The sequence below is a fragment of the Pteronotus mesoamericanus genome, unplaced genomic scaffold, assembly GCF_021234165.1.
Source record: "Pteronotus mesoamericanus isolate MK-2021 breed Mesoamerican mustached bat unplaced genomic scaffold, CSHL_Meso_final scaffold_85, whole genome shotgun sequence".
NCBI classification, from domain to species: domain Eukaryota; kingdom Metazoa; phylum Chordata; class Mammalia; order Chiroptera; family Mormoopidae; genus Pteronotus; species Pteronotus mesoamericanus.
Window position 1 is genome coordinate 13,167,343 of NW_026555329.1, and position 144,179 is coordinate 13,311,521.

Sequence of the window (144,179 nt, forward strand, 5' to 3'; positions counted from 1 at the left end):
AACAAGCACTCTGCTGTCTTCCAAAAAAAACCCCCTACGTCAAACACACACGTGCGCACACACAGATAACTACTTTGTCATACTGATGGTACGTGTCCTCATTTAGCCTCACCGCCCCCCATATCCCATTATTTGGTGACTTATTAGAAATTAGGTATGGTGTCACATCTACAACTTTGCTGTTTCAGGTAAGAATAATACATTGCCCCTCCACTTGCTGCTCTTTATTTTTACTGTATTCGGTGAGTTATTCAAAATTTACAGTTAAGTGTATTATCTCAGAATTTGCCATTTATTTACTACATATTTTACTAAATTTGAGATGTATTTTTCATAGGTTGATATTCAGGAATGAGGTTGTTTGTGGGTTAGATTGATGAAATTTTGCGAATTTTTAATGTCAGTACCTAATTGCAAGTAAATCAGAAGTAGACAGGGAAGACATGAGTACAAAGTGATCTGTCTGTCACAGCACTGGGGTCAGAAGGAAGGATGCTGGCAGGCGTCTTCCTGGAAGGGCTGGAAAGCTTGACCGCTGCTAAGATTTTGGTTTATGGGTGTGAACCACTGACACGTCTGCTTCCTAATTCTTTTTGCTTTCTTCTTTTAAAATAACATAATCTCCATACACTAAATGTACCCTCTTTGTGTGCAGTTCTGAGAGTTTTCATAAATATAATTAGTGTGCACCTACCTCAATAAGCAAGACATAGAACAGATACTGCCCCCAAAATATACCTCCTTGTCCATTTGAAATCAGCAATTTTCTCTGCCTGCAGTCCCGGCCAACTACTTATTTGTTCTCTGAGCAGATAGTATTGCCTTGCAATAATGATATATAAGTGGAACCACACAGTATGTAGCCATGTAAGTTTGTCTACTTTCACATAGCATAGTGCAACTGAGATAGATTTTTATAAAAATGTCCTGTTTGCTTTACAGCTCTAGTACGGCCTGTTCAGCAACATTTGGTTTTCCAGACACAGCCTGCCAATGTCACTTATTTACAAGAAATAAGTCATATCTAACACTAGGGAGGGACATATAAAGTTTATTAAACAGCTTGACAATTACTATGCAGGTGTAAATGAAGATTAATGGGTGCAAAAACGAGGGGGCATGGAGAGCAATGAACTTGACACTCTGGAGATGACTTACTTTTCTCAGCATGGAACTTATAACTCCTTTCCCACTGGATGTATTGCCACTGAATCATGAAATGGAGCATTCCAGGGAGAAATAGTGGGAAAGGCAGTCTAAGCAAAGGAAATAGTGTGAACAAGAATATGGCAGAGTGAGAACATGTGGTACACTTTGATGTCACAGTGCAATACCATGTAGTTACAGAAAGGACTGTCAATCAATCTCAATTCCCTAATCCAAACACAAGATATTTATAACACCATGAAGTTGTGTTGTGCTATGCAAGTGTAACGGGAACAAATAGACTATTCTGTGACTTGAAAACAATGTTAGACAGATTCTTGAGAATGAGTAATTAATTATTTGGTTGACCTGATAGGGAATTGGAGCCAACTGATAATGACTGGATATCAATTTCAGTTTTGTATGTTGTTTTTAAAAAAAAAAATATTGAGGAGAAAAATTAGAGGAAAAAGCAGTTGTTTCGAAGTAGGTTATTTGGTGCCCTCATGTATTGAAGCCAGGTCTCTGCTGGGGTTGCATAAGCAACTCTGTCTTTTGAGACCAACAATGGGAGTTATTCCTAACTCTCCTGAACCTACTGAATAACTGTCCACTCAAGCCCTTGATGTACCCTTGCTTATCAGCATGATTCATACTTTTATTATATTAAATTTAATCCAGCAAGTACTTTTTGAGTGTCATCAATATCTGAGTGACTGAGTCACCCTCTGGGGAAAACGTGTTGATCCAGAGTGTCTTTCCTTTCAAAAACCTCACGGTTTGGTGGGGTAAGACAGACGGTGAAATGGGAATGTCATGCTGAGGGTAGAGACGGGAGCTACGGGAATCCTTGGTGCACGGGCAACCTCATGTCCGTGCTGGGAACAGCGCAGGCAGGAAGGGGCGCTGGCACGACTCCCAGACCTGCGGACGCGGGTCGCAGGGAGCAGTCACGACAGAACCGCGCATTGGTTGACATCGCTGTCCACGAAAAGAGCTCGCTGAGCCAGAGCGAGGACGGGCAGCTGACCCGAAAGTGAAGACAGAAAAGTGCGGGGATGGCCCAATCCTCCCTGTCCCCGCTGCCTGAGCGCTGGGGTACCTGGACTCCTGCCGGCCACTGCAGCGTGATTGGAGGAGCCAGGGCGCGGGCGCTACAGACGCCTCTGGCCACGTACAAGGTCGGAGACGGAGGGTGCTGTCGAGTTAGGGACCAGGACGCCCCCTAGTGGGGAGGTGAGAAGCTCTGACTCGACAAGAGGAGTGTCGCTGGGCCTCTTTATATCTGGATGCGATGATTGGCCTGATCCGAGGGCCACTCCACCTGGCTTCTCCTATCTTTACAATGTCACTTTGCTTCCAGTGGTTTTAGTTCTTTTCATACTGGCAGTCGTGGCTGCACCCTGAAATCATGTCTTTTGTTGATATGCTGCTCCTTAAAGTCCCTTTAATAGTCTCTAAGAAACTTCTGCTAGATCCTGCCAGGCACCCTAACAGCAAGCAAATTCTAATTAGCAAAAAGGACCATCAGACACTGACTCTGTTACAATCCCTTTGCTACTGTAAATTAGATATCTGTTGAAGGAAGACCTCCCCTGCTCTCAACTCTTTTAATCTAGGCAAAGACAACATAGCTAATAATACACAGTGCAACCAAACACAAACAAACAAAAGCAAACAATGGCATTCATCAGTCATTCCTCCTTACTGTTCAGCATTCATACATGCAGGAATATTAAAGGAAAGATAGTTTGTTCTTATTTTCCAAGTACCTAAGTGTTTTACAAAAACTAAATCTGTCTTCAATATTTACTATAGACCACATACCTGCTTTTCGACCTTCACATAAATAGCACTGGCATCTTTCTAAGGCAAATATTGTCACCAGTTTCTAAGTAAAGTGGATACTATTATGTTTAATCAAGTAGAGATACAAAGTAGAAGTGAGAGGATATTAATGTTTATTGAAATCTTTTATATTTAGGAAGCATCATAGGAGCATAAAATGTTTAATTAAATAGTCCTCAAAGTGGAGGATAGTTTCACTTGAAGTATGGTAGAGTTAATCGCAAGCCATTAGTACCAGAAATATAGAAGATTTACCTTTGAGATGTGGTATTAGAGAAAATTTTAGTTTTATAGTGTATCCAAGTAATAATGGAGTCAATGACTTTTTGTACTCCAATAGTTACTAATATTATTGTGAAATTATAACTGATATTTCATTTTAATATCAAAAATAAAATAATAAAGATAACAGGGTCAACTTTCATTGAAATCTCAACTCATAACATTATGAAAACCTTTGTATGGGAAAAAAGCTATTACATCTGGCTCTCCCAAAGAAGAAGCAGTACAGAAAAATTAGCTATAAGTCAAAATAGGAGGAGTTCCTTAAAAATATTTGACATATTTCTAATTGTCAGGCATATTTTGAATACATATGACAGGCACCTGACAGCAATAGTAAAAAAAGGTATGAATGATAAAAAAGAGTAAAAATATCATAAGGACCAAAAAGAGATAAAATACTAGTGTAAAGCCTTATAAGGAATGCTCTAATCTCTAAGATAAACATTAAAGGAATAGGAAAAGTATGTATGACCTAAACTCATAGAGAGTGGAAATTTTGAAAAAGGACAAGCAAAACTAAAAACCTAACAAACTAAAACAAAAAACAATTAACTCAAAAGAAAGCAATAAAAACCACAAAAGTGAGGAAAAAGTAAAAAATGAAAAACTAGCAAACAAATTGTAATTTGATAGATTTAAACAAAGGTGTATCTGTAGTTTCATTACATATGAGTGGTATAAGTACAGAACGAGAAAAAGATTGCCAGACAACACCCTAAATATGCATCAATAAAAGAATGGATAATTAAATTATGGTCAATGTGCTCAATAGAATTTTATACTTCTAATGCATTACTATGGATAAAGTTTACCAGTATAATGTTGAGAGAAGCAAGACTGAATTGTGTACATAAGTCATTCCATTTGAAAAAAGTTCAAAATCACAAAATAAATAATGTGTAGTAAGAGAAAACTGGAAGAGTCATTTAACTTTGGCACAGTAATGACTGAGAAAGGCATGAGGGAGGCTCCTGGGAGGTGGCAGTGCTGTAAACTTCAACTGGGTGGCTGTGTGTTTACTTTGAAAAAATTCATCAAGGTGTATATTCAAAATTTGTATACTTTAGGCATAGTTAGTAGAAATGTTTATAAAAATAGAAATTAACAGCATAGGCCAACAAGAAATTTGTTTTGTGTTCTTTTATTTTAAGTAGTAGCAGAGTATGGTATTGTGGAAAATGCTGAGTTAGGAGCAAAAAACTCTGTGTTCTAGTGTTCATTCTGTCATTTACTAAACGTCCTTCCTTGGGTAGGTCACTTAACTTACTAGAGTTTCACTATCTGAATCGGTAAACTGAGTAATACAAATACGAACTTAATGATACCTCTGAACCTACCCTCATTTACTGGTATGAGAATCTAATAAGAACATATTTTATAAAGTACTCCTGAGGCTAGAATGTTCCTTGCAAATATATTAGTTAGAACTCTCAAAAGAAACAGAACCAGAAGAGAAAAAAATTGATTTTTTTTAACAGTAAAAAGCTGACATACTTTGAGACAAGAAGAGCTAGTCAAATGATGTTCTGCCCAAGTTGAAGGTTATGGTAAAGTCAGTGAGATACAGTAGACTTTCTTGAAAGAGAACAGAAGGCTAAATCCTCTAAATTTTTATTTAATGGAATGATGATGGCTCATGTTCGAGGACAGATATAGTCACTCCAAGAGGCATCAAAATTCCTTCAACTGCAAGTGATTGTGGCCAAATGTCTTAAAGGTATCTCAGGAACAGGTAATCCTTGGTCAGCCCAGGTAATTCTAAGTTACTTCTTGCACCTGGAGAGCTATATGCTGCTAGGACACTAAAGATAAAAGTAAGGATGGAGAGGAGCTGCTATGAAGCGCCCTGCAGGTTGTCTTATAGACCAAGGTACTGGGGAGCCACTGAAGAGTTTAAAAGAGGCACGAAGGCATGAATAAAGACCAGGAAGGGAGGTGATGCACCCATCAACCTGGTCTTTTTCTGAGCCCTTGCAATGATTTCATGAGCATTCAAATCCACCGTTCTGGCTTATGTATCTTAATGTCATGCTTTCTGCCATGTAACTTGACTGAGAGAGCTTTTTCGCTATTTCTAAGTCGCCCATTATTTATATGTTTCAGCTACAGTACTCAAAAAAGTGTGGCCTACATAAATACTTATTTTAATGAAAAATGCAATAATGTGATTAGATATTTTAATTTCTTAGGGATGTTTTGTTTAATCAGAAGATTATAAAACGCAGCTGTGCTCCCAGTTGGATACTTACTCTATTGTTTTTGAAGATTATTATTATTAGAAATAATTCAAACTGATTCATTAAAATAAGGTGATCATTATTTTACTTTTTTTCCTATTTTTATTATTTTTTAATTGAGCTACATTATTTTACATTATTATTATTTTATTTTATTTATTTTTTTGCAGATCACTGTTTAAATAATTAGGTTTAAAGAGGACCATAAAAAAGATCTTTCTGCCATGGACTTCTGGGAATCTTCATGCTTTACATCCTGCTTCTATCAGTGAGCTATACACTTGATTAAAAAAAAAAAAGAAACCTGAAATAGGGATTTCCTCTTTTGAAACTTTTTCCATTTAATTTAGATATTGTCCTCTATCATCTACAAAGTATTTTTATTACAGTGCTTTAGTGGTACCTGCCTATTTCATTACTGCCTGAAGTTGAAACTGCCACTCATAGAAACAACTGTGGCTCTAAGAAATAACAGACAGGAAATTCAATTCCCTGAAGCAAGACTGGGGATTTTCATTGGCAGTTAAAGTGGAAGACAGAGGCTTTTTAAAGGCCTCTTTTTATTGGAAGTCTCTCATTTTATTTGGAAGTCTCTCATTAAAATCATTATTCAACATGATAATTTATAAGAAGGCATGTTTCCACAACATGTTAATTTTTCAGTCTCCTTTTGTAGTGAATTATATTCATCTGTTTGCTTCTTTTGAAGTGTAGTTTCCTTCTCATCCAGATTAAGTGTCACAACATGAAGTGTAAAGCTGAGGTGCATAATGTTTCACTGTCACCTGGCAGATACGTTCCCCTCTATGACTTGGTTGCACATAAATCATCAGCACACATGTGGAGAGCTAGTCTCATCCCATCCCTCTTTGCAAACTACCATCAGCACTCTGTTGATTTTTCCTGATTGAAAATTCTCATAACTAAACAATTCTGATTTGGTTAATAATTTTTAGAGATATTTATTCCATAGATTCAGAAAGACAAAAATGCATACATGTGCATAGTCACACATACCAAATGAAGCTCATCGGTCCTGTATGTTTTTAATACCACATATCAAAATTTTCAGTACAATCTAAAATTTAATAACTCCATTTCTCAAGTGATTCCTATGTGCCAGGAATGGGTTAAATGTTTTCCATTCACTATCCCATTGAACCCTCACCCCAACCCTACAGGGTGCATTTGCTCCTTTGTGTTACAAAGGAGAATACTGTGACATAGTAGGGCCCAGGGTTGGGATTTCAAGAACAGACCTGCCTAACCACAAAATCTGCATTTTTAACTGCTACATGATCAATCAGTCCAGCTCTCTTCCCAAATCAAAGACATTACGTTAGTGAAAAGTGCATTTCATTGGTGGGTAGGGCTCTAGGACTTCCACTCCCTTTTTAGTCAATGCCTTTGATACATACTATTTTCTTTGAATAAATTGTCTGTCATAAATGAGCTTAAAAAACTTTGATCTAGATGACTTCTCCAGCTCTAAATTAGGTTATTCAGGTAAATTAGAATATCTCTTTTACTATTTTTATTATTATGCAGGTAAGAAAACAAATTTTAAGGTAGGTTTAAAATGTTCCCATAAAACCAAAAGTAAGATCATACATTTACACATTAAGAAAGAAAGCAATTCACTGTCTGCAGGACAAGTAGATAATACATGTAATCTTTTAATTATCTGTGAAGAGACTTGTGAACTCTGGCTACAGCCTTCCTCTAACCCACTCATCTCCAGTTATTTACCTAGTGTCTGCAAATGCTTTCATTCTACGAAACACACTGAAGCTTTCATTTTTCTTTTAATGTTCTAAGCAGCATTTGAAGTCTTGAAAGGGTTGCTAATAGAAAAATCACTCATGAAGAAAAGCAGCTGAAAATTTCAGAAATGTTGACAATATTTCCAGGTGCAATATTCAAAAGAGTATGAGAACGTTTTAGAGATCAACTTCAAAACTTCTCTCAGTTTCATACAAACACATCTTTAAGAGGTTTTACTTTACTCCATGTAGTATCAAATAGCATGTATTGTGATTTTTTGAGGAAGTTTTTTAAAAATCATGGCTTCTAGGCCTCTACCCAAACTAATGAACATATGAGGTCTGCCCAGAAAAAGCTGAGCCATTGTTAATATAATGAGAATGATTTGCACAATATTGATGTAACCTGGCTGCCAAGGAGAGTTGACTGGAATGTGCATGTGTGAACAATGGCGACTTCACTGTACTAGTCAGTGGGAGCAGTAGACACTGTTGAGTGAGCATGTGTACTGTGTGGCCCTTGTCTTCAAAATGACTGAGCAAGTAGAGCAAGAAATCTGCATCAAATTTTGCATTATGCTTGAACATTCCTCCATGGAAATTATTCTGGTGATTCAGAAGATTGCAGCTATAAGCAACTGGTGATTGGCAGCTTCACCACGACAACATGCTCGCTCATCCATCACATCTGGTGCAGTTTTTTGGCAAAACATCAAATCAACCAGATGCCTCAGCCTCCTCAACAGCTCAGATTTGGTGCCCTGCAACTTCTGGCTTTTTCCAAAACTAAAATCACCTTTGAAAGGGAACAGATTTCAGACCATCAATGAGATTCAGCAAGGTATAATGGGGCAGCTGGTGGTGACTGGGAGAACTGTGTGAGGCCTCAAGGTACCTTCTTTGAAGGGGAATGAGGTGTCATTGTCCTATGTACAATGTCTTTTATACCTTGTATCTTCTTCAATAAATGTCTCTATTTTTCATATTACATTACTGGATACCTTCTGGACAGACCTCGTATATGTACACACCAAGTTGTAAACTCAGGTGTTCATGGCAGCATTATTCATAGTGACCAAAAATTGGAAACAACCCAAAATGTCCATCAGCTGATGAATGGGCAAACAAAATATTATATATCCATACAATGAAATGTTATTTGTCAATAAAAAGAAATAAAGTACTGATAAAGCTACAACATGAATAATTTCAAAAAGTGAGAGAAGCCAGTTACAGAAGAACACATATGATCCCATTTGGATGGACTATTCCCAAAAGGCAAATATATAGAGACATAAAGGAAATTAGCTATTGCTTAAGATTGGAGGTTGGAGTGGAAAGAGATTGTAAGTTGGCATCAAGTTTATCTTTACAGTATTGAAAATGTTCTAAAATTAGATTGTGTTAGAATATGCTAACATTCATTGAATTATACACTAAAGACGGGTAAATTTTATGTTATATAAATTACATCTCAATAAAATTGTTTTAGAAAATGAGTTTGCAGCTTGTAAAATTTTGACTTATTTAAAGTTGGATTCAGATGGGTGTTTGAGGCAGTTGGACAAAACCTAAATTTACTGATGTCTATTAGATTGTTTTGTAAATCTAACTATTCATGTTATAAATAATAAAGTTACTGCTCCAATAGTGTATCAAACATTCCTATTATAGTTATAGAATTTAACTAATTATATATTATAAGTTATAATTGTGAGGCTCAAAATGCTTTATAATTTAGAAAAGGATGGTAACGTAAATCATATAAACAGAAATGTCACACAGCTTTGCCATCTGCTGCAACATCTTATTGAAGGCTTCCAGAGGAATCTAAATAACAATCAGGTATGAGCATGACTCTTCCTAGCCAGCCATTTCAATTATAAAGGTATTTTTAATACATATTTAAGGTGTAAACAGTATTGCTTGTATCTATGGATGGCAGTTGAAAGGGAAAATAGACACTTTTACCGACTGGATTCAAAGGAACCTTTGGTATTCTATTCTCATTTTAAATCACACTGTGGAAAACATTAAGTTGAAGCAATTTATTAAAGTAACTCTTTTTAAAATTTTCTTTTATTATATAAAAATAATAGAAACAAAATCTTTGAAAAATAGTTTCTCAGTCTTCAGTAAAATAGCGTGGTATTTAAGACAGGGAAACTGCTTAGCTGGTAAAGCTATGCCACCATGTTGCGATCTCTGTAGTATTACATGGCTGATGAATATGTAATCAGTTTCTCAACCTCTATCATTATGAAATTATGTCCACAAGTAAACTGAATCAGAGATTAAACCATTTCCACTCTGCTGAACATTTCCGAAAAATATCTTTGGAGTCAATGATGGTGAGATCTATTCATATAGAAGGCTTGCTTTTTGGCTGATGGGTACAAGATTCACCAAAACTATTTTGCCTATTCTGGCAAAATATACATAACAGGAACTTACCATGTTAAAGCATTTTGAAATGTATAGTTCAGTAGCAATAAGCACATTCACATTGTTGAACAAGCATCACCGTCATCCATCCCCAGAATTTGTCCATCTTTCTGAACTGAACTCCTGTATCCATTAAACAGTAACTCACCATTGCCCCCTCCCTCCAGCCCTTGGCAACTACCATTCTATTTTCTGTATCTATGAACTTGACTGCTCTAGGTACTTCATTTAAGGAAGATCATACAGTATTTGTGTTTTTTGTGGTTGGTTTATTTCACTTAGTATAATGTCTTCAAGGTTTACTTATGTTTGTAGCTTGTATCAGAATTTCCTTCCCTTTTAAGTCTGAATAATATTCGATTGTATGTTTACATCACGTTTGGTTGGGTTTCTTCAATGTTGTAACTATTGTGAATAATGCTGCTATGAACATGAGCATAGAAAGATTCATGCCAGGCCTGCAACTCCCCTTTCCCAGGTAATCCATATTATTTTCTAAAGGCAGGCCACAACAAACATTATAAAATTCACAGTTAACAGATGTTCTTAACAAACTTCTTTAACATAGTAAGTCTCTAGATGACTCCTCTTTAAAAGAAATAAAAAATATGCTGTTTTTGAGAGCAAAATGTCTATTACATTTGGTGTCTCTGCCTGGGAGCAATAGTTTCCTGACCAGAAACTGAGAACCAGAGCCCAGGCATTAATTTGTGGAGTTCAAGTGTTGAGTTTGACATCCCCCTCCTCCCCAATACTATTTCCATGAACCGCCCCCTCCCCCTGCCAAAGATGTATCAGGAGAGAGCAGGGAGCTCTCATTTAGTAAAACATACAAAGACCAAGGAATTCATATGTTGTTTAAACATGAGTTTTTATCAGTAAGGGCATTCTAAATTATATCACATACTGTAACAGGATAATGCAGGAAAAAAGATAACAGCTTTATATAATAACACTATATGAAAAAGTATAATTATGTGGTCTTGCACCTTTGTTTTAGTAACAGCAAACTATTATATACATTCATGTTAGCTACTCTGAGCCGGCCCCTTATCTACGTGCTCTTTCCAGACCCTGCCTCCCACCCGCCCCCACATACATACACTTTTGTTTCTTAAACTATGGGGTAGGCATAATTACTGTCATTGCCACTGTACAGAAAAATGAGGTTAGCGGAGTAAAGCATGCCATCCGAGGTTACACACCCAGGAGAGAGGTAGGAGATCTTGGATTAGAACCCAGGTGTCCTAACCCCAGGGTTTATACAAATCAGTGTGACTTTCTGCCCCCTGAATTTGGGGGCTTTGCCCATACAAGTTACAAGTTCATGATTATTTTAGAAATGATCCTAACAAGAGCAGAGTTATTTTTTCCCCAAGGAAATCATCATTTGAAATTTCCTCCTGACAGGCTTCCCCCCGCCCCCCATTTGAATCACATTGTACTTATTAGCTCTTTTCATCTTCCGTCAACATTCATTATTATTTCTCTTTTGGTGCTATTTACTGCATTTTACAGGTACCATCAGTACTAATAATTAGGATACCATGCATCTATTTGTTTTTTATCCTTTTCAAAAATAAAGTTAAAAATTTTGAATCTTATCCCAATTTTTGATGCGTCTTACTTGATATGTTAAAACAGCATTTTAATACTTTTTTGTTTTTCATTCAGTCCTATAACTAATTTTTATTCAGTGTATTTTTGCAGACCCAAAACCAGTTTACATGAAATTTCCATGGAGATTTGCAAAACAATTTATTTTCAGCTTTTTCCCATCTTAACTCACGTGGAGGAAAACTGGTTTTTTGTCTATTGTAAATTCATAAACTGGTATTCATCAATCAAAAGTGGAAGGGAAAAATGAGACCTGTTATAATTTAAAATGTATGTTCAGGGTTTGTTGGAAGTTAGGTAAGTGATAATTGTGCTCCAAGAAAGTATAAAAGTTGATTGCATTTTACAGATATTGCTGAACAATAAATTTACACAAAGCCTGTTATAATTTAATCCTGATCATAACCATTTCTTTATTCCTGGTGATTTCATGAATGGATTGAGAAAATTAATTTTTAGTTTTCTGTCTCAGTTTTATTAGGGTTTTATAAGCTGAAACAGAAGATGTGCACTAAAAATCTACATGATTTCATCCTGCTCACATTAAATTGTTCTTCCACAATTAGATTTTCGAATGAAAATCATCTGCATACTCCCACCGCAGTTATATTTCATTTTTGTTCTAGAAGCTCAAGTGCCTTCTCTGCATGTACAAGGGGGCTCCACAGAAGTTTTGTGCACCCCAAGATGGGTTAATGCTTCTACTTTTGGAAACATGTTTTAAACTTTTAAATGGCAACTTCTCTCTCAAATAAAACATTATAAATGACTTTTAAAATAACTTATTTATGTATTTCGGTACCTCTTGTCTTTAGCGCCATTCCTAGTGCAAGCTTCAATCCTCCAACTCTATGGGCGGAACTGTGTCCGGAGCCCAGGCGCCCACCAGGAGCCCAGGACTTCCTCTGTTGACCAGGGTCTTCTTTCCCCTCAGGTGCAGGCTCTGAGGGCAGAGTCCCACGTGGTGAATAAAGGGACTCTAGATCTGAGACTGCCAAACAGAAGCTAGGAGAGTGAGGTATTATTTAATAACATAAAAAAATGAAGAATCTGTTTTCTAAAAAAGTGAGGGGCTCCCTCTCCAGAGGCCACCACACATTTCTAGACAACCTCAGTTTGGAGACCACCGACAAGGCAGCCTTGGGCGCCTTGTGACCACGTGCTGAAGGATCCTGAGTCACCACTGCACAACTGAGAGAGCGCTGGGAATATGAATCAGCAAATACACGTTGACTGATCCCACGTGTTTGGAAAATGTCTAAATGTCCTCCCTTCCATTTTCGAAAACTTGTCAGAGAGGTCAAGGAAAAGAACGACTTCTGTTGCTACATTAATCTCTATTCGCTTCTCCCATCTTCCTGTCCGAGGTGTGAGGTGGCAGGAGCAACTTCTGAGAAGCACGTGTGCCTTTGGGGAGGCATGAAGCAATTCTGACAAGCAGATTAAAAATCCGCCTGCAGGTTTGATAGGGCACCGCCCTTTTCAACAGAACCTTCCAAGCCTTCCTTTATTGGAGGCTGATCTGAACAATTTGGGGGATTATTACGTTTCCCTAAAGCATCTGTTGAAACAGCAGCACGCGAGGTGCCAACCTAAATCCCGGGAGCTTGCCTCCTGGCTGAGTGACTTCTGCTGACATCCCAAGTCCCACAGCCAGGACTCGCCAGGAGCACCTCGGGCTCCCGGGTCAGGTTGGGCGTGGCTTCCCGGCAGGGGGCGGGGTCTGGGAAGGAGGAGTCACAAGGCTCAATAGCGCTGGCCCTGGGAAAGGCTGGGGGCGTCCCAGAGCGAGAACAAGGATCGACCCTGAAGGCCGAGCAGGAACAGAGTGAGAAAGTCCTGTGATAGAAGGGCTACAGCGACCCTGTTCTCCCGGGGCTCGCAATGCCTTCGTCCCTACCCGTGGCAGCAGCAATGCCTGGCGGAGTTTGGACGCGGACGCTGGCGCTGGCACTGATACTTCTGGCCCCAGGGAATGGTCAGCAAGGTAGGGCGCTGGTGGATGAGAGCGCAGGTGCGCCAACCCGACTTTTGGGAGAATGGGACTTCCCGGGCGATATGTGGAGCGTATTTATGGCCGCATCTGATAGGTGCCTCTCACTTACTTCTGCTCTGGCCCACAGTTGTCTTTGAATGGTCACTTTTAATTTTCCGTAGTGCACTGGCGGCTGTTACCTCCTATTCTCCTGCTTTCAGACGCTTGGTTCTGTTTATGTTCTTTTGTTTCTCTTCTGCTCCTTAAGGTCCCTTTTATGTAAGAAACTTTTTGGGGGGTATGTCAGTTATTCTATCTGCAATTTAATGCGAATTATCCGAAGAGAGTTCAGTTCCAAACCACAATTTCTACCCCACTCCCACCCCAGAGACGGGAATAATTAATGGATGAGCATTTTATTCCTACAACAAATCAGTAACTGAAGTTTTGTGATGGTATTTTTGTGTACATGTTAGAATCCGATTTGCTACTTACTGCAATAGAGATCTCTACGCAGAGAATAGCGCCCCTCCCACTTCTTTATCCACGACAAAGAAAAGTTCAAAATACAATGAATACAAAATATCCACCCACGGGCGAAGACTGAAGGCTGCGCGTTTCCCTGGCTGGAGCTGAAACACCGTCGCGGAACACAGCAGAACAGATCCGCGGCTGGGGAGCAGACGGGGGCGGCCCCCGCCGACTGGGACAAAGCGGAGCTGGAGCCAGACAGACGGCGCCGGGGCAGAGCCGCCCAGGTTGCCTGGCTGAAGAGGGGCCCGGCCCCAGGCACACCTGGCCAGCGGCAGCCTCACCGCCAGGCTGTTTCACGGCAGCCGGGCTGTAGCACTATCCAGCTGTTCCACAGCAGTGCGGTTTTCACAGTTATGCTGCATTACCCTCGAGCTGCTTGTAAACTTTTCTTCTTCACCGCACCCCAAATTGGGGATTCCTGTTGGAGTTTATATTTGCATCAAAGGCTTTTGGTTGACATTCCATGGAGCCCAGTGTGGGCCTCTGAAGCCAGGATGAAATTTCCTGACAGCACCCTGAAACCAACACCTTCGCAGAGCCTGAGCAATCCCTGTGCTGGACTTGTCTTCCAGAAGGCTCATAAGGAACCTCTGAGCTGTGATTGTGGTTGAATTCACCTTGAGAATGAGTGAATCTTGACAACACTCTGTTGATTAGGTATTATTGTTATTATCCTTAACGTTCAGAGGGGTTAAGTATCACTCCCAAGGTCAGACAGCCTTGATTGGGAAAGCCTGGGGTGAAGCCCAATTTGTCTAATGCTGGTGCCTATACTCCCTCTGGATAAGCCTGTTTTTCAGCTTCGTAAAAGCCCTCACTCTTTGTAGATGCAAAGGCAAGAGGGAGTGAGTAGAACGACAGTTGTTTTGGAAGCCTTTGGTCTTGGGCAGAGGTGCAATGAGAGGATGCAAGCCTAGAATGTGAAGCTCTCAGGGGCGGAATTAGCAGCTCTCTTCCCTTACGGGAATACTGAGTGTGAGACTCAGAATTGTGGCAAGCAGGGTAGAGTGATGACAGGTAGTGATGGACTCCTGTCTCATGTGGCTGGGATGCTTCTGGTGACCCGAACATCGGGGCCGGGGAACATGCTGGAGCACTGAGAAACTGCTTCCTAGCACGACCCACCACCATGTCTGCACTGGGTCCCCTTAGCAGCTAGAAGAAAGGGGCGTGACTGAAACTTTTAGGATGTGGGAAATGGTGGTAAATTCAATAATATGGCCAACGATAAAATGCACCCAAACAAATGTACCACTCTATACACAGTAATGATGAAGAAATAGTTATTCCTTCAAACACACAATGGTGCCAGACAAACAACATTTTGAAAAAAGTAAGTACTCTAGAGCAATGGACCATTCCAAACCCACTGAAATCTCTGGGCACACAGTGTTACAAACACACAGTATGTAATACTTCAGACATAGTTACTTCTCACACACTGGCAAGCTCAACCTATGGGCTACTTGATGCACAGAGATAGCTCCCAAAACAGCAAACTCTTTGGGCATCTGGTCCAAATAGCCCAAGTATATACTAGGAATCACATGTCCACTTCAACTTAGGGAGGGGGGACCCAGACTGGAATTTCTTTGAGGCTTTATCAGACCAATTTATAAATTCTTTATTTTTTACGGGACATAGAAATGAAAGAATTGACCCACTTCAGTAAAGTTCAGTTTCCCCACCTTGAAATGGGTGGGCGTATCATAACACTGGATCTATTCCAGTCGATATCCAGGAGTTCCACACACGGCTACAATGTTCCCTCCTAGATCTGGGAGAGCTGCAGAATGGGGGAAGGGCGAGGGAACAGATCTCTGGATTATGCTCCCCCCCACCCAAACTAGCTCTAGATCGTCTCCTCCTTGGCTTTTGAGGTGATTTAGACCCCCTTGGGTGATGCCGAGGTGATTCCTGGGAGGGAGAAGCCATGTCCGTGGCCCGCTGGGCTGCTCTGGTCCTCCTCCTTCTGCTCTCCCTGAGTGCTTCCATCAGATCTGAGGATTGACTGGTCCTCCCACTTCGTACCAGAATGGGAAGGCCTTTGGGTGGCAGTTTTCTTCTTTTCCTTTATCTTCCTAGGGGCTTCAGCCCGGTGTTGGGAGACTCTCTGGCCTCCACTCTGTTCATGCATATTGTTTTCACTCAACCAGGCTGAGACCTTGAAGGGTCCAGCTCCTGGACCTTCCACAGTCTCTCTAACAGGTTTGCTCGTTGTCTCCCCTTTTGCAGCCATACTCACACTGCCCTTGGGTGTTACTGCCGCTGTCTCTTGTCCTGCCCCCTGGTCACGCTCTGCTAATGCTGGGGCTAGAAAAGCCAGTGTGTCCCTAAGCACAGAGTATTCGCCTGCAGCATATTGTTGGACTTCTTCCCCACCGGCATAAGCAAGAGAGGTGGCCTCAGACACCTCAGCAGACATGGGAAGGCTTCTGATGCTGACCTGGTCTTGGTCACCTTCTCCATGGAGCTCCATGGCCTGAGCCAAGGGAAAGAACACAGCAGCAGATAAAAAAAAAAACAAAAAACATAAGAGACTAGAAAGGGCTGTCACCGGTCTTCAAGGGCTTCTCGTTAAGAACCTTGGAAGTTACTGAGACCAGTTTCCCAGTGGATGCAGGAATCCCCCTATGGCTCCCTGCCAAAGAGTCACTGCAGCTTTGCTCAGACCGCTCCAGTGCCAGGGAGAGCACCAGCGCCATTCACCAGGGAGCATCCTCACACTTTTACCTTTTATACACTTGTCTCAACACTTCTACAAAACAGATTCCCAAAGAAGGACTGCTTGTCAAAAGCGTCAAAAGCTATGTCCCTTTTGCATTCAGACAGCTACAAACTAATTGTGCACCCGTGTGCAAAGCATGCTACAATGCCACAGATTTATACAAAAATCAGTTCATGGCTCAAAAAAAGAGAGGGCTTTCTCATAGTTAAAAATGTCCCATAGCAGAGGAGACTGCCTGCGTCCACAGTAAGATATAAGTGCTCCAGACAGAGCCATGGTTAGGATGCTGTTGACAGCGTCACACCACTGGGTATGGGGCTGGAGGAACTCCCATCTAAGGGACGTCGCGTATTCAGACGCACTTGGGGGGACCTCTCCAGTGTGCCAAGGCCTCCACATACTGGTTCGTCTGGCCTGAGCCCCTTCACGTGCAGTGTTTCCCCCATCAGCCTAAGGGAGCGGCCTAAGAGCCTTGGGTTGCCCTCCTGAAGCACTCTGAGACCCTCTTGGAGAGTTTTTTGGAGAGTTTCTGCAAAAACTTACTTCTGGGTTCATCATGTCCTCTACCTCCAACACAGGTATGTCCGACATTTCATAAGCTGGTATGGCGTGGGTACTGCTGTAAGCCTCCATTGGCGGTCTCAGGAAGAACACCAGGTCTTCCCAGTGTGCAAACAGATCTACATTTATATTTGAAGGAGGGCATAATTGTAGGTAAAAAGAGCGGCCAGTGGCAAGCTTCAAGTGGAGCTGTTGTTTCTCATGATTGTGGATGGACAACATTACAAACTTCAAAGGCAGCAGCCTGGTCAGCTCTAAGCTCTTCACTGACTTGAGCCCCTTCCCCGGGCTATGTCTGTCCTGTTTAGCATTGACTGCACAGGTGACAGCCGGTCGTGCCAGCAGCATGATGTCAGGTATTATGGTGTCGGAGCAGGTATATGCAATGCCAACAGTGACCATTTGCGCACTGTTGAACACATCGATCAGTTCCCCTGTTTCGTTTATCTGGATGAAATCGCTCTCAAATATGGGAATGCACTTGAACATGGCAAACTCACCCTTCCACAGCTGCCTCTGCAGTTTCCCCATGCGGCCACAGAACATGGGCAGCAGGTGTCTGTCCCTGGCACTTCTCCGCCACCCATGTCCCTCTTTCATTAAGACTGCTGCATGTCCTCTCTGGAGCCTCCACCTTGGTCTAAACCACAGCCCCTTGCAGGCCACCTTTATAAGCTTTTGCTGTCCATTGTGACCTGCAGTCAGCTGTCACATACAGTACTGTGTCCTCATCCCCACAGCTGCCTCTAAAGAAAAGGTCAGTGTCCTCCTCAAACAGCCACCCCACAAGGGTGGCAGGAGCCCCACATTTTTACATGTGTTGCTATGCGAGACACAAGTATGATTCCTTCAGGCCGTGTGTTTTCATGCAGCTACCACAGGCAATGATATGTAAATGGTTAGCATTCACAGGAAAACCACCTTTTATTAATCTATAAAGGTAATGATACTAATAGGTGACAAATACTTAAGTCTTTATAAGAATTGAATATATTTTTGAGCCTTTGCTTAATGTTTTCTTTTATAATTATCATAGAACTTCTGTTAAATACTAACTTCGGTCACCAAGTTTGAATTTAAGAATGTGCATTGAGGTTGAACAGGGAAAGCTTTTCCAAGACTCTCAGTATCCTTCTCCAGCCCACACTGAGTTGTAGGTGTCTATAAATTGCTTTCTCACAAACTTAATTATTGGGCTTCTTTATTTTTTTCTGGAAATATTGAGTTGTTATTTGTTGCCTACAAGGAATTAATGTTATATAAGGTAAATATTGCTTTTATTTTTCAATTATTGTTTTTACCTCAGAAAAAAATAACATTAACCTTTCTTGATTGTTTTTGTGTTATACACATAAGAACCTGAAATGAAAGGTTACTTGTTCTTATATTGTTTCCTTATATTTTTCAGAAATAAATCTGATCTATGTACAAAAACTTGCAGTTTGAAAAAAATATGTGCAACATTTGTAACCGCTTAGATGTTATTTTGTCTTTTCATCATCTTGTTGATCTCAATCTATTTTACTAAGGCAAGTTTGCTCTGTAAAAAAAAAGAGAAGTAAACACTCACTCATGTAAAATTTTAAAAATGATATTAGAACCCAATTTATTAAGTTATTTCATAATGATAACAAGGTACCATTAATCTGTGCCTTTTTTGGTTTGCTTACAGACTGACTAGATATTCATGAAGAACTGTTCAAAGTACATGTAATAACATTAAATATTATTTATTACAGTTAGATAAAATCTTGTGATCCTTCTCAGGTTCGAGGCTCATATGTTGGTAAAATTAATAATGTCTAATCACTAATCTACTTTCTGCTGTATAGGTTTGCCTATTCTGCATATTTTCTATAAATAAAATCATATAATAGATTGTCCTTTGTGATTAACTTCTTTCACTTAGCATAATGTTTTCAAGGATTGTATTGTAGCTTGTATCAGTACTTCATCTTTTTTTGTAATGAAATAAATTCCCATTGTTAATTATACACCACAATTTGTATATACATTCACTAGTTGATAAATATTTGGATTCTTCCCACATTTTGGTTTCCATAAATAATGCTGGTATAAACACCTAGGTACAGATTTTGTATGGTGTTGTTTTCATTTCTTTTAGGCATATACTTAGGAGTAAAATTACTGGATCATAGGGTAAGTCTATGTTTAAATATTAGAGAAACAGCCAAAATATATTCTAAAGTGGCTGCACTGTTTTGCACCCTGCAGAAGTGTATGACAGGTTCAATTTATAAAAATCCTTGCTGACACTTGTTATTATCTGAGATTTTGATTCTAGTCATCCTAGTGGGTGTGAAGTGACATCTCATTGTGGTTTGATTGCATTTCCCTGGTGGCTAATGATGTCAATCATTTTTTCATGTGTTCATTGGATATTTGCATATCTTCTTTGGAGAAACACCTACTCGGATTCTTCGACAATTTTTAAATGTGGTCGTTGGCCTTTTTGTTATTGAATCATATGAGTTATTTGTATATTCTAGATACAATTCTCTTATCAAATATGTCATTTGCAATTACTTTTTCCCATTTTTTTTTTACTTTCTTGATAATGCCCTTTGAAGCAGAAGTTTTTAATTTTGAAGAAGTCCAATTTCTCTATCTTTTTTATTCTTGTTTGTGCTTTGTTGTCATATGTTGAAATCCATGGCCAAATCTAAAATCATGAAGATTTACCTCAACATTTTTTTCTAAGTGTTTAATACATTTTGAGTTAAATTTTGTAACTGTTATAATGTAAGGGTCCAACTTCATTCTTTTGCATGCCAATATCCAGTTTTCCCAACATCATTTGTTGAAAAGCCTGTCCTTTTCCCATTGAGTGGCCTTAGCACCTATATTAAAAATCCATTGAATACCACAGCTATTTGGGTCTATTTCTGGACACTCAGTTTTATTCATCAATCTCTGTCTATCCTTAAGCCAGCACCATACTATCTTGATTACAGTTGCTTTGTACTAAATGTTGAAATGGGAGAATTGGAGTACTCTTGTTTTGTTCTTTTTGAGGACTGGTTTAGCTCTTCTGGATCCCTTGAAATTTTCCATGATTTTTAGAATTAGTTTGTCATTTTCTACAAAGGAGTAAGCTGGTATTCTGATAAAGACTGTGATGAGTTTGCATGTCAATTGGGGGAGTATTGCCATCTTAATAACAGTAAGTCTTCTGATCCATGAACATGAATATATTTCCATGTATTTACTTAGATCTTAGATTTCTTCTAAGAAGGTATGGTAGGAGTAACAAATCCTAACTCAGAATCCATCAGCAATATTGTTTGTTGAACTTACCAGGATGATCAATTCGTAAAGTATATAAATGCCTAATTGCTAACTTGTACACCTGAAACTAATATACAATATGTCAACTGCAACTGGAAATTAAAAAAAATATTGCTAGTCCAAATTAAATGAAAATAAAGTCCTTAAAGCTCAAATATGTAAAAAAAAAAAGCATTCTAGAGAATTTGTTAATTGGTTTATTGTATTTATGAAAAGGTTTGAGGTAAGTGATCTTTGACTACGGAGACGCTGACATTTCAGAGGGTCTTTATGTGCAATTATAGGTTGATTTGACTTGATTTATTTTTGTTTTGGGAATCAATTTTAATTGAGAGCTGAACTATTTTAATGAAGAATGTACTTACATAAAGACACCTCCCTTTCCTTCCTAGCTCAAGAGTGCTCTCCTGGGGGACACCAGTTACTTCAGAGCCCTCACAGAAGTGTCCATTTTGACTCAATGCACCTCCAGCAGTCAGCCACTCAAGACCTGATATGTGACCATTCTCTTGCGGCTGGATGGTATCGATTTCTCATCTTTGACAGACCTGCTGAGATGCCAACCAAATGTGTCGAGGTATTTCAACTCTTACTAAGAACTGCGTGTGCTTTTTCTTATGTATTTTTTTCATAGGAGGATTGACTCTTATTACACCCAATGTATTTCCCATGCTGCATTATTATTTTTATTTTGTATTAATTGAATTAATCTGGAGTATTCCTGTTTCTTCTTATATTATGTAATAAAGATAGTAACAGTTTCTGCTATGCTCATGCAGTGCACCAAGTGTTTTTACCTCTAGTAGCTCATATAATGTTTACAGCAGCTCCAGAATGAATCTATTGTTCTTATTTCCCTTATACAGTGAGGGACACACATTCTTAGGTGGGACACCCCTGGAGTCAGCAAACAAGGATAGCAGGTCTTCATTCTCCAGATTTCATGTCCTTAACCATGAGCAACCTGAAAAACCTGCTTCCATTCCTGTCGGTCTTAAATAGAAGGCTAATTTTCCTTATCGTCACCCACATTTTGTGAACTATGCAAAAACAGGAATTATCTTCCCTTTTAAGCATGTAACTAACTATGTGAAAAGACACCTCAGGAAAGATACCCAAATTTTAAGTTGTGGCATTGTAGCTGTCTGATTTTCTCCTTGTTTGTTTGCTTCTCATTTTGGTGATGTTCTGCTTGCAATAAACTAAAAAAATAATCAGAATTTGAAAGTAAGATGTGAGGAAATTCACTACCTCTTTAGGTATCTGAGTTCTCTTAGTTCTATATTTTAGTTTGTGGCTGAATTACTTATAATTGATTCCAGAACCTCACACAAACGTCAAGGTGAAGTGGCTCTTTTCCTGGAGGTCAGTGGCGCCCCTGCTCACCCCTGCTCACCTGGGGACAGGACACAGCTCCCTGCGCCCGCTCTCCTGACCCTCCGGAGCCGTGTCTTTGCACCATTCAGCTGGAGAGTTGATAGAATTTTCTTTTTGTTTACAGGATCTTACAAGTCTGTATAAATAACTTTTTATTCATAATGTGCAAAGTGACTTACGTGCATTATAGAAAACTTAGAAAATAAAGGACAGGTGATAAAATAATATTCACTTATAATCCGCCCACACACTCATTCCACCATTAACATTTTTCTGTTGTTCCTTCTTATTTATATTGTTTTGTAAGGTTCATGCTTAATGTTCAATTGTACAAACATGTTTATTTTTCAGTTACAGCTATAGCATTAACATTTTCCTGTTATTAAAAATTCTTTATATAAGCTCAAATATAATATTCTGTCAACGTATACATCATATTTATTTAAACCATTACCATATGTGTGCACTTTTAGGCTTTTGCTATAATAAGTAATTATGCAGTTAGGAAATGTGCATATAAATCATTGTTCTATTTTAATCTTCTTGAGGTTTTAAATACATATAGTTAAATTGTTTTTCAAAAATATAATGCTAATGTTTAACTCCAGCAGCAATAGATAAAAATACATTTTCCAGTACTAAATATTTGCATGTATTCATTAAACATCTGTATTTATTCTTTAAATTATGTTTGTGTATTTTGTCCATTTGTGGTCGTAGAATTTTAAAATGGATATTACATGGCTAAAATCAAATAAGAAATATAATAATGTACCAATAAATAATATATACAAAATATAATGTTATTAACAAGTAATTTTCTCTATATTTAACTTATTTGTCTTGTTTTTAAATTGTTATTTAACTATCAATCTTTTCACCTATGATTTCCCTCTGTTTTTTAAGCATGAAAATAACAATAATATTAAGAATTATAGTCTGGCTAATGATTATTGAGCCATTGCTATGTAGCAGTTGTGTTATATGCACTATTTTATTTATACTTCACAGCGCTGTGAGGTGGATACTACAATTCACCTAATACAAAAACAGAGGATGTTAAGTGCCCAAGGTCATGCATTTAGTTAAGTGCCTCGGTTATTTCCAAATCATATATAGTCTCTTATTTTCCCTGGGTTAATTTCCTATTTAATTCTATTTTTCATCTGAAACTGATTTGGTAATTGGCTTCAAATGATACTTTAACTTCATTTTTTTCAAATTGCCCTCCAATTGTTTCCACCAGATTTTGAACAATTCTTTCCTTCTATCCTGATTTTTTTATGCCTCTTGAACTGTACATTAACTTCTTTCATATACTATTTCCAGCAATTTTTTAAAAAACTCCCTAAGATCAGTTTATCTTTGTGCTATATGTTAAGATGGCTTTAAACTGACTTATTTTGTCGTAGAATGTGTCAGCTATTTTACTAAATTATCTGATACTGAATTTTCTTGTTCATAATACAAATGTAACAAATGGAATACAGATATTTAAATTAAATAAGATTATATTAATTATGAAGAATCTACCTTTAAGTGCTATATTCCATAAAGCTACTTTCATAGCACAGGTACAAGCTATGAGATTTTTAAAAGTATGATTGATCATTGAATATTTTAAAGGTTGTTTAGATGAAAATGCAAAACTGCTTTATCTACCATGTATGAAAATAAACTGGATTTCCACACTTTGTTTTGTCTGATGCAAAAGATGAACCACTGTGGAACCCAGGCTCCCATCTGGCTGTCTCTGGGGGACTCAGAAACGCTGCCTCCACCTGGGGAGATCACGCAACTGACAGCTTGTGCCACCTGGCAGTTCTTGCTCAGCACTACAAAAGACTGTTGTCTTTTCCAAATCCCAGTGTCTGTAAGAAACTGTGGACAATTTTTTGTGTACTTACTCCAACCCACCCAGGGATGTATGGGGTATTGTGCAGAAGGTAAGAAAACACGGGTAATACAAATGAACTGCTAATCATGGAACTGTGTATGATGATGTGTTCGTGCCATTCTCTGGGTCGGCTGTACGGCGCTAATGCAAAGCTCAAGAGATTTGATCTACTATTATTGCTCGAGTGATGCTAAATTTCTGGTTTAAATTGGCCAGATTTGTTTAGGATTCTTTGCCAAGATCTTAATATCCTCAGAAAATAATTGGTGATGTGAAAGTATCAAAGGTTAACATCACTGGTGATAATATGTTTATAAATGATGATACCATTTATATACTGATAACATGCAATAACAAGGGCACTTCTCCTTTATGGTATTCTTCCTTAAAAGTCATAACCCCAGTCTAATTATGAGCAAATTCATATATAAAAGACTGAAAATACTGGAAGATACGTTTATATACCAGTGTTAATAAACTAAGCAAACACTTGCAAATAATAATAATTACATGAGCAACACCTATGAATATGTTCATCCTGAGGCGGTTAGACTTTCCAAACTAGAAAACCCCAAATAACACAGTACAGCAAAACTGTGGGAAGGAATATACATACCATTAGAAATGGCAATTAATGGTATGGATGAAAAAATTAAACCTTGCTGTTTGATGAGAATACTGGAGGTGAAAGGAGGATGACATTCGGGATGGCATCTCACTGGGGAAAGCTTCTTCTGAGAACTGACACTGAGAGTTTGAGGGTACGCAGTCCTCGGGCAGACAGAGCGAGGGGGAGCACACCCCAGAGCAACAATACACAGAAGGCCTTAAGGTGGTAAGAATGTGGTGGTCTTGGACGAGTGAGGGAGAGCATAACAAGACAGATTTGAAAGGGCAGTGCAGCCTGACACTTAGGGAACTCTGCATTTTATTTTCTGTGCATTGAGGAATCTTTGGACAATTACCCTAAGAGAGTGAGACAGTGGATCTTCACATGTCATATACAGCTGCTGGCCAGCTAAACCTGGCTGGAAGCAGCACGTTCAGTTTGGGAATTTGCCATCTGCTCAGTTTATGGCATGTCACCGAGAAGAAAATCCAGAGAGATGGATCAGCTTCACTGGATGGCCAAGATGAGAGATTCTGGAAAACATCTCCTGGCATTTCTCTCAGTGCTCTTGCCATCAAAAATACAGATAGTTTTTGTAAAATTTCAAATAACATTGCCAAATATTTGTCTAAAATTCTGTAGGTGTTTCAATGGGAAAAAAATACCTCTGTTAGTTTAAGAAACATTGAGAACTATTAAAATGAAAACAAACTTTCATACCAGAAGATATGTAAAATACAAGTAATAAGTTCAACAGAAATGTTACTGTTATATGCATTAATTTTAAAAGTATTTAAAATTTGCATTTTATGACACGCTTTTAAAACTTAAAAAATATTTCCTGTTTTCTAATGTCCCTACCACCCACTAAATTTCTTAAGTTTGAACATTCAAAATTTTTCTCTCTTTTACCATATTCAAGTCCTCTTTCTAGTTTTAGGGAGAGGGAATTTCTGGGAAATGATTTTATTTCCACTCAATGTATGACATTAACTAGACAGACACAAGAATTATCCTCTCTGATGTGTAAATTAAGGCCTACCTTAAAATACCATTCAGAACTTGAATTAGGCTTCATGGATGGCAAACTAAAGTGACAGTCACTTACCATGAATGTGGAGCACATATTCGCTGCTGATGGCGAGGTGCTTGTTTTAAAATGTCAGCACAGGTCTTCATGAGTCTCCGGCTTTCCTTCTAGGGGTGCAGGACACCTGTCCATTTTAGCCTTTTTATCTGCATTTAGACAGGGAATAATGCCAATTTTACACAGTTCTTCCAGAAAAATATAGATGAGTGACTATACCTCTAAACTCTGTCAGGCTAGCATTATTCCGAAACTAAAATCAGATATAGGCATCCCAAGAAAAGAGAAGTATGGAACAGTATCCCTTAAGAATATAAATGCAAATGACTTCATCATTTAGTTAGAAAATACAATGGTATCTACAAAATAGCTGCTGGAGCTACTACATGAGGTTTTGCAGTGCTGAAAGAAAAAGCTCAACATACAAAATCATTTATATTTCTTTATACTAGCAATGAACAATTAGAAATTTTATTTAAAATACCAATAATAGTACCAAACATATAAAATACTGAGCAATAAATATGGAAAAATGTACAGGAAATATGAAGTTAAAATTGTAAAATTTTGCTAACAGAAATTATAGAAGGACTTGAATAATGGAGCGATAAACCATGCTCATAAAATCAAAAGACTCAATGTTATTGCTTTTTGTTTTTTTGGAGATAAGGTGTATTTAATACAATCAGAAATAAATATTTCAAGTAGTCTATAATTCATGCAAAACCTAACTTGGAAAACACAAGTGCTCTGATGCATATATTTTAAAAGGCTTTATGTAAAGTTTGCATCCGAAGATGCCCATTAGTTATTGACGATGGAAGGCAAAGAGATTATACACAAAATAAATTTTTTTGAGGGACTATCTTGTTCTTCATTAAAAAAGATGTTCAGCCCTGCCTAGTGTGGCTCAGTGGATTGAGCCGTGGTCTGCGAACCAAAGGGTCACTGGTTTGATTCCCAGTCAAGGTACATGCCTGGGTTGTGGGCCAGGCTCCCAGCAAGGAGTGTGAGAGAGGCAACCACACATCAATGCTTCTTGCCTTCTCTTTCTCCCTGCCTTCCCCTCCGTCCAAAAGCAAAGAAACAAAATCTTTTAAAAAAAAAGTTCAGGTTAATTTTTTTTCAAGAATTTAGGAAGAAATGGAGAAAATCCACAGGAAAATAGCAACCAGAATGATATCTATCAGTCAGATTTTGAATAATCCTTCACTCCTATTTCTTGTCAACTAAAATTATTTTCTAGTTCATCCAATTTCACAGGTGAATCAAAAGGCTCAATGTTAAGATGTGAATTCTCTTCAGAATAATTTATAGCTCCAAAATAGTCCTAATCAATATTTCACGAAGGTTTTTTTGTGGAAATTGATAAGTTCACTCTAAAATTTATATGGAAACAGAATGTACCTATAATCCCCAAACTACTTTAACACGGAATAAAATTGGACAATTTACACTATCTGACCTTCAGGCTTATTTTAAAGTTACAGTAACCTATAGAGTGTCATATTACCATCAAGATAGACAAATAGATCAACAGAAAAGAATAGAGAGCCCCCAAATAAACCAACATTGGCATCAGATTTATAAGTATCATCATGACAGCTGTTGACATATTTCTGTAATCCCGTGCATGCTTATGGTGAAAGCGATTTCCAAGGAACTGATAACAAACTAACATATAAATTTCTGAAGATTGTAACATCTCATTACTTAATGCAGACTAAAATTTAGAAAACAAGATATAAAAGCTATAAGAGACCAAATTATCTCTATTTGATCTCATCCTGAAAAAGGAAAAAAAAATTATTATGATAAAAGGAATGTTTTAGCCTGTATTAAAACATACCTCTCTGAATAATTGTCATCTCACATATATCATGTATAAATATACTTATATGTTTATGTTCAGTTGGATAAATACAAAAACTTCAACTTTTTGCAGCCATTTCTGAGACAAAATTACACCCATGTGGCTCTGATGAAATTGAAATAGGAGGTGACTGTGTTCGTAAGTATCAGATTTTATTTTTAATAATGTATTTATAAAAAAATAATTTCAACAGGCTTTTATGTTCCATGACTTATCTTAGATATTGAATTATGATAATGTTTGACAACACACAGTTTAGTGGATATCAAAAATGAAAATCACTTTATCATGCCTTTAAGAAATAGTACTGGAACCAGCAAAGGTGCAGAGAGTTGCGGGTGTTCATACTCTACATACCCTACAGCCATGTGTGTATATTGGTAGAGTCTTTTTATGAGATATTTGGCAATTTATCTCAACAATCTTATAAATCCACATGTATTTGTTCCTTGAAATTTGACTTCCAAAAATCTAATTTGAGAAATATTTAAAGAAGTATGCAGGTACAATACTTGTAACACCATTTTTCTAATAATATGCAACAATTGCAACTATCCAATCGCTGCTGGTTGATTCAATGTTTTTGATGTATCCATAATGATAAAATATTCTGTAAACAATACTAAAATACAGGAATACATTCCTTGACATTAGAAGATACTCATGATATGCTGAAACTAAGAAATCAGATTATGCACCACAATCTCATTTTTGTCTTCTAGAAATGATTGCATTTGTACCAAATAATTCTTGAAAGATAAACACCAAAAGTGTTAATGTCATAATTTTTCTCCTCTTTTCAGTTTGTAATTTTCATTTTTTAACATAGTTAAAAATTTTAAGTTATTTCAAATGTTTTTTAAAAAAACCTGCTATAACATTGTTTAAGACAAATCACTCTGAGTAGATTGTCTAATTAAATTTATGACATGTCCTTAAGGGATGGGCAGAAATCCCTATTATTTATTGAAACATTAGCCTTTTTCTAGCAACTGCTTGCCAGATGTAATATTCTAAGTGAATGTGGTACTGTTGACATAAAATTAATATATTTAACAAAGAAATTTTATGGTGAAATAAGCCATAATGACATAAAACAAATTAGGACAGATTATATGATATTCAGATATCATGCCTAAAATTAATATGATTTGTCTTTAAATACTACTACTATAATAGTCCTTGAAATAAATACTCTAAGTTGCTTTTCTATGTCCTATTCCAGGTGTTAATGAACTTTCCAGTCCCCAATGAATTTTCCATTCCTGTTTTCTCGGATTCTTTATTTTATTTTTTTTATTGTTGTATAAGTATAGTTGTCCCCATTTTCCCACCACAAATTTCCCCCACCCCACCAATTCCCACTTCCACAAGTTAGTATTTATGGAAAAGTCTCAGTGTAATTAGACCCTGTAATTTAAGTTCTTAAGAGAATAAAACAATATTCCAATAATTGTAACTTTAACCATAAAGTATAACTGTTTGGCTATTCTGTATAACAGCTTTGGAACACCTTTGTCATTTACATATATTGTAGTAAAATTACTTTTCTTCCTTCAATAAACAATAAATTTAAGCTACTTATGTGATTTAGAATGTTTATGCAATTAACTGGAAAAATGCTATACAAAAATCATACACAATTTGAGCAAGAAGCACTTGCATAAAAATGAGTAAAAAGTTAATAGATAAAACATCATGATAAATTAGAGACTATTAAGATATTTAGCATATGCTAATAGCAGAGTTGAGAACACAGTAAAAATTGTACTTTTCAAGCAGAAATAATTTACATGTCATTATTGAAAACTTTAAGTTTCTTTTAACAAATTTTCTTTGCTACAGTTTTGCAAGCAATGATCAGCTCGCCCAGAGAGTTGATGCTATTTAAAATATTGATTCAAAAATTTTAATTTTGAGTTACTTTTTAGTCATTTTTATCTTATTCTTAATAATTATTTCTATAGCTGTCTCTCTTTAAAAATAAATTCAACTTCTTTTTCTTAGTTTATTTAAGAAGATATTTTTACTCACATAAATTTTTTAAAAATCAATACATACTCATTAGTAGTCTATTATTTCCTTCATCCTAATATGATGATTTGACCTAATGTTTAAAATGTTTGACAAAATATGTATTATTTAGTTTAATTTGAAAACAATTTGTTATGAGGGTTTGCAATATGGTATCTAACAGAATAACACTTTAAAATAGTTGAAAGTACATAAGGTTCCCCCTCCCCCTACCACACATTCGTTTAGGTAAAGTTTCTCAGAATTTTTGAAAATCTACATTACAGAACTGAAAAATTAATATTTTGATTATCATGTGTATCATAAAAAAACTGTACATTTTAGAACATTTTAAAATCTTACTTTTAAGTTTATCACTCAGATATTTTAACTCTTTTCCAAAACAACAAAACATTTGAAAACCTATTTGGAAATGTTTTAGATTCCCAGATTTAATCTCGCAAATGACCAAAGATAAAAATCATAAAATTTCTCTCAGTTCCTGGAGGAATCTCCACTTATTTAACCTCAGAAAAATGAATAAGACTATATGGTAACACTGGTATATTTCACTAAGACAGTATAATCACTCCCATAAGGAACAGCTCTTTCAACCCAGAGTAATGAAAAACTGAGTTACAAGAGTAAATTATAAGGGTGAAATAGTAAGTTATTTGATTTTACATTAGAGTGACTATTTTTCTCTATAACAAAAAATGATAATGTAGAAAACTTAAATTATTTTTGTTTATCTTTTAGAAAAGATAATAGTTTAGAAGAAGGTAATGACTTCTTTGTTTAAGAGCTAGACTTTTCAAAGGTATACATATTTAACATACATTAAGATTGAATGGCTGATGAATTTCCCTGTTATCAATATTTATATGACTATGGATGGAAAAAAGAAAGTGCTACTTTGCTGACTGCTGGAGAATTATTTTTCTAATAAATATATTTTATTTTCTAATATAAATCCCTGAGTTACAGACTTCATGAGCTTTTCCCATAAACCAGTCTCCTTTTTTTAAAATGCCTGACTACAAATTATGCGTTTTTCTCCTACCAGGTGAGCTGTCAGCCTCAGTGCCACCACCACCGCCGCCACCTCCAGGAAGGCCAGAGGTTGTGGTGGAGCTGATAGAGTCCAGGGTTTTCTGCAGGTGTGTGTTTGATGTTTCCCCTGCAAACAACCCAGTGGGATTCCTCATAGCCTGGTCTCGGCTTTCTTCTCAGGAAATCAAAGAGGAGCTGAAGCAAGAGACCACAGTTGAGGCATTCTCCCTGTTAGAACTGGATGGCGTGAATCTCAGACTGGGAGACAGGGTATGTTAAAAAAAACTGGGTTTTCTTTTCTTCTCATGAATGTATTAACTTGCAAAATGGATTTTTACATCATATCCTAAAAATAGTTTTGGTCTCTATAGTATAAAGCACAAATGTTTTTCTTTTCCTTTTTTCCTTGGTAATTGTGCCAACTCCAGTGATAATTAGATGAGCCAGTAATCTTAGTGACTAAGAGTATTTGCTCCTAGCAATTAGCTGGTTATTATTGGTGAACCCTAGTAATTTTATGTCTCTTTCAGGTCGTAAATGATGTAATTTTATTTTGTAAATAATGTTTTCATTTTTTTACAATGATGTTATCACTTACTGTCCACTTTTAAGTACATCTTAAATACAAAGTCTACAACACTTTTTGTTGAAGTTTGAATAATTAGTATTTTATAAAGTGGAATTTTTCTCAATTTTTAAACAAGTTTTTAATTTTTTTTAGTTTATCTCTTAAGTGTTATCTACCAAAAATAAAAGTATTTAAATATAATAATTTACCCATATTTCCTCCATGTTATTGCTAAATAATTATTTGTCAATAATATGACAGATATTCTGCATGGCTTCCACTTTTTTCTTGGAGAACCCACATGTGAAAAGTTTACCCATTGAAAGCCGAGAATTTTTTGCAGGCATTAAGGTATGTAACAGTAGAGATGGATCAGAAACATTATTCTTCTGAAACTATTCTTCTGAAACTGTGTTTTCCATACTGTGATTTGTGGATACTGATTATAGGACCTTGTCACAGACTGATGTTGGGACCCAAGGCTCAAGGGCGATGGAATATGATTTGACTTTGGCTGGTGGGCCCACAATGCAATATACAGATCATGTATCATAGAAATGTACATCTGAAACCTATGTGACTTTATGAACCAGTGTCACCCCAATAAATGTAATAAAAATAAGTAATTTTTTAAAATGTGAAAAAATAACCCCAATAATCTAATACGCAGCAAAGTTTGAGGCTCCTGTTAATGAACTAAAGATGGAATATGCTTGCATTTATTTCAGAAAAGCTCAAATTGAAACACAAGTTCTATTCCCATAATTTATTATATCATGTAAGTAAAAGTTAGAGTATCAATATTTAGTTATCGTGCATTTTGGAAGACAGAGCCTGTAATTAGAGTAGTGCTAGAGCCTCTAGCTAGAGTAGAATTGGCCCAGAAATCTGGACTTTCTGAACTGCAAAACTTGTTCTATCTAAACAGACAGTATCTTTGGTCACTGCTGGTAGCACTGGGTTTGAGGAACGGACGGGCTATTGCAGCAGATGACAGAGAATCCAGGGTAATGGAAGGGGTGCGGCAGTGCCAAGAGGTCTAGGCAGGCAGGCCTGTGCACCCTCTGACGCCTCCTCCATGGACCGGAGCTCAATTTGGACTCATCTCGAGTTCAAGGACAAGACTGGATAATTGATAGAATGTGAGAATAGAACTCAGAACCAGTACAAAGCTTGTTCCTGAATAGAGACCATTTATCCACAACAGGGACCAGGGGAAAGAGTGAGAGTGAATTATGTTGTCAGAAGAGCATAGTCATAGTGGGAGGGGAAGGAGAGCCTAGACCTTAGAAACACAGAACCTTTGGATCTACTTTACTGAGAACTCAATACACTATGAGGGCCAACGGCCAGCCACCAGAGACTTTCTGGTTAGACTAACGGTAAGAGTATTCTGTACTAAGAACCATCTGTTTTGAAAGTTAGCCAAGAACCAAGACTGCATAACCACTTCCTGCCTCAAAAAATGATTCACCTCTGATCTAGGGTAGGGACCAGTCCTAGATTCTGTACTGAGTAACTCCAACTCTGGAAAGCAGACGCTGAGAAATAAGGTGAAGATTGAGATACTTCAGGTAACAATATTTTGATTTTGGTGTTAAAATATAATTGGGTTTATAATTTATATTAGGGATGGTATTTATCCCTAAGGATAAATAGACTGTTCCATTATTATGCCAGTAAACATTAGCAAACAAATGGAAGAATACAGGAATCTTTCTGTCTCCTTCATTCTGCAGTGCCTGCTGCAGAACCAGATTCACTGAGACAGGCTCCAACCAGACTGACTACCATGAGTTGGAGAAACAAACACCCAAACTCAGAATGCACAGCAACTCTGTGTATTCTTCCATGTATTGCTGCTGTTTTTAAAAGTTTGGTTTTCATTAATCTTGTGTAATTAAAAAATTCCAATGTTTAAATCATTACTACCAGTTCATTTAGTAAAATATGACCTGTTGAGAAAAAATATCCTCTTAAAATTATATCAGAAATAAATTCTATTTTTACATGAATGCTTTATATATTTTCTTGTACTAGTTACAACCTGAATTGAGCACTATATCAGAAGATGGAAAAGAATACCAGTTGAAGATAGAGAGCACAATTCCTATTGTTTGTTCTGAATTCAGTGAGCTTCATCAGGAATGCAAAATCTCATTAAAACTGAAAACTGTTGATCAAGGTAATATACTAAATCCATTCAATTTTATTATTAGATTTCAAATAACTAATGCTTTGTTTCTCCTAGAAAGTCACTGAAGTGTTCTCATTTAAATCACTATGTTACATGTTTACATCAAATTATAGCTCAATCATATTAATATACTGAACCAAATTTATGATTGCCAGGGCAATCATATTGCAATCCACGTTTATCGCTTGCGGGCTCAAAATATAAGGAAAAAAAACAACAACAGTAATGAACAGTCTCCTCCTCCTGCTCCTTCCCCTTTTTCTCCATCTTTTTTTCTTCTCCTCCTCCTTTTTCTCCTTCTCCTCGTCCTCCTATTTATTCTTCTTTCTGCTTTGTTTTCAGAGATTGAAGAACAAAGTCTCTTTAAGATTTTCCAGATCTTATTAAAGGAACGAGGGGCGATAAGCTACGCTAAAAGTTCAAGCTCGTGCACCATGGATCTCACAATGCATTCTCTGTACTTCTCTCCCTAACATAAGCTTATGTTTACGATCTTTTAAAAATTCTTCTATTTAATTTACTAATCATGTAGATTATTCGATACCTCGTCACATGCCTGTCACTATCACAGCCATATACACATCTGAACTTCTCCCATAGAACAAGATAATAAGGAGACAAACCATGTATTGCAGTTATAGGACTGACGGGGTTCTTTTGCCTTCCTAAGTCTCTGAAGCAGAGACCAAACAAAACATGTTAAGATATATGTAATTTAAAATACAACCTTTAAGAGAGATTATAATTCTGTTAGCATACATTTTCAGCATAAGAGATAAAGTTTTATTTAGTAAATACACCAAAGAAAATGTACCTAGGTCTTCATGTCTGGATTATTCCTAATTAAATCAGAGAAACAAAAGGATTAAAATTCTACTGGAGTCTCATGGAAATAGTGCACCCAGGAAAAGAGATGATGGAGGTAGAAAGAGAATCAGGGAGAGGCAATTCCAAGGTGCCTGACAGTAAACAGTTTAGTAGATAATACCCAGTTACTCAAATTTCAGGAGTACCATGAGCAAGGCACTATATTTTGAAATACAACTCACAAACATGAAATTAAACCCTCCATCTCAGACTGTTTGACAGAATTTTACTCAAACTGCCTCTGAAAAGCATAGTATGGAAATTTTACTACAGTTTATGAGGCAGAATACGAAGGGAGTAATGTTATTGGTAATTTTAAAATTATATTAGGCAAAGGTTTCTTTCAGTTACAAAAATACTTTAAACCATATTTGCATGCTCTCAATTCTTTCAACAAGTCAAGCATTGATTATAATGATATAAAATAGCCTAAAGGTGTTCCTATATTTTAGAAGTTTGCATGTTTTTATTCTTTGCCAATTAAATATAATTTTCTTTTTTTCCTGGAGGAAAATTTCTGGATTTTATTCTAGATATTACTCGTCACATAGGAACTTCCGTAGTGTATTTTCATTACATCTCTCCTTTCATTACAAAAACGTTAGTGTCTTCTAGTCTATTTCTGCAAAGCCTATACTGCTTTTTTCACAGACTTAAGAACAATACGTGGCCCTCGTACCATAACCTAAGGAAAATTATGTCAGGGGTTCTATCAAAGCTGCATATATTCCATATTTATTTTAGGGAAGCATTTAAGAGTTTGGATGTTTCTGTCATTTGTATATGCCTAGTAAAAGTATGTATTTCTAGGAAAAATGCATGAAGTTTTTTTTTTTCAGGGATTTTAAATTTAGTGCAGGCAGCCTGTCAGGGAAATATGATTTCACACCTGAAAATGATATGTGGAAAAAAGAAAGTTTTTAATGACTTTCTTCCTCCTTGATTCTCAGAAGGATTCTGTAATTATTAATTATGTGTGAACAAACTTTCTTTACAGACAGTTTTGAAAGGATTCTATCCTTTTTGCTTCATTACACAAATTCCTAGAGCTCCTTTTCTTATGTTACCATTTTCTTTCCAATTTTGTTTTTTTCTTGTTATTGGCTCCATAGGCAAGGAAGCATCTTGAGGTTCTGACTAGACTGGGACATTTGGGAGGTAAAAAGAGGTAGAGAGTTTATTACTAGTGTGGAAGTACCTTACGTTGTTTTGATTTTTTTCTATTTTTTAAGATGGCGACCCCTGTATGAACAATCATTGCTGTCACTCAAAGGATGGAAAATGAGTGCAGGCCCTAACACATGTCAAGACATGCATAGACCCAAGGCCCAATTCTCAGGCCGAAAAAAATCAAATTATGCTACTCAGTGTCAGATTTTAACTTTTTTACGGAAGTAAAGACACATTTTACATATTGCTTTTTGAATTTTATCCAGTGCATATGGGTTTAAAGCCTTATTGGAAATAGTAATATACATGTATCTATATACATATATATTGAAGTTGACCAATAACTTGTAAAGATCAGTTAGAGTTCAACAGCTCTGCTTTTATTTAGAAAAAAATCACAACTGTATACTTTAAGTAAGAAAAGGTAATTTCAGAACAATCAATTTATGTTTCACGTTAATCAACTGATCACATGCTTTGGTTGGTATATTCCATTAGGAAAATTCTCAATATACTTCTTTTTAATAACATAGGTAAAGAACAGCTAGGCTTAAATTTGGCACTGTCTTCCTGTCACGTGGACCTTCACCAGTCATCATCCTGTGCTCATGGGACCTGCAGCCACACTCTTGTGTACTACACTGCTGTAACAGATTTTATTCAAGATGGAGACAGAGTTACAGACATTATAGTGGAACCTATAGTTAATGAGGATTTCCTGTGGAACAGCTACATTCCAGACAGCATTCAGGTTGACAAATCAAAAAAATACCTTTATAACTTAAGCTTTAAACATATGTGTTTAACATATATCTTGAAAACTTTACATTTGAAATTTTTATAATACTATTTCAATTTTAAAATGATTTTATTTTCAATAACTATGCTAAAAATAATTAATTTAAAATTTATTCAGACTGCTGCTAAGCAATTTATTGGACATTACTAAATAACAATTAATGATAATATTTACTGAAAATATTTTTACTTTTAAGATCAGAGTAAAGGATGTCCCAACTGCTTACTGCTATTCATTTACTGACCCACATATAATTACATTTGATGGCAGGTAATTTCCTCAAAGTTTTTTTTCTTTTAATAGTTTGTGTCTCTTTTGGATTTTGTTGTTGTCTTTTTTTTAATCATTGTGCATTATTATTTCTTAGTCCTAGTCACTGAAAGATTAAAAGGGAAGGCATGTATCAACATCACTGCCTTGTTTCAAAATACTAATTTGTGTAGAATGTTTTCTTTAAAATTGAGTTTTTAGTGACTATATGAATTAACTGTGAGGCTAAATTTGTAAAAATGAAGATTCTTACAAATACATGCAGTCATTTTGTCTTGAATATTTTAAATAATGATTAATTTTTTGCTCTAGATAATATAATGTATTGCCTTTCTGTGTGATATAAAAAATAATCTCTAAGGTTTGTGGCAAGATGGTTAAACTAACACATTATAATTATTTGAAACTTTAATCACTTCTAATTCATGGCAAGGATACTCTGGGAAAAACATATTATATTTATTATGAATACTTGAATATTTGCCTCTGAAACTTAAAGTAAAATGGACAAATAGCCAAAAAGAATTCTAAGCTTTCTTACTATTGATATCTGCATAGAAGGATTTAAATTCAGTTATACTATTCTGGGGAATTTATGATTTTAAAATGTCCCTAAAGAAAATGATATGAATACTTCATTTTTTTTTATTAATTAGAGAATACTTTATTGGTTTCTGCAATCAAACCCATGTAGGTTAAGACCTTACATATTTAATACAGTGCATTACCCCTGTACAAATGGAAAAAATTATGTTGAATATTTCTAGACCAATATGACTGTTAATTTCTGTACAATGCCAACCCAACATGGTACAACTGGGATAGTTTTTCCAAAGTTGACAACACAGCTAAAGTTTCCAAAAATTCAATTTATATATGTGTATATACATTTATTTATAATAAAAACCAATAGCAGTATGTTATGCATCAATAGCAGCAACAGCTTTTCCAGGTTCTGAAGTCATCTGAATAAAATTATAGACACATCCAGCATACTCCATTAGAAAAAAAGGTAAAAAACAAATCCCCAGAAAACAGCAAATGAACACTTCATTCTTGAGTCAAAATTTCCTTCATGATACATGGTAATTTATTCTTTTAAAAAAATTATGTGACCATTGAATATTTCTAGACCAATGTGACTGTTAATTTCTGTACAATGCCAACCCAACATGGTACAACTGGGACCAGTTGTTTTATATAGTTAAAAAAATTATATAATATATCTGAGAAAGATATGAAGAAAACTTAAGCAGGATTGGGAAGAGAAAGCTGGAAGCAGAAGCTGACAGAAGTGTTGAAAGGGCGCAAGAATAATGGAGAGATTAAGATTGCTATGCAAAAAGATGCTCATGATATATAAACCTATTAGAAATATGGACTTTTAATTCTTGCAGCAAAGTGGATTGAATGCATATAAGTAAATTTAACACATTTTGGTTTATAACATACTGTTGTGATATTTTATACCAATTCTTAATGCAATTGACTTTTGTTGATAGGGTATATGATAATTTCAAAACTGGAACATTTGTGCTTTACAAGAGTATGTCACGTGAGTTTGAAGTCCATGTACGTCAATGGGACTGTGGAAGCCTTCACTATCCTGTGTCATGTAACTGCGGGTTTGTTGCCAAAGAAGAAGGGGATGTAGTTACTTTTGATATGTGTGGTGGTCAGCTACATGAATCAGAGCCATATTTATTTGTAAAGAGCCAAGATGAAACCAGCAGTATCAAAATAAGTGAATCATACCTAGGAAGAAAAGTCACAGTATGTATGATTATTATTAAAAATAATTTTCTTTTTCTCCATAGATTTTGGGTTTATTCTGAACTTCTTTTCATCTCTATTAAATTAAAAACTATCATTTTCAACATTAGGGATTTCCACCCCCCAAGAAAATAGCACTTAGATTAACAATGATCTTAGAGTAAAATTTTGTTTTCATTTTCCACACACAAATAGACACAATAGTTAAAACTTTGTAAAACCTAAACCTCCCTATTTAAGATTTCAATATGATAATTGTACGGATTAGTGATAAAAGTTATTTTTCACACTGCCTGATAAATGGTATCTAAGACAAAGATCAAATATATAATTAAAAATAAATATTCAGGAATAGCTAGGCAATTCTTGAAATGAATACAGATGGTTCTGCTTCAGAAATAGGCTGGTAGATAAAAACAAGAATATTGAAGATAACACAGTCATTAATATTTTTAAATGGTATTTCATATATATGAGCTAACTCCATTTTAAGGGCATCTTCCTTTCATCTTCCAAAAAAGTAAATTCCAGGTAAAAATAATTTAAATTTAATTGAAAGTAGTAGAAATGTAGGTGAATGTTTTTATAACAATGAGTTGAACAAGGATTTTTAGCATAACTTTATATATTTGACTTCAATCATCTAAAACAAAAATGTAAGTCAAAAACTAGGAAAATATTGGTGATATATAAAGCATACAGTTAATATAGAAAACACTTATGCATCACTAATGTGCAATATAAATAGGCAATTCATAAAAGAAATAAAATTGATAAATACGTCCAAAAGTACAAATAACCAAGAATAATATAACAGCTTCAACTTCTTTAGTAATCAAAGAAATTCAGACCATACATTTATTATACAATATTGGCAAGAGTAAGTAGTACAGTCTTTAAAGGAAAAAGAAAAATGTATATATACATACATATACACACGAGGTCTGTCTAGAAAAAGTCCAACCATTGTTAATATAATGAGAATGGTTAGTGCGACATCGATGTAACCTGGCAGCCAAGGAGAGCTGACTGGAATGCACACGGAATGACAACTTCACTGTATTAGTCAGAGGGGATGGCAGACACCACTGAGTGAACATGTGTACTGTGCGGCCATTGCATGCGAAATGGTTGAGTGAGGAGAACAATGAATCTGCATCAAATTTTGTGTTAAGCTTGAACGTTCTTCCATGGAAACAATTCAGATGATTCAGAAGGCTGCAGCTATGAGCAACTGGTGACTAGCAGCTTCATCATGGCAATGTGCCTGCTCATGCTTCACGTCCTGTGCAGAGTTTTTTGGTGAAACATCAAATCACCCAGGTGACTCAGCCCCCTACTGCCCAAATTTGGCACCCTGTGACTTCTGGCCTTTCTCCAAAACTAAAATCACCTGTGAAAGGGAAGCGATTTCACACTGTTGATGAGATTCAGGAAAATACGATGGGGCGACTGGGAGAACTGTGTGAGGTCCCAAGGTACCTACTTTGAAGGGGACTGAGGCATCACTGTCCTATGTACAATGTTTCTTGTATCTTCTATCTTCTGCAATACATGGCTCTATTTTTCATAGCATATGGCTGGATAATTTCTGGACAGACATCGTCATTCATATATATATAAATACATATATATTCAACCTATGCATGTAATTTTTAAAGAAATTTTACTTCTGAAAACTTATCATAATAAAATAATTAATGATGATGTGCATTGTATCTCTCTTTTTAGGAGGGAAAATTTACAGATAATCGGGTATGAATAAGAGATTAACCAGATCCCTAAATATAGTAATGACACATAATAGAACAGTTCGTAGTCATGAAAATTCTAGAGTAAATGTGTATTTATTGATAGGAAAATAAATTAATGAAATATAGGAGAGGTGTTCAAAGAATTTGCACCAAGATCCTAATATTAGCTACCTCAGGTTGAGTAGTCATATGAGATTTGCTTGCTTTTAAAATAATTTTCTGTAATGAACACTTACCATTTTTCTAAAAAGAAAAAATGTAATTTTTAAATCTAAAAAAATTAAGTGGGGAAGTAGAGTCAGAGGAACAGACAACACATGACTTCTGCAGGAGAGAGGTTCTCAGCACATGCATCCAAGTCCCTGCTCAGGGAGTGTGATGCTTCTGAGAGGAGGGGTCACAGTTAAATGACACCAGAGGCTATTAGGATGATTCAACAACCCATCTCTGCTCGCGTTCCCAACTTCCCAAGCAATGTTCTGGTTATAACTTGGCTTCTGATTCTTTTGCATACTGGCAGCAAGAGAATGCTGATTAGGAATATGTACCATTCTGGAATTACATTTATATGTGTATATCAATTATTTGGCAGTCTAGGACAATATTAAATAATTACTATCAGAGATATTACTTGGTAAATATTATTCTCAACATGTATAGCTGTTTTAATTGCATAAAATGCCTCACTTTATGTTAAAGAACGAAGTATGAACAAAATGTCTAAATAAAAGGATCAATTTGGAGATGAAATTTCAAGTAAGCAAAATGCAAAAATCCCCCACATTTTGATATACAGCATTAGAAAGAAAGGCATAGTATAAGGAAAATCAGTATTTCATTTTTCTTTTATATTAAGGAAATACATTTATTTTTAATAGTTTTTCTTAATCTCTGTTGAATATCATTTTAAATGACTTATTCTGTGTTTCAGATCTGGTTTTCTTCTGGAGCATTTATCCGTGCTGATCTTAGCGAATGGGGCATGAGTCTAACAATCAGAGCCCCTAGTTCAGATTACAGAAACACCTTGGGACTTTGTGGCACCTTTGATGAAAACCCAGAGAATGACTTCCATGACAAAAATGGGGTCAAAATTGACCAAACTTTTAATAATTGTGTTGCTTTTATTAATGAATGGAGGTAAGAAAGTAAATTATTTTCACTTGTTTTTATATTAATATTTGACTTTAAATGAGTGCTGACTCAATAATCTGCTTCTTTTTTTTTTTTTGCAACACTTTACTGGGGAAAATAATGTTTTTGTTTGAATCACTGTTCTTTTCTGTTTTTCCATCTGCAAGGATTTTGCCAGGAAAAAGCATGTTTGACACAATGCCAATTTCTCTGTCATCGCCTGGAAAATTACACTATTGTAGCTGCTCCTTGGACACCACTTCATTGTATCCATCTTCTAATCATTTGGCTATTGTTTCTCCATCAGACATTGTTTCAGACTGCAAAGACCTCACTCATGTTAAATTTTCTTCCTTGATACCAGAATTAGATGTAACCTCTAAATATGTTAATCCAGAAGCTCTTGTCCGAGGGATAACCAAGCATACATCTCAAGAAGAAAATAATTGGAATTTCTCTCAAGAAAAAAAGCACGAGAACCTAACCAAACTGGACTTAAATTTACAAATATATCCTGAGAATGAGAAACAAAATGCACCAAAAACTTCAGGCAATGGGACACACACGCGAGACCAGGTTAGCCACAAAACAGGGTGGCATCAGCAAAACAGATGGAAACAGCAAAATTTATACGAGTTTTTTCCTTCGTTTGCTTTCCAAAGTCTCAGCCAGAGTGACCTAGAAGAATTTACTTATTTCTTCCCTGAGGACCATACTGAGGATGCGCAGGAAGAGTTTGTCCCCACGTGGCCCACACCCTCTGGCCTGACGGAACGCAGCACTTCGGCCCTGTGTCAGCAGACTCTAGCCAACTCCAGCTTAGGAAGGCACTGTCTTGCCTTTCTTGGCGAGAGACTAGACAGTGTTATAGATATGTGTGTGAAGGATGTTCTCCTAAAGGATGACCTTCGCTGGGCAGAAGCAGGTGTGGCCCTTCTAGAAAATGAATGTGAAAGGAGGATTTTGGAAGAGGGGAAATATAACACGGAAGAATATGCCAAATCGATTGAAGACATTCTTTTGGTATTGAAATGCCCTAATTTCTGCAGTGGCAATGGGCAGTGTATGCCATGGGGATGTCTATGTTCCCCAGGCTTTAGTTCCTACGACTGCGGTGGCTCACATGGTAAGTAACACTCTCCGACTGTGATATTGTGAAAATTATCTGATTATGAAAATACCTTTTTCTTTTAGCAGAGCTGTTCATAATAAGGGGGGGGGGGACAAATTATATTAACTAATGCATTAATGATTTTCCAAAAGTGTCATTTCTTAGAGTGAAAGCAGAAGCACATATGTGGTAGTCTATAAGGCACAATGTGATCTTGTACACAATATCTGCCAAAACTCATCCCCTGCTATTTTTGCTCTCATTCCTTCCATTCCACCCACTCTGTGCTGTTCCTTTGTGCTGGTCTCTGTGCTGTTCCTTGAAAATGCTGCGTGTTCATGACCGCAGGGGCTTGGCACACAGCTAGTCCCTCTCCTGGCAGAGAACAAGTTTTTCTAGAACTCTAAGTTAGCATTTTTTAAACACCCCGTTAATAATATTTTGCTAATTATACTTATTTGTTTAATTTTTTTCTCTGATCCATCTACATGGAACTCTTTTCTCCTGAAATATTAGAGAAAGGAGTTTTAGAGTCAATTTGATCCCATTAACCAGTAAATGAGTAACTCCCAATTTTTCTCCTGTCACCACCATCCTGCCCTTTTCCAGCTGCAGACTCTTCTCTTTCCCTAAACGCAAACTGTACTCCTCGAGTTGCTCCCATGAAAAATTTGTAGTCATTTTGACTTTTCTTTTTCTCTCCTGCCTTGCGTATAATCCATTTGCAAATCCATGAGTTAATCCATTAACTCATCCATTAGCAAATCCAGCTCTAGCTTCCAAAGGATTTTATCTTTTTTCCTGCTACAAATTTAGTCCAAGCCACCATTATCTCTCACCTGGATTATTACAGGTTCTCTCAAAATTGATTCTCTATTCAGCAGCTAAAGCAGTTCTTTTGAAATGTGTATCAGATCATATTAATCCTCTGCTAAATCCCTCCAATGCCTCCCTTTCTTTCCAAGTAAAAGCCATCTTCCCTGGCCTGGCCTAAAAGACCCTGCAGTAATCTGAGGCTCCTCTCTCACTGAAGTCACAGTTCTCTGTCACTCACTGCTCTCCAGTGCTCTCAAGGGGCTGTTTGCTGTTCCTCCTGGAGGTCAAGGCTGCTCCCACGTCAGGACCTTTGAACTTACCGATCCCTCTAACGGAACCATTCAGCCACCTCTTGTCTCCATGATTGACTTTCTTCTCCGCTCTGTTCAAAAATCCTTTCTTGGTCATTCAAAATGAAGTACTTTTTCTAACACAACCTTATTATCCCTATTTCTTTTAATATAGGCAATATACTTTTTCTCCATAGATATGAATGTAATATATTTTAATTTAATAGACTTTATTTTTTCCCTTGTTTATTTCTTGTCTTCCCATATTATAAGTTACATGAAGGCAAGAACTTTGTTTTGTTCATTGCTATATCCTCAATAGCTAGAATAACACCAGAAAAAAGAAGTTGCTCAGTAATCATTTGTTGAATATATGAGAACAAACTAACATTTTAAAAAATTATAAGTACTATTAGGATTCTGAGTACACATAACATAATTTTGTATTCTATTGTTAGTAAAGTCATATTCATTTAGATTTTGAGAGCACTTAGACAAAAGACTGAATTACTTTCACATATTGCATTTATCTATTTTGACAACCAGATTTTGCTTCCATAAATAATGTATGATCTTACAAGACCAGGGATATAACCATAGGAAGGTCAATTAACTCTGACTACTAGAAGAAATTTTTTTTCTATGACTGGGAAGTTACACCTATGATTATTGTAGCATGTAGAATAGTAATAATACACAAAAACATCAATTATACTAGAATGGCAGCAGACATAAATTTTGATAACTCTAAAGTTAAAATAAGGATTTAAAAATATTAATATACTACATTGCTAACTACATTATTTTATTGCAAAAGTATTTTTCCTGTAATCCATCTTTATGGCACATACCAAAATGGCAAAATCAAAACACACACCATTGTAGTAGTAATTTCTTAATACTTACCCTTTATTGACATTAACATTAATGAAACTTGCATATTTTAGAGATTGGTAGAATCTGTAATAATATTTTTATTGGTTTGATGGTAGATAACACTTTTTTAAAAATTTCAGATTACTCTTAACATTAATGTCCTGAGTAATATTTGGGGCAGACTTTAAAATATTATTTTACATTTTTAAAAAAAATTTGGGCTTTGAAAATGATTTGGTTTTATCTAAACTTAAAGAAAATATGTCTTCTTTTGTTATATTTTCTGAAGACAAAGCTCCTGAAATTACAGAGCTTGAGAATGCTGGATTCTGTAATGTCCGAAAATACAGCTGTATGATGGTGAGAGTTTTTGGTCAAGGCTTCAAAGAATCACCTTCATTTAAATGTGAAGTTACTAAACTGCAGGTATGTTAATTACAGCGCTGAAAAAGAATTAAGCTTATCAATTATTCAGATTAATTTTATTTTGGGTTAATTTGGTGTATCAATTATCAACACAATCCCAAAGTATGTCATATGCACATATGAACAGGAAAATGATTAAGTTGCTTAACCTTTAAACTTCCTTATATGTTAACTCTATTGAACTATTCCATATATTTGTTAATGAACTATTCCATATAATTTTTACTGAAGTATTGGTTCACTATTTCACTCATAATAAGAAATTAAAAAAATATTAAGGTTGATATGTAAGCATGTCTGCTTCTTAAAATGTAAAAACAAGAAGAATGGAGATCATTTTTAATTTAAATAAATTTTTTAAAGTAAAATTTTTTAAGTAAATATTTTTTAAGTAAAATTAATTAAAATTTAATTTAATTTTAATTTAATTTAATTTCTTTAATTTTTTAAGTAAATATTTTTTAAGTAAAATTAATTAAAATTTAATTTAATTTTAATTTAATTTAATTTCTTGCATGAATTATAGGATATAGAGATAGGAACAATTCCATTTACAAACCACTGAACCTTTATATTTCCCTTAATGTGAATTTCATACTGGAAAATTACAAAAAAAAATAGTGTATATTTCTTTGAGTCTACAAAAGATGGACATGATCACTCAGTTTGAATATTGGCATATCAAATTGTATTTTATTTTTAATGATTTTTTTACAGTCTTATTTTTCTTTATTCAAGTGAAATTTTATTTTAAAGAAAGCTCTTTGAATTTCTAAAATATGATTTGCTAAAAACTTAAAACAGCAAATCATATTTTAACATTCTTTTAACTTTTTCTCCAAACTGATGAAGTCAAATGTGATTCTGAGACTGAAAATTTATAGAAGAAAATTAGTTTTGTATTTTTTTTCAAGTATTTATACTCAAGAAGTATGGTTATCTCAAGATTTTATAAGTATAATATTTCTAAATGAGTCATGAAATAGTTTAATGCCAATGAAATAGTGAGACACACAATAGAAATATAATATATGTATAAATGTACTCACTTCAATGACTATGACTTAGACAAATAGGCATTTCATTTTTCTTGGCAGAATATATCAAATGGCACCACTCTACTATTAAGTGATTTGCCAAGAGAGACTTTTATAGGTTTATATTCTTTTGGAAAGTACATTTTGTACTTACTTTTAGACATATTTTCTGTGATATTTATTCTCATACATCTCTCCTCCAAACATCTGATAAACAGAGTACACTCTGGAATTCTTTAACACACTATGCAGAGCTATAGAAACAAATATGTTCACTCGTCAAAACCAAACAGATTAGCTATTTTCTTTTGCACCCTGTTCATAGTGTTTATGTGTTTCATTTGTAATAGTTAGGTTTATTTTAAAAAATTTTTATTCCATCTTGAATTTCCTCCAAACTCTAGTTGATTTTAGTTATTTACTTATTTGGAAGGTATGTAAAATATTATCATGGTTCTAAGAGTTGGTGTCATACAAAAGGTAGACACAGAGAATGTCACTGTCTTCTCTTCCCTACCTCCCTCTTTCCATTACCATTTCATTCCATCCCATTCCCATCCATCCCTTGAAGGTATTCGCTCTTACAATCTTCTTGTAGAGTCTTACTGTTTTCTTTTGTATCAATACTAAGTAGGAAATACATCCTTTCTCTTTTACATGAAGGGTAGCATATTATAGGTCCTTTTTTTCCTATGTTTACAGCAGTAATTTTAAATAAGTTAGCATCTAAAGATCAAATCACACAATTATTTCCTTTATTCCCTCCTGGAAAAGCAGCCAGGACTCTACAGAATCTCATTTTAAATTACTTACTTAAAAGATTAAATTCAAGTTGTTATCCTAGAAAGGAATGTCCTATCATGATCTGGCTCTCAACTATTTTTGCAGGCTTGAACCTCCTTGCATGTGCACTAAAGTCCTATGTTGATTAGTGCATCCCTGTCCTTTCATGTGCTAGTCCCTCCAGCCAAGCCAAATCACTCTCTCCGTTTCTGCTCCCAGCGTTCATCGAGTTTCCTTTTTTTACTTTCAGGAAGAAAAGTACTGCTTCCTTTTTGAGGCCTTCCTTGGCTATGCTAGTTTGACTTAGTGTCTCCTTTCTCTTTCATTATGCCTTTAAAAAAAAAATTTGGTTCTAGCCCTGGCTGGTGTGGCTTAGTGGACTAAACACCAACCTGCAAAACAAAGGGTCGCTGGTTGGATACCCAGTCAGGGCACATGCCTGGGCTGCAGGCCAGGCTCCCAGTAGGGGGCACGTGAGAGGCAACCACACATTGACTTTTCTCTCCCTCTCTTTCTCCCTCCCTTCCCCTCTGTCTAAAAATAAATAAATAAAATCTTTTTAAAAAATGTGGTTCTAGCAATAATAAAAATGTTTTATTTGTCCTTTCCTCTGTTATCAATTTTCATAAGACTATCCCTAGAACATACAAATACTCACAAAATATTGATGAGTAGAGAAGAAATAAGACCCTGTTTGTTTTCATTTTAGGTAAGCTCCTCCAAACAGGAGGGTGGAAATAATCCCTGTATTCTCAGTCATTGGTTGGAGTCTTATTTGAACACACAAAAGCAAAAGAAACTGTGCCCATGGAAGTGTTGATTTCAAGACTACCCCAAGATGTTGTTAATCCCCCTCCACTAGAGGGAGACCACTGATACAGCTGATAGGCCAGAATCTACACCTCCCTTAATTATGGAGATTTATACTGAGGCCCACTCTCAATAATCAAATCTTTAGCAAGATAGATTCTACTAGCCACAGCTTAGCATGTTCTTGCCTTCCCTACCTTTCCCTACTGACCTACAATACTGAAGTACCGGCAAACTCCATGACCATTTCTGAGTAACTGAAAGCATTCTATGATCATAAATTTCTTAAAAGTCTAAATCTAAATTTTGGCAATAAAATGTGTCCTTTTAGTTTTCTATGTAGTTACCAGTACCCAGGAAATTATACTGGCTTTTCTTCTTTAGACACCAATGTAATTCTAATACCAAAAAATAATAATGTATAAGTTAAGCATGATACACCATTGAATTATTAAATAGGATGAAATGGCTAGAATTTATTTAGTTTAAAGTAATGTAAATTCATTTGAGCTAATTTGAGCAAACAATGATGTTTATCACGACAATTTGCTTCCCTCAGAATCAAGGATGTATTGAATAGCTGAACTGTCAGGGAGAAACTTGAACTTGGGACTTGGACACTGTGAAGACTCAGTGTATGTGCATTTGTATGTGTGTGAGGTATCTGGCTCAGTTCTGCTTTTCTCTGTTTCTGAGCTTCATTTTTCCCTTTTACTAGATACTGGCTTTCTCCACATAGTGAAAAACATGGCCAACAACAGCTCCATAGGTTTGTATCTTGCTACTCAAACCACCAGAAGTGGACTGGCCCAATACCCTCCAGTGCAAACTTAAAATATCCCAAGTAATCTAAGCATTGACTCAGCTTAAATTCACCTCTGGAGTAGCCAAGTATAGGTAGGGAGGTGACTCCTATAAGAGAATAAGAGGTCCCATGGGAACAAGTCAATGGAGGATCAAATGGACAGTTTCAAGTGCAGTGGAAAGTGGGAGATTTTCAGGAGAAATGAGAAGTTTGTGGGCAGAAAACCAATCCATTATGTGTCCACTACATAGACAGTATGTTTCCTCTTGCTACAATAGTCATTGCATAGTGATCCATTATATATGGCCAATATTAGTAACTACTTTGATTTGGATTGCAAAAAATGTGTGAGGGATTAGAAGCAGTTTACATCAAATGAAGATGTATACATTTTTTTATTATTCTGAAAGAAACTATCACTGTCACTTTTGTTATTCATTATATATTCCCATTATACCAGGCATGTATTTTTTAATTTGTATTTTGATGATGTGTAATTCATTAGCAAAATATTTCCAAATAGGTTAATTGCTTTCTCATTCTGCCTGCAGTATAACAGCAGTAAATGGGTCCTCGGAGAAGCCTTCTATGCACATACTGTTTTTCAAAATAGCAGAACTGTTGATTGTCAGCTGCCTACTGATGGTCAGCAACCTGGTATCATGGATCTCAAGGGTGAGAAACCAATTGTGAAGTGGCAATTAAAGGTAAAAAAAAAACCCATATTCTCATAGCTATAATTAAAGTAAATATATAGTAAGATTTTATAATTTATGAAGCTACATTTAGAATAACTTATTACACAACTACCTTATAGGTAACTAATGATGGTTACAGGTTCAGTAATCCCAAAATAATGATAATATATGATGGGGCTTGCCAAGTTTGTGGTCTCTATGAAAAGGACTCATGTACTACAAAGGTATGTATCTTTTCACCTATTTTCACCATTTTCCCCCTAGGTATTTTCATTTCCCATACTGTAGTTTTTCAACTTTCATATCAGAAATACTAATACAGAAAATCCCTCCTCAGGTTTATACAAGTTTAATTAAAATTGTTACTCTGCCCGTAACTCTTGTTTTAAATGGCAAGAAAGAAGTCTCTATCTTTAACATTTTAAAGGGGCAGGTTGTTTATTCCTAAAAAAATCAAGAGGAGGTTCAGAGTGAATTTTCCCTCTTTATACATTGTTTTCACAGTAATAATGATTTTCCAATAAGATAGTGCTTCATGGTTACCTAATGATCTTCGTGGCAAGTGACATGAATTTGTGTAGAGCTGGTAAAAAAATGTAAGACTGGCACTTTTACAGGGAATTTTTTGTGGCAAACTAAGTTCATTGAACCATGTAAACACCTACCACTTGAGGGGTTAAAGAACAGGACAGCCTGACCTGAACCCTGGTAGCCACACCATCTTATCTGTATCCTGTTTATTTGGTTCATCGACAGGACTTTCTCACATGTCAGTTGCCGATTTAACAGATGCCGTGGATGTAATATTTGGATCTAATATCATTTGACTCTTCAAAACTGAGGAGCAGATCAAATAATATTTATATATATGGAAATTAAAAGTATTATTATTTTACACTTTAAAATTTTTCCTTGAGATTACCAATCAGATCATATCAATAAGAAGTTTCTGTTTTTGAGAAGTTTGATTTTTATTTTCTCTCAAATATTTTATTTCCATATATCCTACAATAAGTACTTTCAAAATGTTACTTGTAGTTGTTTCATCCTCTTGAACAATTTTGTTCTTATTTTTGTGCAATGTTCCAAGAGATGTCTCAAGAGATTTCCTAAAGTGAGCTAAGTTTATATGTGCTGAACAAAATGTGGTCTTCTTCCAAGGTTATAAATTATCTCTAGATTTAGTATCATTCCTGTGCATGTCAGCATCTCTTTCTACTATTTTGTTTCATATCCACTGTGCTGCGTGGATAATCACGCTATAGGTCTTTTCTAGTTTTGCTAGACAAGGACACAGTGGGCTCCTAGAAAAAGAGAAGAGAACTGTAAAGGAGTGTGATTCTATAAAATGTTCTGGGGGGAAAGGGCTGTTTTATTTTCTTAAATAAATAGAGCACTTCCAGCATGAGTTTAGCAGTAAAAGAGACAAGGAAAAAAGGAGGTATTTTCTTCCATGTTATTTACAAGTTGTAAGTTATAATTTTGCAGAGAGAGACAACTACGTGTATTCTCTTATTCCCTCCATATCGATTCATTCCATAAGCATTAACACATAAAGGAAACTAATTATTTTCTAGCATGCATTTATGACTAGGGGATATGAAAAAATATTTCCTGATCAAAAGATTTATAATATATCAATGGAATCAATATATATGCTGTTATTCCTCTTTGTATAGTTTTTTTCCTTAATGCTAACTATTGCTGTATTTTGATTGGTATTCTCCTTTTTAAATTTTTTAAAAAATTTTTCCTATTAGGAAAATATTTGCATTATTGATGGACTCTGCTACACTGATGGGGATAAAAATCCAACCAGACCCTGTTTGATTTGTAGACCTAAAGTTTCAAAATTTACTTGGTCATTTTTAGAAAGTAAGTTATTCTTTATTAATCTAAATATATCCTGTACAAGATATTTCAAGTGTTTTTAAACCACAGGTTACGTAAATGTGCTTAAGATGAGCATTGTATTTAACTTCTTTCCTGAATGTATAAATTACTTTGCTAGAGGAATATATAAGATGAAATGTTTTTATTTTGTATAATCTCTATGATTACATTACAATAGGGTATGGTCTTTTTATTTTAATATTTGATAAGGAAAGCAAATATGAAATATTAATGGAAGCAAAGGGAACAGTTAACCCAGCTACACATAATTTGTGCAAGTCAAATAACTAGTAGCAAAATGGCCTCTTAAGCATTAAGCACACAGAAATGTTCATCAGTAAAATTCAGTGGGTTTAGTGGAAAGAGATTATTACTTTGACACCAAAAGTTTAAATCCTATGCTTAGCCTTAACTCTTTTTAGTTTGTGACATGACATTGAACATTAACCATTTAAATTCCAATGGCCATGTATTCATCACCTGTTAAGTAAGATTATCTGGACTCGATAATCTATAAAGTGCTTCCCAGCCCCACTATTCTGTGACTCTCTGAACATAATATTGGGCAAGTAATTTCTGGACTCTTTGTTCTACCCCAAAATAACCTAAACTATAGTCATGTACCATATAGTTTCTTCACTTCCATAAACTCAGCTATGTGATTCCACATTGGTGTTCACATTCTTTTTCCTTAATCAAAAGACCAGCTGTCATAAGACACAAGATATAATTACTCCCTGGCCCCATGTAATTTTACCTACAGGGATCCTAAAACCTTATATCTACACAGTGCTTTGTAATATCACTATATATGTTATTGCATGTGCAAATTTCATTACTGTATTGGACCATTTGTCACATGATTCATTGCTCAGATGCAGGACTCATGGGATATTATGGGAAGACAATGGAAAGTTGATGAGGAATTTAATGAAAGAAATAATGGGAAACAATGTCACTTCTGAGTTGGTGTCTTTGTTTGTAATGGCTTTGGTACAACTGGTTTCATCATAGACTCACAGTGTTCAGAGATATAATGGGTCTAGAAATATCATCTGTTTCAAATGCTTTGTATTAAGGGTAAGGAAATGAAAATCAGTAAATTGTATAAGGATATGTATTCAAAGGCAGAAGGGGAGCCAGAACTGCAGTGTCTTGGCATCAGTGCTTAGTTTATGCAAGAAGAGTGTCTGTGCCCAGCATTATGAAGTGAGGTTACTCTTCCTATCTACTAAGCACGTAATCAAGAAAGGGGAATATTTTTAAAATATAAGGCAATATAAAATATGTTTTAAATATTTCCATGAGCATAAAGAGAATATATCCCTTGCTCCCTAAAACAGCTATCGTTCCAGTGTGTGAGCTCATCCACTAATAGGACTTCTGAGGAGTAGCAGATTGGTAATAACTAAGTGGCTCCCAAGTGTTGTAACTGGGGAGGCATAAATAGCTAGGAAAATTCAGGGGAGCCAAATGAATAATCTGTTCATGGATAGGAAACAAGAAATAGAGAAAGAGAGGTGCAAAGAGGGAAAGTAAAGCTGAAAAGAACAGAGCAAATAAGAGTCAGGGAAAGAGCAAGCAGTGAACAAGCACCAACACCAAGTAATCTCAGAAAGATGAGACGGTGCATCCAGTCTGGGCAAGGAAAATACATGTTATGCTACATTCAAAGTGTTTTCAAACTCTCACAGCAAAGCTTGAAGTTTGTACCTATCAGTTACTTTCACATTTTCTAAGAATGGAATTGAATTTATTCAGAATGTTAAAAAAAAAGTGAAGGAAGTAATAGTCATTTTAACAGAGTTCAAACTTTATCAAGATGTGTGTCTCAATGGGTCCTCTGTATTACACTTTTCCTCTTGCTTTTCTACTCAGGTACAAAAGTAAATGATTTTTCTGTTACAGACAACCAACCTCCAGTGATTCAAATACAGCAAGACAAATTACAGACATTTTATGGGGAAAACTTTGTGTACCAGCTCACGGCCTTCGATCCAGAAGGCCATGACATCCATTTTACCTTGTCCTCTGGTCCTGAAGGAGCAAATGTCTCCTCTGCAGGACTCCTCAAGTGGAAGGCAGAGTCACAAACTCCCCCGCCGTTCACTCTACTCCTTAGTGATGACTGCAATGCTGAAACTGAAGTCACAATTGAGGTATTATTTACAATTGCATAAATGTGACTCAATTAATTAATGAAATTAATAAATGTATTTTAAATTTAAAACATCATTCATATTCCTAATTCATAAAAGGTAACTAAACTATTAAACATTTCATGGAAAATTAAACTGCCAAAATCTTGACTGTTTTTACAAGGTTTTAAAACCTTACAGAGACTCTCAAGTCTAGAGCAGAGATCTAAATTACCAAGTCCTAAACCATTTTCTTCTACACTTAGCTGTGACAAGGATAAAGAACTCATTCATGCCCATCTCTGAGAAAGATCTGTGATTAATCTGAGATTGATACCTGTCAACAAAAGTTCACTACCATCAGTCTAATGCCAACAGAAGTCCCAATCTGCAGTGTGGTAAAAGGAGAAACTATTCAAGTAAACAGTTTGCAAACCAGAAAGACACATTCTCCAGAAGAAATTGAAAATGCTCTGCTGAGACAAAGGGAAGATTCACTTTTACAAAGTTAGTTCTTGCTCTGGTCCCTGGTTGGTTCATTTCAAGCAAATGAGGAATTTATGCCCGAGCTTATGGGTCCAAATAGTGCTGTCCTGATTGGTCAGAATCGTGTATTCTGATTGTTCATTATGAAGCTGCTCTGATTGGTCAGTAAAGATGCTGACCGTAAAAATGAGGATAGAGCTGTGCCGTTCTGATTGAACAGGGCAGGTCTTAGCCCGTTGGTTGAAAGATGATTCCAGGAACTCCCTTATAAAGATTAGCTCAAATGGCAGGAACACAGTGCAAGAGGCTAGCAACTCCGTCTATGAATTTCCCCCTGAAATGCAGTGTGCACAAGAGGCCTCCACCCACAATGGCTTTTAGGTTATGGCTATAAATTTGAACCCAATTAACCACAAGGAGCCCTTCTTTTTAGGTTATTCCATCTCAGGGTCATCACGCCTTTTTCCTTCGCATCTAAGAAATTCTAGATGTTGAATTATAAATCAGGAATATAAATATAAGATCTGAAAGAATTGTGAGTTATATTTTCTCATTTTTTTGATGATTGTTTTGATTATCTTAGTCATAAGCTCCCAATATTGTTTTCTGTGCCCTGTTTTCACTTGAAACTTGGGACATCCTTTCACGCAGTAGTAGTATTGGTGAAGGGCAGTTTGTACTATGCCGTGTTAACCATGGTAATTCAAGTGTTTATTTATTCTCTTGATTGATGACTAACTGCTTTTTACCCTACAATTTTTTTCTTGCTTGCATTATAGAAAATGATCATTGTGTAACATTTAAAAATTATTTTTAACACATATTTTGGCTATGCTCTTCAGAATGGGCATAATTGCCTTATTAAACTATTTTTAAATACTTATATATATTAAATATACATATATTTACAAAAATGCATGATCTGATCCTACTTGTACACAAACATACATTCCTATCATGACTTCTGGGACATAAACTGAAGATGACTTTATTGCAAATAAAGCATTTATTTTTTTGTTTCTTTTTCAGTTGACTGTGAAGTCTTGCGATTGCTTGAATGGTGGACAATGTGTGTCTGATATTAACTTTCCTCTAGGAAGTAGGCCATACCTGTGTGTCTGCTTGCCTGGTTTCCAGGGCAGTCTTTGTGAAGTGGATGTCACAGAGTGCCAGTCAAACCCCTGTGGGCATGGCAGATGTGTTAGTAGTTTTCACAGTTATTCCTGTGATTGTCCACCTGAGCTCAAAGGTCAGTATGGGTTCCTCATAAACAAAATTAGTATATGAACAAATAAGGAAGGGGAAGCTCCTTGGAAGCTTCATCTACAGGTTACTCAAGCAAATGTGTGATCCTAAAGATTTTAATATACATTTTAAAATTCTAATAAAAGTCATCACAAATATATTTGTTATCCCTGTCTCCTTTTTTGGTAAATTTTTTCTAATGCATTCTTACAATTTTGCCCATTTTTATAATTTCAGTAGAAATATTCTATTTTTATATTGTGTTTTGCAGGCTTCTAAATATTCCTATCTGTATCTGGTAGGTAGAAGTACATTAAAATGTATCATTGTTGAAATATAATATGGAATAAGAAGGAAAATTGCCATGGGAAATATAAAAATTAGCATTTAAGAGAGGTTTCATTAATTTATTAACTTAGAAATATCATGGCATAGAGTTAGAGTTAAAATAAAGCGAAATGTTAACATATTTGTAAACTCATTATTTGTCCTAAAACATCTGATTCCAGAAACCCCAAGTAAGTATATAACTGGCAACCTTTAACTTCCCAAGACTTTCTAAAAACTCATACCAATGTTTTATTTATTTAAACAGATATAATATTAAATAAGTGAATACAAAGTTGCTGAGCTGATATTTTTCTCAAAGACATCTATTTTAGCATTACAATAGAACTAAGAAGGATATTTAGATGCTTTCTTATTTTCTTCAGGTTTTTAAAATAACAATGTTATCATTTTGGACTATTTTGCTACAAACTACATTTGGGAAAATTCAAATGTTGATTGATCCATGGATTTTTACTATAATAGGAGTTACCACCCATTAATTACTGTGAATTTATTCATTTAAAGAAGTTGCTAACATTTCATAGAGGAACACTTCATCTTTAAAAGTTTTATTGAGGAAGAACTGGCAGTCCTAGCACATAGTAAAATTTTCATGGACTTTCACAGCCAATGCAATAATTGGACTGAATAAGTTGTCCTTAAGCTAATCAGACAAGCTTTCTAATAATTGTTTCTTTTTAAATAACCAAATTTTTAAACAAAGTTCAAATTGCTCTTCATAGTATGGTATTTCTTGCCTTAGTATATTAATGGAATTCTAAAGTCTTCTTATTTATAGAAAGATCTTATGTAATTGAAGGGTCTGGTTTAATGTTAAATAGACTCTAATTAATGATTTTATGTTTTATTACATAGTAAATTTTTAAAGCAGTACACTTCTCTCTGCTTAATATATGACAGCTTTTTTGGAGGTAGGAGGACATGCCTTAAAGAATTCAAATGATGAGCACTAGATCAGACATATATTGTTTTTCAAATTAAATAATTTGAACTCTCAATCTATATTTCATTTAGGCAAAAATTGCCAGGAAGATGTCAATGAGTGTGAATCCAGGCCTTGCTTTCCAGGAGTACAGTGCTTCAATACCTTTGCTTCCTATCACTGTGGTTCATGTCCCAAAGGATTTTATGGGGATGGAAAAATATGTCATGGTAAAAGTCCCAATTTTCTGCCACAAAATATTTTTAGCTGAATTTAATTAATTCAAATCACTTGGTTTCATTCTCCCTTTTATTCATACATTTATTCAGTACATATGTATTAACTGTCATGCTTGAAGTTAGATGCAGAGAACACAAAATACAAAGGTGGGGCAAGAGTAGGTTTACAGTTGTGAATATGCAAAAGAGTTTATTCTTGTATTATTATTTATTAATTATTGTATTATTTTCCATACAAACAACTGTAAATCTGCTTTTGCACCATCTTGTATATATTTCCTCTCTTAATGAGTTTGAGTATAATAGCCGAGAATATGACATGTAATCACATAGTTCAATATGGTGTTCTGTGTCTTTTAAAAGTTTTCAACATTTTAAAATATTTTATTTATTTATTTTTAGAGAGAAGGAAAGTCAGGGAGGAAGATAGGGAGAGAAGGAAACATTGATCCAATGACTGGTTGCCGCTCGCACACCCCCACCCGGGCACCTGATCCCCAACCCAGGCACCTGATCCCCAACCCAGGCATGTGCCCTGCCTGGGCAAGCCCTTTCGGTTTGTGGGATGCCCAAGCCACTGAGCGGCACCAGTCAGGGCGGTGTTCTGTATCTTTGGATAGAGTCCCTAGAGAGATTAGCAGGAATGCAATCCAGGGAATCATGTCCACCTGAAGGGATAATGAAAAATTTTCAAAAGGCAGTGGCACTTCAGCTACAGATCTGATGGATCCTTCCCTTGATTATTTGGTAAGAGTTTTTCCATTAAGATCATCTGTTCTGACATCAATCTGGGAGGTGGTTTTAGATTATTTTTTGTTTCTGTCCTTGTAGTTAGTTTATCAGTTACTCTATCACTTCTTCAGTCAATTTAATCATTTACATTTTGTAAAAAAGTCATGTATTCCATCATGATTTTAAATGAAGAATTTAATGTAGTATTCTCATTTAACTTAAAATTATCTTCATATATGTAGCTTTTTCTCTTTTCTTATGTCCAAAATGTTTTAGTTGTGGCTTCCCACTGAGAGGTTATCTATTTGTTTTTTCATATAATCTGTTAGATTTGCTTTTCTATTAACTGTCTGTTCATAACTCCTGTTTGACTTTTTGTCAATTTGTAGGAGTAGTTTATATTACAGTTTCTTAAAATTATCTTCTTTATCTCAGTGGCTGGTCTTTATCTATGTTGTCTTGTTATACAGAAATATTAAAATTTTATGTAGTCAAATAGAAGTATCTTTTATTACAGCTTTATTTATAGCTTCCATTTTTATATATCTCCTAACTTCTAAGTTATGCATATAAATTACTATATTGGTGTTATTTTTGTTTTGGCCTATATCTGGTAGACTCTTGTTTTTCTATTCATCTGAACTATGCTTTCTTTGTTTTATGAAGTCCTCAAAATTACCAAAAATCTTCCATTGTTTTTGTTTCTATTTGTCAATTATGTTAAAAATTATCTTTATTGTTGTTTTGGTGTGTTTTCTTTTTCTGGTTTTGACTTGGTTTCCTCTTTTTTCATCCTGAAAGGGATATGAGAAGCTGTGCATGAAAACAATGCAAAACCAACCCTAAACTGATGGTAGAAAGCATAAAAGGGAAACATGTCTAATTGCCACTTAAAACTCTCCACACTCTTAATATTTATTAGATTTCTCCATACCAAAGAAATTTTTTAAAAATAAGTTACTGGATAAGGAAAATAAAGTACTGTAGAAGACGGAAAAAAATCATAACCTCCCCTCCCCCAACAAGAAAACACACAAAAAATATTTAATTCCTACTTGAGCAATCAATAAAGATGGGGATATAAAATCACATTTTGTCACATTAGTAAAATGATTAGAGCCACAGTTCTTTGCAACTCATACAAAACAGTATTTACATAATTTATCAATTAATTTTCATGTAAACATTCAGTTTCTGTCCTCCCCTTTCCAGTATCCTTAACAACACTGAGTTTCTCAGGGATGGAGCTGTGCTTTTTTTTTTTTTAAAGAAAAAGGGGAAGGGAGGGAGAAAGAGAGTGAGTGAAACACATGTGAAAGAGAAACATCGATCCCTCTCATAAGCACCCCAACCAGGTACCGAACCCACAACTCAGGCCTGTCCCCCAACCAGAACCCACAGGGTGGCCTTGCACTTTTTAGAAGGACGCCCGACCAACAGAGCCACACCGGTCAGGGCTGGGCTTTCTTTTATTTCGAAGCCTAATGTGTATTAAGTGGTAATAAATGTGTGTTGACTATTTCTAACTCTTATTAAATTATTAGTTATTGTCCTTTAACTTTTGCACTGTTCAACATTCTGTGTATTCAAATAGATTATAAGCTTCTTGAAGGCAGGAATCATGGGATGACTTCTCATTACTGCACGTCTCCTAGTATAGTGTTATGCATGTAATAGACATTAAATGAAGGAAGTACCTAATATTAAATACTGTGGGTAGAGCAGACATTAATAAATATTATTGACTAACATTTCTCTCTCTTTTTTTTTTTTGGTTGTCTAGATCAGAATTTTCAGTCACCACCAACAGAGCATTTACTAACTGGTGCAAGTATTACCCACAGTCCAGCTACTATCAAAACCAATGACACCTCGTGCCTCTCATTAAAATCAGTTACAACTCAAATGAATAATTCAAAGCCTGTTCCTCACCAGACACCAGGTTTTAAACATGCAGATCATACTCTGAGTACAAATCTCAGCCTGGGAGAGTTAGAAGTTCCTATAAGCATTAACACCAAGCATGCCCGTGATGAAGTAAAAGATGTTACCCAGGGCCCCCTCCAAACAGAGTCAGGAGGACATAATGCTCAAATTACCAAGTCTGCCGAAGGTTACACACATCATAAGGATGGGTCCGCCCTCATTATTTTGCCAGAAAATCTTGGGTTAACCAACAAATCAACTTGTGCTAAATCTCCTTGCTTTCCTGGTGTTTCCTGTGTGCCAACCACAGACGGTCACTTCCGATGTGGACGCTGTCCCTTTGGATACTATGGAGATGGTATCAATTGCAGAGGTACTATGAAAACTCTCAGAAGACTCAAAGAAAACTAGTTCACATTTAAGTATTTAAGAAGACATAGTTTTATCATTTATTAGTTTCTGTTTACTCCATTTAATTCACTAATTTCTATTCATTTTATTTATTTATTATCTGTCTATATTTTTTCACATTTCAAAAATTAATATGGGCATTTCTGAGTTATTCTTAAAATAATGTTAATATTAAATATATAACTATGTAATATAAATATATTTGTTGAGTACCTCCTGTGTTCCAGGTTCAACAGAAGCATTCTTTATCAAGTTTTCAAATAGTCCGCAAGGACCCCATAATTAGGTGCTATTTTTTCTCATTATACAGATGAGGGAGCAGAACCTTAGAGGGATAACTGACTTCCCTGAAATTAAGCAGCTAGAGAGATGAGATAAGGGTCTGAATAACACTGTGGTCTGGGTTCTTTTTGGGTCACAATAGGCATTTAGCCCTTTAGATTACTAATTCTGGCATATTTATTTGCATAAACTAGGTTTCTCTAGAATTCCTCCAACTCTTGAGAACAAATTGAGCATATTAATTTTGAAAAAAGTTTTCATTTTTTTCTTATAATTATCAGCACTGTTTTCTCTGATGTAAATCAAAGTTTTGTCTTTGACAACATAGAAGATGTTTTTTGTTATGTTATTTTGTTTTGATCTGTTTGAGGCTTAAACAATAGCGCTGTTGGAGTATTCCTTTGTTCTCAGTATTTTCCCTAGAGGAATTCTTGCTTTTGTTTTCTGTAGGAATAATGATAATAATCTTAAAGACGTGTTCACAATATAAAACATTATTATTTTAAAAAATGAAACAAAACAGCCTCATGCATTTCAGTTACTTCGGAAGTGTAACCGAAATGCATGTCTAGTAATTGAATGTCTAATAGTTAGAATATATCAGGTAGCTATAGAAACTTAAGGAATACTAATCTATAAGCTTATGATGTGTTCCTGGCATTTGAAATTCTGATTATCTTTGCCTTTCATCAACATTTACCTTATTAGTATCTGACACTTCATTGCCCTCTGGAAAAAACTGTAATCCCATTTATGGTTAGCAGCCATCTCTAACATCAGGTTTTGCTATGGGAGGAATTACCCATATGGTTCTTCTTTCTTACCCTATTAATCATTTTCCTCCATCATTTTAGTAGTAAAACAAATATAAGGAGAAAAATAATTTCATGGATAAATGTAGGGATTATTATTTAGTAACAATGTCACATTTTTCAAATTCCAGAGAATTTTACTTTTATTATGACTAAGTCTATGGCCAACCTGTATAAACCATGCCAACAACTCAGCCTTTTCTCTTTAATTTTTGCAGCCATTTGTAGACACCCATGTGGAAAAGGGAGGGAGTGTGTTGCCCCAAACATATGCAAATGTAAACCTGGCTACACTGGTTCTAACTGCCAAACTGGTAGGTATAGCACTCACTAGTTTGCATAATTAATTCAATTGATAATGGATATTTCTAACCATGAGCTTTATTTTATATAGCTGTATGTCATCCTGATTGCAGAAACCATGGAAAGTGCATTAAACCTAACATTTGTGAATGTCCCCCAGGACAAGGTGGACCAACCTGTGATGAAGGTAAAAATTCAAACTGAAAGTCAAATAATAGAGCCAAAATAAAACATTTTCTTTAAAGATAGTTTTACTGTGTACATACTAATATATATTCATTAACGTTGGTGAGTCAGAATTTTTGTTTAAAATAATTTATCTGAAGATGAAAAAACTTAAATTTCTAAAATCAGAGATCCAAAGAGCAACAGTTTATTTGTCCTTGGTAAAATTATCTTCAGAAATAACTTTTTGAGATTTTGTTTTAAGTTGCCATATCCCTACAAATATTTTTACCTTCAAGCAAAGGACACCTGATTATTGAATTCTATAGCCATATAATTTTATTGTTTTGGTTGAAATCTTAAGTGGAGAGTTTATAAAATGGTATTTCTAAAGTGGGTAATATTAAAAAACAAATTTGTTATAATAAAAGTAGTATTTTTAAAGAATATATGTTGGTAGATGCTAATATAATTACTAATAAAATAGAGCCACATTAAATGTTCTCATAACAAGGTACCAATTAAATCTAAAATAAACGAATAGAAATGGTATCAGTAGCATATGAAAATAAGTATGGAAATATAAAAGCATTCTATTTAAAGGCTGGAATGCATAAGTCCAAAATTCACTTTTCAGAAGAAAGCTAAGATCATATATATCCATTCAGTTAACCGTAAGTTTTATAAACCAAGACATGCTAATGATTTGTGGGTATTTTCAGAGTGTGAACTCATAGTGAATCCCACAGAACCAAAGTTCATAGTAAAAGATAACTGAGCTTATTATAATTTGCTCTGACAAGAAGCTTTTACTGTGGCTGTGCTTGATAATCATAAACTGACTTTTTTAAAATTGAAAGCTGATGTAATAACATAATCTGTGTCTGCAGAAATTTGTAGCCCGCTTTGTCAACATGGTGGCACCTGCTTGGCTGGAAATCTTTGTACTTGTCCTTATGGTTTTGTGGGACCAAGGTGTGAAACAAGTAAGCAAAGTGGTCTTACATAAAGAAATTGCTGCTTTGAATAGTTGATGGTTTTGATGCTGATATAAGCTGAAACACCAAGTAAAAACCAGACATTCATGATTTATTACCACAGTTACCATTCTGCATTCTACTGAGAGTGCTAGGTGCCCATACTAAGAAAAAGAAGTTTCTTCTTAGAAGCAACTCTCTTTTTGACCTTATCTGTAATCATTTCTCCAAATTTTTTGAGATAACAAGAGTTCAGTCTATGTAACTGCATATAAATTTACCTTATTTATGTCTGTGAATACTTTCATCAGTAACTAATAATTTTGCCAAATGACCATTTCCTTTACCATTCATCTCAATGGTTTTCCACTTTTCCCATCTCTATTAACAAAAATAAAAATAACTGAATGTAAGAATTGGAGGCCATTTAAAGCCAAAGGATAAATTATTTTTATCTTTTCATCTGTTTTTATTAATTAGAAGACATAATTGGCAGTTATGAACCAGCTAGATAATAACCAATAATATGACCAATTCCAAGCCCAGTTGACCTTTCTTTTATTTCTTTATTTCTATCCTATGATTTCAGTGGTTTGTAACAGGCACTGTGAAAATGGAGGTGAATGCCTTACACCAGATGTTTGCCAGTGCAAGCCTGGTTGGTATGGACCCACCTGCAGTACAGGTAAAATCAAAAATGTTTTCAGTAAATACATCAGTTAAAAGAAATTTTAAATGCCACAATGTCCTAAAGATTTGCACCCCAAAACATAAAACTAATCTGACAAGGTTGGTATGACGTTTTTACTTCAGACATATTTTAAAAAACTTACCTTTCATCTTCATTCCTTTTTTTTCTTGTATTAGACCATGAACAGTTTTAATGTTATCCAACCCAACCGATATTATTATTATTTTTTTGCTTTTATATTTTCTTTACCACTTGCCTTATAGTGGAGAGAGGCATATCTGTGCTGCATCTTCTAGATCTTGTTTAAGTTTTCTTTTTTTTCCCCACAGACTTTCTATTTCATTAAACATTGAAGCAATTCTGGATTAAGTGAGCACCATCATGTGATTTCATTTATTTATCACAGAATCGGGCTTACTTTTTTGGTAGCAGTATTTGCAATTCTCTGTTTAATCTAATACATCATGATCTAATGGCCTTTCTCACATAGACTCGATTCAACGTTTGTAGCTTGCCAACTAAGTGTGAAGCATGACGCAAAGAGAAACAGAAATTGATTTGATTTTGCCCTGATTTTAAGGAATATATCATTAGTAAAGGAGACACAGGATACAATTTTAAAAAGACTATGATACAAGTTGAGTTATAATAAGTTATGTAATTAATATACAGTTGCTTGGACGCAGAGAAGAAGAAAATTTTGGAAACTGCAGTTTGGAAGGAAAAAGTATATGAGGTAGATCTCAGAGAATGGGCAAAATTTGGGTTCAAAGACGAAAAAAGGTTTCACTTGTAGGTGGGGTATAAAACAAAAAACAATAAACAAACAAAACAAACAAACTCATAGACACAGACAGTAATATGGTGGTTGCCAGAGGGGAAGGGATTGAGGGGAGAATGAAGACGGGAGAAGGGGGCCAAATACGTGGTGATGGAAGACACTTAGACTTTGGGTGGTGAGCACACAAAGCAGTAGGCAGACGTTATATCATGAAGCTATACACTTGAAATTTATATGTTATTAATCAGTGTTACTCCAATAAATTAAGTTTTAAAAAGAATAATGAAATTGGGGTACCTTTAAAACTGGGGCAAAGGTAAAGAAGCAAAAACTGGGGCATGTTTTTGAGCATGCTAGGACTTGAGTGCAGTGTTCCTTTTTGAATTGGGAAGCAGAGTTAAAGAGGTACATGTGGCCACATGTATTTAAGCAGATTACAGACCATCTTGTTTGAGCTTTTGAAAAGTCTAATCGTTCGTTTAGTTTACCAAGGGCATTGTGAGTTCTAACCACAGCCTCCACATTCTTAGCCTGGTATTTATTTGTAAGCTTAATGAACAGACTCACAGAGCTATAACCCAGTTATTTTATTCCTCTTATGTTTGGCAAAGTCTAATTAATTATAGGTTAAGGGTTTTACTTGCAGTAAAAAAATATATATATTCCTTTATGTACTATTTTGTACTTCCTTGTAGCTTTTATTTTTTAAATAATAAAACTTTTATGGTCTCCCTCCCTCCTGCTGTTCATTAGCTTCATGTGACCCTGTTTGCCTCAACGGTGGTTCCTGTTATAAGCCAAACACTTGCCTCTGTCCAAATGGATTCTTTGGTGCGCAGTGTCAGAATGGTAATTATTTTTTCTTTATAAATAAAAAGGCAAAGGGAAGTCAGGCATAAACAAAGCTCTGAGTGACTACCAAGAAACATGTTCCAAAGGGGAAGGTGCTCTTTACCTTTTTTCTCTATTTCTCATGATATTCTGGTTTGGCCACCAAAGGCTCACTTTGTAGAAATATATTGAAGTATATGAAAAATGGTTATATTTATACAACATATATTAGGCTCACAACTATGTCAGCTCTCTGTGCAGTTTTGCAGGACCAAGGTATAAAATAAATAAGCAAAGTTTTCTTGCAGCTTATTATAATGAAATGGTGTCATTTTTGTTGCCTTTACAGCAAGATCATTTGGCTTGTGCTCAGTCTAATGTCCACTATTATCTCATAATCTCTTTTGACTTTGTTTCATTAAACATTTATGAAGAGCCAGCTTTGCATAGCACTGTGTAAGGTGATATGAGAACATTAAAAATGCCTGTTATTTTAACACTTCCCCTCATAATGTTGATGCTGTAGGGTTTTTCAGAATAATGGGCAAGTCCTGAAGCTGTCAGGGTAGGCATGAATTAATGTCAATAAATGAAATTTGAAATGTATTTTCTGATCTTCATATTTCTGAATTTATGCAAAATGTAGGGTAGGTTTTTCAGTCAAAGCATGCCAGGACATGTCGTAATTTAATTCCTAAAATCTATACTTTTCTTGCCATGATAAAATTTTATTTGATCTCATTCTTTTATTTTGAAGTTGGCGAGGAGTTTTGGGTTTCAATTGAGAAAAAAACCCATCACTCTAATACTAGATATGTGTGCATAGGAAATGAGTTCTTTTAATTCAAATTTCCTGTAAGGAACCAGATAGCAAAATGGAAGAAGTAAAGACAAAGAAAGTTAAGGCAAATCTTGAAACCTAGAAGACTAAGTTGAAACCTATGTTTATGCGTTACAGGTATAGTGTTGAGTGGAGAATATAAGAAAGGAAATGAAAAACTTATATCTCTTATACTATCAATACTTAAACACTTAAAATAAACTGTAAGAAAATTTCTTCTCTAAAATTTATATGCCAAATATATAATTGGAAAAGGAGGGAAATCTCTAAATTATCAAGTTGAATTAAAAATTATTTATTAAACATGTTAGCAGGTTTTGGAATTCACTAGTTTCTACAGCTTCCCAGCTGACATGGATTTTGGAAATTTACTTAAGGTTTACAGGGTTTAACCATCTTAGTTTTCGAGTTTGAATCACACAGTTGCTGTCAGGCACAAGTAAGACATACAGTCAACTACCTGCACATACAATCGACATATTGCCAGCTACTATTAATACTATTATTGTCATTAAGACATGTTACAGAGATGCAGAAGAAATAAAAACATGCTCTTTATTCTTATTAAATCACATGCCTTTTTGATACTAATATGATCCCAATATGTAGGAAGGAAAGACAGTATACCCATCAAAAGCTATTGAATAAAATCAGGCAGACTAAGGTTAAAAGTAAGCTATGAGGAGCATATACTGTGTGTTCTGTAGAAAGAGAAAGACAAAAATTGAGCTAAAAACATCATGAAAGGGTCCAACTACACTATTAATAAGCAAGGTTTAAAATATGTGGTTGGAAAGATAATTCAATACATTTTCCAATTCCCTTCATCCCTTGAACGCTGTGAGCCTGACCCACACAGAAGGTGAGGCTAGATTACTCAGCTCACTTTGGAGTTTGATGAAAGGTTTATCTGAAGCCTAGAGAGAATTCCTTAAATATACATGTGAAGGTGAATTTTTCCCTAAACCTCCTTTTCCTAAAATGGGATTAGGATGTAGACGTGACCAAGCCTAACTTTTATGCTGTCCATTTCTCTAGATTACTCTTATCACATGTACTTTTTTGAATAAATGTAATATTATCTCTTTAACCAAGTTTTGTGGAATGGATGAGTATTGATTATAGCAAAGTTACCCATCATAAATGGGTCTCCTGTTCATTTAATATTTTTAGTTCTAAATTTCTAACCATAGGTATTTCCTATGGTGTTTTTGTAATAAAAAGAATACACTTTTTTAATAAATAGAAATAATCTTCGATTGCATAAATATGAAAAAGCACATAAGAGCATTTATCTATAATAAAAGTAGCAATAAAAACACCAGAAAAAGTAGACTCAATCTCTAACCAGAAAGCAGCTCAGTCTAAAATGATGAAAATTGTCCATTTGCTAAGTGATTGAGAAAAAAACAAACAAACTCATAGATACACTTTGATTACCAGAAGGAAAGAGGGGTGGAGGCAGGTAGAATAGGGTAAAGGGGCAATAAATGGTATGGAAGAAGATTTAACTTTGGGTGGTGAACACACAATACAACATACCAATGACATGTATGAAATATACACCAGAAACCTACATAATTTAACTAATGTCACTCCAATAAATAAAAATTAAAAGAATATAATCCATTTGCTAAAATAATTGAATTATATTGTTTTTATACATAAAGTACCACACTGTTTTTATTTATAAATCTATTTGAAATCGGTTGAAATTTTTTTCAGTGTCTGGAAATAAAGAGAGCACTTATGTAAGATGGATCTAATTCAAATGGGGAGTTAGTCTGCAACATCCTTATTAAAACCAGTTAATTTGATATTCATTTTAAAAAATACTCTAAAATCCATTAAGTTCTCATTGAGGGAAAGTTAAATTTTAAATTGCCTATGTATTTATTATTATTTTAAAACAACTACATTTAATTGTCATATCTGGAAGAAGCACAAAACAATAATAATCCTCTCATAAAAGATGATAAATATTAGTTTCTGAACCTCATGGGACAGAATCATATACAGAATAAAGAAGATACTGTAGCATATTCAAGATTAATCAATAAATATTTCTAACAAAGCCAAGGATTTATTTTAAAAAAATTTTTACCAAACAATCATAGAAATGTCACATATAAAGGTTTGCATTCATTAACTCAGGAGGTATTTAAAAATTAACTTAAAACTATTTTCTCAGTAGTATGTGACATATTTTTCAGATTTTTCTAGTTACCACAGGAACAGATAAATTGTTACTTTCACTTATTCTCTTGGTTTTAAGCAGATCATTTCACTCTTTACTTCAAAATATGGTAAAACATATAATAAAGTTCATAATATATGTAGTATGATACCAAAGATTCCATTTGATATAAACACTTCACCAATACATTGCAAATTGCACTAACCCACTAGCAGCTTGTAGCTACCCCTAAGCATTTTATTTTATGATTTAGAAAGGATGATTTTAGAGACTTGCAATTGTGATCTTTTAATAGCACATTTCTCTGCCTTATGGCCCCATAGATAACATGCACATGATGCAATATGTAATATATAATAATTGAATGTGTAATATTCACAGATTGCTGCCATATATTCTTTTAGCTCTCTGTTACCCTCCCTGTAAGAACGGCGGCCACTGCATAAGAAATAATGTGTGCACCTGTCGTGAAGGATACACTGGTAGGAGATGCCAAAAAAGTAAGACACCTCTACATGTATTTACCAACAACAGGTAAAGCAAACACATTATAATGGCAAAACTATTGCTATTTAAGAGCTGATGTTTCATCTTTTCACCTTAAGGTATCTGTGATCCCATGTGCATGAATGGAGGAAAATGTGTGGGACCAAACATTTGCTCTTGTCCTTCTGGCTGGAGAGGGAAACAATGCAACACACGTAAGAGGAATACTCAAAATGCTAAGGCCTAAGTTATCCTCTCAACAGAAATTAGAATTGAAGACAAATAGCATTTTCCTTGTTACTGTTTGTTTTTATTTTTGCATATTTGATTCTGTTTTAGGTGATATCTTTTTGAAATAGAAATCTGAGTAAAATGCAAAGTCCTTTCAACTCATTCCTTAGAGTTAGCAGAGGCAGAGGGTAAAATGTATCTTCCAATTGGTCCACTACATTTGCCAGTATAAATAGCAAATGTTGAAGTCCTGGTCTCCTAGTCTTAAGTAGCAGTCAGGTGAAGGCTTTAAAAAATCACTACCTAATTCTGTGGTCCCATCTCAGACAAACCCATTCAGAACCTCTCAAGGTGGGGTGCCACTTCTTTCAAATCCAGTTAGTTTTTTAAATGACGGCAGCTCTCCTCATACAAATGTTTCATTTTTTTTTCCTTTTTATAAATTATTAGTTAAAATTAGCAATTACTATAATGTGGTGGTCGAAGAGAAAAGTGGGAAGCAACATAAATGCCTAACAATTGGAGTAAAGTTAAATCACTATGTTTTTATCAACAGAACATTATACAACCATTAAAATCATGTTTTTCAAGAATAAGTACTGACATAGGAAATATTCTGTATAAAATGTTAAGGGAAAAGATCCTTTATTCATTAACTTTTAACTGTTTCTCTTTTTTCCTCTAATGGACATTTTTGTGGTTTATAATAGGATTTGACTAGTAAATTATCTTTTCACTTGTTTGTATTTCTATTTTCAGCTATCTGCTTTCAGAAATGTAAAAATGGTGGTGAATGTATTGCTCCTAGTATATGCCATTGTCCTACATCCTGGGAAGGGATGCAGTGTCAAATACGTAAGCCTACAGCGTTGGTTTTCTCTATAGGTTCTGAACCTCAATCTGTTACAATTATTAGCCAGGGAGCAGAGACGAGCCAAGCAGCCATTTTGGGCTTCCCATAGCCTGATATTTGTTTAATTTACAACCATTGTTTACCCATACAGTATGCCCTATAAGTTTTCATCACTTATTTTACAATGCTTCCCACGCAATTTCAAATCTTTTCAGGTATCCAGAGGCCCTTCTAAATACCTCCAAGTTATTCCTACATATATCAAAATTTTAACCTTCAACACCTCAATTTCTAATTAAAGCTAAGTAAGAATTGGCCTTTGTTAGCTTGGACATTTTATAACCTCTACAAACATTATATATAGACCTAAAAGTCAATCATTAACATGGAATTATTGTAAAACCTAGGCAAAATAAAGACACGTCTGTTTTGCTTAAACCAATAAACTTAAGCTAGCTTTTATTTACTAAGGGTTAATCTTTATCACATGAACTTGAAAAGCATTTGAGTTAGCTTCTATATTTCTGACAATTTTAGAATACCTAATTCTTGTAAGCCATTGCCTTTAAATTAATTTTTAACACTACTATTCGGAGGTAGAAAATTATCTCACATGTACTACATAGACAGGCACAAACAGAAACCTTTTAGCCATGAGAAAAACTCACTAGTTTATAAAAGAACAATTGGATCCAAATTTTCTCTGGAGGCATTTACAATTTATATGTGTTCTTGACAAGTCAAGTTCCAAATAACGCTCCCCCTTTTAAAATTAGGACACACATCTTTCATACCTCAAAGAGTTGGTTTGATACCTGAACAACAACATAGATTAATCTATTTATCTAAATCCTCTTTCTGAAGCTTCCAGAGACCAAACTTTAGAACCAGCTTTTTTCAAATGCTGTGTGTGCATAAAAATTAGTTTAAAAGTTCAAAGTCCTCATTTCAGCCATCTGAGTGTTAAGGGGGGGCTGACAGTGGTGGGCCTTGTTGGCCTCTGAGGCATGATTTTCTAGGTTAATTTTAAGATCTATAGCTTTGAACTAACTTCCAGGGAAAACCAATCCTACATGCGTGTCTCTGGACAAGCCAAATGCAGTGAATATACCTACAGCTCTGCCTTACACCCTAGAGAAAATTTTTTCTCAGGCAATCCCACAGAGCTTACTGCATGCCACTGAAACTGTGGCACTTTCCAAGGCACGAGCCCTTTCTCGGCCCCTCTCTCGGGATGAACGCACCCAGGGCACGCCGGCCTCCTCCCCCCCGGCTCCCGCTGACTTCCCTGGGGTTGGCCGCCTTTCCACACTGGACACGCCGCGGCGCCCATCTCTCCCAATCTGGTTTTGGAGGGGGAGGTGACATTTGGGGAGGTGACATCTGAACAACTGTCGTCACCCCTCGGCTATTTGGCTTGGAGAAACAAGCCTCCTTTCTTTTCTGGAACTAAAGAGAGTTTTAATCATGTAAACCGCACAGCTTTTGTTCAAACTCTCAGAAAGCAATGCAATGACAAAGCTGAAATTAATTAAAAGCAGCAACTTCTTTTTTTTCTTTCCATGGGTTACCTCAACATTTATTCACCTCTAAAATTTTCTAAGAACAGCTTAAATAGTCCTGGCCTGCTACTTAGAGCAAGGAGACCCAGAATTCCGAGAGACACTCACCAAGTTCACTCCATACAAAGTAGGAAGCCCGCGCGCTCCCGGGTGGAGCTGCTGCTGACTCCTGACGCCCCACGGCGCGTAAACACCGACGTAAGAGACGTCCAGACCTGCAGGGAATTTTTATGAGTTTATTTGACCCAAACTGATGGCATATGCCAGGGAGCAAAATTTGTAAAAGTCCTCTTCCTCAAAAGGCTTTATTTCCAACTCCCCAGAGACTGTTAAAATAGTAATGACATTCTTTGAACAAGATGTCCTATTGCCATTTTCCGGAAAATTGTTTAATAGCTATTCAGATCTACGATGTTGTGATGCGAAGTGTGCTTCCTTAGCCCTGCAGCTTTGTGCATTACACAACCTTCCTAACCACATACAATAGTCCTGATGAAAACATAACCTTTAAATGTTGCGTTTATACCAAAGGGAATATTATTTTGAATTATACCACTAGTTTCCATCATGAGCTATTGAAGCAGATACCTCTTCCATGAAAAATGTGTATTGTATATAATGACATACTATGCTTATTATTTTCAAGCATTATTACTTAAAAGCATTTCCATGCTCTTGAAAACATAACTTTAAATGATATATTAAGTTCCACAGTACTAATACTATGATTCACTTGACTTTTCCCCTTATGTAGGACATTTTAGTTATTTAGAAGTTATTACTATTATAAGAATCTTATCTCTATAAGTAGGTACATAGACAAGATGATAAATAGGTAAGGTGGTAGGTAGATAGATAAATGATACTGAGATACATTGAAATAGAGATATTTTAAAATTTCATTAGAAGAGATTTTAAAGAAAACATTTCTAGTACAGACAGTGTGGAAATCTTTAGAAAGTTTCCAATAGAATTGTTTCACTTTAAACTTCTAATGATGGTATAGAAAATTGTCTGTTTTCCATGCACTGGCCTGTACTGAATTGTCTTTTTAAAAATTTTGCTAAATTGTTGAAAAGCAAGAAAGCTCTCTTATGATTTGAATCTCCTCCCTAAAGATAACAAAAAGATATTTTACATACTTTAATATGTAGACAAGGAAAAGTTTGTTTACTTTAAAAATGTTTTTATGTAACTGTAACACTGTTGTGTTGAACTTTGGGTGTTTTGTTTTTGGTGTGGTGTGTGTGTGCTTATGGTCTGCACTCTGGTTTCAGGAACATAGAAGTACAATTGGACATTCATATATTCTTATAACTATTTTTGTTGCTGAGTGGTTGATAACCTAAGACCACTGGAATAGAACATGTCACGAACATGTTCTATTTGTGCCAAAAGATGGTAATGGTAAAAATTTGTGTATTGCAGCAATTTGCACTCAAAAGTGTCTTTACGGGGGCAGATGTGTACTTCCCAATCTTTGTTCTTGCCGCGCTGGATATTCTGGAGTCAGATGTGAAAAGAAAATACAGGTATTTAAACTTTTAAACAGAAAACAAATATTATATATTGACATATGCTATTTACTCAGATATTCTACTTAGTAATGGACACTTATCTGCTAATGTTTTATTTTCTTTCATTTCCAAAATAAAAAAATATAAGGATTTACTACTTGCCATTAAATCTAAAAAAAATATTATTTTGTGTCATTGTAGAGTTGTCTTATTATTAAAAATTTTGATGTAGTTGGAAATCTTTAAGGAATTTCAATGTGTAGATATAGCCATCAAATGTTATGGAGTATTTTATGACATTGGAGCTGAAAGAGAGCAAATATTCCATAGTACAGATTTAAAACACCATTAATGTATGTTTTGGTCAAATATTAGATAAAAACATCACCCTCAAGGGTTGTTGTTGTGGGTCTGAGTGAAAAAAAAGGGAAGGGGCTAAGAAAAATAACCTCATAGACACAGACGACAATATGGTCATTACTGGGAGGAAAGCGGAGTGGGGGGAGGTAGAATAGGGTAAAGAGGAGATAAAAGGGGACAGAAGGAGACCTGACTTTGGGTGGTGAACACAGGATACAACATACAGGTGATATATTGCAGAACTGTACACCTGAAACCTATATAATTTTCTTAACCAATGTCAACCCAATAAATTCAGTAACATTTTTTTTAAAAAAGACCACCCCTCTCAGAAAACTCTACCACTTTTAAATCAATGAATCACTACTTCATTGACTTGGGGTGGCTGTAAACATTTTTAGTGGCTCATGAACTACTAAAGACTTGTCAATTCCCATTCATTTATTTGATGGTAGTTATTTCTTTTTATTTGCTCTCTATTACAATCCTTTTCAGGGAAAGTTGTTGAAAAAAAACCCCTCTTTAAATTGTTAGAATTAAGATTTATTTGAATTTCAGAAATCCATAAAGTAAAGGAAGAATAGAAGCTTTCTTCGAGTGTCTGCAATTGCCCCATACTTACTGGTAAAACATCTATTTTAAAAGTTTCTGTGATCATATATCTATACTCGTAAGATTACACTGCATTTTGTTTGGTCCCCAATCTTAAATTTCTAAACAGTAACAGCCGAGATTATTTTTTCAGTTCCAATTTCTATACAAACCAGGAGGGTGGCTCTGTGATCACAAGAGAAACTGCAGCAGAACTCTCAAAAATTGCTTAAAATTCAAATGTATTGCTTTTAATTTAAAAAGTAATTATATGCTATTTAGCACTTCAAAAAGCTAAAGAGTCAAGAAGTATCCTGGTGTATGGGAAGCTGAAGAATGATAAGGGATTTTCTTTGAAGTATGATAACTGAACCAATCTGGCCCAGAGGCAAAGTAGGTGTGTAAACATTTTTCTCCTAGTACTGGTGTTCAGCCTACGGGCGCATGGTCCCCATCTTGAAAAACACAAGATCATAATACTACCATGGCTTGAAAACTAGAAAACAAAAATTATTGAGTCCTTGTTTGATCAGCTATTGTTGAGAAAAATAAATATGAAGCCTTGAGTTCTCTCCTTTTGAAGGCAGCTTAAATATACACACGTGTTATTTTATATTACTTGAGATTTTTATGGCACAGAAAGCCATGCGACTTCAAAATTTCTCAAGTCCGCTTTGACATACTAACCTAGGTTACTTCTCTATATTTCAATTTTATGTATTTCTTTACCAACTTAAAATTTCTCATAAGATAAATAAGGAATGAGGAGCTTCCTCCCTATTAGTGTAGCTTCTGAGACGGCAGCTGGAACTATTTTAAGAAGAGAACAGAAAGTAATAGGGAAGGAAAAGGAAAAAAAAACCACAAGACTGGCTCAAGGACCATGCTCTGCTTTGCTATATAACCTGCTCTCCCAAATTCTTTACTGCAGTTTTCACTCCAGCTTTATTCTGTTGCTCCTTGTTGTCATCAATTTGATTTGTTTTTAATATTTCTTATTAAATATTGAAGTCTATTTGAAGTCTGTTTTCCCCTAAACATAGGGGAAAAAATGAATTTTTCTTTAACAGGAAAAAAAAAACAACCCAGCTACCTTTTATGGGTATTCAAAGAACCCTTCCTAACTCCTCCCTGGCTCCTCCCTTGTCTACCCCTTAAAGGAAGAGTTTAAACTGGCTAATGCCTCCTGGCCCTCCTCCAGCACCCTAAGGTCCTGGGTGGAAAAAAAGGAATGGAGGATACTGATTGGGTTGTTAGAAGCTTTCAGTAAAAAAGACAGAGAATTACTAGCTAGAAAAATGACACAGAGAAAGCGGAAATGGGCAAGAGGAAAGAAATCCTGAAGAGGAGGGGTTGATAACCAGCTGTGATGTTCATAACCTGCTGCCTAGGTGCCCAGTGCACTTAGCATTCGTTGTCCCTGCCACTTGTTCTCTCTCTGAGCCTCAGTTTCTTCCTTTATAATATGGGACTAAGAATAATAAAACCTAATCACAGGCTCATTATAAGGATTAAATATGGGGATACAATATATGTGAAGTACCTAGAACAGTGCCTGGTATGTAAAAAACACTATGTTTGTCATTAGTTATTTCATAAATAGAGAGATAGAGAGAAGTGGAGAAAGAAAAGAATGAGAAAAGAGACTTGAGAGAAATGTTGTAATGCATTGTGAGTATCAGTGGTTTTTTTCCCTCAAGTGTATCGGGGGAAAATATTATCCGTGTTATCGATCGTGGAAGTTTCTTGAACATAACACTTTGCCAAATTGATTCATGTAGTATTCAAACTCCATTGAGTCACAACTGCTTTGATCTGTAAGTATGATATTGATTATATCTGAATTTTATGAAGACAGTGCTTGGTCTCTAGCAGCAAACATAGAACTTGCTGAGCTTTTGGGATCATGTTAGAGGAAGGAGGCAGCAAGTGAGTAATGGTTAAACAGTTTTCTAACATTCATTGAAATCTTATTTCCCTCTTCCTTTTACAGATAAAACACCATCGAGTAATATCAAGTATATGAATTACAAGCCTGTACCTTAAGGACGGAAATTTTTATTCAGAAAATGTTGAAGACAGCCACTTGAAGTCTATTTGAATATCACTTAAAAAGCTACTTTAAGAACTGAAGAAACTAATAAAATATTGAATGGTCTTAGTTGTCATTGTTAGAGAAAAAGAAAGAAGAAATCTCAGTAATCTAAATTTGACTTTGAAATGTAATTTGATGTTGACATATTGAGACAATCAATGTATCTGATATTCACAATATTTAATAAACTGAGTATTTTTCCCAATCCTCGCCATGCAGTGCCTTTATCATCAGGGATCAGTTAGCAAAACAGAAGTCACTTGATGTATTTGGTTATAAAGTGTTTAATGCAGAGTTATGAATTTGCAGGACTTTCGGGAAAGCTGGGAGTGAGGATGGAGGGAGTAGGTGCAGGGGTGGGTTAAACGCCAGGAAAGCAGCTGTTGAAGGTGAGAGGGGTTGATATTGAAGATGGTGCTTTTCAGAAGCTTTCTTGGAGCTGCTGCAATACTTGAGCATCTTTAAAAATTGTCACCAGTATCTCAGGCGATGTGGGTCATTATCCAAAGTTGGCTGAAAAGCCAGTGTGAATCTTTCATCTACCCAAGTGTGTAGTTGCAAATACCTCTGAAAAAATAATGGCTTCCTATTCATTTCTATCTTCTAATTCTTTTGAAAGCTTTTCTCAATGGCAAACTCTAACCCAGAACCACAGAGAGAAAGGGATTCTGGAAAGCTTAGTCCCCAGCCTCAGAAGGAAGGAACAGTGGTGACAAGGGCACAGCAGCGAGTGGACAAAAGACATACTAAATATTCTGCATCCGATTGCTTGGGACTGCATTCTTGAGAAAAATCATCATTTTTCACTGAAAAAAATACCACATTAAGTTTTCTGTTTGTTTTTTTCCTCCAGTCTTTCTACTGCTCTCAACTGCGCCATTTCTGGACAAGGGAGAAAAAATAATGACATTTTTGGTTTTAAAAGACGTGGGGTTCAGGTAAAATAGGTGAAGGGATTAAGCAAAAACAAAACTCATGAACAACAGTATGGTGATGACTGGAGGAGAAGGGGGTGGGGGAGGTAGGGGAGGGTAAAGTGGAGATAAATGGTGACAGAAGGAGCCGTGGCTTGGGATGGTGAGCACACAACACCATGCACAGATGATGCGTTACAGAATGGTACACCTGAAACCTATATAATTTAATTAACAAATGTCACCCTGCTGAATTCAATTTAAAAAAAATGACTCGGTAATTGTGTTTATGTTAAAAGAAGAATCTGCTTCTTCTAATTCTTTTGGAAATTTGATCTATTTCAGTGTAGAAGCAAGAGAAAAATATCAAAAAAGAAGTGTAAGCTTAATAAAAGCAAAATTAAATGACATGAATTGTTAGGGAGGTGGGTACTGTCAACAGGGAAGATGCACGTAACTGCAAGATTTGTCTCAGAGGTAAAAATAATTACAGATTAGAGTTATAAATCTTTTCTATTACTATTTCACATTTGACTTCAAACTTTTCATTTGTCATCCAACGAAACTTTTAATTTGAACATATCTATTTTAAATCAAATGAGTTTACAAAACTTATTTTGTTTGTTTTTGCAGAAGGCGTAAATGTTCCTAAAAACCATGTCAAAATTATAAAGTGAGACATTATTAGAATAAAATTATTGCTAACTCTGATAAGAATCTTTTAATTAATAGCATTTAATGTCAGAATTAATAAAATTTTATTTTGCTATTTCATATTTGTGAAGAGGTAGTTTTAAAGATTATTTAAGAGGATATAATGTTTCACAATATTTTATTTTTGTTACCAAAAACATGGAAATATAAATGCAATTTAACATTTAAAAATTTGTGTGTACTTAAAATTTTAAGCTCCTGTGAAAAGATGAGTACTAGAAAGAAAAAGTACTATAGACAAAAGTGAATAATTTTTTAAAGTTAATCATTGGAACTGAAATTCTACTATGGAAATATATATAATTTTTTAAAATTTTATTATTTTTAGAGAGAGGAGAAGGTAGGGGGAAAGAGAGGGAGAAAAACATTGACGGGAAACAGAAACAGCAATCGGTTGCCTCTTGTACACACCCCCACCAGGGACTGAACCAACAACCTAGGTACGTGCATGCTCTGACAGGTTATCAAACCGGTGACCTTTCGCTTTCGGGACATTGCCCAACCAACTCAGCCACACTGGTCAGGGCTAGATATAATTTTTATATCCATCCCTTCGTCACCTTTGCTTGGTATACAACATAGCAATTTTATCAGTAGTCTTATTTAATTGATTTTCAATATATACTTTTTATGGTTAAAAAATTATAATTGCTCAGGGACTGATTCTGAAATGTCTAAACCAGTACTTTAAATCTTTCATAAATATTTTCTAGATCCACACCACAAATCTCAAGCTACAATTAAAATGTTAATCAGAAGACTATCCATTTATAATAGATTTAATGGACCTGTATATGCTAATAATGAAGAACTGCTATGGTTTACAGATTTTATATAAAAGTACTCCTTATGAATCTAATGACTCGTGCAAATGAAAGTAATGTTTTAGAAATAGAATATGAGTTTAGAAAAGCAAGTAATTTAATAAATTTATGATGAAGAATTTAATTTTTTGCTTATTTCTGGTGACAGTGTCACATCTCCTACCTTAAATATTTTTTTCCCAAAACTATTTGGAAAATATTTTGAAGATACTGAATGTTTGAAATTTTAGGCAAAGATACTTTAAAATATTTAACATTCAATGTTTACCTTATGAATAATTTTCAAAAAAATTCAGATCATAGATATTGTTTATGTGCTTGGCTACTTTCTGTTTATTTCTATTAACATTTACATGAAATATTTGTGTTATCAAATATTCTTGTCCTTTCTTTGACCCTCCATTTAAAATACAGCACTTCTCTAAACTTTCAAATATGCCTAATAGACCTTATTCTAAAATAGTAAAGTGTCAGAATCTTTTTGATAGAATTATAAATCGATTTTTTTATCCTCACCCGAAGACATTTCTTTCACTGCTTTTAGAGAGAGAGGAAGGGAGGGAGAGAAACGTTGATGCAAGAGAGAAGCACAGACTGGCTGCCTCCCACAGGCTCCCAGGCAGGGGGTTGGTACCTGGACGGGGGATTGGACGTGTCCGGGCCTGAGACCATGCATGTCTGGATTGGAGATGATCCTGCGGCCCAGGCACGTGCTCTCACCAGGAATTGAATCTGCAACTTTTGGTGATGGGACAACACTTCAACCAACTGAGCCACACTGACTGGGGCTAAAGTTATTTTATTTTTTATATTCACAAGGTACAAAACTTGTCCAAATTGCAACATACATTATAAAATTTTAAATTTTAGGTTAGAACTATTTGAGGATATTTGGAGCCCATAATGGAAACATATATATATATTATACACATTATGTCCATTTTATAAACACCGTTATAACTATGTAATTGTTTTTAAAGTATTTATGGGCTAAAGTTTAAACCATATTAATATAATTTTGCTTTCCTTTATGCCACTTAATCATTTATTTCTTATGATATACATGCCATTTACCTCTAAAAGGAGATGAAGTGGCCTAAATATTAAACATGTTAATAAGTGAAAAAACACAATAAATACAGAAAATCTAAAAAGAGAAGTGCTGTATTGCATATCTACAATTTTGAAAACTATAAACAAGAAGAAAAAAAGTAAGCAATAGGTAGAGTTTTAATAGCCATTTGTTCACAGAAAACAATACAGGTGATCTAAGTGGAATGTATTAATTAATTCTTATATAATGGACATTGAAAGTACTGCTGCTGATATTTTCGCCATCACTGTTTGCAAATGATACTGAAAGTACTCAATTCCTGTTGTTGTTGTTTTTTTAAAATCTGACCATCTTAAAATTGCATAAAGATATTGAACACGTTTTCTTGATCGGATGAAGTTAATGAAATGTGTGTTTGTAAAGAGCAGTAACACAGAGCTGTGCTAAAATCAATAATATTTATTGTTGAATAGAACATCTTATAAAGCCTATCCTTAGCTACATCCTATTTTTTAAATAAAATTCAGCCTTTAATGCCTGAAAACAGGCTATAAAAAACTGTTCTTGTTGATTAGTTCTTGTCAGATTTTTTTTTGCCCCAGTTTTCAACTTGCCACAGTAGGACCTCCTCCTATAACTCTTTGTAGGTGTTGGGGGGAAAAATGGGCAAGATCCTCGACACTCTACATCCTCTAATCATTGCGTTCTCAGTTGCCGGGAGTGATCTAGAGTTTGCCGTGGATGAGTATGCTGGAATGCTACCTATCCCTGGTGTTGAATAGTGGGTAACTGGTCTTCATTTTCTTCATTTTCTATCCTAAGTCTCATTTTGGTGAAAACTGCTTTTCTTCTCTCAGGTGGGAATCATTAAGTTGAGGTTTAACTTTTATTCAACTCAATGAGAATGGTGGTTTATTAAAAGGATATAAAGAAAGCTTACAGAACTGAAGGGCAAGATGTGGAGCTTGGCTTAATGGGAACCAGAAAATAAACCAAAAAGGGGACCCATTCTTTTTCTGGAGATGCACAGATTCTCTTTTCTTTGCTTCTCTAGAAATCTCTAGTTCTCTCTGTTCATTGCTTTATTCATGTTCCTTAGGTTTTGATGTAGCCAGCAGATCTATGTGGTAATCTTTCAGTTCTGATAGCTGCCAGCCACTGGCTATTAAATGTGTTGTTCAGTTCAACAGTCTTAAATGAGAACAATCTCAGAAAGTAATGACTGGTCAGTGGATTGGTCAACCTTGAGCCAGTGTCCGTCCTTGGGCAATCAGGGCCGGCAGTCCTATGGGGAAGGAGCTGCCTGTGTGCTGGACTATGGAGAAGAGCATGTTCTGAGTGGGGCATGCAACAAGCCTGAATGCAGGGAGTTCCAAGTGTGCCATAGTTTCAGAGTTTGACTTCTGTGATGCTGAAATTAATTTAGGTAAATAATTAGGCCAGAAAGGGCCCCGGTGCTTGCAAAATTATGGTAATTTTAGACAGACCATGGTTATCTAGGAAGGTTTTTATTTAAGACAGATAAAGCAAAACTTGTGTGAATAAACATCTGTCAAAGGACAAGGCTAGATATGGTGCCATATCCAGTCAACATCCACTTTATTTTCATAAATCCCTCTGTAACATACTGTGAGAATCACAACATTTTTCTTGATTGTTAATAGATCAATTATGTGATTATTGAATTATCAGCTAATTGGAGGAAAGAAAATCAAAATGTATTGAGCACAATACTAGGGATTTTCACTAATATTAATTATTTAAATCTCACAAAACTATTGAGAAATAAGAGATTTATCCCCACTTTACAAATGAAGACAACTGAGGCCAGGAAATCTAATTATTTAATACCCTGATATTTACACATTGCAGTGGTTGTATTTGAATTCCCATCTGTCTGACACAGAGGACTATTATTTATTTCAATGCCATAGTATCACTTATTTTTTTAAGAAAGCCAAGACTTTTCAATGGCTTTCAATAGTTCGTGACCACCTGATAAGCGATCTTACTTGAGTATCTCTTCCCCCTCATCTTTACAATCCACGCTATGGGTTGATAAAAAACCTATGTGTGAACTTGCACAGAGCTGCACTTCCCTCTGTATTTATTCCTTCACTTGTAAGATAGGGATAAGTAATACTTATTTCATAGGATTACTGGGTAGTTTTGCATTTAAAGTGAGATTATTGTAAATAATTTTTTCCAATGAAGATCATCTAATAATTGCCCAATATATGAGTTTTATTATTTGTTCTTTGTTGCTAAAATTCACTCAGTGGAACCGCCCTAGGAAATGATGGCAGACTCCCTTATTTGGGTTTTAAGCTTCCAGTGATTACTGTATTTTGGTGTTTCTTGTTCCCTAATTAAAGAATTTATTTTTCAAAAGCATTCATTAAATAAGATGAGATAAGTGAACATAAATTTTAAGTTGATGCTGGCACACAGTTAGTAAGAACCAGAACTAAAAAGGCTAAAAGCAGCTGGCATACGATGACAAATTTTCTAGCTGCATGTGTGCCAAGCTCTGTCCTAAGTGATTTACGAGGATTAGGTTGATTCTGTCTCCTGACTCTTCCTGGTCCTTCAGCATCGAGCACTGAGCCCGCCAGTAAGAGCTTTGTGGGCAATAGGCACGTCTCTCTTCCCAGGCCCCTCCATTCACTTAAAGACATTAAAAATGATATTCTACAAGCTGGCCCGGTATATTCACACTGTGCGTTAAAACAATTTCTTTCACCTAAAAGAAACTTTTTTTTTTCCGATTTTGAAAGAAATTAAAATATTTTCATGAGCTTTTAAAAGTACTGTGGCCCTAGATGCTGTGCCTGCTGTGGTGCCTGTTCTGGGAGGCGGTGCTGCCTGCCAGGGCGGGGGCCTGAGGCACACCGAGTCGGAGTCCTGGCGCTCCTGGAAAGGCCGCTGCTGTAGGCTCTCCAAGATAATGACAGGAAAGGAAGACAAATTAGATAGCAGTTCACTTTTTATTGTTATTGTAACGATAACAGTCTTCTCCATCTTACAGAATCCATTTTAACCTCAGTTGTAAAGCTTTTGTGAAATTGTTTCTACAGCCAAATAAAATTAGCAGATTTTTGCCTGCAGATGGTGCTAGATCCTTAGTTCTCAGGTGACAGACCAGAAATGCAAGATTACCACTATGGTAAAGGAGCGTATTAAATGTTTAATGTAAACATGACATGTTTCAAACATAAAATAAGTTGTTAAGACAACACAAATCTTTTCTGTGAGTCTAGAAGTCTTCGTTAAACCCAGTGATTAATCAATAATTACAGTAACTTGGCTGAGTGCAATTAACAACTCCCATTGTGCTACTAAGGGATATTACTTTTATTTGAAGACCTAGTGACTTACTCAATCTATATAAGATTAAAATTGTCGTGAGTGGTATTAGGGTAAGCAGAAACATTTTGTTTTTCATATATACATTGAACTTGGAAAATTCTAGCAATTAAACAGCCAATACTTTCAGGCATTTCAAAATTATACCTTTTTTTCTTGTCATTGACAAATAATCATGAGTAAATAGGTAGTGCACCCTGAGAGAAAAAGGTATCTGTAAAGGATAATGCTTGCCTGAATATGCTCCTTCTTAGCACCATATTTTTTTCTGAAGTAAGTAGAATCTCCCTAGCTATACATCGTGCACATGGCAATACCCAGAGAACATGTGGCTGAAGATACAATAAACTTAAAAAGGTAATAAGGCTTCCTGGACACAAATATTACAGTGAGAATAATCCCAATTTATTTTTATGCATTCATCTTTTTTATTAATGTGTGTAGATATGCCTTTTAAAAAATGTTTTACAGTTGTCCCAATTATTTTCCCCTTCACCTCCCTCTGCCCAACCTGAACCCCATTTCCATTGTCAATCCCTACCCCGTTGTCCATGGGTCCTTCACATATGTCCCTTGACTAATCCCTTCACCTTCTTTCAAACAGTTCCCCCTCCTTCTTCCCCTCTTACTGCTGTCAGTCTATTCTGTGATTCTGACTTTGGTTCTATTTTGCTCATTTGCTTATTTCTGTCATTAGATTCCTCTTGTGAGATCATATGGTACTTGTCTTTCACCGACTGGCTTATTTCAATTTAGATAGTTAGATAAATAGATAAAGATGTAGATCAAACATAAATGGAGTGAATTCTGTTATCCAGCTTCAGTCTTCCTCACCAAGGAATTGGTGGTAGCCTTTGCTAATGTAGCCAAGAGATACCCATAGTCTAGTTTGTATTCCCAGTCTAGGATCTCAGGATCCTCAGCGGCATTTCTGTCACTGCTTTGAGTCAATGCTGTTTGAACTGAGATATTCCTCTCAGGCTTAGGGTTCTAATTAGGAAATTCTTTGTGTTTGCCTTTTCCAAGGCCCCAAGTTGTGTGTTTTGCCACCAAGACCCACCCTTTAGTTCTAAGGAAGACTTTGATGATGCCTACTCTGTTAGTTAATGGAGATGGCAGCTGCTGGGTGGTTCATTTCCCTACCCTCACTGCTGTCTGCCACATCAGCATCCTCTGCTGATGTTTTCTAACCGATGGCTGACAATTTCTGAGGACTGTGGAAATGGACAAAAAAATGTTTAATCCCTTCTTGTAATAATAGTCAGTTCTTTCTTTGGAGTTGACCTGAAACCTATCTCTGCATATCAAAGAGTCCAGCCATTTTTCGTGAAATGCCATAAGCATACCCTACCGCAGCATTACGAGTGAAACAAATAAAGCATTGGAGATGATATGTTGAGTCCGACCACCTCATCTCCTATACAGTGGTCTACACAGAACGTAGAATGGTACAATCTAGGAAAAAATTACAAGGCAGCAGCAGAGCTTGGTGAAAAAATGAGGGCACATTCAGAGAATATGCATCATGTCTCACATGAGTCAGACAGATATTTTGAAAAAAAAATTTCAGTTTTCTTCTTCTCCTCATAAAAGAAGAAATAACTGCAGAAATGGAAATTTGCATTGCTAGAACATAAAACTCGAATTGCTCGTTTTGAGGGTTGGCATATGGCTGTGTGCCTGGTCCTGCAGAGAGATTTTTCTAAAGCCATATTGTCAAATCAAGAAGGGCAACGGGCTAGAGCAGGCAGAAGGCAGTTTATAGTTAATGGTAAAGTCCTGATGCATAATATATTTGAAGAAGCTACCAATCTTTTGATTTACATCAAAAAGGAGGAGGCTGCCAAGAAATACTGATTTTTTTTTAATCTCCTGAAATGAGAAAACAAAGATGCCAGAGTACTGCCTGTCAACTCTGCCTAGATGACCTAACCTTCCAATCACTTTGAAACTATTAAGAGAAAATTCCTATTCTCTTTAAGCACCAGTATAGCCTTCCCAGTGAGTAAATACTGTGTTTCTGCTAAAACACAAAAATCTTTTATCAACTCGTAATAACAGACAGATTACAGGCTCTGCCAGTCCATGTTAACTAAGCACTGCTGAGACAACTTGCTAGAAAGAAGGAATCGTTAGGTTCCCCAATCCTCAAGGAATAGGGAATACTAAAATGACAAGCATGGTTGACATCAAAATGAATAATCAGTTTGTAACTTCTGATGGAACACTCACGCTGAAAATATTACATATGAGATTTAGCTAATTAGGCCCCAAGCTCTTTGTAAAAACCACATTGCAATTAATTAAGATGATTGCTACTCATTATTTTTTTAAAAAGCAAATTCTTTATTATATGCACAAAACTGTCAGGAAAAAGTAAACACACTACCATATTATGGTTTTATGCTAAAATAGATAAAATATTTAAAACTAACTTTTTTAAAGCTATTTGTTCATTTGAACTAATATTGGCACACTATTACGAATACATTAGCTAATATGTAATAATAATTGAATTAATAAATTAAAATTAAAGATTTGTAACCATTTATTAAGGCTCAAATTTAAAGCTTTATCTCACCCACTCTTAGGAGCAGTGCTATGAAATGGGACCTATCAGTGGAAATTTTGAGAGATACAGCAATTTAAGAGAGGACAGTAAAACTTTAAATAATATCCTATGATATGTTATTCTTCTAATAATTCATTTTAATTATTAGACTAATAATTTCACTGCCAAAAAATTTATTGTGACATTGTTTTTAATACTAAAAAATAAAAATTAACACATACATAAAATATTTAAATGACATCAACAGAAAAATAGTTAACTATATATCCCACTATAGAATTTCTATACAGTCAATAAAACAGCAATTCATGTAGAATTTCCAGACCATAATTACAGTACTCTCTCATTTTAAAATGTGTCTGTTTTTGCATATGTAACAGAAAATTTCTAAAAAGACAGCAAATTTTTTAAATTGGTTGCCTCAGGGAGGTGGGATAAGGAGCTGAGGGGTGATTTAGATATATTTTACTTATTACTTCACATATATTTGTACTGCTTAAAATTTTATAGTGATGTTAAATTATTTTTGAAATTTATGTTTTTGCAGAATCTCCAATTTGCCTCCAACAATGCAGCTTTTTAAAATACCAATTGAAAGCTCATTCAAGACAATGAGTTGAAAATCAAAGAACCATGGAGCAGTTTTTCTTAACTGAAAAGAGGTAATAAAAATTCATTTAAAATTAGTGCTATTTGTATAAAATTTTAGTTGTGAAATTTATAATTATATTGTTTTCAGATGAAACGTTTCGCTTACTCATTATACTGCATACATATTTAAGTTGGAAACCATTGTACTTAAATGAATGAGAATGGGTTACAGTCCCATGAGTGTTATCATAAGATTAAAATTAATTGCTTAGAATTTTTATATGAGGCCAAACTGGACAGGTAATCAGTCATAGGCTAATGTTATTAGTTTGATTCATGTTATCAAACTATATTTCTGATAATACCAGATGAGGAAATAGGAGAGAAATATACTGCATAACAAAATGATGGAACCAAGTTCTTACGTTTGCATTAATTCTAATATTTAGAGGTCACATTTACGGCAAAGAGTAGAGTTTGTTAAATACTGAAACTCAAGGTTCGCATTTACTTCAGTTTTTGAAAGCAAATGCACCACAAAATAATTTTTTGTCTTATAAGTTTGTAGAGTGCCTTTAATGTGAAAATTCTGGAGGCTTTAAAGGACAGAATTAATAACACTTTAAAATGAACTAATGCACATTTTACTTTAAAGATAGAGAGAATTAAAACCTGTCATTCATTTTATATGTATATCCAAGGTATGCAGGGATGATATGACCTTCCCCAAAACTCACAAATCAAATGAAATGCAATGTTTAATTTTGGGTGTCAGTCTTGAATAGCTAAATGTTTGTTCTGTTTCAGAAGGTGATCACTCTCATTTTGAAAAAAAATACGATATTTTATACAAACAAAATAAAATAGTACTATATATTTAAAGTTAAAAAGCATACCATCATGAACACCTACAATTCAATCAGCTAATTCAGAAATATGCCAGTGCCAGCAGGGCTGTCCCTGCTTCTAGGCTCCTTTTATAATCCTGCTTCTGCTCACCTCAAACTACTGTCCTGGGTTTTGTGTTTATTGCCTGTGCCAGGCGACCTCTAAGATGGTTCCCAATGACTACCACTTCCTGATAGTCACAGCCTTACATAACCTTCTTGCTTTGAGAGTGGGCTGGACTTAGTTATTCACTTCTAATAAATAGAATATGACAGAAGTAATGACTGTTGCTGCTCAATCTAGGTTATAAAATTATTATAGCTTCTCTCTCTTTGTCTCTGTCTCTCTCTCCCTTTCCCTCTCTCTTCACTTTCCCTCTGCTCTCTCTTGCTTGCTGGGAAGAAAGCCAGATGCCATCCTCTGATTTTACTCAAGAAAATGTCTAAATATAGCAAAGAACTGAGGGAGGCGTCCAGCCAACAACCAGGAAGAACTGAGGCTCTCAATTCAGCAGCCCAGGAGGAACTGAATCTTGACAACCACCACAGCAGTGATTTTGGAGTGGGCCACCCACAAATGAAGCCTTGAGAGGAGACCATAGCCCCAGGACATCACCCTGACAGAAACCTCAGACACCCGGAGTCAGAGTCAGTTGTTAAAACATCATCTCTGAATAGATATCTGGCCCACAGGAAATGTGATATAACAAATGGGTGTTATTTTGAGTCACTATATTTTGGAGTAATTTCTTAGTAGTAGATAACCAACATCTTTGCCTTTTATAAACTTTTGATAAAGGCTACAGAGTATATTAACTTCTGCTAAATTAGACTTTCAAATAGTGTGTTTAAGTCTGCATCTTGCAATTTTTTTTATCTGCTTCATCTAATAATTTAGAAAAGTATTGAAATCTTTTTTTATCAGGTTTGTATTTGCCTATTTCTCCCTATAGTTTATCAAATTTTACTTTTTATACTTGAGGCCATTGAATTAGATGCCTACAAGTGTCCAGTGTACTAAGCCCTCTAGCAGGCAGCGTAACACGGTGGTTAAGTGCACAGACTCCGGGGACAGACTGCCTCCTGGATTTGAATCCTAACCTTATTCCTTACTCGCTGTCTGATCTTGAGCCAAATATTTAACACCCATCCCTTCATTTTCTTACCTGAAAAATGCAAATAAAAATAATGCCTACCTAGTAGGATCAAAATGAGATGTAAATAAGCCAATACTTATAAACCTACAACAAAGCTGTGTAGTTGATACACAGCTAATGGTAAGTCAACCAGTATTTTGGCTTCTTTAGAAAAACATTATCCTTAATAAAGTTTTTTTTTTATTCTTAAAGGTTACTTTAAAGTTATTTTGATAACTACTCCATCTTTTAAAAAAGTACTTTCCTAAAAAATGTTTTTTTCCTGATTGGTCTTTTTTTACTATACTTTCATTTTTTCTGTATTCTTAGGTTTTATGCATGCCTCTTAAATGTAATGTATAGCTGAATTTATTTAAAAAACAATTAATCATTTTGTCTTCCACTTGGAAAGAATTAAATGTATTTGGGTTATAAATATTTTTGATGTATTTTTACCATTTTTGATTTCGCTAGTCATCCCACTTTTACTTGTCTTTCCTTTCTTGCTTTCTTTTGGCTTGGTTGAGATGTTACATTTGATTGATGTTTGGTTCATCTTTCCCCTCTAACTGTCTTGGGAATAATATATATTTTGATCATTTTTATTATAGTATTTGAAATGCTGAACTGATGAACAAAATACAAATCTCACTTTACTCTCATTGCTAAAAATAGGAGACGTTTTCGATAGTTTAATGGCTGTCAATCTCCTCCCAAGTGACATGCTCCTGTTGTATTTTAATTTTATTCTCATTTATCACTTTAGTTAGATATTATTACTAATATTTTATAAAGACAATATTTGCTTAAATTTAGTTAAATATTTACTAATTTGCTTATCATTCTTGTGTGCCTCTGGGTCTTCTTTTTGAAATCAATGTCCCTCTCCTGAAATACATTCATTTGGAAGCTCTTTTAGTGAGAGTGTTAATGGTAAACATTCTGTTTTTATCTTAAAGTATTATTATTATGACTCCCTCATATTAAAAAAAATGTTTTTCTGGAATGCCTAATTCTAGGTTTATAGTCATTTTCTTTCTATACATTGAAGCTATTACTTTATTGTTCTTAAAATTTTTGTTATCAATCTAATTGCTGCTGCTGTGTTATATTCTGGCTCTTTTTCTATTTTTTTTTATTTAGTGTTTTACAGTTCGAATACAAGGTGGCTAAAAATATCTATTTATTTTTTATTTATACTGCTTAATAAATATTATGTTTCTTGTGCCTATGGATTCATGCTCTACCTACTCATAAGGTTGTTACAAGGATTAAATTGGCTTTAAAAGGTCAAGTGCTGTGAACAGTACCTGGCACATAGCAAATGTCACATATATGTTTTCTATTATTATTGAATAATTATTACTTTTACTGCTATCTTCTTTAATATTCCCCGCTGCCCCTTATTTTTCTAATTTTTGTTCTAGGAAGTCCATTAGAGGTATAAAACACTTGTCCCTTCCAATCTTCATGTCAATTAACTAATCTTTCCCATTTTTCAGGTCCTCACCTCTCTGTGGTACTAAGTAATTTCTTCAGACCTAACTCCAATCCCTAATTATCATTTAAGTTTTGTCTAATCTGCTAATTTACCCATTTGTGCTCGTGGTTAGCTGTTCTCTGCCTTACTCTGTGCTCTGTTTAGTGGCCCTTCCAGAGTGCCTCACCTAGGCTCCCTACCCCAGAGTTTCTGATGGGGCCGGGACGGTGCGTCAGCAGCAGTAGATCTATGGTCAGGAGGAGGGAGATGCCAGAGACTGCGTCCCCTCTTTCTACTCGCGTTATCATAACACTTGCGTTTTAGCAGAGTTAACCTTTTACTTCTTTGTGAAGCTGGGCTTTATTCTTTAATTTATGAAAGGCGTGAAAACACAGAAGGTATTTGTCCTCAAATAAGACTGAATTGAATTCTTTGGAACCATGAACAATTTCCAAATAAACCAGGAAAAACAAATTATTGTGTTGCACCTGAATATTGACATGCCCATCATCAGTGAGTGTTTTATGTGAAATTGCTTCAAAAATGCTAAAGATAAATAAGCAAATCTTTTTCCACTCTAAATAAAAGGGCAGAGCAATTCTCTTTAAATGTAGCACGTCTGGTAACAGAACGGGCATTGTTGAATGGAAATAGGAATCTCATTATAAAAAAGAAAAAAATGTACAGAGATTTGGCATACTGAGATCAATCAAAAGTTTTCAGAAAAGGAAAAATAAAGACTACTGAAAAGTGAATTTATAAGATAAAAATTTTTTTCGTGCTGGTATAAAAGATGGATGCTAATCATAAAAATACTTCGCTACTTTTCTATGTAGTTGTAATTCTTCTTTATAAGCAATTACTATCATATTAATGACACAAAAAGTTAAAAGAAAAGTAAGTTAACATGTACACTTAAGAAGGAAGAACAAAATAAAAAACATTTGAAGAAGCTAATTATATACCCTAAAGGAAAACTGTCGCATTAGCACAAAATTTCTTCACCCTGTCCACGTTTTGTAAACATTCCCTAACCTCCTGCATTTAGTCCATGTGAGAATGGGCACGGCCATAGTCCAGGTTCATTTTTAGAGTCCTGGAAAGTTCAGTGGAACTGAAGCAGTTAGTTGTACACCATTTCCAGAGCTGCCTTCTTTGCTCGCAACATGCCGACTTTGAGTTAGTAGCAGGAAAGCTTAAGCAGCTCCCCTGGTCTCCTCAACGATTATTTTACCCATCATATGCTGTCATAGTCTCGCCAATGTCCTTTAGATGAAGAATAATGACTTCCATTCGTCCACTCCAAATTAAGCTTGTTACAGAAGTTTAATTTTTTTTTAATTAAATTTATCAGAGTGACATTGGTTAACAAAACCACCCACGTTTCAAGTGTACAACTCAACAAAACATCATCTGCACACTGCATGGTGTGCTCACTACCCAAAGTGAAGACCCTTTCAGTCCCCCTCTGTCTCCCCAATCCCCTTTGCCCACCCCCACTTACCCTTACCCCCATTCCCTCTAGCTGTCACCGCACTGTCACTGTCCATATATCATATATATGACATATATTTTTTTTTGCTAAATCCCTACACCTTTTTTCAGAAATTTTCAATTTATCTAAAGAGAAATCCCCAATTCCGAGTATTGCCGACTAAATCAACAATGTATTTCTTTCTAAAAAAATGTTTAAATTAAGGTTTATTGCAAACCAACAAAGACATACATTGTGTATTTTCACAGTGCTGAGAACATGGCAAGTATAAATATTTCTAAAACCAATCCCAATTTATTCTAATTTTAAAATTGACTAGAGCATGACATCAACAAGAAAATGTGAAAAAGAACTCTCTATGTTGCTTAATAGTTAGGAAAAACCATGAACAAATGTATCTGTCTTGAAAAATATAATTGGGCTCAACAAATTAGATACTTTTAATCAATTATTAAGGATGCAAGTAATGGGAATTTTTTTAGCATACTTTCCTGTACCCCTGTGCCTTATAGTTTTAAATTTTCTTTGTTCCTTTTGATTTATCATCCTGCTTGTACATGCTAGCCCCAGCACCATAGTTAAGGGGAGAGCTCAAGTTAAGGGACTAAGGTCTGGCAATTTTGCCCCTTGGGTAGAGGGCTGCTATAAAACAAATGAAAAATGAAACGTCAGTAAGAGTAAATTGCAGGTTTTGAGTATGTTCCTTTATTCTCAAAATGGGCTTTCTTTTTTGAGAACCGTCTCTGAATCGGCTTGTATTACAGGCTGATTGTGGCACTTGGCTTTCCTCTGAGTCTACCCAGATGTTCCTTCCATTTGTAGGAAAAATTCTATTTCACATACAAAGACACATATTTTTAAACTCCATCTGATGACCTAGGTTTCAAAGTCCTAGGAAAGTTTTCAGAAATTTATGATTTGTTTGAATTTGTATTTTGCTTTTTAATTTGAACAAAACTTTTGTTGCCTTTTTTGTTTTATTAAGCTTTGAATGTTTTCTTGAATCTTACCAATCTGTTAAGTTTTACATTTCAAAGCAGCACCTTTATGTTGCTGCTTTGCAACATAATGTAACCTGAATATTCAGCTTTGAATGTGTTAATTGCTTTATTTTCACTCTTGTTTCCACTGATGTTTATTATGAATGGAAGTTTTAATATTTAGTTTCTTTGATATTTAATTGTACAGATAGAAACCATATACAAATATGAATTAATATCACAGTGAGCTGTTAAAATGATGAATACATATTTACAGTTATGCATGAAGGGCAAGAGGAAAAAATAATACTTAATCTGTCAACATTATTATTAAAAGCAATTTTAATCAAAATTGTACATTAAATAATATTTAAATCCATGAGGTTAATGTACCTATTTATTAAAGCACTCAAAAAAGAGTAAAACCAAAAAGAACAATTTATCTATTACACGTGCTATATTTCTGACTTATTTTCATATTGGTGTCAAACAAACTCAAAAAGAGTCTGGAAGCTTTGGCTAGAAATAACTGATAAAGATCTAGTTAAGGGTTTTGGAGTTTGAAAGTTGGAAACACAGATAGGCAAAAACCCAGAAGTGTTCCAAAGAAAATAAGAAAAGTGAAAGGTTCTTATAGTGAAAGTGCGCACTTGAGAATTATCAGTCTTACTTTCTTAGCCCTAGGATTGGTCCAGGAGGGTTATCAGTCAGATGTCTGGTAGTCGGTCTGGGTGATGGATGCCAGGTGGTCCAGAAGATTCAAAATTATTTACAACTTGCCTTGATATGGGTTTTTAGTAATAAGGTTCAGGGGCATTTCTAGGTGCAGACAAAGAATGAGATTTTTAACCCATCAAATTTATGGGGTGAAGTAAATACTAACACATTAACTACTGAAATATTTACTACTATCCTATAATATTATTTTTACTGAAATATGATTTTTTCTCTACAACCTACAACATGATCTTTCAAGTAACATGAAATCACGTAAGAAAAAAAAGTTCATCAGTTTTGGGGGCACATAACAACTGATGTTAAATCTAACACTAGAATTAGTCGGTATCCAGACACCTAAATACTATACACTATAACAATGTTGTTATAAATATAAATTGAGGTCACAACCAAAATTCATTATTAACAAAAACCTAAGGGGCACAATACACACTTAACATCTATTTATCTTTCATTTTTAAAAATTCAAGTAAATTTAATTTATTGTATTGCAGAAGATATTTAAACATTTTATGAGAATTAACAAGAAATATTCTCTGACTTGGGGAACACATATAAATTTTAGGTTCAAACTCTTTATTGTAGATCATTCCATTGGTATATGAGGTCAATTTCAACCAATATATTACATACCCTCTGTAAATTCATGGACGAAGTATGGAGCCGTTGCTCTTGTTTTGTGTTTTGTAGTCATCTCTTCATGTGCACATGGCATTAACTCAAACATTGTACTACTTTATCTCTTTCTCTTCAACTAAACCAACAATACAAGATCTGCAAAGAGCAAAAATTTTTCTGAATGATTACATTACACACAATAAATAGCAAACTTCAATTGGAGGTGTTTATTCCTGAATATTCTAGAACCACCTGTACCACTAAAGGTATGATAACCCTCCACTTTTTCATTGCTACCACTCTTTTTGTTGTCTTTTCTGGCCTTTTCCTTTTCTTTTCTTTCTTTTTTTTTTTCTTTTTTTCTTTTTTTTGCTTGCAAGAACATGAACAAAGGGGGCCTCCATTTTTTTAGTCATGAATGTGTCAGGAAATTTTAGGAGAGGTTGCAGTTCAAACAGTGCCACGTGTTCCTCTTTCAGCTAGCACTATAGCTAGACAAATTGATCAAATAGCAGAGGATATTCAGGCACGATTTTTAGAGATGATTAATGAGTCACCTTGGTATGCAATCCAAGTTGACGAGTCTACTGATGTTAACAACAATGTTTGTTTTTGTATGATATATTTTTCAGGAGGATGTGCATGAGGATATGTTATGTGCACTTCTGTTTCCAACCAACATCACAGCTGCAGAACTATTCAAGTCTTTGAATGATTACATATCAGGAAAAATGAATTGGTCATTTTGTGTCAGTATATGCATGGACAGAGTGGCTGCCATGACTGGACAGCTTTCTGGTTTCACTACTCAGGTCAAAGAGATGGCTTCTGAACGTGAGTCTACACACTGTGTCATCCGTAGAGAAGTGCTGGCTAGTCGAAAAATGTCACCCGAACTTAACAACGTTTTGCAAGATGTGATTAAAATTATCAACCACATTAGAGTACATGCCCTTAACTCATATCTGTTCATTCAGTTCTGTGAGGAAATGGACACAGAGCACATGCGTCTTCCCTTATACACAGAAGTGCGATGGCTTTATAAAGGCAGATGTGTGGCCAGAGTTTTTGAGTTACCAGAGCCACTCCAGAGATTTCTTTTAGAAAAACAGTCACTATTGGCTGCACATTTCAGTGACACAGAATGGGTTGCAAAACTTGCTCACTTGTGTGACATATTCAACCTCCTCAATGAACTCAAACTGTCACTTCAGGGGAGAACAACTGTGTTCAAGTCAGCAGATGAAGTGGCTGCATTCAAAGCCAAACTGCAATAATGGGAGCGATGAGTGAACATTGGGATTTTTGACATGTTTAAAACATTAGTTTTTGGGGATTTTGAAAGAGAGTGAGCCAGGGCCTTCTTTCTCCCAGATGGTACATGATCACCTATCTCAGCTTTCAAAAGATTTCGAACATTACTTCCCAACCACAAAAGACCCCCAAACTAGGAAGGAGTGGATCCATGACCTATTTGTGAATAAGCCAGGTCAATCGACTTTGTCCGCGCTAGAAGAGGTTCAACTGCCTGAGATCACAATTGACAGTGGCCTTAAAAGTATGTTTGAGACAACTTCAAATCTCCATATGTTCTGGATTAAACTCAAGGCAGAATATCCTGAGATTGCCATAAAAGCACTAAAAAGCCTTCTGCCATTTCCAACATCCTATCTTTGTGAAGCAGGGTTTTCTGCAGTGCCAGCAACCAAAATGAGACTACGGAGTAGACTGGACATAAGCAACACACTTCAGATGTCAGTTTCTCCCATAACCCCCAGATGAGACCATCTAGTTGCAGGAAAAGAAGCTCAGGGCTCCCACTGATTCTGCATGATGGTGAGTTGTATAATTATTTCGTTATATATTACAATGTAATAATAATAGAAATAAAGTACACAATAAATATAATATGCTTGAATCATTCCAAAACCATACCCTCACCCCCAGTCTGTGGAAAAATTGTCTTCATGAAACTGGCCCCTGGTGGCAAAAAGGTTGGGGACCACTGAGCTAGAGGGACCTCCTTCTTCTCCAGGCTCCTCTCTCCTTCTGCGGGCAGCCTGAGTACCTGTATGCCCAGAGGCTCATGAGTATTGTAACTGTCTCTTATACTTCATTGTAAATTCCTAGCACCATAACCACACCTTGTGTATAGGAGGTGATCAAAAAGTGTCTGAGAGATTTATGATGGAATCAACAGAGAATTTTAGTTCTATTTAAACTATAGATTGATGCAAGATTTTAAAAAAAAAAATTAACACAGTTAATAAGCACTAGGTTGCTGTAGTAAATTGATGCTTATCTTAAGGGGATCTTGTTTTCTGAAAAAAACTAATAAAAAAATCTAGTTAAACTAGCTATAATTTTTACAAGAAAGAGTATAAGTGATTCCAATATTAACTTTTTCTGATTGAAATGCTGTTATAAATTTTCTTTTTTTTGCAATGTGGGAAAAGGTTTATTTTAATAAATAAGTACAAAACAAAAATAACGAGGTAATTTTGATAAATTATGGATGTTATAAATTTTAAAAAGAGGCAAGATCCTTTGTTACCTAGTGAAAATTGTTGGGCCATCAGTTTTCACCACACTGAAATTTAGTTAAGAGTGTAGAATTTTTGTTATAAAGAGGCTCTGAGGTCAAATTACATGTCACTTTACAAGAATTATGTTTTCACTGTGACTTGGAAATATTTCTTAGTGCGAACATTGTTTAAACTCCAACAAGTTTTAGATACCAAGTGTTAACTATAGATCAGAGGAAACTGAACTTTTTTTCTAGGTTCTGAGTTACCCAGGAGTGGATGATGATAAAGGGAGAATTCTAAGACTTCCATGTGTGCAAAGCTGAATCTATATTTGGAGAGAAAAAAATACTTACTTTATATCTTCAAAATAGATTTTTTAGAGTTAAGAGTGAATCCCCAGCTATATTTATTGACATTATTTTTTCTTTCAAATTATGCTTACATGTGCATATCATCATCACAACTTCTATGTTTTAGTGGGTTATTTCTTGGTATTGTTTTTTTCCTGCTTTCCAGTGCAAAGATGGAAGAGATGGCACACAGTGGCTTTACAAGAGGTGACGGTCTTTTTAAATACTTTTGGGCTTTTTCACTATACACTGATTTGAGAATTGGATGACCTAAGATTGTTACTGTTTTCTTTCCATAACCTCATGGCAATTAACACCTACCAACCAACTCCATAATCCTTATAATATTGTACCCCGTATCTCTCAAGTACAAGTGACATATAAACCTATGCATTACTTGCCACTTCAGTTAACCACAGGTAAACGTCAAGCGATGCTACAAAATCCCAGGGACTACCACATTTTATATGCCACCAGCAACTGAACTTTAATGGCGTTTAACTGGTGAGCGAATTCTATTACTATTAATGTATTCCAAGTATTTACTTTTGGTACTGTCTTAATTTCACATCTTCCTACCCCATATAGACACTTCAACAAAGTTTTAAGTGCAAGTATATTGGTAGGTTATCCCCGGATGACACTTGTAGGGTAGTGGAAAAATGAGACAGAGAGGGAAAGAAAGTCAACTAAGAGATTTAATATTATGCCCTAGCTGGTGTGGATCAGTTGGCTGTGTGTCATCCTGCAAACTGAAAGGTCACTGATTTGATTCCCAGTCAGGGCACATGAGTGGATCAGGGGTTCAATTTCCAGTTGTGGTGCATATGGAAGGCAACCAATTGATGTTTCTCTCTCACATCAATGTTTCTCTCCCTCTCTCTCTCTTCTTTCCCCTCTTTCTAAAGTCAAAAATTAAAGTTCAAATTTAAAAGAACAGTAATTTAATTCTGTGTTCAGCTAGAGAATGGTCTCAACCAGAGCGATGAACTCACACCTCAAACAATTCATTGAAAACTTGAGGGGGCAGTGGTATTTACCTACAAATTCTCACTAGTCATTTTTTGGGTGTTATGAGGTAGTGACAGGCAGGCAGCCATTACCTGGCATTCCACTGTACATGGGCAAAAAGGAAAACCCAGAAAAATTCCTCTGGCAAAGAAATGTACATGTGTGTGTTGGGGGAGGGGATGAATTTTCTTCTACCGTTCTATGTTCTTCTGGCTGGTCTAATAGTCAATTGAAAAGAGACAGACTAGCAGGGGAAAAAATAAAGTTTAATAGCCTGTGTACATCCTGTATACATGACAGAAACCCAGGAACACTGAATAACTTGCCAAAATGGCCAAAGCCAACACCTTAGATACCATCTTCAGCTAAAGACAAAAAGATGATGTTGGTGGGTAAGGGAGTCAGTTATGGGATTTCAGGAAAATCACAGTAAATAAGAGTAAGGTGGTTATGCCGATTTAAATCCTTGCCTTATTCAGTGATAAGAGTTTCTAGAAATTGAGTCATTCTTCTTTTCCTGGTACAGTGAGACCCCTTACAAATGGAGATGTCCCTTATAAATGTAAGTGTCTTTTATGAAAGGTAACTTCTACTTGGTTTTCAGAGCATCTCCCAAGTCTGTTACTTCTTTTTCTTTTTATCTTGAGTCTCCTTCCCCCAGGTATGCTATTTCTTAAAAATAACCAGTCAAAATTAATCCTATGACAAAAAGACATATTTTTGGTGACAAATTCTGCTATCCTATATGCACATGCTGATGCTTAGAATTAGGACTTACATATCATGGTAGTTCTTGGAGCAAGACTGAGGGACAGCCAATAAAGCAGGTGAGTGGAAGGCTAAGATTCTTAAAAGATCAATACAGGGTTGGGCTGTGACTGATATTGATGACCCGTTTTATGGTATAGGAGGTACAGCAGAGGACATACGGCAATAGACTCCACTGTTCCTCCTATATACCTTTCACCCAAAACCTGCTAAGCTGATAAAATTTTGGAATGATCTCTTAAATGACCAACTGAGGATGATATTCAAAGTGGTTGGGGGTTGAGATGCTGTTTTTCAAAATGCAGCATGTTGACGTAAGAAATGTCCAAACCTGCAGAGAATTTTTATAAGTTTATTTGAGCCAAAACTGATGACAGTTGCCAGGAAACAAGACCTCAAATGCTTCCAAGAATGACAGTTTTGAGCTTCTATTATGCATTTGGAATTAAGAAGGGAACTAAGGAAAATTACATGAGGTGGAAGAAAGCAAGGCAGTATTGCATTATGGGACAGTTAACAAGAGTATGTGCTCTCTTGAGATTGGTTATTTCACAGATACGTTAATTTGGATCAACAATTTTCAACCTTTTTCATCTCCAGGCATACAGAAACTGATTACTAAAATTCTGCAGCACACCAAAAATATATGTTTTATGGATCGGACAAAAAAAAGGTAAATTTTTGAATGATTTACAAAAAATATAATAATAACAATTACCTATCCTTTTTGCTCTGAAGTGACTTTTAAAAAATTAGGTGCCTATACTCATATATAAGGAAATACATGATCTCACCTATAAGAGGAACTTAGTGAACAAAAATAAACTAATGAACAAAATACAACCAGAGGCATGGAAACTTGGAACAGAGGGGAGAAGGGAGGGGGATCATAGAGGAAAGAAGGGGGAGAGACTAGTCAAAGAACATGTGTGAATGACCCATGGATGTGGAAACAGTGTGGGGATTGGTTATGGAAGTGGAGGTTGGGCTGGGAGGAGGAAGGCAAAGGGGGAAAAATTGGGACAACTGTAATAAAGTAACGGTGAAAAATTTTTTAAATTAGCTGCCTGTACTTGTATATAAGGATTTCTGGTACCAAGAATTAACCTATCAGATGCAACCTTATTATGCAACATGACCAATAGATGCAAGTCTATTGTGTAACCTATATATTTAGGGTTCAAGACAGGGCATGCACACAAGATGGCTTTTGATGTGTTAGCTGTTGTGATTTTTTACTTGACAACTTAAGGGGAAAGAGGTCAGTGCTCCTGACTAAATAGTCAGATACTGCATATTTACAAAATTCTTGCAGGACAATGGCTGAAAATTGCTGACCTAGATGCACAAATAATGGGCAGGGCTTCCTTAAGGTAAAAATAAACCTTTCTTTTGCCTGATCTAATAATCAAATTGACATGAGACAGATTAGCAGGAGAAAAACAAATTAAAGCTTAATAACATGTAAATCCCTCATGTACAATACATGGGGGAGACCCAGGAACACTCAGTAATTCACCAACATGGCTAAGGCCACAACCTCAAATACCATCCTCAGTAAAGCCAAAAGCAGATGTTGGGGACTGGAGGAGTTAGTTATCAGAAAAAGCACAGGAAACAAGAGTAAGGTGGTTATGCAGATTTAAGTCCTCACTTTCTCCAGTGATAAGAGTTTCTGGTTACCCACCTGTTCCTGGTACAGGGAAGAAAATGCCCTAAAGAAGTTAAATGCTTGGGACACGACTACCCCCCAAGATCTATCTGCCCAGTTGGGAATTTACAGTGAGATCGCCCTGTGAGGTTACTTGCTGTAGAATCCCCTTTTCATCCACAAGCATATACTTAAACCAAAAACCATTATAGAGTAATATTTTCTCAAAAGCTAGAATGCATGGAGCTGTGTGCAAAGCATGGGGGTAGACACTCATCAGCAGGAAAGAATATGTCTGAAATTTAGATGGTTCTATTAGCTGTCCCTTGCTGCTCTGTTATCCCCAGTGCTAACCTTGAATAGACAATAAACTATACACAATTAGTCACCACAGTGATAAGGAAGAAATTCATCATTATGATGCTAGGTTGATATAAAGGAGTTTTAAGATACTGACAGAAAAAACAGTTTCTAAATTTAGTTGAAATTTAAAGAAACTTAATCGTTATCCTTACTGTTTTTCAGTATCCTTTGTCATTATGGAATATGATTTTTTTAAATTAGAAAATGGGTAGTGGATAATGTACCATTAAAAAGATAAAAGTTGCATGTACAAAATCCACTTTAACACCAAAACGCGTTTGAAAAGCTGCTGTGTAATAAAACCTCAATGAAAATTGAGAAGATTAACCTATTTGTCAGAGAACATCTATTTCTTATTTCAAAGGTTATTAAAATCAATTGAGAAGCTCTCTTTTGCCATATCTTTCCATTCCACTTCACAGCACTCGTATTGAACCCCACAGGGCTACAACAATCACGCCAATCTGGTTATCATTTTAAAGCCTGTCGGCATATAATGCAGTCATTAAGAAGATTGATTTTTTTTTCTAGAGTAATTTTCATATTTCCGATTAAACCCTTCCACAGATTTATTTCTAAAGTTGTGGGACACATTCAGAGATGTATGACAAAGTAAATTAGGCCCAAGTTGAAACCTCATTTAAACCATGGTTTTATCTTTTATTTTTAACACATTTAACTAATTTGCTCCTGTGAGGGAATGATCTTTTCTGAGATATTCGTTTATGTATTGTTTCCATTGCTACACTGTCAGCCCTCTGCATGCAAACACCTTCTCCATATTCCACCCCCACCCCATCTGTGCCCCCAGTGCCAAATCTAGGAGGCTCCAGTGATGCCCTTGGCCCACAGGCTTTGGCTTAAGCCGATGGAACAAAGCCAGGTTTAGAGAGAGTGGGGAGATGCATTCTCATATTGTCCATGTGACATCACTTCTGGTTGTCTCTGGTCCTCTGACAACTTCTGTAGAGAAGTTTCTCCTCCTGGAAGAATACCACCTGATTCAGAAATTTCCTCTTAGTGCTATGCCAGACATTGTACCCGGGAAGCCATGACTGCCCTGTTACATAATCAGGTCAAGCCTGTTTCAATACAAAAGTGTCAATATAAGAACATCCAAACCCATAGAAAAAATTTGTAAGAGTTCGTGAGAGCCAAACAGAGGACACGGCTGGAAGCAAGACCTCAAAGGCTGTGAAGAATGCTTCTGAAGATGAAGGTTTTCAGTATTTGGAATTAAGGAAAGACTGTAAGGAAAACTCCAAGAAGGTGGGAGAAAATTAGGTGAGGATTGGGTTACAGGAGAGTTAACAAGATTATGTGCCCTCATGATGGTATTTTTTGGGGTATCGGAAAAAGAGGTGTTTCAAAGGTGTTAACCTAGATACACAGAAACAATGGACAGGGCTTGCTTAAGGCAACGTTATATGCCTGGGGCATGACTACCCACCAAGGTCTGTCCAGTTAGGAATTTAGGATAAGGTCACCTTGTGAAGTTACTCTTGGTTAGATTTATCACAGCACCCCTTTCTCATTTACAAAATATATGGGGTGGAGGTATAGGAGGGATAAATGGGCACAAAAAGGGACTTGACTTTGGGCGATGAGTGCCCGATGCAGTGCAGAGATGATGTTTTATTGAGCTGAACACCTGAAGCCTGTACGGCTTTATTAACCAAGGTCACCCCAATAAACTCAATTAAAAATATACAATAAATAAGCCAACAAACTGGTAAATAAAACATTTTCTACTTTGTAAAAACAAATACAGCTGTAAAAAAATTTTTTTCAAAATATGAGTAAAGGAACAGTTAAGATGGATAGCACAATTTCAAAATTATTATTATTATTATTATTATTTTGCCAAAAACATGAGGCTAGGCTGAGAAGGGGAATCTATCTTGAGGTTTTAAGGTTTCTCGTTACCCAGCCTGGTCCATACCTGGAATCCTTTGCCCACTTGATAATCCCAGACCCCACCTTGGAAAGAGCTTGAGGCTAGAAGGCCAGGTTCTAAGGGAACTGCTCAGAATGTCCTTTCTACGACTGAATGTGGAGATGGCAGGATTTGGTCCCCACCTCCAGCTTTCTTCACACCATCTCCCACTCCTCCTCCCTGTCCTTCCTACTCCAATATCACTTTGCCTTGAACCTCTCCTGTGCCCAGAGGACACCCTTATAGCCAATACCCATGGACATCCAGTCTCTAGGGGTGTGGACCCCCCACTGCAAGCAGGTCTGTGGGAAAAAAGACTCTAGAAAAGAAACCCACAGGCTGAAAAGTGGCCTTGGGGCTTATGGAACAGACAGTCCAGAGTCCTCGCTACCCATAGCATGGTCTAAAAGGTGAAACACAGTCTATGGGAGGCCACATGCCCTTGGCCCGTGTGGGGAGTGACATGGTGAAGGACAGCTCCAGCTCCTGCTGAGGTAGTGTCTCTTGCTGTCCAAGTCTAAGAGTTGTATTGACCATAATGCTACTGGAATGACAAAATTTATGATGCTCAACACATAAAATACGGTCAACTGCATTCAAAACAATGCTGTAAATAAAAATCTGGCAAGCATAGTCAGTGAACAGAAAATATGATCAGAGGCCTATGACTCTGATGCTTATTGGCGGCCCCTTCTGGTGTTAGTGGAACATAAATCATGTGGGTTTTCTACTGATGTCCTAACACCTCCCGACGTCCACACTGCCCTTTCAGAAAGAGGAACCTGCTCAAAGCTTGGTATGGGGTTGTCCCATTCAGAATTACTCTTCTCATAAAGAAGAGGTGACTTTATTAATTTTTCTTTTCTTCTCACCCTGAGAAACTCTCCTGGTCTTGAGGAAGGTGATGTCAGTTAGGTAGAAGGGAAAAAGCAAAGAATGAGAAGAGCAGTTTCCTCAACAAAATTCTCTCAGGAGATTGTTCATTTTAAAAGACAATGCTCACTGACAGAAATGTCTCTTTCATTAGCGGAGATTGGGGTATCATAACCAGGCTAGTTGAAGAGATTTTTTGGACCAATGTATCCTGTCTTAGGTACCTCAGTTGAAATGAGGGACAATATCACAATCACAATTTTGCAGTTTGGAAAACATAATAAAAGTATAAACAGTTGTAAAGATTTTTTTATGATGAATTAAAATCTTTATTTCATTATTTTCCATAGACTTACTGCTGCATCATCAAGAAAAAAATTATTTTTAGTATATTTTGTATATGGCTATATTACTAAACTCTCCTATTCATTCTAAAAGTATTTAATTTGATTCTCTCTTTTGCAACTAGGCAACAGAGAGGGTAGAGTAGATTCTATGAGTGAAAATGTGAAGATTTTGTTTTAACCTAGGACCATTAGAAGTACTGCCATTTGCCCTGGCTGATGTGGCTCAGTGGACTGAGTGCTGGCCTTCAAACCAAAGGGTCACTGGTTTGATTCCTAGTCAGGACACATGCTGGGTTGCAAGCCAGGTCCCCAGTAGGGGGTACATGAGAGGCAACCACACATTGATGTTTCTCTCCCTCTCTCCTTCCTTTCCCCTCTCTCTATAAATAAATTAATCTTTTTTTAAAAAAGTACTTCCATTTGCATATATAACAGTGACAGAGGGGAGGATGTGAAGGCAAAATTGAAGATATATGAAAATAAGGTATCTAATTTCCATTAAATAATAAACAGACAAAATATTGTTACAATTTCTTCATTGTGAAAAATAAACAACTAAAGTCTGTCTCAACCATAAGAAAAAAAATTTGGCAAGAACTTTTTCAAAATTTTTAAACACATTTATATCTTAAGTGTCTATTCCAGATTTTTATTTTGCTACTTTACAATCTAGGACTGACTTTGTAGGGTATGATTAATGACTCCCTTTTCTTTCACTAACATGAAAGTACAATTAGTTAATCGGAAATCTCTACTATATATTATTTTATACTTTTCACCCTATATCTTTAGTCTCATACAGTGCCTACCTTAGAAGGCATTTTAAGATAAAAAATTATCAGAAAAAATTTAATACAGAAATAGCAATGGTATAAGGGTGTCCCTACTTATTCATTTATGCTTACATAACTTTAGAGATTCCACAAATATTGAGTCATCAAATCTTAGTACCCCTGTGAGAGACACTTGGCTATTATCATTACAGCTTATTGTAACTCAGGCAGGTCAAGTTTACCCAGGAGTACTGACTGGCTCTTGCAGAAAGTGTCAGCTTTTTAATATTCTGCATCTGAGAATCCTATTTCACATTTATAAAATCAGCTCATTTTTCCTAAGACTGTCTCTTGTGAGTTACTAGCCACCATCCACTTCAGCATTAGGGCTCACCCGGCTTTTAGAAAACTTTCAAGTTGAAATACTATTTTGTTTCCTTCAAGATATATGAGGAAGTGTCAAAATACCTGAGGGATAAAAAGTAGTCCGTGGTGGTTCGCTTTTCAACATCACCAAACCACTCCAATTGTGAAAGGCGCTGACTGGGTATCCTACAAATTCAACTCATTTCTGACACTGTCTCCCTGGAGATAGCATCAGATCCCCCAGGCTGAGACCTCAGTCCATAAGACTGTCCCTAACCAGACACCAGTTGCAAGTCCATGTTTTCACCTGTACTTCTGAGCCATTGGTTAAAAACTATGATTCCCATGACCCCTTCCTTGGATTCTGTAATGGCTCACAGAGCTCATTTACTTATGTTTACCAATTTATTACAGAGGATATTACCAAGGATACAGATGAACAGCCTGCTCACTTGTACTTTGGGTGAAGTCCAGAGGGTCCTGAGCACAGGAGCTTCTGTGCCCATCACATGGATACATTCATCCGCCTGGAAGCTGTCCAAACCTTGTCCTCCTGGGTTCTTAGGGAGGCTTCACTACACAGGCATAATCGATTACATTGTCGGCCACTAGTGACTGAACTCAGTCTTTAGCCTTTCTCCTCTCCCCAGTGGTTTCAGGAATGGGGTTGAAATCCTTGGTCTCTGGTGTCCCTACAGAGCCCCAGTGGTAATTCCCAACCCTTCCGTTTGCTAAATGGCGACATTATGACAGTTATCCTCTATGTTGCATGTGTTGGGAGAAAATACTTGTTCATTTTAGCATATAGGTCACCAAAAAATGAGAAGCTAATGATGGAAAAGACTTCCAATCCCCTGAAGGTTCCCGATTTCCAACTGTATGCTGGAGCTTTGAAGCTGCAGTAAATGAAGCTTTGGAGCTGTCTGCAGTTTATTTGGTTTTATTCTCCCTTCTTCTTTGGGTAACTCCCTCATACTTGTAATCCTTTATACACTTTTTGACACACTGTGTTTTCTTGTGATTCTAAGTGATTTTTGGCTCCAATGTTTGTTTGTTTTTTCACCAGCCTAACCATGTATTTAAAAATATTTTTCTAGTGTTTTTAGGGTTTCTGTACAGGGAAGGTTTTGCTAGACACCTAACTCACCACAGTGCTGGAAAGAGAAGGCCTGATTTTTAAAAACTATTTTCAAAAGTCTCTGCTTTATTATTGTGGTCTTTGCTCTATCATTACAGATTTTTTTTCTCATTTTATTTTCCTTAGGCTATTTTGTTACTTTTTTGGTGAGTTGGAAAAACAGTTATTTTCAGTCTATTTATTTTCTAATACATGCACTTTAGGATATATTTTTTCTGTCACTTTTCTTTGCATATATCTGACAGATTTTAAAATGCTGTGCTCTAAGTTCACTTCTAAGTTTCTTCCATTTTATTTTGTTTGTCTTGTGTTTTACACTTTTTAACTTCTTAGCTTTAGGCAATTTTCTTATTATTTTTATTGATTCTTAGGTGTATTGCATTCCGGGTGAGAAAAAGTTACCTATGGTCTGCCCACACAGCAGTGTTCTGACAAAATTGTGTGTTTGAAAAGAATGAACTTTCTGCTTTAAAGTACTTATCTTCATTATTTACCTAAATCTTTAATGCCTTTAACTTTCAGTTTCAAGGAAAGAAATGTTACATCTCCCATTAACTTTGTCTACTTGCAGTTCCTCTCTGTCCAGTGTCGCTTTTTGCTCTCTGTATTTTGGAGTTGTTTAGTTTGGTATTAACTCCCGTCTTGTCCCATGGAGATCACACGCGAGTTTCCCCTGGGCTTTCCTGTTCCCCTTTCTGCCCTTCCAGGCCTGTCTTTTAGAATGGGATCATTGCATGGACTACATTTTCCCGTTAATATAATCCTCTTTTTCTTTAACTTTTTGTTTCTATTTCACAGAGCTTTCTTCAGTTCCTAGTCAATTGTAAGTTCTTGTTTTTGAGTAAAGCTGTTCTTTTTCTTAAAAAAAAAAAACAGTACTTTGAGTTAGGAAGAATATACTATAATATTTATGTTCAAACTACTAATTTAAAATTTGAAATCCATGCCTTTACATATACTTATATAAATATTCCAGAGACAGAAAATTTCTGAAAGCAGAATTGTTGAGTTCAGGCAAATGTACATTTTAATTGAGAGATAATGACAAATTGCTCTCTAATAAAGCTACATACGTTCAGACTTCTGCCAAGAGTGCACAATAAAGACCATTTCCATACTCTTGCCCAATGGTTAATATAAATCTTCTTACTATTTTCCAGTCTGAAAGGAACAAAATAACATTTTATTTGCATTTCCTTATTTGTGAGTTCAAGTGTAAATTTCAACCTAGTCACTTTGATTAGAACTGATTTCTGAAATAAATGACTTTGAATTACAAGGGATGGGTTTACATTAGCCTCATTTTTAAAAAAAATTTAATCATTAGATCATAACTTTATCAATGGGCTGAAAATCAAGCCCAGATAATATCATCACATTGACTATAACATGAAATAGACAATAATGCCCATAGAAAGAGTTAAACAAACATGGTGACTAGGCTGCTGTAATGTTCCAACTCTTCAGCCACAAAATAACTTAGCCTTGAAAAATAAATACAGGTGAATACATCTGTTATTTGCACTAGAATTCCAATTAATTCTGGATACAGCCAAGGGGTCAGGCTAAATATGTGCAGCTCAGCTGGAATCCTATTAGAGTGAACTGTCCAAAACTTTAAATAGGTAGTTTGTAAAGCAACTGACAGTGGCTACTTGCTGCCAGGATTTGGTCTACAGCTCTAGATAAACTAAATAAAAATGCTTACCACTGAGAACACATGTTCTTGAATACTGTATCTCTACAATTGGAAAATTAAAAGAGGACTTGAAAAAAGCCACTAGCATTTACAATTATGTTTCAAAAAGAATATTGTGACTCATTCTATATATCATTTTGACCCAGAATTGGTATATAATACAATCATCCTCGGAATTAAGAATATGTATACAGTCATGCACCACTTAGTAACAGGGATACATTCTGAGAAATGTGCTATTAGGTGATTTCATCACTGTGTGAACATCACAGAGTGTACTTACACAAAGCTAGGTGGTATATAATCTACTACACACCTAGGTTGTGTGGTATACCACCCTCACACGTGGTCCCTTACTGACTGAAATATTATTATGTGGCACTATATAGGGTCCAGCAGAAGTAAGGCCTGCTTGAATGTGGTTGGTAGAGTAATAAATAATATGGGCATAATAATTTATAGTTTTAATTTGAATATTTTACCTAAAATGTCATATGGTATGCTTGAGTGTGATATTGTTATGTTACAGAATTACATGCTTATGGTTTTGTAATAAAAGATTTTGTAATAAACAAGGGGCATTATTTGTGCTGGTCCCTTTATATACATTTCTTTGCCTTCAATAAATAATAAAATGATAAAAGCAAATCCATGTTAAAATCCAGAGTTGATTTAAGGGAAGATATTAATACTACAGTCTACTCTAATGCAAGTTGGGAAATACGCCACATATTTCCTATCAGAGTTATTAAGATTAACAAAGAGAAATTATTTTGTACATCATTCCCTTAAAGTACAGGGTTTCCCAACTTTTCCCCTCCACAGCATTCATAGAAAATATTTGTTCAGCCAACAAACCAAATTAGGACAAACCAACAAGGATGCTTACTGCTTGAGATGACCCTGTATCCTTCTCCCTGCCCCCAAAATGCTATAGAGTTGTACTCCAACTGTTCTCCACTGCCGAACTGAGATGGACACTGAAGAATAGGGAGGAAAGTATCCAAGTGATAACGGTGGGAGCCAGTTCTAATCATAGCCACTAACTTGTTTTATTGTTCTTTTGTGTTTTTTTTTTGAGGTTGGGACTGTACTATTTTCTTCTTTGTATCCCCTATAGGACCAAATACTGTGTCTTATATTTACAGATATAAATTGGAAATATTGTGGGTACCAGATCACTGTAATAAACATCACAATAAAGTTATACCAATTTGTTTTCTCATTACATGTAATAATTATATTTACACTATACTATAGTCTGTTAAGTGTGAAATAACTTTATGTCTTAAAAAACAATGTACATCACACACCTCAATTAAAAATACTTTATTACTAAAAATTGCTGAAGAATGTTTTTATTGACTATTACAAATGAAAGATCTTGAATATAGTAAAACATTTTTAAAAATTCTACATAAATCTAAATGTTACTGAATATTTTCTTTCATTGATGGATATGTGATAAGTAATTGAGTGCTAAAGCAGTCAGTACACAAGAATCTCTGTTCTCATGTTTACCACATTCTAGTATAGTTGTACAGACAATAAGTAAATAGGTAAATATCTATAATATTTTACATGGTAATAGGTGCTATGGAAAAAAATAAAAGCATGAAAAGAAGAATGACAATTCTATGGGGTTTGTAGGGGTGTTGAAAGCATTCCTGTCTTTTGCTTGTTTGTTTGTTTTTAACCAGTTGCAGGCTTATAAAATAGTCAGCTAGTATTATAGGATAAGATACCAGTTGAAGAAGATGAGCTTTTAAAGTAAGTGTAATTTACTAATAATGTAATTTTAGGAAATGTCATACTGCTTAGCTTTAAAAATACAAAAGTTATCCAATAAGGGCACAATTAAAATAATGTATAATCAAGTAACGGTATACATTTAAAGATTATAATTTATATGTGAACAAATATCTTTTAGGATAAATGACTTTTTACTCAAATTAGACAATCTGATGTACAAACATTACATTTGAGTAAATACTATTAAAAAGTCTGACTTTAACCTTTTTAAATTTACACATACCACTGATGTCTCCATTTGCATTTATTCACAGTAGAAATAACTTTTCAAAAACTACCAACAAGGCAGAAAATTCAGTTTTGCTTGGGAAGTATATCCTTTCAAATTTAAGAATTAAATACCTGACACCTATTTGAGATCAGTATTCTTTGTAGCTCCAGTTTCGTTTAGGTAATTTTTTTAATGCTATTATCAGTACATTCTATTCATGAATCTGGAATTAATATAATGAAAATAAATGTTGGAATCTTCATTATAAACTCACTTTAAGATGATATACTGTAACGTGGTCCCTTTTCATCCCTGTTCGGGAAGCCCTGTAAGGCGGCAGCAACAGGGGACGTGTGGGAGGAGCGCCACCGCTGGTCACCGCTGGTCCCAGGTCTGGGCAACAGCTGCCCCGAGGGGACGGAGCCCATCGCCGGGAGCGCGGCGCTCCCGGGATCCGAGGGTTACCATCCGGGGCCCGCTGAGATGGGACCGGGGACTCTGAATCCTGCAGAGCCTGTCCTGGGGGGTGTCACGGATGGGGGGAATGAACACGAGTTGTTGCACACACTTCTTGGTTTGCCAGGAGAAGGGACATGGCACATCCCTCTAGCGGGGAAGGCCCCAAGTCCCTTCGTTCGAAGCCTTTTATGGAAAAGGTTGTCGGTCGGGCTACGTTACAGGAATGCACAGGTTATCTCATGACATCAGTGTGTTAATGTTTACAGAGAATGGGTGATGTTTTGAAGAAAATAAATGACAGGAACGCACCCATTTACATGGGTCTGAGAGGAGACTAGTAAACAAGAGAGAGCTAAACAAGAGAGCGGTCTAAACATAAGAGTGCCTAAGGGAATAGGGTTAGGGTCTGTGAATAATGTAAATTTCCTTCCCAGCATGAGCTGGCTAGAGCTTCTAAGGGAAGAACAAAGCACACTTTAAAGAATTTACTTTTACCCCTGATTTCCCTGGGAACCACCAGATCTGGTTTAGGACTGACTCCAGTATTGTCTCATGCCTGAGCCAGGTTGGGGGAGGGAGCCACCAACAGACAAGGGGACTTCTTCCAGATAGGATGAGGACTCCAGCCATGTCCAAGCTGAGGCAGGGGGTGTGGGCCTTTTTGCCCTTTCTCCATGTCCCCCAATTTCTTGTCTGCTTCCCATACCGGCCAATATCTGGCTTAGGTTGCCCCTTCCATAGAGGGGTCTTACCCGTCATCAACAAGCGACCATCACAGCTCCAAGCAGGGAGGCAGGGGCATGGAAGGTTAGGTCTCAACAGGGGCCTGTTTCTCCAAGGTCTCCCTGATTATTTCCAGCCTTGGGGCCCTCCTGCCTGTTGGCAGGATTACAATTCCTGAAACCAGACAGGGTGTTTCTCAACATCTCATCCTTTTTTGTTAGAGCGGACATTGAAGTGAGTCCAACAAAACCAGCTACTTGTTTTTCCCTCACTTTGTCTCAATGGAACAGCTTACAAATACATCACAAAGCACAGAAGACAATGATGATCAATAAACATCCTGCAGTGCCCATGACCCATACACGGAGGTTCAGACCCACAAACCATGTTTTAGGATTGAACCATTGCAAATTATCATTTAGAGTTTGGAAAATTTCCTGCTTAGAGAGTCTTAATGTCCTGAAGTTGTTGACACAGCTCAAGCTGGAGCTGGTCGATATGGCCTTTCAACTTGGATGAGAAGGCCCCTCTAAGGCAGTGTTGCACATTCGCCCGAGTGTTGACTGGAATTCCATTGCAGTGGGGTGACACACAGCTTGGAGAAGCTGGGATCACAGGTGAGCTGTTGGCGGGTAACAATGGCATCCTGGTGTTCTCCCGGCCATATCACGGCCGATTAGATGTGATGTTTCCATCCGGTTCATTCAGACTGGTTGCACACAGTGGTCCTGTTGGGACTTAAGTACAAACATACCCTCTTCCTTCAGATTAGTAACTTTTCTGGTCCTTCACAGTTTCCATTCCTAGGGGGTTCCTATAAAATATCAAGGGATGAGGCCCTTCACGGGGCTTCCTCCGGTGGAAATGTTTCCCTATTGGAATATTAAGTGAATTGTCACAATTAAAAATTATAGGTATACATGGCTGTCATTATCAAATTTTTAGTAAATTTTTAGTAGAGGACTCCTGACTCCCCCTTTTTTGTGTGTTAGGGAGAAACTTAAAGGTATGATGAGTGCGCTCCACAATGGCTTGACTGATAAGATTATAAGAGATTCCTGTTTTATGTTGAATTTCCGTCTGTTTAAAAATTCTTGAGTTGACTTTGCCGTGCAACCAAGGCCAATATCGGTCTTGTAAGTAGGCTGAGGTTGCAGGCCTCAGGCCTCAGGTGCAGCTGAAAAAACACCTGAGTTTAAAAGTGCCACTCTTTTCCTTTTTTTTTTTCCCCCTACAGTCCTGGAGAAGCAGACACCTTGCTGATAGGATTAGCAAGTTAATTACCCTATTGTTCTCAGTGCCTGGTCCCTTCCATGGATGAAATTTTAGTGTTTCAAAAGACTCTTTTTTCACTTATTTTGCATACATTCATTTTCTGCTTTTAATGTTCTTCCTTCCCATGCCATGCATGGACATGGCATATATATATATATATTTTTTTCTTTATTCTTTCACCATCCTTCATTATAATCCTTCATTTTCACAATCCTTCATTAATGGCCACAGCAAGTTAAGTGGCTTTTAGTGCCTACATTCTGGCAAGCTTTAATAAGTTGACTTGACATTAAATGCTCGTTAGCTTGATAGAATTAAGAACAGCTCTTTAATTATTATTTGTGTTCTCGTAGGCTAATTGTAATATAAGATTTTCAGTTGCTTTATTTACTCACTTATTTAGATTCACAAAACCTAAATAATTAAATTCTATTTATTACTTTAAAGTTTATTATTATTAATAATTATTAGATTTGCAAAATCCAGATAATTAAATTGTATTTATTATTTATTATAAATTGTATCATTATATTGTTACCTGTATATTTATTATTTTTATTTTTATATAGTCACATACTTCACACATATATCATGTATAAGATACATGTACATATAAACATACTCATACATAAATATATTCACATACATACTTATATACTTATTATTATTACTACTATCATGTTATTATTATTTAACCTTTACCTAAGAAGTATTTTATGAAATGAAGAGTGGGAAACTTAAAAATGAAACTTATAAATCTGAGTAAAGAAATGGTATAGTTAGGAGAGAGAAAAAAAACTTGAAAAACCAATACTTTTCATTCAGGGCTAAAAGCAGCTGATTTCTGGCAAGTCCCCTGCTGTGGTTGCTTTAATATGCAAAGGAGCCAATGCAGTTGCTATCAAGCTACAAGTAAGAAGATTCAGATGGTCAGAATTCCTGAAGCCAATTTAATTTCTTTTTTACCTTTTCCCATTCCTCAATATCTAGAGCCAGGGAACCACGGATAGCATTCTTTTACTATCTGCTGAAAAACCAGCTTTAAGTTGCTGTTGGAGCAGTCTGAGATAGACCTGCCGCTCCTTAGAGAGTTTCCAGCCCATATTTGCGGCTGGGATGCTGTTGTTTTCCTTTTCCGGCTCCGCTGTCTCTCAACTCCACTCCGTGCTAGGGACTGAGAAAATGTGCTGCTTGTGCGAAAAGGCTTCCAAGGGAGAGAAAGCAAAACTGCAAGGAGTTTTTGGATTCAAACTGAACTTTCAGATGTTATCTGGGGGAGGGAAAAAACAGGACACAAAATTGAACTGGACCAGATGGTCCTAACGAATGGGTGCAAGAGACGGCCCTAAAGGAAAAACCCCTCCCCTTAGAGCTCCACACATCCACAGCTTTACCCATCAAGTGATGGTGCTGCTGAGCCCTACCAGGGATGATTGGCGCCCCAAAATTCCAGTCCAGCCGGTGTGTGGTCCGGGACGATTGGCTTGGAGCTGCTGGCAGATGACCTCTGATGGTCGCTTATCATCCCCGTTTGGGGCGCCACCTGTAGCTTGGGGCCCTCCATCCTGTCGTCAGGGTTACAGTTCCTGAAACCAGACCGGGTATTTCCCAACAATACATATTGATCAAAATCTCAAAACTTTTAAAAAAGATTGTTTTGAAGACTAAACACTTGAAATACATGTAAAAATCACTACGAGCAATTAGAAAATTCAAAATTACATGTTTTTCCCTTCACTGTCATTTTCAAAGCAACTTATAAAATATAAATTGAATCTTGTTTTTGCCTGTGTATGAAAAATAGTTTTAAACTGAAGTAGTTTTGTTAAATTGCTCTAAATTGTCGTTGACGGAGCACTGCGCACCGCACTCCCGGCCAGTGGCTCCTAGCGCCTCGGGAGGATGAGCAGTCAGAACCACAGGCCTACTGCTTCCGGTTAGATCCAAGCAGCTATGTTTTGTCACACACTGAGGTTCTACATAAGAAGTTTAAAAAATAGGTTTCATAATTTAAAAAAAACCCCTGAAAACCACTGATCAAAGGAACCAAAATCTACCAGAAAAAACCACTCATGAATAGCATAATCAATAAAATCTTTAAGTATTTTCTATTGATTATGCTATTGTAGTTGTCCTATCTTCTCCCTTTTATCTTCCTCCACCTTGTACCTACTGGCCCACCAGCATACCCCCGACCTTAGTTCATGTCCATGGGTCGTACATGTAAGTTCTTTGGCTTCTCCACTTTCCATACTATTCTTAACCTCCCCCCGTCTATTTTGTACCTACCAATTATGCTTCTAATTCCCTGTATCTTTTCCCCCATTCTCACCTCTCCCCCTCCCCACTGATCTCCCTCCTTGTGATCTCCATTTCTGTGATTCTGTTCCTTAGTTGTTTGCTTAGTTGTTGAAGCAGACACCTTGCTGATAGGATTAGCAAGTTAATTACCCTATTGTTTGTTTTTGTTTTTTTAGGTTCAATTGTTGAGAGTTTGTTGTCATTTTACTCTTCATAGTTCTGATCTTCCTTTTCTTAGATAAGTTCCTTTAACATTTCATATATGTCTTGGTGATGACGAACTCCTTTAACTTTACCTTATGTGGGAAAGAAAGCACTTCATCTGCCCTTCCATTCTAAATGACAGCTTTGCTGGATAGAGTAATCTTGGATGTAGGTCCTTGCCTTTCATGACTTCGAATATTTATTTCCAGTCCCTTCTTGCCTGTAAGGTTTCTTTTGAGAAATCACCTGATAGTCTTATGGGCACTCCTTTGTAGGTTACTGTCTCCTTTCCTCTTGCTGCTTTTAAGATTCCCTCCTTATCATTAATCTTGGATAATTTAATTATGTGTCTTGGTGTGTTCCTCCTTCGGTCCCATTTCTTTCGGATTCTCTGAGCTTCTTGGACTTCCTGGAAGTCTATTTCCTTCACTAGATTGTGTTCTCCTTCATCAGTTTTCCGAATGTTTTCAATTTCTTGCTCTCCCCTTTCTTCTTCTGGCTCCCCTGTGATTTGAATGTTGGAACGTTTAAAGTAGTCCCAGAGGTTCCTAAGCCTCTCGTTTTTTTTGAATTGTTTCTTCATTCTGTTCTGGCTGAATGTTTTCTTCCTTCTGTTCCAAATCATTGGGTCCTGGTTTCCTTGCCTTCACTGTTGGTCCCCTGTATATTTTCTTTTTTTATTTTACTTCGCATAGCCTTTACTTCCTCTATTTTGTGTCTGTACTCAATCATTTCTGTGAGCATCCTGATTACCAGTGTTCTGAATTCTGCATGTGATAAGTTGGCTATCTCCTTGTCGCTTGGCAAAAGGCATGAATTTGCTATTGATTCTTCATCTTGCTTTGACTAATTGGCTAAGGAGAGCACACCCAGGTAATCTTATTTTTCCTATTACTTTACCAGGATTTGTTTCTTTTTATGTCACAATTTCAGATCATGCTACTTGATACAAGATTTTTAAAGCCATAACTAAAACACTAACTCAAATTGGCAAAATGTGTTTCTGTTCAAAACAAAAAGTTTTGAGTTCAAAAACCAAAGCAAGCCCTGGCTAGTGTGGCTTAGTGGACTGAGTACCAGCCTGTGAACCAGAAGGTGGCCAGTTCAGTTCCCAAGCAGGTCACATGCCTGAGTTGCTGGCCAGGTCCCCAGCTGGGGGTATGCGAGAGGCAACCTACCAGTTTCTCTCACACATTGATGTTTCTCTCCCTGTCTTCCTCCCTTCCCCTCTCTCTCAAAAATACAATCTTTAAAAAATATATTTCTGATTGGGCAATTCTTTTAAATGTACACATCTGGGTGGGAAGAGTCAAGTGTTTTACTAAATTTGCAGGGAGAAAGGGATGGGACACTTGAGCCAGGCATTGAAAGAGGTAAGATCAGAGGATTAAAGATATAGCCAAATAATTTTCTAGGAAAAAAAAGATTTCAAGTGTGAGACAGATTCCAGAGATATTACAGAGGTTGAACAGATAGGATTCGGCAATGAATCAGAAACAAAGTGAACAAAAGAAAGAGAAATCAAAGATGATGCTAATATGGAGTTTGGGTAAAGACCATAAGGATTACAGAGCTTTAAGCTAAAGGACTTTCAATATCTACACTGATTTGTTTGTATAAAGAGAATTTCAAAAGCATAACCAAGATACTTTACTGATACAAATTTTATTTTTCATGCTAAAATTTTTACAAATTTTATTGTGTAATACATAATTACAAGAGTAACAGTTACAAGTGAATTAAAAATAGCATTTTGGTGCGCTTCTATTCATTTTACTATCATAAGCATATTTTGTTACATGAAGAGCAACAATAGTTATAATTACAGAACTCCTGGACATAGAATTTTAGTGTTATGATGGAGGTTAATACATAATATAAACAAAGAGTTTATAAAGAGTTAAGTGCCCAAACATAGTCTCATATTCTATATTATTCTTTATTCCACAATTAGAATCATGGGTTAGAATCTACCCAGTAATGCCATCATGAAATATCTGACCAAAAAGGTCAGCAAGCATTTCATTTTCCAAAATCTCACTTAATTTAGTTCTACATGGAAATATAAGACAAAATACACAAGGTATGGTTTGCTGATATTTTATGCCTAAAACAAACCATTACATAATGAAATTATGCATGTTTTGCAAGTTGGCATATGTTCTATGTCACACAATAATTAAAAGATAAATAGTACTTAGACAGAACTTAGAATCACCCAATTGCAGCTGATACTGTATCTCCCAGACTTCTAGTTTCTAAAATTCTGGGGAAAGTGAAACACTTTGAACTTTAACAGTCTACATGGTAGTAATATTACTCTTGGCCATTGGCCCAATACTAATCCTTTTTTGGTTTTATATACAAAATATGCTGAGAACATTTCTCTTAACTCCATTTTATTTAATATAATTAAACAGAAGGCAACAATTTCCTTCTAGAAGTTATATTTAGCTATGAAAAAACTGACATAAGTATGTTAAATTATGAAATATTTTTAGGGTCACTACAGACCATAGTATATTTTTAAATTCAGAGGCTGTGCTAAACACATGTAAAAAAAAACTACAAACATAACCAATCATTAGTTTTTAAAAAAATGAAAATTACCATTTTTCCCCAATAGCAACTTTATAAATATATATATCACTTACTTTCATCCAAATTAAGAATTTCAAAAATCCACTATGCAATTTACATTCTGACTAGGCACAAAAAAATACATAAATATTAGTAGTTCTAATCAGAAATTTCAGCTGACAAGTGAAAATTTTTACTTTGAAGTAAGTCGATCTGGGACATAGAAGTGAAATATTTGATTACAGCACATTTAAATATATTTTGTTTTCATGTAAAAAATAATTTTTTTAAAGAAATAATGTTTAACAGTCTTACTCTACTGTCTCAAACACATTTTTCCTTAAAATAGTTTAAGATAAATACCTAATTTAAAATGATTTTACAAAGTAAGTCAAATTAATTATTCTTAGATATAGGTAAGCCAAGTATTTGCTGCTTTCAAACACTGAGTTAAACATCATGACATTATGGTAAGCAACTTTTGGCTTATAACCTAGTAACTTGAAATTCAATTTACACTGCTAATCAAAGAAGGTTGACATGTATTTGTAAATTAAAAATTTTTCACATTTTAGAAGAAAAAATCCTAGTAGATATGTATGAATGTTTTAAAAATCAATGATAAACATTTTTATTATACCAAAGATCTACAAAATAGAATATCCTAGTAATACTTTTGAAAATAGTTGATCCTTGAACAAGATGGGTTTGAACTGCAGGGGCCAATTTATACACGATTGCCTCATGCAATTTAAGCCAGTATTGTTCATCAACTCTGTGGTTGGAAAGCCCCATATGCAGATGACCTACTATATTTATATGCTAACTGTTGACTGTGTGGGAGGTCTGCACCCCTAATTCCCCCCTCGTTGTTCAAGGATCAACTGTACTATGAAACAGCTCAAAGTCTTTTATATACTAAGTGCAACAACCAATATATTTTTATAAATAAAACGTTTTCAAAGACTGGAAAGACAATATGTTCATTGTAAGGGTAATAATGCTTAAGTCAAACAGAGTTTGTGAACCTTGAATCTGCCATTTACAATCTTAACCTATTTCCTAATTTCCCTAAAACTCAGTTTTGTCAGATATAAAATGGGATGCAACAACAATATTGACCTTAGAGGGGTCTTCTGAGGAGTAATGTAATGCACATAAAAGATTAATATAGTATGTGACACATAAGGAGCATTAATAGTAGCTCGACCAAGCAGTAACTTACTTTGGGGTCAAGAACCTAAAACACTATTTTCTTAAATAAGACGTAATCATCATATAAAGAATTACTTAAGAACTTTAAAAAAAAAAAAGCAAAATGGCATGGGAGAGCTGGAAACATACTCTCCAATGAAATATCCAGAATTATATTGCAATAATGGTAAGGCTGAGAACCATAAAGCCTTCATTAGACTAACATTTGAAGTCTCCTAGGTTACTTTTATTGTGTTATGGCAGTCACTTCCTATATATGTTAACAATGCACTTCATCATTTCCAAACTACAATTCGAAAGATCTGAAGTGAATTTTATTTTGTCATGAATTTTTAGAGAATCACCTCATTGATCTAAAACAAACAAAGAAGGCACAGAAAAACTGTACACAAATAAAACCAGTCATTTACATGTTAGGTACTATAAAGTGACCATTTTAGCAATTTCAAGCAACTTATCTGGTATCTAATGTTTTCATACTGTTCATATTTCAAATCTCAAAAATCTCTATTACTTGTAGTCTCTCTGGTGACATACCAGCCCTATCTTTATTGGAATGATCAAGGTGTACTAAATTTTACAGAAATATTAATATATAGGTTATGTTCCAAAATATTTTAGATACCAACTTAAAGTTACCCAAATCATAGTCCACCAGTATGATTTTGATTGCTACTACTAAGCATGTGAACAGTTTCTCTAATTTTTGATCATAGTACCTGAGTCAATACAGGGCTTTCAAATGGATGTTCTAAATGATAGAGCACAAATATGGGAGAGAGAAAAACTCCCATCTGGCCTGTTGAACTCTTTTACATGTCAGCAAGTCCTCAACTTCTCCAAGCCTCTCCTTCCTTCTCTAAAAGCTGAGACTCCTACCACCCTCTTTTCCCCAACTCACAAGGCTCTAAGAAATCATCTAAGAAAAACACATGGAAGTGCTCTGGAAAGGACATAGCACTATATACATGTAATCTCAACACACAGAGGCTTGCTACAGTATGCTACTTGGTAAGAATGATCAGTATATTAAAAGTGTAGTTTAAGAGGAGGTTATTCTCGGAATTTTTGGAAAAAAAAATTGTGACATCTTTACCATGTCCTTTGGATAAGGTCTGAGAGCAGTTTTAAAAACTGCGTTGATACCTATCCTATTACCATGTAAGAAACTACATTGGACAATGACCTAAGAAAAGATAAACCTCATTCATTCTTTCCAGATATTTTTAAATGGCTATAATTCAGATTTACCTGAATGTGTTTCTGGAGTTTTATTAATTCACTGCCTGCTCTGTTTTAAGCTATTTCTGGTAGTTACTTAACCCTATGAAAGTAGCCATAGGTGATCTTTATTTTTCCACTACTGGTTTTTTACTTATTTTAAATTCTAGTTTTATTCTGACTTAAAACTCACAGAAAGTAAGTTTTTAATTTAGAGAATGAATGAAAAAAACACTTAAACTAAGTCATTAAAAGCAAATGTTCCCTCACTTTCCTGCCTCTTCAATCGTTACTCTGAATCTATTCTAAAAGAGTATCAGAACCACCAATCAACAAAAAATCCATTTAATTTACACTACATAATTTTCCTAGAGTTAAAGATACAAAGCAAGAAAATAAATCAGGATTTTCATAAAATACATATCTGAAGGATCATTCTGAAGGAATAAATGTGATTTTGAAGGAAATAGGACATGAGAACAAGAACAAAACAAAAAATGATAAAACATTTTTTGGTTTTACACTTAGTCACTGAAATACGATTACCTCTAGGTCACTAGCTGAATGAGAAACTGGATGAGGGATTAGTCAAGTATGTAGAAACAGACTTGGAAGCCCTGATATATATGGATGTTAACATCACAGGAGTAGAAATTCTGAGGCAAAACAGGGTCTAGAGGGTCTACATAATACTCATTAAAAGATGTCAAAAGATAGTGAGGGAAAATGAACCGAGAATGGTAAAACACAAATAGAATCAATATGCCACAGAAATGCGCAGCTTCAAGAACGCGAGTGGTCCAAAAAAAGGAAAAATTAAAATAAAGATTGGGTTTGATTAGGAAGTCTATAGTGTATGTTAAAAAGTGAGTTTTAGTTAACAGTAAGAATAGATGAATTAGGAATGAATTAAGGGAAGATAAAGTAGTTTAAAAAAATAAAGAGCATTCTAACTATGTATTTGAAATGTTCACTCTGGGAAACTTGGAGAAAATGACATGAAAGCCAAAGGAAGGCCTGAGTGTGTCTAAAGGCAGAAGGAGGGCTTCGTAATAAATAAGTATTAATTATTAAATACTTATCAATAATTAATAACCATTAATTATTAAACAATCAATTATTAATAATTGATCTAAATAATTAAATACAGTGTATATTTTAAAGTTGAGAGTCAGACTGATAAATAGACATGTTTCAGACCTAAGTGAGGCACTTTTGGGGAGGTTAGGGGGAACCTGATTTCTGTTACTGGGAAACAGAAACTAATCTGAAGCCACCCCTTCCCTTTTTTTGGTATGACAGTCAGCCCCTACACTCAGTGGTATGTATTTAAAAGGTACTTAGACCTTGGTAAGTGAAAAGGCAAAAAGTCCAACTGGTAAATGGTACTGAGAGTATAAAACAACAAAGTCAGTCAGTACTTTACACTTGAAAAAAATTTTAAATAAAATCCAAACCTAAGGTAAAAACTTTAAAAATGTACCCGCTAGGTGCATGATATCGACATGATGTGCAAAGTGATTAAATTTTTAAAATCATAATACAGGTTTTATTTTGATATGGCCACCATCATTTAATAATAATATTTCTTAAATAATTTCAACTAAAGAAATAATTTCTACCTCTGAAGCATTAAAATTGATGAGTTGGGTACATAATAGTTGTGAAAAGTATCTTCACAATTTTCAGTATGAAAAGCAACATTAAAAAGAAGTGGAGCATCAAGTAATTTATTTCAAATCTACTTTATGCCTGATCTAATATGCAAATGGAAACATTCACATTCTGTAGATTTCTGAATTCCATTTCCTGTTTTATATTTATGAGCTACTTACTTTATTTTGAATCTGTGTCACTTTATTTGACATTTATTAAAGCTGTATAAAAGCCATGCACAGTTTATTTACAATATTGTACATTAACTATGTTTCGAGATTACACAAAAACTTCATAAAACTATAAAATGGAAAGACATGTGAAACATTATTTAGAGAGATTTAAAATTTTTAGGTACAGAATTTTGCAAAGATTATTTTGGTCTATAAGTATTATTTAAGCACTGGTTTGAAATAAGATGGACAAAAATGCAAATAAGTAGAAATTCAACAAATGAAAAACTAAAAATGTTTAAAGATAAAATATGATATAGTTGAAATACTCCCTTGTAGCAATGGGAATTTATAAGAGGAAGAAAAGGTTATTCCTTAAAAGTCTTTCATAAAGGACAGGCTATCAGGAACAGTCTATAAAAACTTTCAGAAATAAAGTTTTCTCAAATTATGTTCATTACCAAACTCATGTTTTCAATAGTGACTAGAGCTGTGAATTTTAAATATTTATTGTCCTGTAAGGGAAGTCTCAGTTTCCCCCTCGGGGAAATGGGAGTATGGGGTGGGGAGGGAAGAAAACCAATCAGTAAATTTAGATTAAAGTAGAGATCCTGGTACAAATATCATGAACACAGAGTGAAGAGCTGCAGAAACTTGGAAGTCCACATACTTTTAGCTGCATTTTAGGTTTGTTTAATTTAAGATCTCCTATCAGGAAGTAAGTACCTCATCCTTCAGAGTTTAAAAACTATCAATAGGGATTTCTTCTTCTCTAGCTGCATCTCTTTCAATGTTTACTGCTGTGGCTGAAGTACATTCAGATATTCAGATTGACCCAGCTGGTAAGTTGTGTTCCTTCCACAATCAACATACTGGTATCTCTCCTGGGATATTTGTTCCGAGTGCCCAAAGTAGGTTGTTGTCACAGTCACTCTAAAAATAAAAGAAACGGGGAGAAGTACTGAATAGTTACATATAAAACAAGTTTTCTAAAATGAGAATACTTTATACATCAAAATTCTCTCCAGACAGATTATTTGCTTAATGACAGTTTCATATTCTGGATGTGGGTCTCTAAGGGAATGTTTCTCCAAATGACAACAGAAAGGCTGGCTGAGCAAGCCCTATCCAAATAATTATATACAACAAATGTAAGTTTTTTCTTTAAAAGAGTAGGGCAAAAGTGGGTTTACAGTTATGAGTGCATTAAACAGTTTATCCTTGTGTTTTTACTAATTATTGTATTATTTTCCATGTGAACTGTAAACCTACTTTTGCTAACCCCCATGTAAGGTGATTACATGATTAAAAACCACATAGTTCTCTCATCATAGGAAAAGGGTTAATAAAATCTTAGCTCATGGCCCAAATATTAAACCTATAACCTACACTGTTTCAATAGCTCAGGATAACACCCCATTTACAAACCAGTAACATTACTTCTCCTCAGAAATGCTAATGACCTTTTACCACAGGCAGCATGGAACTGTATGTTGAGTTCAGTCCTCCTCACTATCCCAGACACGGCCATTTTCCTGAGTTCTTGCAAGGTCTAGGTTCACTATTCGGCAGCCATATGATCCTGAACTACTTCTTGAGCACCTGTTTCCTCACTTGTAAAGTAGCATAGTATTTATTGGACATCAGAGCACTCTGGTACTACTTAAAATCCAACCGAGATGGCATTTTAAAAACGTTGTGTATTTTCAACCATTTTCAACATTTTCAGTCCTATGGCACACAAACTAATTACTAAAATTCTGTGGCACACCAAAAGATCTATTTTTGGTCAATCGACAAAAAAAAAAAAAAAAAAAAGTATAATTTTGATTAATTTATAAAAAATGATAGTAATTATCTACCCTTTTTGCTGCAAAGTGACTTTTTAAAAAAACCAGGTGCTGCACTGACTGGTGTGGCTCAGTGGATTGAGTGTAGTAGGCCTGTGGACAGATGGTTGCTGGTTCGATTCCCAGTCAGGGCACATGCTTGGGTTGAGGGCCATGTCCCCAGTTGGGAGCATGTGAGAGGCTACCGATCAATGTTTCTCTTGCATGTCAATGTTTCTCTACCTCCTTCTGCCCCGCACCCCATCCCCTGTTAAAAATAAATTTTAAAAAGTATTTAAAAAGAAAAAAAGAGGTAGTGCCCCTGACTAAATAGTCAGGTAGTACATGTTTTAAAAATTTAAATATTCCTGTGGCACACTGGTTGAAAATTGCTGCTCTAAGCCAATGTTATAAATCTGAAGTTTAAACAAAAATTCATACTCACTGCATCATGAGTACTATGTTATGCACTTTTATGGACATCAGTGTGCAGAAATCACTGTTAAAGAGAAAAGAATGTGGATAAATGAGACCTAAGACATTACAAATTTAAAAGTTTAATTACAATTCTTCTTCCTATGTTAAAGCTGATAGATACTATTAAGATATAAGTAAGCATTCTGGTTGAGCATTTTCTGTATCTCAAATAATGATAAGTATTTTCATGAATTCTTACTCTAAAAACAAATACATTTTTCTGCAGTTGTAGATTTGTTTTAACATGTGCCACAATTTACTTCTACTTTTTGTTCACCTTTTGAAATTCTACTAACCAGTTTGTTACTCAGAAATTCTGTATCAAGCTGATATCAAACAATGATGAAATTTATCACTGTTCTACTAAACAGTTAATAATCATTTAGAACTTATTTAAAAGCTTTAGGACTTCAACAGTATTATATATTATTAACATTATTAATCTTCCTACAATAAAACATCAATAATAGAATATAAGAGAGTATGGTTCTCAACATAGTAAATAAAAAGTGACAAGGTATATATGACCTTAATTCTGAAAACTAATTTTTTTATATGTATAGCTATTGTGTATAAATATCATGTATATCCCAAAATGTGGTCTTGTGACTAAGATCATGGGATATTAAATATACATATTTAATTCTTCAGACTTTATAATTTAATGGGAATTATTAAAAATCAGAACTTACTACATATAACTCATTTCCTCTGCTATGACAGTAGGTACTGTGTAATCAATCTGAAAGGCAAACAATGAAAATAAATACAGAATAGGATCAATAATCAAGTATAATCAAATATTACACATACATTTCATAACCTCGAAGAGTTCTGAAATCTCTCCCTTTATGACTCTGACGCTAAGACTTTCTCTTGTATACATTCATGAGATACTCTTCAAAGTCAAGTTTTTGAGGAAATCCTCACCTCCTTCAAGTCAGTTTGATAAACAAAGTTGAGACTCATTTAACTTCTCCAAAATATTTCATGACTGAAGCTTACCTGTTTCATATCTAGTGGACCAATATTTGTTATGTTGTTTAAGCGTGCCTTTCCAATAACTGTTTTTGAAAACTGAACTTGTGCAGTGATGTTTTCCACTTCAACAGAATAATAGTTATTGTTCGTTATATTCAATGTGTTCTGCAAAAGAGGCCAAAAATGTACACGTTATTTGAAAATAAGCAAAACAAATATCCATTCAAACTAGTTTAAAAAAAAATGACTTCATTTAGGGCCATGCTTCATTATGAGAAGAGATAAAAGTTTTAACAAAAATGTTAAAGAACATTAAATCAACCAATTACTTGGTTTTACACATGAATATTATGTGTAGGATATACTATAATAAACATACAATAAAAAAAAACAGGCCCAGAAACGGTACAGGAATCAAAAAATGAATGTTGGAAAATGTATTTGTGACAGCAAAAATGAAGTAAAAATAATTTTTAAGTTTCATCTAAGTTTTTACTCAATGTTAGTATTGTAAGCTATTACTTATTCTAATAAATACAAAGTTGGCCATATAAAATGTTAAAGAGTAACTTAATTTCTTTGTTTAATTTAAAAGAAACTGGTATTTTAACTTATATACAAATAGAAATTTCTACCAGGTCAATATGGAGAAGAAACAGAATGGACTCAAGTCTGTTTGATTGGAAAGGAATGCAGGTAACAGCTGGGCCCAACATCTCTGATTCCAATTCACAATTGTCTCAAATTTGGAATCAAATGTTGAAAAGTAAACAGGTTGTAAATATATTTTTTGCTAGCAATTAATTGCTTAATTCACTTACCCTCCTAATGGCATCTTCAAATGCTAAATGTTATGTATACACAACTGCCAATATTTATTATTCACCACTTTCAGCAGAACCAGAAATAAGAGAGGTCAATACAACAATAGCAGGCATACAGAAAGCAAACCAACCAGTGCTGCATTTAATATTCTCTCAACAGGGACAAAGGTACTACTTAACATCATAAAGGAATGAAGTTAAATATTTGTAACATAAACTTTTACTTACTGTAATATTTAAATATACTGTATGCTTTGTATCATCATAACTGACGTATGCTGATTTTACACCAATGTATTTCACGTCGATAGAGCGAGGGAAAAGGAAAAACACAGCCAATCCAGAAATCAGCAGACAGACAAACACAGAAGCCATCACATACAATTTTCTGAAAAGAAAAATGGAGAATTTAAATATGCGTATGTGCATCACAAATTACAATGAAACATTTAGAGAGAAATTTTCAACTTGAAATTTCCCATTATACTAGCAGTATAAGATGTATTTTTTTCTACTTTTTACATTATAAAAGTATTGAGTAGGGTTGGGTCTGAGTCTATTGTTAAAATGTTCTCCTTAAAAGATGTATTTACCTTAGTGAGGACTGGGATTTCAGGCTTATTATAGATAGAACATTACTGTAGTGATTCCCAAACTGGGCTGCACATTAAAATCAAGACAGGGAACTTTAAAAATATACTGATTTCTAGACTCCCTCCTGAATTCACTGCAGAATTTTCACAGGTGAATTTTGCCATCATGATTCCCTCAAGTGACTACTCCTCAGAACCACCTCTGAAGCTCTTGAAAAAAAATGACATATCTACGTGCCTCATCAAATCCACCCCAAGTTTATAGCCATCCTCTGCCCTTATACAAGGTATTAAAAAAGATGGCCACTATGTATACCCACTTCTATATTTCTGAGGTTTTTCTAGGTTCTGAATCTTCCTTCGTTTATCTATGGTCTTGCAAACTGGATTCTAGCACCAGCAGGTGCTAGGGTGTGTCTGTCCTTTTTTTGTCTTTTTATTGAGTCTTTGAGGGTTTAGGATGGTCCAGTTCCTTCTGATCTTCTCATTTAACAGGTTATTCTTAGAGGCATTTGCTGGAAGTCCCTGGGATCCTCTTCTTTTGAGGTAAGGTCTTTGCTTTGGTACCAGGGGTCTCAGGACTCTCTGTTTCCCCTCACAGCTTCCACACAGCTGCTCGGCATGTCAGCGCCCTGCTATCATCGTGGGATGAGTACCTGTTTTTATGGCCTGTGGGAACACCTTAACTCCCATTTTTAAAATAAACATGTTTTCTCTGTGTGTTTCCTACTACTATTCTAGGTTAGTCTATTTTAATTAAATGGACCTGAGAAGATTCAGGCACTATGCTGCTTTTAAGACCTTACTCTGACCAGGAATCTTTTTTTTTTTTTAATGTCACAAAGCATAGGAGAGCACAGCTTCATAATCCGATGCCATTTTTTCCTTTAATCGTGTTAACTAATTATTATACATAACTTGAAAAGCAAGAATACAAAAGAACAAAATAATGTGCCACTTATAATTACTTACGTTCTTCTTGGCCTTAATCTCTGATCACTATATGGAATCAATGCCACCAACTGGTTTTCTTGCCCTAAAAGTGAAAGAAGTTTAAAAATTTATTAACGTGGTTTATTAAAAATATAGTAGTTCCACAAAGAAGTCTGGTTTGGAAAGACCAAAATACTATGTGGTTCTCATCTCATTCCTTCAATAAACTGCTCTCAAAATCTTTAAAAATTACCCAGTAGAAATTGAGTTCCAGAACACAGTACCTGTGTTTTTTTTATACCTAGATATCTAGCTAATTCGAATAGTATAGAGAATGAGTAATTCTTTGCTGAAATAAAAAATTTTTTTACCAGGCTTTCCTTCGACCCCACAGTTTTCCAGTAAGACTCTGACTTGGCCATCCAGATGAGAGCAGAGGAAACATACTGCTTCCTCTAGATCCTGACACCCCTGTGACTATAGAGGTTCCTACACCACCCCCTTGAAAACCAAAACTGACACACACTAAGTCTCGTGCCCCAAGAGCCCCTATAATGAGCCTTCCAGGGCTCTTTCAGGCCACACCCCTTTCTACATTAAGTCACTACAAAATCCATCACTTATTTCTTGGGCTGAGCTAAATCCATAGACTTTAATAGATAAATGCCAATTTGCTAACTTGGCTCTGTATTAACTATTAAAGCACCATGGTCAAGTTCTTTTTTAAAGCTTTCCATAATGCTTCCATCATTCCTCTCGGACCCTTCCACAATGCTCCCCCTCACTTACACTACTCCCAACACACCCACATATACATATATATATATATAATGTATATATGTCTCTGTGTATGTAAATATTGCAACTTGCTTGGCAGTATTCATTTGGCTAAACTACAATCTTGGTTAAAACCAACCCTTTAACTACTATGCCTATATCCACAGTTACATGTGCATAGACAAAAACATACAACTATGCACACTGGTCTCACTTTAGATCACTCAAGTGGCCCTTAATTTACCAATAATCATACTGTTATTCCCTTAGTTCACACTCTCTGACATTGCAAGACCACAATTTCATAACTTCAACTCTATTTTGCAATCTCCAATACCTTCTTCTCCAGACAACTCTGAGCTTATGATGAGGCAAACAGAAGAGAACTTCCACAAGCCCCCCCAAAGCCACCTCCACCCACCTTTCTGCTTCTGCGTCCACATACTCTACATTCCCTTTTGTTATGAAGAGTAGCCCTATGCACTTGTGCACCAGATCTAGTAATTCTCCTGTCTCCTGAACTATCAATGCTTTCTCTGTGGATCATTCTTATTAGCATACAAATTTATTATTCACTCCATCTTAAAAAAAATCCCTCTTGACCTCATAACCCCTTCCAGCTATACCACTTCTCTCCTTTTCTAAACTGTTACACCATCCCTCCAAAAATAAAACAACTATCTTATCGTTATGCAACTTCGTTTCTCCTATGCTCTCCTGATCCCACTCTACACACGACATACATACTTAAGCAGGGTAACAAAACTGCTCTTTGGATGTCTCCAGTGGTCTCTACATCACCAAATCCAAAGGTCAGTTTTCAGTCCTCACAATAGTTCACCTATCAGTAGCATCTAACATAGCCCATCACTTTTTCCTCCTTGGTGTACGTTCTACATTTCTCTTCCAGGATACCACAGATACAGATCTCCTCCTCCTATTCTAGCTGCTCTTCTTCAGTGTTTTTACTATTTCTTTCTCATGCAACTGACCTAGAATGTAATGCCCAAGGGTTCCCCAACCCAAGGCATTTATCAGAGACTCCTGTAAACCTTGTATTGCCACTTTGTCCTTCCGTTGGGGCCTCTCCAGAGTCACACTATCAACTTTGACCAAGGAGAAAATGAGAAGAGCATAAAGGTACCTTTACCATTTCTACTGTTGCCACTTCTCCTAAAGCAGCCTACACTTAGCACATGGGGATCATTCCCTCTGACTTCCTCTATGATATGTAACTATTATTTTTTTTTTCCTATTTGACTCATCATCATATAGCATGTCTCTTCAGGTCGCTCCTCTTGTACAAATGCATGGAATCATTCTTCAAAGAGAAAACAATGCACACACCCCTAGGAATTCTTCCTGTTCCTTGACAAGTGGGGCAAGTGACACTATCTCTTCCTGTAAATTCCACATATGGAAACTGAGAGACATCTCCATTTCTTCCATCTTCATTATGGACTTCACTATTAACCAATCCATTCCTCATGTTTTCCGTTGATGCGACTCCTCCATAAGCATCTTCTTTGTTTGAATGCAAAGGCAAATGAGAAAAAGAATGTCCCATGTCTAAAGAAAAAGAATAATCTTAGAGTAAACGTCAGGAAAAAAATGTATACTCAAGAACATTTTGGGATATTTATACCAATCTACCATATCTTGCCATGTATAATGTGCACATTTTTGCCCAAATTTTTGAGGGAAAAATAAGGATGTGTATTATACATGGGTAGTACTAATTCCATATCTATATAAATGTTTTTAATTTTTTATTTATGCTTACGCATTAGAAGTGTAACTCTAGAAAGCAATAACGATATCTGTATGCAAAATAATACCCTTTACAATGAGAACAACAAGTACCTAAATAAAGCAAATAAAAAATGAATTAAAAACTTAAAATGAAAGATTTTTTTACCTGAAAGTCTGGGCCAAAAAAGTGGATGCACATTATACACGGGAGCACATTATATATGGTAAAATGCAGGTAATTAATTTAGAAAAAAATTCAAGGAATGTTCATTCAAACAAACTACTTTGGGGATTAGAATTATATTCAATTAAATTAATGTCTGAAACAAGGAAGCCACTTCCCAGAGTCCAAAAGTGTTTCTCTTAACAAAATACTGTGAAATCATATCATGTCATATTTGCGGTGAGAATGGGCTTTCAAACCACAGTAGAGGTTAACAACCCTATACTTCCTTTAGGTCCTCTGAAAAGTAACATGTGGGCTTCCCATTTCTCAGAATAAAACAAAACCACATTCTCCCTTTAAACCAATTAGCCCTGAAGGCAAAAGTTGGTTTGGGCAGATAACAGCGAGGTATTATATGTATTGACAACTAAATTCAAAGTAGTAATTTTTTTTACCCTTTAAAATTCATGCTCCTTTGTGATAAATAAAATTTACAATCCCTCTTGACCTCACATTTCCTGCTTCAGATATTTAAACACTTCCAATAAAAACAACTCAAAAACCAAATCCTACAGTTTTTTTCTCTCACTCAGCAGTTGGTAGTTTAAAAAAAAAAAAAAGAAATTAACATTCCAAAGTATTAACTATAACCTCCCATACAAAACAGAAAAATATAGAACATTTATTTCAAAATTTTAGGATGACAGTATCAAAAATAACATGAGGAAAATTAAATATAAACTTAAAGCCATAATTCTAAATCTGTATGTAATTAGTATTACTACCTATACAAAAATAACCTCTGCAGGTAGGTAATGCAATAACATTGCAAGGAGGTCATACAATTTTAAGAATGAAAAGAATTGAAGTGATATGATCCAATCTGCTGATATTGAGGGAAAATTAATAAAGAGCTAAAGCAAAATTTAAAAATTTCTTCTAAATTTGATTATATACCTTTTATTAATTCCTAAAAGTAGATTACAGACATTCACATAAAGAGATAAATGCTATTTCTTTTAAAAATTCTCACTGATTTGAATATGAAAAACTGAGACTCAAAATAATTCAATGTACAAAAGTCTGCTTTTTAAAACTGGCGTGCCATCCATGTATTGGGGTCACTCAACGCAGTGTAAGCAGCAGGGTAAAAATACTATTCAACTAGTAGCAAACTTAAAATTACAGAATGATGAATAAAGACGCTTATTTTCACTAGTTAACTATTTTAAAAAATCTTATGTACGCATTGTTCAGGTTAAGTTAAAAACATACATAATTTATGATTTCTACAAATGCATTATCTTCTCTTGATTTGTTTTAATGACATTACTCCTCTGCTAAATCAGTACTTGCCAAGCACAGGTGGTTCAGCGATGAATTAGCATCACTGTCCCCACACTGGAAGGCGTTAGGGAGAAAGAACACAGAAGGCAAAACCAGCGGCTCTCCGGCTGGACCTCATCGAACAGTTGCCTCGATTCTGCCTATGACAGATGTTTGTTTCAGCAAGGCTATGGACAAGCTCCAGGCCTTGCCAGGTACTGGGCATGCCTGCCTGTCCCACTAGATTTTCCTCAGAGCACTGATAAATTTAATCACTTTTATTCCTAGAGGCTGGTTGTCGTATTCAGAGGTTCTAGCCCGCCCTTCTTTTCCCTGTGCTCAGTGTTTTTGTCTTTTAATCTTTTATCGCAGTCTTTTAATTTACGGAAATCCAACATGGATCTCAGACTCAGCATAAAGAGAGAAAAAATAAGTACAGCACTCCATCCAATTTGAATGGGTCGTGATTTTCTGATAACGAAGGAAGTCAGTCGCTTTCATAACCTACATAAACAAAACAAAACCTGGCAAAGAGCCTACTCCGGAAAGGTTAAAAATAAGATCCAGAGAACCGTGCAAGAAAACTCGAGAATAGCAAAATAAGGGACCCCCTGGCCATACAAGGTACGCAGGACCTGGGCCAAAACCCAGAGCCCCTGGACAGGAGTCTGGGTCTAGGTACGAGGAGGTTGCACAACACCTCCTTCAACACAGGCCTGAGATCCTCTCCCATCGCTTGGCAGGCCTGGCTCCCCCGCGGCCTTCCTTCCTTCCCCCTCGGCTCTTCCCGCGGAGCCTCCACTGGCCCCGCTCCGGAAGGGTACCTGGGGGCTGCGCGTCCGGGGTCGCTCACCGGCAAGAGGATTTCTGTGCAGTTCCGAGCAGCTCCAGCGCGGACAGGCTCGAGGACAGGGTCACGAAGTACGCAGTCCAGGAGCTGGGGCTGAAGAGACGACCCCGCTCTGTTGCAGGGTCGCCCCGGAGTCAGGAGGGGGGAGGGACCGCAGGATGATGGAATCAGCTGATGCCCGACCTTCCTGTAACCTGCACCCGCGCCTGCTCAGAGCGTCCTCGTAGCAGGTGTGTGGCCCGGATTCCTGCCCCACGCATGCGTCCTTCCTCCGCCGCGGCCCTAAACCCGGAAGTGCAGCTACTGGGAGTATGGGCTCTCGCGGTTGTTACCTTGGTTTCCCAAGACTTTAAGGTAAAAATTGGCTGTCTTCGTCGTGGAAAATTGAGAAATAACAATATACTCCTCCCAATTAGGCCATTTCCTTTTGCAAAGCGGAAAAAGGTGCACTTTCTTTCACAGCCTTCAGCTGAGTAGTTTTCTAGTGCTCGCTCTGCGAGTCGTCTGGGACTTCACGACTCTGGGAGGGGGAAGAACCGGATCGTAGATTCACGGCTTTTAATTAAGACGCACTTATTTTAATTTAGAACTTGTTCAGTGGAAGGAGACTACAAGTGGGGAGGAATCCTGTTTTTGGTCGTTTTGGTTTGTGTTGGGTTAGGTTTTTGTAAATGCTTTTGCACACGGTGTTTCCCCTCCCGCTTCCCCTTAACTCAGTGGTTAGTTAGCAGGAGTATGAGATCCTGGGCGAATCCCAGTGCTTCGGCTCATCTCTGTGACTTGGGCTACTTCCCACATCTCAAAGGCCAGGTTGTCTCGTTTAGAAAATGAGAATAACAATACTGAATTATTTTGAGGGTTAAGTGAAATATAGGGAATAACTGTCCAACATAGGACTAGACTCATGGCTTGCAGAAAGCTCAACATTTAATGAATTGTTATACTTATGGTCATAGCATATATAGCAATAGTAACCTAGGAAGATAGTGACTGTTTTGTTTCTCTCTTCCAACAGGATCAGTGTAGTTAACCAATGGAATATGAAGATACATGAAAGTAAGAAATGCAAGTCAAAACAATATAAATGCAGTGTTTAAAATTCTATATCCATGTGTAAGTGTGAGATACTGAGCCTTCTCACACAATGTTGGAAAAGATGTAAACTCAAATTTTCTGTCTGGCAGTTAGGCAGTATGTATCAAGAATATTAAAAATTTTAATTTTCACTCTCTTTACCCAGGCAGTCTCATCCTTTGTAATTTATCCTAAATCTAAGGAGAACTTTAAAAGTATTTTTGTGCAAAATGTGTTCATTTAACCTAAATGTCTAACAATGGGAAATTTTGCCCATGTCTTCCAAAGATGAAGACTGGGTGGACATCCTCCACTAACATTGTTTGAAATTTCAAAATAAATAGCTTATCTTAAACAAGTCAGAATTACCAGATCCTTACTGTCCCAAGGGCTGTGGGGGGTTGGAAGGGAAGACATACAACAAAATTAGTGTACATTTTCAAAGGCAATTTTCAAAGGGTTCACAGACTTCCTTGAAGTCTGTCCGTGAAGACCAGATTAAAAGTCTTGCTTGTAAGAGCTAAGGATTAATGTGGTAGGAAAATGGATGACAAAACCCAATTAGATAAAGACGGCTATATGTACACCTCAAGCATCACAACATGCTGTTAGATTTGCTAGCCATTATTTCTCCTTGCTTTCAAAATTGGCTTTAGGAAACAATAATTATGAATCAGAGATACAGAGGCATGATTCAATTGTGATTTAGCGATACTAGAAGACCCTACATCATTTCCTTACAGAAACCCTTAAACAGGCTCATTCTTTTTTTTTTTTTTTTTACCGTTTTTCTATTTGCTCTGTTAAAATGGTATTATTACAATATTTGAATTGCAGTTTAACATTTAAAGGAGTGACTTTAAATTTTTATTTATGAAATGGGACATACTTTGGAAGCCCCTTAATTCTAGTTATAGAGGTTCTTTAAAGTTGTCTCTGTGGCCGCCAAGGCGAGGAGTGGTGGGAAGATATCTACTCAGTGTTTTATGAATTGTCATTTTAAAAATACTAATGCCCTAATCATGTAAATAATCTTCTAAGTATACTATGAGGAATTTAAAGAGTTAATTAATAAAATTCAAATTAATTAAAATGTTAAGGTTTAACATTTTAGGTCTTAAGGGAGCACCTGTATACATGTAATATCCCCTAAGCTCAAAATAATGTTTTAAAAGTCTGGTTAGAGCCTGTAATTAAGTAAATTTGTTCTTTCTCATTACATATTAAATCTGAGATAGGAATTATAAGTATATGAGAAAGTGTATCTGAGTGGAGACCCCATATGCATTATTACACAGTGTCTCCCTAGTTTTCTAGTCTTTCAGAGCCACCCTTTCTGTTATTGGTGGGAGTGGGGTTCTTGCTGTATCACAAGGAAAAGGATTTCCTGAGACCCACATGGGAGGATGGGGCTCTGTGGTATGGCTTACTGATGATGTACAATTAAGGGGGTTCCCCTCCTGACTTCCCAAAGTCCCATTTCTGTTGATCTTGCCATGGGAAAAGTTCAGTCTTGTCGTTGGTAGGGCCAGGGTGAAGGTCACTTCCCAGAGTTTATGCTCCACATTAAAGTCCAGTCCAGTGCAGCATCCATCCAGCTTAGCATGTGTTTCCAGCTGTAGCCCATTGCTGTGCTTTGGTATCCAGGCTCCCTCTGACTGCTGTGGAGAACAGGTGCATGTACTATGTCCATACGGGTCACAAGCGAGAGAGAGAGAGAGAGAGAGAGAGAGAGAGAGAGAGAGAGAAAGAGAGAGAGAGCACGCACGCGCGCGCACTTGCGCTTCTTTGTTCTTTGGGGGTTATAACCAGAAGTTTGGGTTTGGGATGGACCAGGTGCTTTCTGAAAATGGCAATTAACTTCCCAAGTTTTGTGGGCTTTGGATAGGGTCCATCTCCCAGTTAGACTGACAGGCCTCTATGGTCCAGCATCTCTCCCTGGGCCCTCCAACAATCCAGTACTGGAGTGGGGAAGGGAGGATTGTTAATCATCTTGGTGGAGCAGTGCTATGAGCCCTGGAGTGTGAAAGGCTGTAGCTGCCTGGGGAGGCGTACAGGTGCCTGCTTTTCAGTATATCAAGCTCAATGTCTAGTCTCTTTTGCTTGCCTTCTAAATACCTAGCTAAACACCGATGGTAACATTTCCATTGAGGGGACACAAAAACTAGCTTCCCTTTCACCTGAGTTTTTCTAGGTGGGCTAATCATCACATTAACATGAGGCAGATTAACAGGATACAATGTTCAAAATTTACTACAGCTGTACATTCAGAGGAGTCCGTAGAATGAGACTCGAGTTGCGTTGGGCGACTGAGGTATATGTAGCATTTTGGACAAAGGAAAAGGTGACAGGGGTCTGGGATTTCCAAGGAAAAGCAGTCAATTCCCAGGTAGAGGATACAAAGCAAACAAATTCTTTCTGGGTCATCCAGAAACCATGGGACACAGAGGGAAGTCTAACAGTATGCTTTGATAGATTTCTCCCTGTCAGGCCACATTTAGTTTATATTATGATGATGCTAAGGTGATGTTCCCTTAAAGCAGGTTTTTCTATCTGAATTCCTTTAGGCAGATAAGAGGGAGGATCAAAGTTTCTTTCTGAGTCTTTCGTTTCTTAACAGTATAAATCAGTACTGCAAAAGGCATATTTTGGGGTGGCAAAATTTTATTCTCCTCATCACGAAGAGGCAAATGAAATAATCTGATCCCTCTTCTCCTAGGGAGTGGAATCCCCAATTTTTCTATAGATTTCTGAGAAGGAAGGCTTATAACTTTTTGATAACTGACTTCATATGTTATGTGCTCTTCTCCTGGCTCAACTCTCAACCACTTTGTGCTGTTTTATATTGCTTTGGGATGCTTCTTTGCTTTCTCTACATCCCCTTGCTACAGATTTAAACATGGTTCGTTTCCATCATGCCACAGGTCACTATGAACTGAAAATTGTGTGTGTAACAGATTATTACCAGAGATTTGTAGAATTAAAAAGTGGTTTAGGCACACACAAAAAAGGAAATAACTTAAAACAGTATCAGACCTTGATTGTTACTAAAGTTTAAAGTTCAGTCTCTTCCAAGGGTCCTTGTAGAGATCCCCCTTCCTCCTGAGCCCAGTCTGCCGTCAGTTCTCCAGGGACCCGCTTTGACTCTCCAGTGCTTTTTCCTAAACACTTTTCTATATATAAGTCCTGGGGCCTGGACTCCCTTTCCTCAAGCTGCCACAGATGAAAATGGAAAGTTTCTCTTACACGGATGTTTGGCTCTACCCTTATGTGAAACTCTCTCTTAAAAGGCTAGACTAGAGAATTAGTTCTCTTTTATAACTGGAATGCCACTAAATGTTCCCAAATAGTAGGATACTATTATAGTAGTAAGTAATAGTAATAGTATCCTACTATTAGGGAACAAACATTAGAATACAGTGACATCTGCTGTTAAAATTTTGAATCTTTTTTGCCCCTCTATTCAAAATAAAATGATGAAACATAAAAAGACTAGTTATAAATATGGAAATTATTCCTCTGAAATGCCAGTTAGGCATTGGATGAAAGTGTGTACTCTGCATACCAGTGCTGTCGACCAGACAGTTAATGAGCACTAACAGCAAGCCATTTATGTAATTTTAAATTTTCTAGTACTGAGTAAAAAGAAATAGATGAAATTAATTGTAATGACCCAATATGCCTAAGACTTTATTTCAACATGTAATCAAGATAAAATTTAATAAGATATTTTACATTCTGCTTTTCATTTGAAGTTTGCACAATTCAATTCAGAGTAGCTACAGTTCAAGTGTTCAGTAGCCACATGTGTGTAGGACACTTTTTTTTTTAGACAACACAGTTCCATATACTAACATGAAATGCCAATAGAGTCCCTAGAAATTTTTTGATTACCTATACCTAAAACATTTGTTTAAAGGAGAGAAGAATGCCTTTTGTGCTAATGCCAAACTTTAATTTTTATTATGCCTATTTTCTCTTTCCAAACACTACTTTCTAAAGTTTACACTGTGACTCTTAAATTATGACTTTTGGGTACAGCCTGGCCTGTTAGCATTATTATTTCTTATACTTTTCAATATGGGACCCTTTACAAATTTTCTTGTACTACAGAAATGTAGAAATTTTCATGAGCCACGAAACGCATATTATGACCAGGTTAGTTTTAGATTTTAAGACAAAAGGGTCAAGTAGAAGCTGGCATACCCATAAGAAGTATGTCAAAATATATGTATTTAATGATGTGATTCCAACTTTTCAAAGTTCCTAAATATCACTGTGAAGATGTTCAATTTTAATCTCCCAAATTAATCTTAAATTTCAAATACTAGCAACTAATAATGGTGGCCTTGATACAACAACAAATATTAGTATTAGAAGTGGGTGTTATATAAACAGGACAACATCCGTTCAAGTCATTGTTCTACTTTGAACAGAACCAATGTGTGTTTTCTGAGAGGGCACCTTTTTTTTCTCTAATAAAGCAATCACAAAAATAATATCTTTTCCATCATATTGCCTAAAACCTCATGAAAGAGATAAATCACACAATGAAATACAAGGTATATAAGCGATAGAAGTATTCATAGAAGAATGTCATCTAACTGGAGCTAAAAGATTGATGAAGATTCCCTGGAAAAGGTGAGATGTGTACCCTTTGTAAAAGATTTTCATTTCTTTAAAAAGCATTGTTACAATTGATGATGATGTGGTTAATAAAAATAATGGCATACTGTTAACTGTAGATGTTTGAACTATACAATTTGAGAAGTTTGAACATATGAATATTCTTGTAAAACCATAACCATTGTAAAAATAATAAACATATTTATAACCACAAATATCTCCCTGTGCTTCTCTCTAATCCTACTCTTGCTGATCCTCCATAGATATACCTTCTGCCATTATAGATTAGCTTGCCTCTCCTATAATTACTGGAATCAAACATAATTTACTCTTCGGATTTTTTCATTCAGTCTATTTTGAGATTCATTTAATTTATAGCACATAATAACACTCCATTCCTTTTTATTGCTAAGAAGTACTCACTTATACAGATATACCATGATGTGAGTATTCACCTTTTGGTGGATATTTATCACTGAATACATTTTCAAATTTCTGGCTATTACAAGAAAAGCTGCTGCGAACATTGACATACAAGTCTTTCCAAGACATGTTGCTGTGATAGATGTATGTTCAAAGTTTTAAGAAACTGCCAAACTATTTTACAAAGTGACTGTATCATTTAACATCACCACTAGCAGTGTTTGAGTTTCTGTTGATCCACACCTTTGCCAACACATAATATGGTTATTTTTAATTTTAGCCATTTTTATAGATGAATCATGGTTTCTTAAGGTTTTGCATATTGAACATCTTATTAGGCATGATGCCATCCTAATAGCATCTTTGATGAAGTGTCCAAAATTTTGCCCATTTTTATTGTTTTTGTTTTCCTTTTATTGAGTTATGAGAATTTTAAATATATTCTGGACTCAAGCATGGATTCTAGATACAGGCATGGATTCTGGATCAGGCACGTGATGTGCAAGAATTGTCTCCCAGTCTGTGGCTGTTCTTTCATTCTCTTAACTGTGCCTTTCAAAGAGCAGAAGTTCTTAATTTTGATGGAATCAAATTCATCAACATCACTTAAAGCTTACTGGGCAAAGAGTTAAGCAAATCAATCACTACATAATGTGATAAGTACTATGATAAGAATTTGCACAGAGGGTATGGAGAAATGGCACTTGGTTCAGATGTAGTGATTGGTAAAGACTTTCTAGAGTAGGAGATACCTTGAGGATGAGCCAGCTGAGTAAAGCTAGAAATAGAGTTTCAGACAAGAATGCGCAAATTTTGTGTTGTAAAGAGTGTGGCATATTTAGCTATAGAGATCTGTATGACCGAAGCATAGTCTGTGAATGAGGAGAAACTAGAAAATGAAAGAAGGCTAAAAACTGAGAAGAAAATTAGTTGTGAAGGATCCTGTCCATTAAGGAATTATGACAATGCTAATCATTTGGGTAATAGAAGCATTTTTAAAAATCATTCTGGAATTGTTGCAGAAAATGAATGGGGAATGGATGGGAGGGGTTTTCAAGGCTGAGAGAGCAGATAAACAGTGTGGAATAATCCAGTACTAAAGTAATGGTTTCTGGGGGATAGAGAAGGTGAATATGAAGGAGTAATTGGGAAAGAGAATTGGCAAGATTTTTAAAATTATATATTTTCCATTTTACTATCTTTTGAAGATATTACTTGGTTTTTAGAGAGAGAGGAAAGGAGGGAGGAAGAGAGAGAAACATCAATGTGTGAGAGAAACAATCTGTTGCCCCTCGTCCCCAAATGGGGACCTGGCCTGCTAGCCAGGCATGTGCCCTGACTGAAAAGCAAACCAATGACATTTTGGTTTGCAGGCTGGCACTCAGCCTACTGAGCTACACCAGCCAGGGCAGAATTGGCAGGATTTGGTTATTATCAAATATTTCCTGAGAGACTGTGGAAATAGTTAAATATGTAGTTTAGACAAAGGAATTTTAAGCCTGAACAGTATCAGGCTACTAAAGAGTTGTGCTGCATAATTTAAAATTTTACCATTTGTTTTATATATTCTATAACAATCTAGTGAACTGGGATCAATGAGATGGTTGGTAGACCAAGACAATCATTAGATGAGAAATAACCACTGGTGGTCAAGGACTAGATACGCCTACTATATTAAAAATATATCCCAATATGTTTTGCAAATTGAAGATTATTCAGGATTTAAATAATAAATCTCCTAGTATTTGTATCTTAATTCATGTCCCTTGTATTTGTATTTTAAGGTTATATATTAAAATAGAACAGCAGTCTCAGTTAAGCCAGTAAGTACTTGGGAGACAATGGGACTGTTCCAGCTACTCAAGTTGGAGTTATAGTAATTGGAGGGAAGGGGAAATTACATTTTATTTTTCTTCAGAGGCTACAACTGTAGCTGAAGTTAGAGAATTATAGGCAAGTTTAATGTGTTCAGCTGGCCAAATAGTCAAACCTAAAAGGTCAGCCCAGGTGGGAAGTAGCATTTTCATATTCCAAGGTTAACGAACTGGTTAGTATTGAAGAAACAAAAGGTTTCAGGAAGAGGCCATTCTTAAAACAGTTTGAAAAACCCTCAACAAACAACCAACATTATACAAGTTAAGGATGTAGGCAAAATGTTTGAACAATACATCTATGGTAGATAGGAATCCAAGAATGGAATTTAATAATAAAACAAGGGGCTTTAAGTAAGTTCTACTTACTGTATTCACTACCAGATGTCAAAACTCTTCTCAGAGTACTGGGAGGCCTAACCATTTTTCTCTGCCTAACTGGGAGGCAGAGAAAACGGAAAGCATGACTGGAGTGAGAGACTTGCCGAATAAGAAAGGAGGCCAGCTAGAAAAGTCACCACGGGATCAAGTAACTTTACTACACTCAAGTGAAGGAGAACAATTATAGTTAAGCAGGGGAGAAAAAGGGTATTTTTAGTCTTTGAGTAAGTGATTATCGCTACAACTAAATAGAAGAGAATTAGGTCCAGAAGCCCTGGAGGAGGGGTCCAGTCAGGATTTACAAAGTTACAAGAGACTTGTTCACAACAAGCACAACTTCACAACAAGCACAAGGCAGAGGAGATTTTTAAAAATAAGTTAAAATGCTTATCAGAGACCGGAGGGCACAAATAAACTTTAATAAACTTAAATCCAAAAGGTAATGAAAGCTTCCTAAGGGAGAAGAGAATGACAGGTTTTTTTTCATTTCTTACAGAACAGTTTGTGGTACATCAAGGAACTTTTACTACGTGAATGCACTATAAACGGGTAATGGGAGACTAGCCAAATGTTTAAGGGCTGTAAGTGTGGGCTGGAATGACAGATTACAAGCTCATGGACCTCTAGTAACAGAATGAACCTTTTGTACCTGCCGTCTAACTATGTCCCAAAGGCTTTAAGTGCTCAAAGGGATGTGAGGTGCAGTCCCTTTGAGGATTCCAGGCCTTCAGCAAGTGCCCTCAGCAGCTCTCTGAAGTGCTGGGGGGCAGGGCAACAGGATGGAGAGTGTTCTACTGAGGCTCAGAAAGACAGGCAAGACAGGAAAAAATTATCCATCAACAGTGTAAACCAAAATGTATAATTCATATGGAACACTAGTCAGCAATAAGCAGCAACAAATTACTGATAAAAGAAGCAATGGCTGAATCCAAGATCATTTTGTGTAAAATTTAGATGCAAAAAATTGTATACAATTATAATGCTATTCTATTTACATGAATTCCAAGAAAAGGCAAAATTAATACATGGTTATAGAAATCAGAAAGTGGTTGTTTGAGGTACAGGTAACTTCCTAGGGTTATATAAGGAACTTTCTGGGGTTATATAAATGCTCTTTATCTTGTTTTTGGCAATAGGTAAAAGGATTCATATGACCACCAAAACTCATTGAACTGAATGCTTAGGATTTTCATTTTATTATCTGTAGATTGTACTTAAATAAAAACTAAAATACCATAATTTAAAAGAAAGAAAAACTATTAGATGAACCTTTCTTGTCACATTACTTCATCGTTCATCCTGGAGATTTCTATTTGTCCTGGCTTTTCATTAATTACTGACATTTCATACTTCATACTTTTTTCCCCTGGAACGATAGGTCATAAACTCAGTTCATTAGTTTGAGGCCCTATTTCATGATGATACCCTATAATTCACATTCATATTCAGAGTTTGGCTCTAAATTTCTACTATGTAAAAGGTTTGCCTTTGGCCTGTGTTGCCCATTCTCTGCTTCATTTTTTTTCGTCTCTGTTGCCCAAACTGTTTTGAACCGATTGCCACTTCTGACCTTCAGTACCTGCATGAATTTTAAAGCCTCCTTTTGTGCCTATGTATCTTTATTATTAATTGTGTTACAGGGAAGACCTGGCCAGATCCTTGGGCAGGGGGCGGGACCCCTGAGGTGGGTCGGCAGGTGCCAAAGGCAGCAGCATTGAAGCCGCAGCCAGCACTTGATAGATTGCTATATCTTGGGTATGAGTAAACAAACTAGCGCAGCTCATGGCACCGCCCGAGGAAGCTTGGACAGTGTATGCATGGGCCGAAAGGTCACAGCACACATGTACTGTGGAGGTTCTCAGGGCGGCAAGAGGAGGGGAGAGACACTCCCTTGGACTGGCTGGGAATTTGGACGCTTCTGCCGCGAACGGGATTTTGGGCCTGGAGATTTAAACGGAGGCCATGGGAGACTCGCCCCTTCTGTTTCCCCTTGCTTGATCAGTCAGGAGCCAGCTTGCATCAAGGCCGAGTTCTGCACTGGGACGTAACCCTGCTGGTGGTGGCCTGTGGGATGCTGTGGCTCCACGCCGCATGGGTCCGGGACTGCGCCCTTTCTCTCGCTCCGAGATAAGTGCATAGATTTGGGGTCTACAGAGTGCTCGCTGACCCTGGGACATGAGTAGCCTATGAATGGAACCGCCCCCCCATGACTGGCAGAGTGGTCTGGCAGCAGCCTAGGGCCCCAGGAGAGTAAAGTAGCTTCGATGAAGCAATGGCAACATTGGTCCCACAATTGCTCTCTCCAGGAACAGAGAGCCTGAAGCCAGAGACACGCTTGCAGAAAAGCCTTGGACCCAGAAGGACAGATAAGAATGGTGAAGTGTGTTGGGCACTGGCTCTGGCTCTGGTGGTGGCTGGGTTCTTCCTGTGTTTTGTAGAAGAGGTTAGCCTGGAGCCAGGGAGTCCCTAGCTTCCCCAAACCGGGCAACCTTTTAATAAAGACCTTTTTCCTTCCCCATCAATCTTTGTCTTAATATCCCTGTTCAGAGGCAGGCAGCTGGATACCACTTCAACAACAATTGCACTATCTCTGCAATGCTGCTCAGTGAAATAGGGGAAGATGTTGGGTTTGAAATAAATGTTAACATTGCATACTATTGATATAAACTTGAAAGAAATTACTTCCATGGAAATTAAAATAATGAGTGTGATTAATAAATAGGAGTTGACACTGTGTTTGAATAGATGCAATTTCTCTTGTGTACCTGGCTTGATCTGATCATAAATAATTTAGATGAAACTTTTAAATTTAGTACAAAATCATTGTATATTTCTTAAATTCTCTTTCATATTTACTATTAGTTTTCTGATTTAATTTTAGGATCTTATTGGACAGAGACTAAGAAGAGAAAGAAAATGGGTATATGCAATATGCAGAATTTTGAAACAGACTGCCGATATTAAACCCTATAAACCAAGAGTTGACATTGGGTTTTAAAAATTCTTCTTTTTTAAAAAAAATTATTTTTAGTGTATTGCTTTTAGAGAGAGAGAAAGAAAGATTGATATGTCGTTCCACTTATTTTATGTATTCATTGGTTGCTCCTTGTATGTGACCTGACCAGAGATCGAACCCACAGCCTTGGCATATCGAGACGGTAACCAGCTGAGCTACCTGGCCAGGACAACAGCGGCTTTAAAGAGGCAATATAGGATGATGGTAGCATCATGCCATTTTCACTTCATTCTAGAGAAGGAGTTAGAAAATGCTGTCAGAAACTAGAAAAAAAGAAAGAGAATTGTGTCCTGCAGAGCTGGCTGATTAATTCTACCCAAGTGTGCCCTTTTGTTCACCCGGTCACATTTGTTGTAGCTTTTAGCCCCTCAGTGTCTGACTCTGGGCATATGGGTTTGAGTGTTTGCTAGGATGGTTATTTATCAGGATACTGAGGCCTTCAAATGCGATTCAAACGCAAACACTCTGCCAAGACAGTACAGTCCCTGCTCTTGTGCATTTCCTGTCTTGTTCTTCCTGCCACTGTGGTTTCATTCCAACTTGGTTTTTGGCTTGGGATGTGCTCATCGCCTTCCAGTCTCAGTTTAATGTGTTTTTACGGCTTAATCATTATTTCCCTGCTAATGGTAAATACACATTATATCTTCAGTGCTTTACTTTCATTATCCTTATTATTGAGAATTAATGATTTATATGGATGCGCTTGCCATCCCCACTTCATTGTACATTTACTTGAACTTTTTTCTTAATATAATTATCCTTATGACATTTGCCAATCTATTTTCAGTGAAATATTTTGGAAAGCTCACAGACTACTTGGAAGCAATACTGTGAGTCACAAATACAAAAGTTAACAATACAGGGAACATTTGAACAGGCTGAATTGAAAAGTAATCTGACGCTTGAATCTAATACCTGATGACAAATGGAAAATTACAGAGCCTCACTTCTAGCCTTAATTATTCCTATAAAGTTTTAGTTTCAAGAGAAATCAGGCATGCATAGATAATAAGTAGCACATCCAAACAAAAATAAGCATTGTTAAAAAAAATCATCTGTGAGAAAGTTCCTCATATTTTGTTTTTCCTACTCCTGACTGTAGACCTGTGGCTAGAGTAATTATGCAGCGGTCATTGTTGCAGATGTGACTTCTGCAAACTGTAAAACTAGGAAAATAGTCTTACTAGGACTCTAAGAAGACCTCATGTTTATGTTTGGAATCACTGAACTCACAATGGAATGAGAACTACATAAATTATATTATGCAATCAAGTGGGAACATAATTATGTGCAACAGACAGTGGGTTTACAAATAACTTTTTTCACTCAAAAATTGCCATAAAATTTACCCTGTGTATGTAAGGACATCACTTTTTAAAAATCAAACCTGGGTTCATTTCTTGTGTTTTCCAAATATGGGAAATTGTGTTGTGTCTCGATGCTTATGGCCCCTATTCTTGTAATTTTTCTAGTTCTTACTCCAAGTCTTCATAGTTTGTTTCAAATATTATATTAAAAGGTAGACATCTTTTTTTATTCTATAAAATGTGTAGTTTCAGTTTCATAGTTCTAGATACAACTTATTTTTCTTTTTAAAGAAAATGTGTTGTACCTACCTTTTTTTCTTTTATGGATGTCTGTTCTCTGGGTAGCTGCCTAAGTGGTTTACTCATAAGGGGGTATTGAATTCTTCTGATTCTGAAAGAAAGAATCCAAACTGCAAAGAGCAGAAATATACACACCACACCTTTTCTGTAATGTCACAGGATGGACCCTGGAATGTTAATTGTGAACTTTTTATGCTGATATTTTATAGATTATCTACACATAATTTTGAACATTGTTGTATAGATCATTGAACATAAACATTGTAGTCCACAGTATCAGAAAATATGTGGCTTAAATTAGTATTAAATAATAACCAAAAATACTGAAGGATTTCTTGTTAAATATTAAGACCCAGGTACCAACAGATAAGGTTTATAATAATTGTCTGCATACTTAGTTATATAATTTTTACAGTGAAGATGATTTTTTTCCCCTGTTGGCACAATCATTCTAAAGTTCCGCTGATCTGTTTCCCATATTGGAACCGCACATAGAACCTAGATGAGAAATTACAACACAATACTTTGAACTATTCCTTCAATTAATATTTTTACATACAATAGTAAAAATTAATTTAATTTTGACAAATTAGCTTAGGAAAAAATTTTGATCACCATGGTGTTTGTAGACCTATGGGAAATTGTTTATAAGATATCTAAGTAGCCTACACATCTCTCAGGTAATGCAAATGGGCAGATCATGTGTTCTTCCAAAGCAAATATATAGCCTGCAAAATACAGACTTACAAGAATTCTTCTCTGCCTGTTTTCCCAATTAAAATGTTTGAATTAAAATTTCCTTCACATATTTTTAAGTTATATGGATGTTCTTCTTTTGTTACAGTGTTTTATTTGCCTTTTAAAAGTTTTTCACAAGTAGAAGTTGGAAGGTGTAATTGTAAAAGGCTAGGGACCCAAAATTCATGTTTATCAGAAAGTTTAAAAAAGTAATTTTAGTCCATATCACATTTCCAGAAATATCATTGGTGAAAAACAAACATTTGTTGAATGAATATCAAAGGAGAAAAAGTATTTTACTATAATTTCAACCATATATATTTTTATTCAGTTAAATGGTGCGAAAGCCTGAGAGAAGGAAAACTAACCAACTAGCTCCGCTCATCATTATTATTTAGTCTTTCATTATTACTAGTTATTCCCATTTGTGTGGCTCATTTATTGCCTACTCCCTCCCCACCAATATCAGTACT

The 144,179-nt window shown here is 35.8% G+C and overlaps 3 protein-coding genes across 4 annotated transcripts; 1 reads left to right on the forward strand and 2 right to left on the reverse strand.

The window, feature by feature from the left end:
* Nucleotides 1-13,255: 13,255 nt before the first annotated feature.
* VWDE (von Willebrand factor D and EGF domains) lies at nt 13,256-74,401 on the forward strand. The gene is made up of 30 exons (XM_054563828.1): nt 13,256-13,328; nt 20,841-21,025; nt 23,540-23,771; nt 27,365-27,430; nt 30,372-30,628; nt 31,188-31,277; nt 32,967-33,111; nt 35,694-35,911; nt 36,156-36,229; nt 37,732-38,002; nt 40,688-40,896; nt 41,058-42,016; nt 44,273-44,409; nt 48,396-48,551; nt 48,662-48,766; nt 50,303-50,417; nt 52,344-52,594; nt 54,089-54,308; nt 55,670-55,807; nt 58,332-58,847; nt 60,198-60,293; nt 60,374-60,469; nt 61,338-61,433; nt 62,014-62,109; nt 63,650-63,745; nt 67,170-67,265; nt 67,371-67,466; nt 68,242-68,337; nt 71,326-71,429; nt 74,359-74,401. Exons 1-30 carry the CDS (start codon nt 13,256-13,258, stop codon nt 74,389-74,391), a joined length of 5,322 nt encoding a protein of 1,773 aa, XP_054419803.1. The 3' UTR covers nt 74,392-74,401.
* Nucleotides 17,029-17,670, reverse strand: LOC129063328 (Golgi-associated RAB2 interactor protein 6-like). The gene has a single exon (XM_054564339.1). The coding sequence runs from the start codon at nt 17,668-17,670 to the stop codon at nt 17,029-17,031; it is 642 nt and encodes a 213-aa protein (XP_054420314.1).
* Nucleotides 74,402-117,027: 42,626 nt separating the features above from the next.
* TMEM106B (transmembrane protein 106B) lies at nt 117,028-130,219 on the reverse strand. 2 transcript variants are annotated; one of them, XM_054564539.1, is made up of 8 exons: nt 129,945-130,219; nt 127,224-127,445; nt 125,139-125,202; nt 123,802-123,961; nt 122,774-122,914; nt 122,461-122,510; nt 121,737-121,790; nt 117,028-120,395 (listed from the first exon to the last, which is right to left on the reverse strand). In XM_054564539.1, exons 2-8 carry the CDS (start codon nt 127,441-127,443, stop codon nt 120,257-120,259), a joined length of 828 nt encoding a protein of 275 aa, XP_054420514.1. In that variant the 5' UTR covers nt 127,444-127,445; nt 129,945-130,219; the 3' UTR covers nt 117,028-120,256. The 2 variants fall into 2 exon arrangements, with proteins under 2 accessions (XP_054420514.1, XP_054420516.1); XM_054564541.1 differs by having other exon boundaries at nt 129,974-130,218.
* Between the last annotated feature and the right edge of the window lie 13,960 nt (nt 130,220-144,179).

Bases quoted from the DNA above. Each gene is read 5' to 3' on its own strand.
- VWDE (XM_054563828.1), top strand. From the start codon at position 13,256: ATGCCTGGCGGAGTTTGGACGCGGACGCTGGCGCTGGCACTGATACTT. The intron at 55,808-58,331 runs GTAAAAGTCCCA...TTGGTTGTCTAG, and splicing joins GGATGGAAAAATATGTCATG to ATCAGAATTTTCAGTCACCA. The intron at 60,294-60,373 runs GTAGGTATAGCA...TATTTTATATAG, and splicing joins TGGTTCTAACTGCCAAACTG to CTGTATGTCATCCTGATTGC.
- LOC129063328 (XM_054564339.1), bottom strand. From the start codon at position 17,670: ATGGGGAAACTGCAGAGGCAGCTGTGGAAGGGTGAGTTTGCCATGTTC.
- TMEM106B (XM_054564539.1), bottom strand. From the start codon at position 127,443: ATGGGACATTCTTTTTCTCATTTGCCTTTGCATTCAAACAAAGAAGAT. The intron at 122,915-123,801 runs GTAAGTAAAAGT...CCTCTTTTGCAG, and splicing joins CAGTATATTTAAATATTACA to AACACATTGAATATAACGAA. The intron at 120,396-121,736 runs GTGAGTATGAAT...TTTTATTTTTAG, and splicing joins AACATAGTACTCATGATGCA to AGTGACTGTGACAACAACCT.